General features: G+C 40.4%; 4 protein-coding genes across 4 annotated transcripts; 3 read left to right on the plus strand and 1 right to left on the minus strand.

The window, feature by feature from the left end:
• Positions 1-558: 558 nt before the first annotated feature.
• Positions 559-63,165, minus strand: LOC139454514 (WD repeat-containing protein 97-like). Its single transcript, XM_071236269.1, has 29 exons — positions 63,095-63,165; positions 60,770-61,116; positions 59,541-59,696; positions 58,848-58,964; positions 56,666-56,818; positions 56,001-56,124; positions 55,403-55,565; positions 53,853-53,981; positions 52,997-53,172; positions 51,527-51,628; positions 42,246-42,463; positions 40,862-40,934; positions 39,496-39,678; positions 33,925-34,063; positions 32,466-32,572; positions 31,332-31,479; positions 30,166-30,241; positions 29,485-29,637; positions 27,216-27,288; positions 26,665-26,897; positions 25,826-26,056; positions 16,694-16,996; positions 13,137-13,465; positions 10,860-11,009; positions 10,210-10,336; positions 8,580-8,667; positions 6,369-6,564; positions 5,112-5,188; positions 559-2,018 (listed from the first exon to the last, which is right to left on the minus strand). The coding sequence occupies exons 2-29, from the start codon at positions 61,070-61,072 to the stop codon at positions 1,774-1,776; spliced, it is 4,572 nt and encodes a 1,523-aa protein (XP_071092370.1). The 5' UTR covers positions 61,073-61,116; positions 63,095-63,165; the 3' UTR covers positions 559-1,773.
• Positions 63,166-80,669: 17,504 nt separating this feature from the next.
• Positions 80,670-85,389, plus strand: LOC139453887 (cell surface glycoprotein 1-like). The gene is made up of 3 exons (XM_071235335.1): positions 80,670-80,775; positions 82,832-83,060; positions 83,643-85,389. The coding sequence occupies exons 1-3, from the start codon at positions 80,670-80,672 to the stop codon at positions 85,387-85,389; spliced, it is 2,082 nt and encodes a 693-aa protein (XP_071091436.1).
• Positions 85,390-95,237: 9,848 nt separating this feature from the next.
• LOC139453888 (uncharacterized) lies at positions 95,238-97,155 on the plus strand. The gene is made up of 3 exons (XM_071235337.1): positions 95,238-95,343; positions 95,956-96,180; positions 97,142-97,155. Exons 1-3 carry the CDS (start codon positions 95,238-95,240, stop codon positions 97,153-97,155), a joined length of 345 nt encoding a protein of 114 aa, XP_071091438.1.
• Positions 97,156-117,492: 20,337 nt separating this feature from the next.
• On the plus strand, positions 117,493-138,565 carry LOC139452304 (T-box transcription factor TBX20-like). Its single transcript, XM_071233734.1, has 8 exons — positions 117,493-117,847; positions 120,786-120,954; positions 129,683-129,956; positions 132,688-132,849; positions 133,242-133,318; positions 133,995-134,101; positions 136,545-137,412; positions 138,312-138,565. The coding sequence occupies exons 1-7, from the start codon at positions 117,625-117,627 to the stop codon at positions 136,844-136,846; spliced, it is 1,314 nt and encodes a 437-aa protein (XP_071089835.1). The 5' UTR covers positions 117,493-117,624; the 3' UTR covers positions 136,847-137,412; positions 138,312-138,565.
• Positions 138,566-144,179: the final 5,614 nt, after the last annotated feature.

Here is a 144,179-nt window from a genome sequence, read left to right on the forward strand (position 1 = left end):
CAGGTTTTCGGTGTGACGAGCGAACGCTTTAACCACTAGGCTACCCGACCGCCCCTGTTGAGGATGAGAACACATGGATACCTTTACATGAATATCAATGTTGAGTTGTGGAAGGTAACATAATAGTACATTAACATAAAATATGCAATATATGTGTGAAGTTAATGTGACTCGATGGAATGTACAAACGTGTTACATTTTGGTAATACAGGAATTGTAAAAGAATCTACAGGATTATAAAAAAAGGTTCCAGGAAAATATTTGGCAATACCATGACTTGCAGTGACATAAAACAGATATTGTTTGAAAGTATTTTTTAATTCTGTGAGAAATACATGTGCAGGGAAATCTTGTAAACTTGAACTCCTTTAACCAAGTCAAACCTCGTCAGTCAGGACCCCATTTCAAAGTAGACACAATTTAAGGATAACAACTTCTTTAGTAGTGTAAAGGCCACGTTTCGGTATAGATCCTTATACAGTTTTCAAGGTTGACAACGGTATAAGGATCTATACAAAAACGTCACCTTTACAGTATTAAAGAAGTTGTAATCCATAAATTGTGTCTACTTTGTCATCCGCCAACTTCTAAGTAATGCCTTTCAAACCATTCAGGACCCCATCTGTCCAGAAACCACAATTTTATCAATAAATAACTCAATAGAGTCTACCTAAATAAAATTGACATGACTCTGTCAAAAAGGATTCCTTTATTGAGAAATGAGTTAATCCTGATGACTTTACTGTAAGCTGTTGGCATTAACAGAGTGTCACTTGTATGGTTTAAGGCAACACTTGATATTGCTTGTTTTACTCTAGAGTCCATGGCTCTAAGACTTGAGTTAACAAAGCTCCTGGTGTAGCCTGGTGTATATTAAGCATGACAATCAACAAGGGACAGTGTGTGAACATAAAACACACACGTAATCAGTCTATCAAGGTAAAAACTCAATATACTAATCATAAAAATCTACATTTGATATATACAGAAATAAGAAACTAAACTAAATTAAAATTGAGAGTTTCAACCTAAAATATTTAATAATCCCATGTAAATTGTCTGTAAATACTTATAAACACTGTTTTCTTAGACACTAATTACAAGTAAATTAATACTACGTGCTTTACACAAACTTATGAGCAGATAAGGATAGAGATTCATAATTCCAGAATGTATTCTTCTAACCTTAATTACATGGATTTTGCTAAGGTAGTCTGAACAACCTCAACCCCACACCCCAACACACACACGCTGAGATGGCTTATTCAGGAGTAAAATAATTTGTGTTTATTCAAAGAGAAAAAAGTCCATATCTACAACCAGACTTACACCGTACAGATCATTCAGCACAAATTTCTAATAGTAAAGCTGTTTTAACTCCTAAGAGTAAATACCAGTTTGTTATTTGAATAATGTTACGCTATTAGAAGTGATTTATATCAATAACCTGGAATGTCCCACTCGCGGGTTAAATAACCGTTTTGACAGAAGCAATATGTATCCGACACCATGGCGCCATATACTACTGAATCCAATCTTGGAATCTCTTTTAGTTGCACTGTTAGAGCATGCACTATGCATGTAGTAATATTCTGAAAAATATGTAATTTCAATGATTTCATATGCAACAATATCCTAATTATTTCCCCTCAACGACAGTTATAATTTACAAATATGAATTTATTAATTTCCATTGTATAAAATATTTGACTTCAGTGACTCCAAGGAAAGTTTGGCTGCCATTTGCTTACTCCATATAGTTTATAATACAATTCAGCTACTAGGCGCCACGACTTGTTCCATGGGTATGTAGGACTGATCAGGAAGAAAGAACTTCTGGGAGGACTTGAGTGTGATGAGCACTGGTTCCTGGAAGCGGGCATCGAACTCGTCCAGTCTGTTTGGGAATGGGTTCATGTACAAGGTCTTCATTGGCAGGTTGATACTCGGCACAAATGTAGTTATCTCCCCTGTGACCAGTGGTCGACTGCGGCCTCCAAGAGGGGGGCATTGGAAATCTGAAAGAAAGTTTATCAAATTGTTTCAGATCATGCATAAAAATATAAAACACACCGTTTTTATGTTTATACCGCCATAAACGCAAAAATATAATAAAGTCAACTCTTGATTTATTGAAGTCAACAGTAACAAGCATGAAATACTCATATCCCACGCCAATATGACATGCCCGGTTGTGTGCAAGGCATCAGCCCTCCGGAAAAGAGCACTATTTTCCATCTAAGTTACAGTCGTTGCCATGGAAAACTTGAAAAATATTTTTTTTAAAAATTCCAAACTATCAAAAGGCACCAGTTTACCACTTGACCTATCTATGTGCCAAGTTTGGTTAAAGGGCAAGTTCACACGGAAATGAACCATTTTTTCTTGTACTTTTTCCACATTAAAAGTGTTAACATAGAAGTGTCAAAGACAAAAATATAAAAACATCATATTTAATTAACATATTTTTTGGACTAAAACGATTCATATTTTTCACATTTACCAAGTGTTCTATTGCCATAACAAAAACACCATGGCTTATGCCCCTTGCAATATGACGTCATTGGTGCCAATTGATAAACATTATGACGTCAACATGCTTTGTTAGAGCCGCTTCACGTGGTGTAGGTACAGTTTTGTGATTCTAGCATCTCAGATGCCAGCCAGAATTGTGTTATGCTGAGACACCACTGCGCCGGAGTGTGTCGTAGACCATGTTGTTTTACCGCAAACTGGTCCTTGATATCTTTTGCGTTGAGAATAGACAGGGACCCAGTTGAATTGGCACCAATTACGTCATAATCTAAGGGGGATAACTCAGGCCTATTTCGCTCGTAAAACGAAGGCCTCATAACGGCATATCACTTTCACACTATTGTGAGCTTCCTACTTTCACTGTGAAAAAAAATGAGTGTATATTTTCAAACACAGATACTAACTAATTCTAAAATTGCGTTTTGTTTAGAAAAAGAAAGAAAGTGATTTTTGCGTGTACAGTTCCCCTTTAAGATTTCTCTCATGGTTTTTGAGTTCTGCTTCGGAAACAAAACGTTATGGACGGACGGACAGCACCCATTCCTGTAGCTCCCTTCCACCTCGTGCTGGGTGACAATAACGTCACAGAATGCTTATTTCATCAGTAACAAAAATATGTAGACAACAACACAAAATTAGTGACATTGTTCTGGCATTCCCACTCTATTATCATCTAATCAGAAAACAGTCGTCTGCTAGTGGGCTTGACCTCAATATTTTCGGTTTATGGAAGCAGAAACACAAAAATAATTTCTTGGTTAGCCAATCAAAGGACATGACATGTAATTCATATCCACCAGAAAAGACGAGTGGGATTTGTGCTGCTTTTATCAATATTCCAGCCATATCACCACGAGGGCACTAAAATAATAGCATAATAATAACCCTAAGCATAGCACTTCGGTGCAGCTGATCGCTATTGCCGGTTATTTTTTTTTCACATGGAACAATTTGACCAGTCACCGTCGAGGCTCCCGTGCACGTGATTGCGAGAACTACATGTTGACATAGAATCATCAAACTACAACATCTATGACTTTTAACGAGTCAAAGTATGGCATTTATGATATATGTATCCATTCTCTGTCAACTAAAGTTCATTTCAAGGCATCAATAGCGGTAATCTGACTGTGGTTGCTGTTAATAACGGTGAGTTGTGCGATCTTCCGATTGCTTCACACACAATTTCGCCGAAATTTATTAAAACAATATTAAAAGGAATTTCGAATAAAATTAATGAAATATGTTAAAAACATAAGTCCAGATATACACTGAACACTTTTTATAGCCTGACAGTGTAATTACATGATTAATTTGCATAACTTCAGTATGGAATTGTTGACATGGTATTTCCGGTATTACGTGCTCACGGCAATGTCTTTGCGTTGAGGGAAAAAACATCAAAACCCATTATGATGTGTATAATGTGCACCCCTTCTACACAGCTGTGTTTTTTGGAAAAAAAGTGCACACTTTTCTCAAGAAAATACGGTAATACTGGGCTTCACATATTGTACTCGAGTGAAACATCAAACCCAGGTATCGCATGACAAGCCACTGCGTTATCAAGGCTACCCAGATGCCCTCGGAACTCTACTTCCACTTGCAGCCAGCGCCCAGAGGAGGGTTGTGAAAACTACAATACATACCGCATGAGAATGCGTCGAGTGAGTGAGTTTTACACCACTTTCAGCAATATTCCAGCAATATCAGAAATGGGCTTCCCCTATGTGGGGATCAAACCCTGGCCTTCTGAATGATGAGCAAATGCTTTAACCGCAGGTTACCCCTGCCGAAACTGAGTTGAAACTAAATGATGAGTTACAAACTATGTTGGAGAAATTCAAGAAAACAGTGCAAATGAAGTGTCCTGATTCGAGTACTGCGATATTCAATGTGACATAGGCATCCAATGCATCATGACTTGACTAAAATACCTCTGGAAAAACATTAAACACTACATATATTATATATTTCCATAAGAAATGGTCATTTTTAAAATCAGTTTACACAGGGCTGATACTCATACTGAAATACAGAAACTGAAATGATTGTCAGAGGACATTTCTTGTAACTGCTTCACACTACCCTTTCTTTGTTCCCCTGCTTTGCATCATGTCACATGACACAGTGCCATCTCCAGGAACATACAGTGTTCTTGTTTTTTTGTTTGTTTGTTGTTTATGCCGCACTCAGCAACATTCCAGCTATATGACGGCGGTCTGTAAATAATCAAGTCTGGACCAGACAATCCAGCGATTGACATCATGAGCATCGATCTACGCAATTGGGATACGATGACATGCATTAACCAAGTCAGCGAGTCTGACCACCCGATCCTGTTAATCGCCTCTTATGGCAAGCATAGTCGCCTCTCACAACAAGCATGGGTTGCTGAAGTCCTACAGTGTTCTTGCAACTGTCAAGAAGTATTAACAGTATCTTTATTAGAATGAGATGAAAGCCATATGATGATATTTTCAAAAGATGCAGGTAGTTCGGTGCATATCTAGTGGCGGTGCTTAACCTTCTTCCTGGAGTACACTGAAGCATGAACGTAAATGTTGGCCACCTACCAATGGCTACTGGTTTATCCCTGCTTCTCCTGCACACACTGGTGTGTGTCTCCCCCAGCCGGACCAGCGCTGCTTTACTGTGGACAGAGCAAAGGTAGGACTGTCAGTAACACAAACATAGACACATGAAGCTATTTCTTTCAATTTGGCATTGTGACATGGTAAGATTCATGACCTTTACTCATCCTATATAAATATTTACTGATAAATGGATCTCTATAGTGAGTGATAATGTGGTGTGTATCAGACTTTAAATTTAAGGTTGTATTGTTATTTTCTTGCACATTGTTAAGGTTTAAACTTCTGAGAATGAACCCCTCAACCAGGGACTCCTAAGGATGAACCAGGGACTCCTGATGATAATCCATGGACTCCTGAGGATGAACCAGGGACTCCTGATAATGAACCAGAGACTCCTGGGGATGAACCAGGGACTCCTGAGGATGAACCATGGACTCCTGTTGATGAACCAGGGACTCCTGATGATGAACCAGAGACTCCTGAGGATGAACCAGGGTCTCATGAGGATGAACCAGGGACTCCTGATGATCAACCAGAGACTCCTGATGATCAACCAGGGACTCCTGAGGATGAACCATGGACTCCTGAGGATGAACCAGGGACTCCTGATGATGAACCATGGACTCCTGATGATGAACCAGGGACTCCTGATGATCAACCAGAGACTCCTGATGATGAACCAGAGACTCCTGATGATGAACCAGGGATTCCTGATGATCAACCAGGGACTACTAATGATGAACCATGGACTCCTGATGATGAACCAGGGACTCCTGATGATGAACCAGAGACTCCTGATGATGAACCAGGGACTCCTGATGATGAACCATGGACTCCTGATGATGAACCAGGGACTCCTGATGATCAACCAGAGATTCCTGATGATGAACCAGGGACTCCTGATGATGAACCAGAGATTCCTGATGATGAACCAGGGACTCCTGGGGATGAACCATAGACTCCCTAGGGATGAAGCATGGACTCCTGAGGATAAACCAAGGAATCCTGATAATGAACCAGAGACTCCCTGAGGATAAACCAGAGACTCTTGAAGATGAACCAGGGACTCCTGAGGATAAACCAGGGACTCCTGAGGATGAACCAGGGACTCCTGAGGATGAACTAGAGACTCCCTGAGGATGAACCAGAGAATTGCTGAGAGTAAACCAAAGACTCATTGAGGATGGATGAAAGATCTCCTGAGGATGAACCAACGATCGTCATTGGATGACTTACTGTGGTAGTTTTGGCAGTACCAGCACTGTGTTTTTAGGAGGCCCAGTTTTATCTTTACTTGGACCTTGTGGGCGAGACCTTCCTTTCTTCAGTGCCTCGATCTCCTTCTCTACCATCATCTCACAGAAGTAGCTGACAGCATCCAGGTACGTGACCGCCTCCAGCACAGTCTGGTCCGGCATCTTGTCATAGGTTACTGAAACATATTGAACTTATTTGTTTGTTGCATGATGCCACACTCAGAAATATTCCAGCTCAACGATGGTGGCCTGTTAATAATTGAGCCTGGACGAGACAATCCAGTGATTGACATTAAGAGCAATGATCCACAGTGTCAGGGTATGATGACACAGAATGAACCGAGTCACAGAGCCTGACCACCCAATCTATTTAGTCACCTCTAACGACCAGCACAGGTTGCTGGGGACCACTTCTAACCTGGAATACCCACAGAGGGAACATACTTCGAGGAAACATGATACAAAGCTACCTTGCCACTTACACATCAAATAATTCCCTCTTCTGAAATAATCAGAATAATTCAGATGTACACAAGATGATTTCCATGAACTACTGGAAACATGATGTTAAAATTATAGGATGTGTCTCCAACCTACTGGGAAATGAAGGCACACATGACTATAATGACAAGGTCATACAGAAGGGCAGCTTGAGGTGAGCCTGCTGATACTTAAATACTACTTTCACTTTTGTGGCAGCTTGAGGTGAGCCTGCTGATACTTAAATACAACTTTCACTTTTGTGGCAGCTTGAGGTGAGCCTGCTGATACTTAAATACTACTTTCACTTTTGTGGCAGCTTGAGGTGAGCCTGCTGATACTTAAATACTACTTTCACTTTTGTGGCAGCTTGAGGTGAGCCTGCTGATACTTAAATACTACTTTCACTTTTGTGGCAGCTTGAGGTGAGCCTGCTGATACTTAAATACTACTTTCACTTTTGTGGCAGCTTGAGGTGAGCCTGCTGATACTTAAATACTACTTTCACTTTAGTGGCAGCTTCAGGTGAGTCTGCTGATACTTTAATACTACTTTCACTTTTGTGGCAGCTTGAGGTGAGCCTGCTGATACTTAAATACTACTTTCACTTTAGTGGCAGCTTCAGGTGAGTCTGCTGATACTTTAATACTACTTTCACTTTTGTGGCAGCTTCAGGTGAGCCTGCTGATACTTAAATACTACTTTCACATTTGTAAAGCAAATCTTAAATTTACACATCAGGATACAGAAGTCAGGCAATTCACAGAAGAAACAAGTCTCACATGGACTACATTCAGATTAAAAACAATAAATGTTTGTAAAATGATTACATCATTCTGCTGTAAATATAAGTGCTCTAATTTGGCAAGTAAAAAGGGCATCATGACACAAAACATGTGTTTGAGAGTCATGAATGACTGTTATGAGTTTCAAATATCAAAGCCTACAATATCATGACAACAAAAAAAGCTCAAACCTCTTAAACATTTATTTAAACCTTGAAGAGAAATGCAAACATCCTATTAACCCTGTTCATGAAACCACCTTGTAATAAACATTTGGACAATTCAAAACTATACTGATATTAACAACAAGTTCCAGCAGTGAAGATCTGGGTTAGAATAGGTCTTCAGCAACCATGCTTGTCGTTAGGTGACTAATGGGATCGGGTGGTCAGGCTTGCTGACTTGGTTGATGCATATCATTGTGTCTCAATTGTGTAGATTTATGCTCATGATGTCAATCACTGGATTGTTGGGTCCAGACTCTATTATTTACAGACCGCCGTCATGTAGCTGGAATATTGCTGAGTGCAGCGATAAACAACAAACAAACAAAACAAAACAAACAAACACAACTAAAGTTCCGTTTCTGTATCAAAGGGTTAGTACAAACTGATAAAAATATGTTGCATCAAGTATATGCCTTCAAACTATGACAGGTAGCATTCTGGAGTCAAATACACATACTTCCTGTTGCATGATAATGATAGCATCCTATCACATTTCCTCTGTATCATTTCACTCCCCTCATCTAAGACAGGAGTGGTAGTCGGGTAGCCTAGTGTTCGCTTGTCACGCCGAAAACTCGGTTTCGATTCGGGTTGGATACAATGTGTGAAGCCCATTTCTGGTGTCCCCACCGTGATATAGCTGGATTATTGCTAAAAGCAGCGTAAAACCTCACTCACTCACTCTAAGACAGGACTTACTTGTCATGTTGCGAGATGCCGTGGGAACGAACTCCACCCCGTCGGGGAGGGTGGTGAGGGTGGTCTGGTCGTCCGATACATCACCTCCCTGTCAAAGTACACATGACCAGCCATCACAAGGACACGTCATAGATTTCACATGCATCCTATTGCTTCACAAGCACATACGTGTGGTGTGAGCTGAAATCTAACGTCTTTGAATAATAATAATTAGTATTATAATAGTATTAGTACATTGACCCAATGTGTGACTGAATCATTTGAAATGTATGCCTGGGTGCCGTTGTATAAAACAACCTTAGCATAATGCCGGTCGTAATTCTATGTTATGGTATAGGAGTTATGATCACCTTAGCGCTAAGATCACTTTGTACAATAGCACATCCTGCCCATCACCAAGTTGCCAGTTTTAAGATGACTAGTAAACACAGAAAACAGTCAATTTACCTACCTGTCTAAAAATATAATTTTATCTTTTGGGCATTACCTTAGATAAAATTAGTGTTAATATTTCTTGACATTATTCCTGTATTCCTGATTAGTCTATCAGTTGTATTTAGTCTATATTAGACCATTATTGTCCTCATGAATAATTAAAGCATGTGTGGCAATACATGTTAGACAGAAAACCTGATGAACGACAAAAAGAACGTATTGAAACTTTCAGTAACATCAACAACAAGTTTGCCATGGGTCCATCGTGATGTATGTGTGCATCACTAAACTGGCATCCTTGTCATTATCACGCAAGGTACGAAATAAGCACTTGCCTGGAGGCCCGTAGTAGGTAGATCTTGTGTCGGTCACATAGTTTCAAAGTTGCATGGGTCCTTTTGGCCCGCATTAAATTTATGTTTCTATTTATTTGTCACAATAAGCTGCAGTTTAGGGCCTGGGGGCCTGAAGAGTTTAGTCAGGACCTGACTAGTTCAGTCATGGCCTGCAGCATCTTAAGTTTGTGGGTCCTGATGACAGCCTGGCAATTTTTATAATTCCCAACACTGGCAGCATGTCATGACAGTGGTAGACCGTATGAATAATGCTTATTGGGTGTCTGTGCTAGGAGATTATATTGTCTCAAACTGTGATACATTGGTATGTGGTACAAGGGAAACAAGCATGAAATACTCATATCCCCTGTCAATATGTCATGTTCGGTTGTGTTCAAGGCATTAGCCCTTTTGGAAAATGAGCACTATCGCCATTTTAAGTCTAAGTCAAACTCGTTGATATGGAAACTCGAAAAATCTTTTGTTCAAAATCCAAAATTCTCAAAAGGCAACAGTTTATCACTAGGCCTATCTATGTGCCAAGTTTGGTGAAGAAATATTGCATGGTTTTCAAGATCTGCTTCGGAAAGGAGCACTATTGAAAATTTTAGTAAAAGTCAAAGTCTTTACCATGGAAATTCTAAAAATAAATTTTCAAAAAAATCACTATCTATCAAAAGGCACTAGTTCACCACTAGACCTATCTATGTACATGTACCAAGTTTGGTTAAGATATCTCTCATAGTTTTTGAGTTCTGCTCCGGAAACAAAACATGACGGACAGATGGAAGGACGGATGGATAGCAACCACTTCATGGCGGGGGATAATAATCCTACAGGGGTTGATGCGATGTACTTACAGCACTGGCACCGTGTTTCCCCTGCTGTTTCTGTATCTGACCCCGGGTCATCTTCCCGTGGACATTCTGGCCCTTCTTCATCCGGTCGATTGTATCCTCGATGTGAAGCTTGTAGGAGGTCATCCATCTGATTACAGGGAAACACTCACATGACCATGACAGTATGAATAGCTACAAAATATTTATTTACACTTCAGAATAATTTCTGATCTGAGAAGTCCCAAGCCAGACCACCATTTAACTGACTCTTGACAATCAGGGGGCACGGGTGGCCCAGTCGTCTGAGGCGCCGTGATTCGCTGTCCAGAGTTGCGTCCCTTGTGCAGGCCAGAAACCTATGATTGTGGGTTCTAATCCCGGTTCACCCCGATTATGTTTCTAGGTTTGTCAGCACCATACCCGTGCTGGTGGGTTTCACCGAAGTGGTAAACATCTAAGACCTGCATTACTTCGGGCTTTCCTCCCACATTAAGCTGACACGCCGGGATATAACTGGAATTCTGTTAAAAGCGGCGCTAAACCCAACTCACTCACTCACTCACTCACTCTTGACAATCATGAGGTAAAGAACAGCCCAGTCTGCTGTCAGTCAAGGGGTACACTGTACAGGAATCCATTCCTGGTTATGTCAAGCGTTAATGGTCACCCACCTGTTGAGCCACTGCTGACACATCCTCCGGAGCTCCATCTTGCGGTCACTATCGTCCAGGTTCCAGATGTCCCAGGAGTCCAACTCCTTCAGGAAGTTGCGGTGGGGGTCCTGCAGACCACACCCGAATAGGGTGTCCATGATAGTGGACCTGCAAGGTCGTCCATACAAACATTGTCACTTATGTTCAGGTACTTTACAGAGTAATGGGTATTAAACAATTATGGTGATCCTTATCTGTCCTACCAATTCCTGTCGGTTTCTCCGAGTAACATCTCTTTTGAGGCTTTTATTCAGCATCATTCTTACCTACCATCATCAACCTGACAGACTGTTCAAAGCAGGGTTAACACAAGTCTCTCCTCCATCCCGCCTAACCCAACTCCTTCACTCCTCCATCCAGCCTAACCCATCTCCCTCTCACCCCTCCATCCCACCTAACCAACCCACTCACCCTCCCATCCAGCCTAACCAACTCCTCACTCCTCCATCCAGCCTAACCAACTCCTCACTCCTCCATCCAGCCTAACCAACTCCTCACTCCTCCATCCAGCCTAACCAACTCCCTCTCACTCCTCCATTAAACCTAACCAACTCCCTCTAACCCCTCCATTAAACCTAACCAACCCCCTCACCCTCCCATCCAGCCTAACCAACTCCTCACTCCTCCATCCAGCCTAACCAACTCCTCACTCCTCCATCCATCCTAACCAACTCCTCACTCCTCCATCCAGCCTAACCAACCTCACTCCTCCATCCAGCCTAACCAACTCCCTCTCACTCCTCCATTAAACCTAACCAACTCCCTCTAACCCCTCCACTAAACTTAACCAACCCCCTCACCCTCCCATCCAGCCTAACCAACTCCTCACTCCTCCATCCAGCCTAACCAACTCCTCACTCCTCCATCCAGCCTAACCAACTCCTCACTCCTCCATCCAGCCTAATCAACTCCCTCTCACTCCTCCATTAAACCTAACCAACTCCCTCTAACCCCTCCATTAAACCAAACCAACCCCCTCACCCTCCCATCCAGCCTAACCAACTCCTCACTCCTCCATCCAGCCTAACCAACTCCTCACTCCTCCATCCAGCCTAACCAACTCCTCCATCCAGCCTAACCAACTCCTCACTCCTCCATCCAGCCTAACCAACTCCCTCTCACTCCTCCATTAAACCTAACCAACTCCCTCTAACCCCTCCATCCCACCTAACCAACCCCCTCACCCTCCCATCCAGCCTAACCAACTCCTCACTCCTCCATCCAGCCTAACCCAACTCCTCACTCCTCCATCCAGCCTAACCAACTCCTCACTCCTCCATCCAGCCTAACCAACTCCTCACTCCTCCATCCAGCCTAACCAACTCCTCCATCCAGCCTAACCAACTCCTCACTCCTCCATCCAGCCTAACCAACTCCCTCTCACTCCTCCATTAAACCTAACCAACTCCCTCTAACACCTCCATCCAGCCTAACCAACCCCCTCACCCTCCCATCCAGCCTAACCAACTCCTCACTCCTCCATCCAGCCTAACCCAACTCCTCACTCCTCCATCCAGCCTAACCCAACTCCTCACTCCTCCATCCAGCCTAACCCAACTCCTCACTCCTCCATCCAGCCTAACCCAACTCCTCACTCCTCCATCCAGCCTAACCCAACTCCTTCACTCCTCCATCCAGCCTAACCCAACTCCTCACTCCTCCATCCAGCCTAACCCAACTCCTTCACTCCTCCATCCAGCCTAACCCAACTCCTCACTCCTCCATCCAGCCTAACCCAACTCCTTCACTCCTCCATCCAGCCTAACCCAACTCCTCACTCCTCCATCCAGCCTAACCCAACTCCTGACTCCTCCATCCAGCCTAACCAACTCCCTCTCACTGCTCCATTAAACCTAACCAACTCCCTCTAACCCCTCCATCCCACCTACCCCTCTCTTCTCACCCATCCATCCTAACCAAACCCCTCTCACCCCTCTGTCCATCCTAATCAACTCCCTCTCACTCCTCCATCTAGCCTAACCAAATATTTTTACCCCTCCATCCATCCTAACCAACCCCCTCTCACCCCTCTGTCCATCCTAATCAACTCCCTCTCACTCCTCAATCTAGCCTAACCAACTCCTCTTACCCCTCCATCCATCCTAACCACCTCCCTTTCACTTTTCCATCCATCCTAACCAACTCCCTCTCACTTCTCCCTCCATCCTAACCAACTCCCTCTCACTTCTCCATCCATCCTAACCAACTCCCTCTCACTTCTCCATCCTCCCCTACCTGACGTCCCGATCTCCATCCAGGAACTGCACCATCATCTCCACCACAAAGTCCATGTCCTTGACAGCCAGGACCTGCAGACACCTGACGCTGCTGAGGATGAAGGCCTTCTCCGCCTCCACAGCACAGGTCGGGGGCTTGCTGTGGTGGTTCAGGGCAGAGTAGATGGCCTTCTGGACCTGCACTGTGACCGTCCCCGTCAGACTCTCCTGGGTGAACAGTAGTGTCAGGGCCTCCACCACAGCCGTCTTGTGCTCCAGCTCTGCTATCCGGATCAGCTTCAGAATCATGTTCGCAAGAGTGTCGGAGTTCCATGGTTTCGGCATTGTCTGTGGGATTGGCATTAGAATGATCAGGTCTTTCTTATGAGCACCTTTTGGTAAGGCATTAACGTTTGGAGAGAAGAAAATGCATGATTGAACTTGTGATAAATCTTAACCTTGATTCATGTAACTTACGGTTTTAATACTGCTTGAAGCCTTAACCCTGACTTAGTGATTTAGGGATAACACTCTTAAAAGTATTTTAATCACTTCAGAGTGAGTGAGTGATTGAGTATGGTTTTATGCTGCTTTTAGCAATATTCCAGCAGTATCATGGCGGGGGACACCAGAAATGGACTTCACACATTGTACCCATTACGGGAATCGAACCCGGGTCTTCGGCGTGACGAGCGAATGCTTTAACCATTAGGCTACCCGACCGCCCTAATCAATTCAGAGGTCACCTTGATGTTGTCGGGATGCTCATGGCTAAAAGATATTGATTTTGAGGGAAATAAAACAAGCACAAACTTGTTTTACAGATCAAGGAACACAAGTAGGAATCAGGGATTGAATTCAGCAGATCCTGGCAACTAAGGGTCACAACTCTGCATAGAAAATATGGACACAATCAATGGTAAAAGTCTTATATCTAAAACAATGACTACTACTGGCATAATTTCTTCTGACAGTCACCCAAGTTTCCTCTCCCCACCCCGACCCCCATCCTCCTCACTACCGAAACCCAGCCTCACATCATTTTATTATTGTAGAAATTGCTGTGTTCCTTCTGCCTCTACATGACTGACTACATAATATCACTTATCTTGACGTTAATCACATCTGTCAACATTCAGTAATCACAGATGCATTGAACAGTTTGTAAAAAAATAGAAACACAACAGAAAATGGTCAATTGCTACAGAACTGACATAATACCAAAACAAGTACGTCGTGTAGCTGAACTTGCTCCTCTCTCGTATGTTTGTGTATCAATATATACTACTCAAGAGAAGTCAAGGACCACTCGAGACTTCCACATTACTCTAGTTAATCTGCAATGGCGTGACTGATTACCATATTCGACGTAATAAGCGCCCCGCTCTAATAAGCACCCACGGCGATCTTTGCTAATACATTTGCTAGTGAACAATCCCAATTAGCACCCCTTCTGATTGATCAATGTACACAAGACTTATTCATTTGTGTATAATACACACACGTGTGTTATATGCACCCTTAATAATTGGCAAAAATATATCTGTTGTATATAAACATTTCAGGCTATCAGCATAAACCACGAAAATCGTCTTTCAACACTGTTTTTTCACCAAAATAATATTCTAATAAGAGCCCCCAATTTCTAATTTTGAGGGCGCCCTGGACGCTTATTACGTCGAATACGGTAACTGTAATATTGTAAAAGAATCATGTGGAGCTTAACTTCTTTTTGGTAGTATATGTTGCGATTGAACAAGGCACAGATCACTATCATATTTTCAACAATATCACCAGTTATAATGAAAAAATAGCTAAATTCTATGAACCATTTACTTTATAGTAAAATATAGTACAAAAAGAATATCACCTTCCATTACAACAATATATTCTAATGAATAAATAATGAATGTGACACTGCAGAAGTGGAGAACTCAACACTTCAACCTAGTAACACAAGCCAAATAAATGAGTGAGTGAGTGAGTTGGGTTTAACGCCGCTTTTAACAGTGTTCCAGTTATATCACGGCGTGTCAGCTTAATGTGGGAGGAAAGCCCGAAGTGATGCAGGTCGAAGACGTTTACCACTTTGGTGAAACCCACGAGCACGGTTATGGTGCTGACAAACCTAGAAACATAATCGGGGTGAACCGAGATTTGAACCCACAATCATAGGTTTCTGGCGTGCCCAAGGGACGCAACTCTGCACAGCGAATCGCGGCGCCTTAGACGACTGTGCCACCCCTGCCCCCGCCAAATAAATGAACTTTCCTCAGTTTAGTAAAATATTTTGTGACCAATCATGAGAATAGGGACCTTATGGGTGAAAAATCACATTTTGACTTCTTAATCTATTTTAAAACTAAGGACCATAAGAATGCAATTCATACTCTTCAATTCATATTTATTACGCAGGTAGATGGCATCAAACATTTGGACTCCCATTTTCCTACTAATAACTGTTTTATGTAATGGTTGCAGTTTTTAAATATAATGTCTGCTTAATTGAAAGTAGACATGTATGCTGGAATGTTTTGAAATGTTCTTTTACATTACGAACTAACGAGAAAAAAAGGATATTTTGCAGTCTGCATACATGGTATATTTAGTGAAGGTAGTTGACGTCAATAGAGGTTATCACGTGAGTGTGTTTGGGGATGGTAAATATCCTGCATTAGGAATAAACATTGTATTTAGCGAGCCTTGGCGAGCTAAATACATAATGTTTATTTCTAATACAGGATATTTACCATCCCCAAACACACAAGCGTGATAACCTCTTTATCATATAATGTCATTCTTTAATTCTGTGCTTCAAAATTGCTTTCCATCTCTCACAAACATTACCGAAACATTGTGAGTTTTCCTGGAATGCGCGCATTGGTATTTATTACGTCACAGGGTAAGTGATGTGTCAGTCGGACTGTGACAGTAGCCAATATAGTTCCAACTGAAATCTGTTTCTTATACAGTGCCGAAGCAACATATACGCAAAACAACAATGCAAGAAATGCAAGAGATAACAGAAAAAATAAGAAATCATCGAGATACCCAATAGTGTGGAACAATACAGTGTGTCGCGGTATAAAGGAAATCGATCAAAGCGTGTGAGAGAAAAAACGTGCAGCATGGACCTGCTGGTGTCATGACATGTAAAATTAAACAACTTCTCATCACCTGCCCCGGTAGCTCAGTGGGAAAACAGTGGGTTACACAACTTAACACGATATGTGAGGTTGCAGGTTCGATTCACGTCATGGAATTCATGTTAAAAAAAATAGACTTTTAACCAATCATCAAACACAGCTGTGTTCATATCAAGAGGCAAGTTTATAAAACGTTAATTGTAAAACCTAGGTATTACAATTGAAATATAAAACCTCAAAGCAGGTTCAGAAGTGACCCATTTCAAAACCTCGGTTTGGAAGATGAGCTGGTTACTACGTTTACCCGAGGTTGTCAGGAACCTAATGCAATATAGGGTGACACGGTGACAGGTTTATTAATTTCTGTAAGACCTGTGCTAACTCTGACCCCAAGAGACCCAATTCACATGACACAAATCAAATTACTTACTTTCTCGGTACAGTTGGGAAAGTACTTCTCAAACCACTCCGTACCAATGAACTGCTTGATGAAGTTTGGTAGTGGTGTGGGTGGGGGTGGCGGAGTGGGGGTGTGGGTATCCAGGGAAGGAGACGGGGAGGGTATCGGCACTCTGGGCCTCGATACCAGCTTCCTGATCGGCAGGACAGGCTTCAGTTCTCTCTTGGGTGGTGTTGGAAGCTGAGGTGATGCTGGCTGACCAGAAGACTCTGGACTCTCCCGGTCCTGATCAGGTGATGCCAACTTCTTTTTCAGTGTGAAGTCTTCTTCCTCCTAGCAACAAAACAAAATCAGGACATGCTACTTAAATAACACTTAAAATATATGAAGGTCTAAAAACTTTTGGCTAACCAAATTAATCAAAAAACAAAACAATTAATTTGTGGACCTACATCTTTTTTTTATTTTATCTGGTGAAAAAGTTGTTTGGGTTGGTAAATTTAGTGACCAAAAATGTATTGCTGATTCTGTTTAAAGTGCACAATGTTCATGATTTTCAAGTAATTAGTAGATGTATTTAATTCTCTCAGGTGTATTTAGTGAGTGAGTATGGTTTTACGCCGCTTTTAGCAATATTCCACCAATATCACAGCGGGGGACACCAGGTATTGGCTTCTCACATTGTAACCATGTCGGGAATCGAACCCAGGTCTTCGGCGTGACGAGCAAACGCTTAAACCACTAGGCTACCCGACCGCCCCTCTGCTGTATCTAAGCTCACCAGTTGCCATCAATTAGCAATCGGTGACTCTTTAGTTTGATATTCTTGTTTGCTATAAATATCAAAAGACGATCAGAGATAAGTTTGTATAATGCTAATGTATCTAATCTGTATCTAGACACTTCAACACAATCAACATTTATCAATCTCAGCAACAAAGACAATTCAGGCATGACTCAACCAAGTAGTGACGCACCTGTTTGCTAATCATTTTGTTTATTCAGAATCATTTGAGAACAATGTTAAACTGTGAGCAATGTTAGAAGCATATTGTCAATATGGAAACACACTGGCCCAAGAGTGATCACGACAGAAATGCTGAAAGTATATACCAAGTACGTCTTTTGCCACAATGAAAAAGGTTCTAAAATTACATGCTACCAACAGGAAGCCTTACCTAAAACTAAGAAAAGTATGTTGATAAATGTGTGAGACAGACTTTCAAAACCTTCCACAGTGCTCACAGTTAAATACATCAACACATTTTTCAATGGAACTTTAATTTGGCACATACACTACTGCCTAGAAGTTCATTCCCCTTACACGCATGGGCAACGCGTTACGCAACCAGTGTGCATCGGGTTGGTCACGCGTGTGATACCCGTGTGCAACGCGTTGCACACGGGTGTGCACCCCGTCCGCCACTCGTGTGCAACGCGTGACACACTCATTAGAGGGGGAACAAACTTTTGACCAAAGGAGGACCCGTCTTAAGCTGAACCTGGAGGTGGTAACAAGGAGAGAAAATTTTGTTATCCTGACGAAAAATGATAATGCACATGTATTTCCTAACGTCTCCTTTCTTTATGTGATTTTGTGGGAATAACATGAATACTGTTGTGATCAAATAGATGTGTTTTGTTTTATACGACCATTGCTTCTAAATCCGATGGTGTAAAGAGAATACATGGTCCTGGAACATGTTATTGCAATTGAAATGCTTTTATTGTGATTTGACATTAACCGTCTGTAGTACGACTTTCAGTGATAATATGTATGAGGTTTGGCGGCGCATTGTTTTTATTGGACCCTAATTACTTTATGATGACTTGGACTCTTTATCACAGCTCCATAGCCGTGAGGCTGGAAAAGAGCAGCATGTAATTAATGAGGGTGGGTTATATCATTGAGGATACACTTGAGGGAGAGAATACTAATTACCGTACTACAGGAAGAGACCTGTAGACGTAAGCGAGGGGTTGTGTTTTAGCTGGCCGTTCGATAATGGCCGCCAGGAGAAGTGAGCTTTGACTGCGTCATCTAAAATAAATAATAAGATACAGCAGTGTTATTTTCACGGTCTGTTGAATAAACTCCCAGTGCAACGGTCAATGTATCTTCTACTTGATCCTTGATACATCATTTTGGCATTCACAATATATAGTATTTCAACGTACAAAAGAGCACTGATCTAAAGCAATTCCGCGGGAGTAGTTGTTACCTGTGCATTACTGTATTTTCTCAGTGAGTACCCGGATGATATAGCAGAAATCTAGACTTGTTCGCGACCTGTGCTCGCCATTCGTAAGCGCATTTTTATTGAAAGTAGAAGGACATATGGTCACACTGATCAACAAAAATGAAATACAGTTTTTGAAATGTAGGTATATTTGTGGGGAGCATCGGTAATGGTGATGCAGTTTTGATAAGTCACTTGCTTGGTAATTGTGCGATCTTCGTGTACACTATTTTGACTTGCAACACAAAGTAAATATTTCATCTGCACATTGCTTATTTTACCGTGTGTATATGTTTACATTCAAAATGTAAACAGATTTCACTAAGGAAATGTATTAAACGCCTAAATATTCAGTTTATTTTACAAATTAACTGAAAAATATGTCCATCTTTATTAATATGATAACGAATTCCAAATATTTGTTAATGTTTAATATCATCACCAAGTACAGTTCTGTATTGTTTGGCTTCTTTTCTTAGCATAATTAATATATTGTGATGTGTTTAAGCTCTTTTGGTCGTCTTTATCATTTTTAGTCAGTCGGTTAAATAAATGAATGGATTGTTCAGTCAATTTGTAAAATGACTGAAATATTTAGATATTTAATAAATTGCCTGAGTGAATCATATTTTACACATTGACTGTAACATATACACGCTTACAAAAGAAAATACTTGTGAAAACAACGTCTATCGCGAATCGAAAAACTTCCCAACCAAACGGAAAGGAACAAGAATGATTCTGTTCAAAGCTGCAGCGAATGAATGAAAACAAAATGCAAATATCATTATTACAACCTACCAAAGTTATAATGTATCCGGGAATATCAACATAAAGGAACAATATCCATTGCGTCTGCAGCTGTACAAAAATACTTATTCGATGTCAAATGTCTATGTGACAATCAAATACTTTAATAATAATATTTGGAAACAATATTTGGAATATATATGAAATATATTAAAATATTTAAATATATCGTTTTTAAACGTTATTTAAATGTATCGAATATTATAACCCGTGTCTGTTTCTTAACTGATCACTTAGTTTGTTTCAATTGTTTCACATAGGTGCCAAGTTAGCTGAGAAAGCCCACGTGACAACTATTTTTATAATGTCCACGGTTCTTAAAAACATACATTGAGTTAGATAACAATGAACAACCAGTCAGTGTATTATCGGTTACCCTTTGAACAAAGTATGTTGTTTTTACATCTGTACTTCACGCCATGATATGAGTGTATTCCCTAGGTTTAGTAACCCTACCTTCACATGTAAACACTTACTTTTGACATATCCACTGTGCAAGATAACAGTAATTAATCAATCAACGTATTTCCTGTTGATCCTTTGATGTCTGGGAATGATCAGTTGATTTACAAAAAAAGTAAATCAACTGATCATACATCTCTTGCTGGTCTGCCACGTGCATAATTCACATTCCACCTCACTTCAAACCTGGATTTAGATTAAATAATTACCCCAGGTACAAGAAAGACCAAATTTGAACCTTTATCCGGTAATCTGAGTGGTGCTACAACTGAGTATACATAATATAAATTCATTAACTGAGCAGCATGTGAATTACTACAAATACAGAAGTGTAGGGTTATACCAGAAAATGTTGATGACAACAAGGGAGTAGTAATTGTATCATCCACGCAATCCGAAATCCGCAAATGCTTTCACTCAGGGATACTTTTTTTATTATCAAACTGTAACAATCAGGGGTATTTCCAAATAACGACATCCGATGAGCTTTCGACGTTATTTGTCTGTTTGTTTAGGCTGAAGAAATTAATTACCATGCGCCCTTTGTTGAAATCTTCATAGATCACGGGTAACCAATCAGTTTTCAAAAATGCGTAGGTTTATTTAGCTGTCCTTGCAGACTGGTAGCCCAGTCTCTTGTCACGCTCGGTTGCGTTAACGAGCAAATTGACTCACGGCAGCTAGTAAGCCCAAGCGGAAATCCAAATGTCGTATTACCTGAAGAATCAACCTTCATTTGCGAAATATCTACTGCTCTTAAAATCAATATTTCTCCCAATACTAAAATTCAGAACTTTCTAACCAAGGATTACCAGTTGAAACTGGTCGATGGCTGAACATTCCCAGGGAAGACAGCCAGTGTCCACTCTGTGATTCTATCGCTTTGGGAGATGAATTGCATTATTCATTCCGATGTGAAGCTTTACACCAACGGCGATATGAACTCTTAAATAAGCAATATCTTAAGTTTCCAAACATTTAAGAAAATTATGACCACTAACAGTGTAAGAAATCTAAAAGGCCTATCTAAATTCCTTAACAATGTGTACAATACAATTGGTAAATTGTATTAGTATCCACGTATCCTATTTTTATTATTTTTGTTAAATTGTACATAATAAAAATTGTAGATAATTGCATGTCATGTTATTCTAAGAATAAATGAGTTTGAGTTTGAGTTCGACACCCGAGAAGAAGCCAGAGATTAGTGCTCCTTTTTGAATAGTTTACAATCATGTGTTTTAGGGTTAGCTGTGTTGGCTTAAACGTATTTTTATTTCAAAAGAAATCTGGATCGGTAAACAAGCAAAACTTGCTTATGTAATACCTCTCCAGGTAACAACTTAACAACGGCTGGATATATATATATAAGAGAGTGATGAACATAAACATACAAAATGCACAAATGAAATACACGAAGCCAGTACACTGAAGCAAGTGGTGTCTGTGAAATAAGGTAATGCAGTTTTCCTTTACTACATGCATAAAATTAAGCTACTCAAACCTTTTGCTTTTGACAATGATGTCATGAACTGATTTAAGAAGAGTCATGTTTGTAGAACTGCTTAACTACTGCCATGTAATATCATGTTTAGACCATACCCATGTGTGTAGAAATACACAGTGTTTCTGATATTATCGTATTTTTTAACAGTTATAGAAAAAGTGAATTGCATCTTCAAGGTGATATCCACAAGTGCAGTCTGGTATGTCTGATACATGTCGTCTAAACTTATCAGCGTTTAAGTCACTGCAGCCGAGCCTAAGGCGACAGTGGACAATTTGGCATGATCTATGAAAATATTTGAAGTAAAAATTATTAATAATTGCATCAGAACGATTAATTAAGGATTTGATTTCTTTTAATGAGCGAGCATTAGTTACTTCATCGGATATATAGAGGGTTCCGCAGGTTGATCATATCCAGAAGAAATGATAATAAGCATAGGTCTGTGTTCTACATTTGATTGTTTGTATGTTGAATCTTTTTCTAAGGTTATATTTGCTGTTATCAGAGAATTGAATATACACTTTTCAAATATTTTGGCTAAGCAACTTGTGAGTGCTACAGGTCTATGATTTGGGCATTCATGTTCATCGCTGACACTGACACCGCATCAGCCCGGCAGTGGACTTGACACAGTTATTTGCGCACTGATTATATAACTCCTACAGACAGGTGGGGTGGTTGTTCAAAGCGAAACGGACGACCCCGTCTGTTATCTAATAAATGCTGTGCGGCGCCTTTGATCTTGGCTCCAACCATACACCTTGTAGTAGTAAACGACGATCAGGATGGCCTGGAAATAAACACAATTCTGTCTGCCCAGTGTATCCACAATTAACTAGAATGCTTCATATCTACAAATATATATATAGAAAATTGCATCAGTGTGGTTTATCATGTACAATGCTTTCTTACGCTTGGTGAGGCAGACTGAAATTGAACATTAGGATAACGTCAGCAGGGATAAAAGAGGTCATACCAAAGAACTTTATTTACTAGTGGAAAAATAAAAAAAAAAGATCAACCACTACAAGCCCCGGCCGGATCTCAAGGTTGACCAGATCAACACCCCAAAGGAATATCTCTACGCCAAACAAGGAGTCCCTTTCGTCATGGTGCACAAGAAGGGGGGGGGACATCGAGTACGACATCACAAACTACACAGACTTGTACCACTTCTTCCAGTGTAGTGGCGTACCGACCTCAAACCACTTCGTCGCCAATACCGCCGCCCTCCTTGCCAAGAGTCTCTACCAGAATCCCGACCCCCAGGATGAGAAGCTGACCAAGAGACTACTACAAGGACTAAACTTAATTTTTTTATTTATTTTTTTTTTTGGGGGGGGGGGGGGGGGGGGGGTGTTTGCACATCTTTATTTAATCATTACGCTTTTTTACCCTAATAGTATAAGTGCTTCCTCGTGTGCGAGATAGGCTAAAGTCGGAAAGCGCACGTTAAATCTCCGAGGTACCTATCTACCAGAACTTTATTTGCTGTTCTGGTCATACATAAATATATGTAAGTTACGTACATGGGGAGGCTAGATTATTTACAGCTTACAGCAATATAGTGCAAATATTATGTTCAATAAAAGAAAACGTTGATAGATCTATAACACACTTTTTGTACTTTTAAACAAACTGTGGACTTTTAAGACATTTTCGCTTATTGTAATAACATCTAGCTAACCAATCATGTCTATCTATGAAATCTACAAGCATAGTTGCTGTCAAACCTAAAAAACATATACAGGGAGGTAAGTTTTGACTTGCCAAGCACCTTAAGGTGAGTTTACTTTTAAACTGTCAAAAGCTATTGTCCCTTCAATACTAGTATAAGTCTGGAAGCTGTCTCTCGGACTGTTATGAGTTATGATGTATTTTATGATATAACTGGGGAATGTTCAAATTAGTTACTGTCATTTAATCCAACGTTCTAACTGTCAACTGTCTCAACAGGATCATAGGTTTGGTTATATATCTCCTCCCTGTCTCTATGTCTTAAGTTGGTAATCGCAACTGCGGTCAAAATGTATCAACTTATTCATCTATTGTTGCAAACTTGACTGATATAAACATATCTTATTGATCATGAACTACTCAGTCAGTCAAGCACCTGTATCAGAAATGTAAAACCAGCCATGTTTCATGTAGTCCCAATATCACTGAAAAATGCCGATGTAACGTGACATATAAATTTACTCACAGACAATATATTTTTCGTGAGAGTGAAGCACAATTTTATTAAAGTTTTATTAACAATTTCATAAACTATAATAATATTAATATTAAAATTCATCATCACTTGCCAAGTTTATGAAAATGTCCCCATTTGGGAGATGTCACATATAAACAAGGATTCGAACTAAATTTGATCGTCTTTGACGCTGAGGTTTATCCCCACTTTGCCAGCAAACTGCAGAAGATTAACAGTGAGTGAGTGAGCATCGTTTCTATGTTTATACAAGAAAAGATGTCATGCCAAAAACGCTCACAGTAGTTAGTGAGTAAACTCACGACCTGTCATGACCTGGTTGAGTGACTTCCTCCAATCAACATGGAAGGATTACCCACAGAGAAAGAAAGGATTAAAGTCACCCATAAATCTTCTCCTAACGTAGTACTCCAACTTCTAAATGCCTCTCAAAGAAGGATTAAAATCCTAAAGATATCCTATCTACGTGGTATAGGTACTCACAACCTCTAATAATAAACTGTTACGTTTAGTATCCCCAGCAATACTCACAATGGCCATTGGGCAAATGTAAAAATCACAAACCCTAACGAGATTCTGTCAACATGGTCACACCCGGTGATTGTGAAGATCTCAAATTCTATCAACTGTCAGACAGCATGGCTGTTCATATTCATTTCCAACATCCTCTTATAATTAGTATAAAAGTGTCCCACACAAAACCTTCTTTTATTTATTCTTTCAAAATGCAACACAGAAAGTGGGGTGTGGGGAAATGGGACATATTCCTACGTGAAATAATGAGACATTAGTAGTGGTGACGGCTATATCATAATTGTACTGTCTAAAGCATAAATTTGGCGAACGAAAAACGTTATATTTGCAATCAAATGGAATGACTCGTGTGGGCAAATGAATATGTTCGTAATCCACAAACAATCATTTTATTAATGGCGAACATTTACCAACCCGCGACAATCGTGTCAACACGGGGGTTCCCCTAGCAATAAACTCGCATCTAAATTCACTACTGTTATACTGTCGGCTAGCCACAATGGCTAGACTGGACCCTAGTGGAATGGTTCATGCCATAAAAGTCTAGCAACCGAACACTAATTAAGATGGGCCGACCTTGTATTTACGGTCTGGAGAGCACAGCTCAATGGCCGCTCATTAACTCAAATTTCACATCTCACTGTTTTGTTTTATCTCACTATTCATTTGATAAATTTGTCAACTTCAACTGGAACCCGGTCCCGTGTTACACGCGTGGCACACGTGTGTGCAACGGGTTGCACACGCGACGCACACCCGTTGCACACCCGTGTCCAACGGGTGCTCACCCCGTGTGCAACCCGTTGAGCACCCGTGTCACATGCGTGTTACACGCGTTCTCAACGCGTGTTAGGGGAATGAACTTTTAGGCAGTAGTGTACCATGCTACCCATTACTGCCACCTTTCTAAAGTTCAGAAGAGTCCATCATATCCAGTCATGGTTGATTGTGTAACCAATAAAATCTTTGCCCAAGTGAAAAATTTAAAAAGCTATAGTGTTTGTGAGTGTTAGTGTGAATGTTTGTGTGACTTGTAATACATTTTGCAAACCCCCTCACCCATCCCTTTTTATGTAACATTTTTACATGGGCCCCTCCTCCTATAATAAATACCCCCACTTCCCCTTTGGCAGTGTCATTTTTTCATGGCCCCTATCAAAAAAGTCTTAACACATGCCATGAGAAAAGTGTACAGAGCAGTGATAGAAACTAACAGTTTTTGTCCACTAGTCCTATAATGATAACATATAGGAAAAACCTTAGAAAGGGCAAACTTCTACTAGTCCTTAAGGACACCTTAACTATGGGGCACTTTGGCAAAGACTATAGGACTAGTGCCAATTTCTAACACTACAGAGGTGTATCGGTGAACATACCGGTTGGGTATCACCTACCTTAGGAGAAGGGGTCCGTGTCATGATGCTCTGCATCTTGGACATGAGAGATGATGACTTGACCGATGTACGACGAGACCCCGCCCCACCTGGCGCAGGACTGGTTGGTGTTCCTAGTCCATCCTCATCTTCATCATCATCATCACCCCAGTCAAACACTCTCACAGTATCGACATCCTCACCAGTAGCAAATGTGACTGACTTCATTTCTCCCAAGGATGGGTCGTCGTTCTGTGGTACAATTAAGGCCTTGATTGTAACATCTCAGATATTGTGCTGCTAATTTGCAATAGATTTGCCATGTCTTTTGGGGTAGACTTCTACTCCTTTGTGAATAGGGATAACAACAAAATATCACAGATGTCCAACTTCTTCTTATATCTATTCAACATTTTGGTACAGATGCTTGTGTCATTATGAGGTGAGGTGAAATGGGGTTAAACGTCGCATCCAAGATTATTGCACTTATATAGCAAAGTGCATGCATGTGTGTGTGGCTGCTTGTACTAGTCCGGACTGATGCCGATTTTTTAGTGCCAGCCCACTGAGATACCATGCTGCAGTTTAACATGAATATCCCAATCAGACATAGAATACTTGCTCCGAGCCGACCAGTCCTTGGTTTAGCCCCTTAATGCCGAGCGCCAGGCAGGGTAACAACAAGTACCATCTTTTAACGTCTTTTGGTATGAGGCGTGAGGGGATCGAACCCTGGACCTACCGCTCTCCGGGCGGACGCTCTACCACTAGACCATGGAGGCCGTCATACCTTTGTGAAGCAGGTCAGCTCTGTTTCCCTATTTACTACAGGTTGTAAACTGTCACAGACAGGCACCTACCTCGTTCAACTGGTTGATCTCAGCCAGCTGGTCCGCTGTGAGAGAGGGGGGTGCATATGTGCCCTGTCTCTCCATGTCGACCGGGCGGGGCGGGGGCCACAGCAGCTTCACCAGCACCGAGTTGGGGATGAAGCCGCCGTGGTTGATGGGGTAGGCTGGCTTCAGGGGCTTGGCTGGTGTGGAGGGACGAGGAGGGAAGAACCCGGCAGGCTCTTTAACTCCATGGAACTCCTCTGTGGAAAGAGAAACAGGGCTGTTAGTGCTACATGTTTTGATGTTGTTTTGCTTGTTGTTTAACCCTGCATAAAATCCATTTGTATGATGGTGGCCTGTAAATAAGAGTCTGAACCAGACAATCATGTGATTGTTATATTATAGGGGCGCGATAACATGCTGTCAACCTCACCCATTAAATCGATTCTTAACATAGGTTGCGGGTACCTATTCTAACCTACAATCCCCACAGGGTGTAAATGTTTTAAGATAATATTTTCATCAATATGTCACAGAGTATTGTTACATTATAACATGGCAACTAGCAGCATACATACCTTTTGCAGGTCCATCTGTCCCGTCCAGTCTCCGCTTGACCGTGTCCTCAGGGAAGGGATCATCGTCCGGCAACTGTGATTTGAATGAGAGAACGAATGGGTTGAGTGTTACTCTTGTTTAGGAATATTCCAGCAATATCACAGCAAGGGACACCAGAAATGGGCTTCATACATAGTATCAATATGGGGAATTGCACCCAGACCTTTGTCCAAATGAGTGAATGCTTTAACCACTGGGATACCCTAATGGCCCTGTCTATGTGGAGGGCTTTACAAAGAACGATAAACTGGACACCGTTGTGTCGAAGTTGAAAGGTCCTACATAAATACTTTGAGTTAACCAAGGTTTGACATAACAGAAATGATAAATAAAGAAGGAATACACAGGGACCAATCTTTAATTTTGAGACAAATGTAAGTTCGACACATCTAAGTTCAACACAACAGTGTTCGACAGTACTTAAACATTTGTTATGTGAATACATAAGGATGTCCTTTGTTCCCACACTAACAGAAAGATGAATTGAGAGAGTTTAAGCTACAGAGAGAGTCAGTGAGTGAATTGTACTTACTGCTGCATTGAACAAAGTGTCAGTGATATCACGGTGTGTCATGTAAGTGTTTAAAGGAAATCCAAAGTGACAGAATGAAGATATTTACAATGACTACAGAAGTGCTTACAGATCATAGATAATAATCTAGGCAGATCTACTAATCAGTGGGTGAGGGCAGCTTAGGGCCCAGTCACGCATTCAGGATGTGTATTGCCATCCTTGATAGGACCATTCACGATTAAACTTTGCTAAAAGTCTGATCAAGATCCTGTAATTCGTGGCGGGAAATTCACAATAAGATATTGTTCAGGAAGCATCCCGATTCAGCCGTTTCCAGCCAAATTCGTCCTGATTCTCCCGTTCTCAATCCGAATCTGATCCGATTTGTGTCTTCCGCATGGTAAAAAACGACCGAATCTGTCCCGACAGCATCCTGATTTTCCCGAAAGCGATCCAACAGAGATCCGACAGTGACCGGACAGTGAACCGACAAAGACGGTTTGCATTCAGCAAGATTTGGACACAATCTGGACTCAATCGACCAAAAATTGCAATGAACAATTCATGCCTGTTCATCACGACAGTGTCCCGATCCACAGGACACCGTCCAGACAACACAGGACATTGTTACGATTTTGATCCGATACAGCAGAATCTGTCACGACATAGTCACGATTGTAATCCGACTAGACAAAATCGGCTGAGTTTCCGAATGATACATGACACGCCATGCTGTCGGGAGTGCTTGACCGACCTCTCTGGACCTTTCCCGATCTGTAGGATTCTGTTATGAACGCATATGACTGCGTTCAGACAACGATAGGATATTCCAGATAATTGAGGATAGTAATCCAACTTTTTCACTTTTCGTGTCATAGAGCTGTCTGATCTCAAATGGGAGCCATAATTGGCACTGTGTGAACCTGGCCTTAGGGAAGCATCATCACAACCCCATGTTTTATGCATTACTTTCTCTGTAACCCAACTAAGGTGAGGTGAAATGGGTTTGAACATCAGGTTCAAGATTATGGCACTTATATATCTATGTTTGTTTGTGTTTTTCTCCCCACACGACCAGTCCTTGTTTCATCCCCTTATTGCCAATTGCCAGGCAGGGTAACAACAAATACCATCATTTAAGGTCCTTTGGCTAGAAACGATTGGGGATCTTACCACTGACCTCCACTCTCCAGGCAGGGGCTCTACCACTAGACCACGGAGGTGGTCGTCTTTAAGAGAAGTAAATCATTTCTGTGAAGCCCTGAATGTAAGAGTATGCTTATTATGCGTATGTCTAATTAGTATTCTGAATCAAACCTTCTAATTTCTGCCGAAGTCATAAAAGTGAGTGAGTGAGTATGGTTTTACGCTGCTTTTAGCAATATTCCAGCAGTATCACGGCGAGGGACATCAGAAATGGGCTTCACACATTGTATCCATGTCGGGAATGGAACCTGGGTCTTCGGCGTGACGAGCGAACACTTTAACCCCTAACTTCTTTGATAGGCATTTTAGAAGTTGGAGTACTAAGTAAGGATAAGAATTTATGGAGGAACAACTTCTTTATTGTAATAAAGAAGTTGTTCATCCATAAATTCTTATCCTTACTTTAACCCCTAGGCTACCCGACCGCCCCCAAGTCCTAAAAGAACTTCAACAATACTGTGGCTCTACCAGTGCTGGATGACTGTAAAGGGTATCCCGACATCACTCACCTTGATCTTGGGCTTGTCATAGAACATCTTCATGTAGTTGAGGAAGGCTTCCGACTTGGTCTCCTTGGTGGCCATGGGCTTCATCTTGGCCTTCAGCTCACCATCACGGATACGCAGCAGCTCCTTCTCCCGAGCCTCAAGCTCCGAGAACGCCTGGTGCAGAGCAGACAACATTCATAATAATAATGATGATGATGGTGTAGAGGTAGTAATGGTGATGATGATTGCTCGATCAGGGAAGTTGGCTTCACATTCTTCGAATAAATTCTTAAATTTAAATTCTAAATTCGAAAATCATTCCGAAATATTTCAGTTTTCTTTTAGTGACTTCTGCACTGTATATTTCCTTATTACAGCCTGGAACCCTTTTGATTTGTTAAGATCTTAGACGTTCACAACTTTGGTGAAACCCACAAGCATGGGTATGGTGCTGACAAACCTAGAAACATTATCAGGAGAATCTGCTGTATGATCAAAGGGTTCTGGCACCGCCTAAGGGACGCAACTCTACACACTGAATAGCAGACCCTTGGACGACTGGGCCACCTGAAGGATCGACACCTTTCATGATGATGATGATGATGATGGCCTGGTAGTACATGATTCTGTCTCTAGCACCCTAACCACCAGGTTACCCCTATGTGTCATTCATTCATGTTTACTTCTAGGTGTGGAACAAACCTCCTTCTTCACAAGCTTCTCCTTAACCGCTTCCTGTTCTTCCTCCTCGGACAGAAGGTCAACAAAATGCTCAAACCTGAAAAATATGGGATATATCATGGCCTTGACCTTCAATCCTTACCCAGCATTAGAAATTGGCACTCGTCCTGCAGTCCTTGCCAAACTGCCCAATAGTTAACGTATCTTAAGGTCAAGTAGAAATTGGCCGTTTCTAAGGGTTTTGCTATATATTACCATTGTAAGGACGAGTGGACTGAAACTGTTAGTTTCTACCGCTGCTTACCAAATCAATCTGTCAGCACAAGCTGGTGAGTGAATGTTGTTTTATGCTTGGTCAACTAAACAACGGCGGCCTGTAGATATCTGAGACATGACTACGGAACCTGGTGGTTGATAGCATGATGCACAAACAACCAGGTTATCCTTCGTTAACCACCAATTTTCATCTTAATCGGCACTTGCAGCAAATATGGAGTATTGGGGACCTATTCTGCCCTGGAATCCATGTAGATCAATCAGTACATGAAGAAATAAATATTGCTCCTATCAGATACTGAGTTTACAAAAAATAAGAAACTAGCAAAAGAGGAATATTAAAAACACTTCTTTGTCATCCTTGGTGTTGTAAGAAAAGATCATAATATGAATTGAGTTGTAAGGTTGCCATAGCTGGAATAACAATCAGCCATTAAACTTGTAAGAGTTGTGTCCCTTGAATAACAATCCATATCAGAAAAGGAAACAAGGAAAAAGATGCATTGACCCAACCAACCATCCGCTACCACGGACAGTCCGATACTGAGATGAAATAACATAAAATGAGTTTCCTGGGGCCTAAATACCATAATCGCTTCCCTGCAATAAACAGCAGACCTGTGAAGATCTGGGGTTGAATAGGTCTTCATCAACCCATGCTTGCCGTAATAGGCAACTAGGCTGGTCGCAAGAGGCGACTAATGTGATCTGGTCAGGCTCGCCGACTTGGGTGATGCATGTCATCATATTGCGTAGATAGATGCTCACGATGTCAGTCACTGGAATGTCTGGTCCAAATTGATTATTTACAGACTGCTGTTATATAGATGGAATATTACTGAGTCTGGCGTTAAACAACAAACAAACAAACAAATCAATAAACAGCAGGAACAACAACAGTGACTGCTCACTTGAAGGAGGATTTGGAGTTCTTCAGTCTCTTCACGTCCTGTTTGCTGAGCATGTTGAGGAGGTTGTCGTCATAGGCTACCGGCTCCTCACTCGGCTCCACCTCAAACTTCATCGACACCATGCGGAACTTGTAGGCTCGTGGTAGATCTTAAAATACATAATTACTACTTTGATTAAATTATGTACACATATACAAGGTTTGGTTCAAGGCATCACTAGCAATAATCTTGCACAATCTTCAGCAAACATCTATGAGTCTTTTCTTGCTGAACTTAACAAAATTTCGTTCATATCAAAGTGGATGACGCAAGAATGCAGTCAAGACAATGCTTTATGTAACACAGCCCTACAGCCCATGTGAATCATTACATTATTCAACAAAGTCTGAAAGTCTGGCATATGTTCATGATGGCAGGTCTGAGATACGAACAAGTGTCAATAATGTTGTTCTTTTGTTATAAAACAATTACAAAACAATAAAGCCGAAGTGAAAATGTGGCTGAAGACATGTTTATAGGGACAGTATGTCGACGGTTGTGTGTTTTAAAATCACACATGAAATAATTTCTGAAATAATTCAATTCTCAAACCAAAACAATAGAGCTCCGCACATTGAAGATGACAACGCAGCTCTGCACAGAGTAAACTGGCTTCAGTCATTTTTTTATTGGATGCAAAATGTGTTTTTCTTATGGATAAGTGACAAAATACTAATTGAGAGCTTGATTAAATTAGAAGCCAGTGTTTATCAAAGCCTAAACATGCCTCAGTCTTATGAGTGAGTGAGTATGGTTTTACGCCGCTTTTAGCAATATTCCAGCAATATCACAGCAGGCGACACCAGAAATGGGCTTCACATTGTACCCATGTCGGGAATCGAATCTGGGTCTTTGGCGTGATGAGCGAACGCTTTAACCACTAGCTAGCTACCCGACCACACCCTCAGTCTTATGAAGCCAATCACAAACAAGAGGAGAGTCTGGTAAGCTGACAAGCTTAAATCCTGCGGAGCAAAACATTTTCTCGCGGAAAAAGGCGAACAGAACCGAATAAGCTCATGGCTATCGGCTATTGTTTACAAACATAGCTTCAGAAGAGTCGATGTCCTGTTCCTTGAGTGAGGGCTGACTTACATCTGTCATATGGTATTTTGAAGAGATGATCCCCCGTCCCAAGCAGTAGGTCTCCTTTATGGCTGCAGAACCCTATACTCAGTGGCATTGTGTTAAGCCGCAACAACCTGTAAAATTCCATTGGTAACTGATATACATAAGCTTCAGTGAGTGAGTGAGTGAGTTTGGTTTTAACGCCGCTTTTAACAGTATTCCAGTTATATCGCGGCGTGTCAGCTTAATGTGGGAGGAAAGCCCGAAGTGATGCAGGTCTAAGACGTTTACCACTTCGGTGAAACCCACGAGCACGGGTATGGTGCTGACAAACCTAGAAACTTAATCGGGACGAACCGGGATTCGAACCCACAATCATGGGTTTCTGGCATGCCCAAGGGACGCAACTCTGCACAGCGAATCGCGGCACCTTAGACGACTGGGCCACCCGTGCCCCCCTAAGCTTCAGTGAAGAACATCAAGCGAAATATGCATGTACTGTTGCGTTGATCATCTAACCCATTCAATCCACCTCGGTTAAACCGCTGATTGTCTATAACGCTCATCAATTATCTGGACCCCAAAGGTAGCATTGTAGCGAGGGATCACTGTAGTTAAAGAACAAACACCTTTTTCATATTTGTAGTGAGTGAGTGAGTTGTGTTTAACGCCGCTTTTAACAGTATTCCAGTTATATCGCGGCGTGTGAGCTTAATGTGGGAGGAAAGCCCGAAGTGATGCTGGTCTCAGACGTTTATCACTTTGGTGAAACCCAAGAGCACGGGCATGGTGCTGACAAACCTAGAAACATAATCAGGGCGAACCGGGATTCGAACCCACAATCATAGGTTTCTGGCGTGTCCACGAGACGCAATTCAAACTGTGCACACACACAGAAACAGTTTCATTTCATATGCTCTTGATAATTGTTTAGCTACTGAGTATGTACTCATCTGTAATCTTCCAATTGGGTTTTCCAATTTCCTTTGTGTATTCAATATTATTTTATACCTTTTGGACCAGTATATTGGTTACTGGTATGTCAGTATTGTCAATACTTGACAGAATTTGTACACAATACATTCCCCCATCACCCTTGAATACATAAAACCGCAGTAGTGGTGTGCATCTTAGATGAGGAAAGTTTTGACCTCACCTGGTGAGAGTTTTGACCTCGTCTAATGAGAGTTTTGACCTTGTCTTATGAAAATTTTGACCTCACCTTATGAAAGATTTGACCTCACCTGGTGAGAGTTTTGACCTCACCTTATGAAAGATTTGACCTCACCTGGTGAAAGATTTGACCTCACCATATGAAAGATTTGACCTCACCTGATGAAAGATTTGACCTCACCTTATGAAAGATTTGACCTCACCTGGTGAAAGATTTGACCTCACCTGGTGAGAGTTTTGACCTCACCGTATGAAAGATTTGACCTCACCTGGTGAGAGTTTTGACCTCACCTTAAGAAAGTTTTGATCTCACCTGATGAGAGTATTGGTTTCATTCCAGATTCGGACAGTACCATCCATGCTGCAGGTAGCGAACAGTTTCATCCGTGGACAGGAGGTCATCCCTGTGATCAGGTCAAGGTGGTCATCATCTGGCTTGTGGTCAAACCGATCTAAATATGGCAAGAACAGTGATGTGATAGAGGCACATCATCCCATGATACCATACTGAGTGTTGATATAGAGACATGATCATACTTAGTGTTGATAGAATGACACAATACCATTCTTAGTGTTGATATAGGGACATGATACCATACTTAGTGTTGATATAGGGACATCCTACTATACTTTGTGTTGATTTATGGACTTGATCATACTAAGTGTTGATATAGGGACATGATACCTTACTTAGTGTTGATATAGGGACATGATACCTTACTTAGTGTTGATATAGGTACATGATGATACTTAGTGTTGATTTATGGACTTGATCATACTAAGTGTTGATATAGGGACATGATACCATACTTAGTGTTGATATAGGGACATGATACCTTACTTAGTGTTGATATAGGGACATGATACCTTATTTAGTGTTGATATAGGGGCATGATACCATACTTAGTATTGATTTATCGATGTGATCATACTTAGTGTTGCTAAAGGGACACAATACCATACTTAGTGTTGATATAGGGACATGATACCATACTTAGTGTTGATATAGGGACACCCTACTATACTTAGTGTTGATTTATGGACTTGATCATACATAGTGTTGAAATAGGGACATGATACCATACCTAGCATTGATAAAGGGGCATGATACCATACTCAGTGTTGATTTATGGACTTGATCATACTTAGTGTTGATATAGGGACATAATGATACTCAGTGTTGATATAGGGACATAATGATACTTTGTGTTGATATAGTGACATAATGAAACTTAGTGTTGATATAGGGACATGATCATACTTAGTGTTGATATAGGGACATGATCATACTTAGTGTTGATATAGGGACATAATGATACTTAGTGTTGATATAGGGACATAATGATACTTAGTGTTGATATTGGGACATAATGATACTTAGTGTTGATATAGGGACATAATGATACTTAGTGTTGATATAGAGACATAATGATACTTAGTGTTGATATAGGGACACGATACCATATCTATGTTGATATAGGGACATGATCATACTTAGTGTTGATTTATAGACTTGATCACACTTCGTGTTCACATACAGACACAAAACCAACTGTAGCAGAAGAATTTATAAGGGAATGTCTGGGTAACTACAGTCACATGATAATAAATTATTCTGAACTGAAATATTCAAGGAAAATGTCCAAATATTGAAACTTAATGTGCACTACTTTGGAACTATTTCATGAAGGGTAAGAATACATTTTTCTGAATAATTCTCTTTGGAGATAACATGACGGTGCTGAAAACATATTAAGTGAAATGGTAAACACTCTGCCTGTTTACTGTAAACAGTAAACATGTTTACCTTCTGTTACTGATTCAACATCATGCTTAATGTGTGAGTGAAAGTGCACAATCCAGCAACTGAGCCAAGTAAGTGAATGAGTGAGTGAGTGAATGTCAGTGAGGGCAAGAATCAGGGCATGGCCAGAGGTGTGTTATATGAACATATACAGACCACTGGGGGAGGGAGTACAACAGTTATTTTGTAACAAAGTATCGATAACATCAGTATGGTTGTCATGATAACAAATTACTTTGGAAACTAGAGAAGGCCATGACAACTTGACAAGCACTTCAGGAATATCAGTGCTTATGTTGCACAAATAGGAAAAATATGAAATCTAGAGTTCTGTCCCTTTTCCTCGATATACAAACATTAGCATAACTAATGCCCTAGATTTCATAGAAAAGCCAACATTTCGTACACATATAGAAATAAAACAACCAAAGTTCCCAATCTCATTAAACTCAGACCTAGTTCTCGCTACCACTAAACCAATATCTGAGGACATCCCATTGCAGGTCATGTCAGAACGACCTTTCATAAAGTATGACAAGACCAATGAAAAACTAACAAGAAGTCAACATTAGCCAATCAGAAAGCAGTTTTTTCAGGCTATATGACACTAGTTTCAAACTGGTGACTTCCATTCCAGATTAAACTTAAAAGATATGTTGACAAAGTTATCGGATCAATATTTGAAAACTGAACAAAAGAACATTCAAGAATGTCTAATAAATGACCTAGATTGTATGGCAGTACTTCCCACAGGCTATGTAAAGTGTTTTTGTTCAAATGTTTACCCCATATTGAAGCAAGAGATAGATGATGATTTTGACAGATTCAGTCTACAGCCCGTAACTGTTGTTCAGAATACCCTGTGTTAACCTTTTCGGGTTGCATAATTTGAAAACACATTTCTACTGTCACTTTCCTGCTCTGGAAAGCGACGCTCTGATTGGTTGGATTAAAGGTCGTTATGGCGTGACCCATAATAGTAAGTCGTCAAATATTTGTTTAGTGATAGAGAGAACTAAGATGTTATTTTAATGAGATTGTAGATCGTGTAGTATGAAGCTGACGTTTATTCCCTCGTTTATTATTCAATTCCCCTCATCCGACTGTGGCAAAAGAAATATGTGATACAACCAATTGAAAATTCTACCATGAATTGGGAAATTACTCGATTCTGATTGGTCAATCAGAGGCTATTATATCACAATAAACCCACTCTGATTTAAACAGCTGCAGAAGCAAATATTCATAGAATAGTACTTTTTTCAGTCATTGTCGGTAGGCATATCTAAATAATCATATCTACAATTACAGGTTACAAAATGCAAAGTTGGGGTGACTACAATATTCAGAGGATGTGTGGCAATACATTTCGTGCAGAAAACATGATAGAAATCTTTAAAGAAAGTGTATTTTAATTTTTAGGGACAACAGAGAGCTTAGAATTTGGCGCTTCTCTATTTACGACTGTGACATCATATCTTTTGCGTAACAATAAGCGACATGATGTCATAATGGTGATGTGCGGTTTAGAATGAAAGCTTGTGAAGTATGCTTAGTTTTCTTTAGGCGTGCCCACCTCATGTGGTGTTTAACCCCGCTTAATTAAACATTTGAAACCTCACGCTACACGTTCGGTTCCAAATTCAATTAAGTGCGGTTAAATCTACAGGTGACCTAGCTCTACATTGAAAACACAGTAAGTTTATCTCCTAAATAATGGCCACATGTTAGCAACAAGTACATGTCCAAATCAGACACGGTCAAGCATGCAACAAACTGCAATAACGTATTACCCAGAATGCATGATATACACATTACACATTTACCAAGATTATCCAGGAGTAGTGCCATGATGGCGCCATGGTCCCTGTCCTTGAATGGCAGACTGAATGTAAGTGCTCAACAGGTCACATAACAACAGGATTAGTTGGAGTGAGTGAGTGAGTGAGTGAGTATGGTTTTACGCCCGCTTTTAGCAATATTCCAGCAATATCATGGCGGGGGACACCAGATATGGGCTTCACACATTGTACCCATGTCGGGAATCGAACCCGGGTCTTGGGCGTGACGAGCAAACGCTTTAACCACTAGGCTTAAAACGCTTTAACCACCCGACCGCCCTGGATTAGTTAGAGTTGAGACATTTTATGTCAACTCACGTGTGCATGTCAACCATGTTAAAGGACAAATTCACTCTGTTAGTCATCAAACAATTCCTCACTGAAAGCATCCATTTTGTCCGACTCAGTTGATGCAAATACTAGAGAGAACATAATACATAATAAGGAGATAAGCAATATAATGAGAAATGAAGACACAATAAAAACATCAGAGGCTTCTGTCACTAATTATGTGTGCATGACTACCTTTATGTACATACACGAACATAGCATAGACAAGGTCAAGGTCTGTTGATAATTAATATTTTTAATAATGTGACCAGAACATGTTCATATACAATGTCATGGCCAGAGAATATCCAGTCTTGATCATCTATCAAAACAGGTTACATTGGGTGTCAAAGGCAAAATACCATAAAAGTAATATGAAGTGATGACAGTTTGGTCTCTCTGACTACCAGGAAGTGATGTAGGCTCAAAGTTTGTTTGTTTGTTGTTTAACGCTGCACTCAGCAATATTCCGGCTATATGACAGCCTTCTGTAAATAATCCAGTCTGAACCTGACAGTCCAGTGATTGATATCATGAGCATCGATCCACATAATTAGGAAAGGATGACATGCATCTACCAAGTCAGCCTGTCTGACAACCCAATTGCACTAATTGTCTCTTATGATCTCGCTTGTCGCCTTTAAGGCAAGCATGGGTTGCTGAAGACCTATTCTAGCACAAATCTTCACGAGTCAGAGGCTCAAAGAGTCGGTATGGACAAATAATGACAGAGCTCCAGATAAGCTGCGTATCTGCACAAAATACGCAGCAGAAATGCAGAAAAATGCAGTAAAATCAAATCAAATACGCAACGAACATTACAGATACGCTACAAAAATAAAACTTGTGCGTATCATCAAAATATTGTGAAGTAACCCTGCGTATTCGATTAGCAAATCAGCAACTTATTTTGAAATTATAAACGGGCATTTCGTCAACCTTGCCAAACTCCACGATGACAGTTACATCATGATCATTTGCCATCACACTTTCTTGTGGAAGTATTGTGGTATTTTTGAGTCCTATAAGGCTCTCGAACCCACACAACACCAGTTTGCAGGGACTAGATGAATAGTGTTTTTAAATAATTAACTTAAATACCCACATGTGTAAAAACTAGTGGGTAACAGAAATTTGAATACCCAAATAGAATTACTGACACCCAATGATTTTAAAATGCATGGGTAAAATACCCACAACACCAAAAGCTTATCTGGAGCTCTGTAATGACGAATGTATGATAACCAAAACTAGTGGCAAATGACAAAGAAAGATTTCATAATTGTTGCTGCCATCCGCTGTCTCCAGAGTGGCATAAAGCCTACAGAAACTGGTCTCCGATATTGTCACTAAGATACATGTATAGCAGGTTTGACACAGTGGAACCTCCTTAATCCAAATGAACAAGGTTCTATATACTTCAGCATGATAAAATGACACTGTGACACACTTATGCTACAATAAAAAACAATATTCAACAATAAAAAAGCCTCTGGTAGGAGAGGTTTCCATAACATGGTCGAGAGTTATGAAGTTCAGATTAACATCTACATAGATCTACATTAACATCCTTACAAACTAGTTTAACATTCAAAACGTCCAGGCTTGGCATAAAATAAATCATGCCACACAAAAGCTAAACTTTCAACAATAACAAAAGCTTTTGAGTGAGTGAGTTTTATTTTATGTCGCTTTTAGCAAAATTTCAGCAATATCACGGCAGGGGACACCAGAAATGGTTTTCACACATTGCACCCATGTAGGGAATCGAACTTGGGTCTTCGGCGTGATGAACGAACGCAACGCTTTAACCACTAGGCTACCTGAGCGCCCCAGGAGGCTTTTGAAGATCCAGGATAACCCGGTTGTTAAATTAATTATGCATGTGACAGACTGATGAAGACCCTACCTTTATCTTTGAGGTTATAGAGGACGGTGCTGAAGGTGGCGCTGGAGGGGTCCTGGAAGGCCACACAGAGCCGGGTCTTGATGGTGGTCATGAAGGAGGGTGTGTGGGCGCAGTAGAAGGACATGAGGGGGGTCAGCGCCTCCTCAGCAAACGGGTACAGTCGCCACACCTTGATCACGTTATCTGCAACACACAAAAACACATCAGCCCTGAACAATGTATGAAATAGGCATGAAGGTCGAGGTGACCTTGTAACTCAGCAGTTACAAACTGAAGATTTTGGTGATTCCCTGAGCCCTGAGCAAACTTTGATTGCCCAATCTAAATGAAGGAGGTGAGGTGAGGTGAGGTAAGGTGAGGTGAGGTGAGGTGAGGTGAAACTGGGTTTAACGTCACATCCAAGATTATTGCACTAATATAGCGACTGCATGTACGTGTGTGTGTTTGTGTGGCTGCTTGTACTAGTCCGGACTGATGCCGATTTATAGTGCTAGCTCACTGAGATACCATGCTGCAGTTTAACATGAATATATACCCCACTCAGACACAGTATACTGACTCTGAACCGACCAGTCCTTGTTTTAGCCCCTTAATGCCGAGCGCCAGACAGGGTAACAACAAGTACCATCTTTTAACGTCTTTAGGTATGATGCTGCTGGGGATCGAACCCCGGACCTTCCTCTCTCCGGGCGGACGCTCTACCACTAGACCACAGAGGCGGTCCTAAATGAAGGATGTGTGAGCCAATCAGATGTCCGTGTTCTAATATCCTATTTGTATAGGAGAAAACTCGCCTCCATGGTTTTGGTTTTCCTGACTCTCGAGTGTTTACATTTTCAACCAAACTTGGGATGAGGTCTTACTTGGAAAAAAGTAAACACTCCCAAGAGGTTATTACGAGAAAGGAAAAGACCTACAATACAATTGGGAAAAGTTGCAGAAAGTTTATAAGCTACTCTCCTATGCCACCAGTCTGTGTGAAGATTTAACAAACCCTCCCTAGGAGGTCACATCTGCAGCTGGTGGACCGTCTAATTAAAACCATTCAGCTTCAACATGTTCCAGGCCTTAAAATTCCTGTTATGTTACCTTACCAGCACATCTATTTTTTGCATCTCCATAATGAAGTTAAACAGCCAGATTTAAATGTAAATAATAAAGGCTGCACTGTAATATTGGGAATATTATATGCACCCTGTGCTTTCTGAGTGTGTGGCATTTGCACCCAATATGGAGTACCAACAAGGAATATTGTGTGTGTTTTCTTCAGTAAATATTGAAACTTCTGAATCCAGGTGGTAAAGAAATTAAGCCGAATCATGAGGTGAGATCGAAGATGCCACCTCAGCTTGACCTGTGTACCTACCCATGCCTGCTGATATGACCTGGTCTGCCCTGGAGTTGGCGATCATGTTGAGGACACCCTTGCTGCCATGTGCCTGTCACAGAAACATGTTCCTGTCAATAACTATTGTCATCATGAATTTGGCAATAGCATCCCACTGACTTAGCATAGGGAAATATTTCCTATCAGGTTCACATAACCATATTTGATGTATTTACCATCCTGCACGGACACCAAGAATGATTTATGTGAGGTTTACCTAAATACAAATATACAATCCTGTCCTGCTTAAAGACCAATATTCATCCCCAATTCTGCATCAAACGTCAGTGAAAATGGAATTAAACATTTCCCAATTCATACTGTTATAGTTATAACTTATGTTGTGGCTATGTAGAGGTGACTTATATTTCCCTGACAACAGAACCAATACAGAGGAAGAGGATTAAATGCTCAGTTTTACATTAATGCATGGAAGGCAATGTTAAAATTCAATATGAAAACAAATCCAAATTTGTCCCACTTTGCCGGCCAAGGGCACCTAATTTTGAACCCTTGAAAAATCTCTGAAGTTTTTACTGAAAGAACTGTAGAGAGTATTTAACAAAGACTGCTGTGTTGTGTCTGCCTGATGGTGCTCTCCAGGTACAGTGGAATGGTACATCTACCAGTATGATAAGTGTTTTAGTTTATAGTTGCAAGGTGCTAAATACATCAAATATATTAAAAAAACCATGGTCTGACATGCTTTTCACTTTCTTAAAATATTTTCTTGGTCAATATGCTAAGATTCAGGACCAAAATAGAAACTCGAGCAACGCTTTTGAGTTATATATACTACTCTACTTTTGTTAGGGATATTTATATATTTCCATGATACACAAAAATGATTCTCATAACATGTAAAGCGTATATATACATATAAAGACATATCTGATTATCCCTATCAAAAGTTGAGTAGTATACTATCAAAATAAGCATAACTTCTCTGATACAAATTATTCTGATACAAATTATTCTGCAACACATGTGACCGACCATGAGATAAGGGACCTTATGGGTGAAAAATCACATTTTGACTTTTCATTATAGTTAAAAACAACTGCATCTTCGGAACACAGAAATACAATTCACAAGCTTCAATTTATATTTATTACAGAGAAATCACACATAGTGATCTTCACTGAAGTAAGATAATGTCAAACTTCTTTATGACATCATAGCACATTTGTATCCTAGCACACATAAGCTTCCGTTTCTCCTGATGAGTCACAGATGGTCAAATATTGGCCTGGCCATGACAAATAAGGGAATACATTACAACCAGTCCTTCTTCCAAGACTCTGTAAATATAAAGCAGAAGACATGAGACATCCATGTGTGTAACACAAGACACAAGACTCACCTCGACCTTGAAGTCCACGGCCCCAGTCTCCCAGTTGAACACGCAGATGTAGCCGTCCCTGCGGCCACCCAGCAGAAGAGTCCGGTTCCGGCTCTGTTTGGCGGGGGCTAGGTTTGCTATGCTACGAGTGGCCACGCCCTTCTTCATAAGCGCCCAGATATCATGTCTAGCCGTGGAGTCCACCACATACTCATACACCAGCAGATAGTTACATACATCTGCAGACCACCACAAGGAGACTCGTCATCAACATTAATCAAGGGACAAAAGGTTTTTAAAGGTTGGCTTACAGATTCACACCCTATTCATATTATATAAGCGAAAAATATATAAATTGAATTTTCGGTCCCCTTTAATGTAAAGTGATTTCGCCACCACACAGGTACATGTACTTACAATACAGGGTGCCATTATACAAAGCTATCTTAGCGCTAAGGTGATCGTAACTCCCATACTTTAACATGGGCTTATGATCATCGAAGCGCTAAGGTTCTTTGTACAATGGCACCCAGGTTAATACTGCAAGTCAGATGAAATATGATTGCTCATGAGATGACCTTACATCGCTAATATTGCAACATAATGAGATACATTTTCTATGTAACAAAAACATATCTGAAATGGCTTTTATTTCTTTGCTTAATAACTACCCACCAGGATGTTTCCAAAAGAATTCATAAGCCAAGAAATAATAACCAGAGACCATATACCGATGGTATACTGGTCAGTATATGGTTTCAGTAAAAACACTGGGAAATAAGGAGTTTTGGGGTTTGATCTAGGTTCCAGCAGAACGTGATTACTGGAGTCCTTCCACATTACTCCATCTACTCTGTTTCCTGCCATATATACCTTCCTCCATCTACTCTGTTTCCTGCCATATATACCTTCCTCCATCTACTCTGTTTCCTGCCATATATACCTTCCTCTATCTACTGTTTCCTGCCATATATACCTTCCTCCATCTACTCTGTTTCCTGCCATATATACCTTCCTCCATCTACTCTGTGTCCTGCCATATATACCTTCCTCCATCTACTCTGTTTCCTGCCATATATACCTTCCTCCATCTACTCTGTTTCCTGCCATATATACCTTCCTCTATCTACTGTTTCCTGCCATATATACCTTCCTCCATCTACTCTGTTTCCTGCCATATATACCTTCCTCCATCTACCCTGTGTCCTGCCATATATACCTTCCTCCATCTACCCTGTGTCCTGCCATATATACCTCCCTTCATCTACTCTGTTTCCTGCCATATATACCTTCCTCCATCTACCCTGTGTCCTGCCATATATACCTTCCTCCATCTACTCTGTGTCCTGCCATACATACTTTCCTCCATCTACTCTGTGTCCTGCCATATATACCTTCCTCCATCTACTCTGTTTCCTGCCATATATACCTTCCTCCATCTACCCTGTGTCCTGCCATATATACCTTCCTCCATCTACCCTGTGTCCTGCCATATATACCTTCCTCCATCTACCCTGTGTCCTGCCATATATACCTTCCTCCATCTACCCTGTGTCCTGCCATATATACCTTCCTCCATCTACTCTGTGTCCTGCCATACATACTTTCCTCCATCTACTCTGTGTCCTGCCATATATACCTTCCTCCATCTACTCTGTTTCCTGCCATACATACCTTCCTCCATCTACTCTGTTTCCTGCCATATATACCTTCCTCCATCTACTAATGTTTCCTGCCATATATACCTTCCTCCATCTACTCTGTGTCCTGCCATACATACTTTCCTCCATCTACTCTGTGTCCTGCCATATATACCTTCCTCCATCTACCCTGTGTCCTGCCATATATACCTTCCTCCATCTACTCTGTTTCCTGCCATATATACCTTCCTTCATCTACTCTGTTTCCTGCCATATATACCTTCCTCCATCTACTGTTTCCTGCCATATATACCTTCCTTCATCTACCCTGTGTCCTGCCATACATACCTTCCTCTATCTACTGTTTCCTGCCATATATACCTTCCTCCATCTACCCTGTGCCCTGCCACATATGCCTTCCCCATCTACCCTGTCTCCTCCCATAAATACCTTCCTCCATCTACCCTGTCTCCTCCCATAAATACCTTCCTCCATCAACTGTGTCCGGCCATAAAATATACCTTCCTCCATCTACCCTCTGTCCTGTCATAGATACCTTCCCCCATCTACCCTCTGTCCTGTCATATATACCTTCCTCCATCTACCCTGTGTCCTGCCATATATGCCTTCCTCCATCTACCCTGACTGTGTCCTGCCATATATACCTTCCCCCATCTACCCTGACTGTGTCCTGCCATATATACCTTCCTCCATCTACCCTAAATGTGTCCTGCCATATATACATTCCCCCATCTACCCTGACTGTCTCCTCCCATATATACCTTCCACCATCTACCCTGACTGTCTCCTCCCATATATACCTTCCTCCATCTACCCTGACTATGTCCTGCCATATATACATTCCCCCATCTACCCTGACTATGTCCGGCCATATATACCTTCCTCCATCTACCCTCTGTCCTGTCATCTAGACCTTCCTCCATCTACCCTGTGTCCTGCCATATATACCTTCCCCCATCTACTCTGACTGTCTCCTCCCATATATGCATTCCCCCATCTACCCTGACTGTGTCCTGCCATATATGCATTCCCCAATCTACCCTGGCTGTCTCCTCCCATATATACTTTCCCCATCTACCCTGACTGTCTCCTCCTATATATACCTTCCCCATGTACCCTGACTGTGTCCTGCCATATATACATTCCCCATCTACCCTGACTGTCTCCTCCCATATATACTTTCCCCATCTACCCTGACTGTGTCCTGTCATATATACCTTCCCCCATCTACCCTGACTGTCTCCTCCCATATATACCTTCCCCATGTACCCTGACTGTGTCCTGCCATATATACATTCCCCCATCTACCCTGACTATGTCCTGCCATATATACCTTCCTCCATCTACCCTGACTGTGTCCTCACATATATACCTTCCCCATCTACTCTGACTGTGTCCTGCCATATATACCCTCCTCCATCTACCCTCACTGTCTCCTGCCATATATACATTCCCCATCTACTCTGACTGTGTCCTGCCATATATACCTTCCCCCATCTATCCTGACTGTCTCCTCCCATAATTACCTTTCTCCATCTATCCTGTGTCTGGCCATATATACATTCCCCCATCTACCCTGACTGTGTCCTGCCATATATACCTTCCACCATCTACCCTGACTGTGTCCTCCCATATATACCTTCCCCCAATCTACCCTGACTGTGTCCTGCCATATATACATTCCCCCATCTACCCTGACTGTTTCCTCCCATATATACCTTCCTCCATCTATCCTGAGTCCTCCCATATATACCTTCCCCCATGTACCCCGACTGTCTCCTCACATATATACATTCCCCCATCTACCCTGACTGTGTCCTGCCATATATACCTTCCCCCATCTACCCTGACTGTTTCCTCACATATATACCTTCCACCATCTACCCTGACTGTTTCCTGCCATATATACATTCCCCCATCTACCCTGACTGTGTCCTGCCATATATACCTTCCTCCATCTACCCTGACTGTCTCCTCCCATATATACCTTCCCCTATCTACCCTGACTGTCTCCTGCCATATATACCTTCCTCCATCTACCCTGACTGTGTCCTGCCATATATACCTTCCTCCATCTACCCTGACTGTGTCCTGCCATATATACCTTCCTCCATCTACCCTGACTGTGTCCTGCCATATATACCTTCCTCCATCTACCCTGACTGTGTCCTGCCATATATACCTTCCTCCATCTACCCTGACTGTGTCCTGCCATATATACCTTCCTCCATCTACCCTGACTGTGTCCTGCCATATATACCTTCCTCCATCTACCCTGACTGTGTCCTGCCATATATACATTCCTCCATCTACCCTGACTGTGTCTGGCCATATATACATTCCCCCATCTACCCTGACTGTGTCCTCCCATATATACATTCCCCCATGTACCCTGACTGTGTCCTCACATATATACCTTCCCCCAATCTACCCTGACTGTGTCCTGCCATATATACCTTCCCCCATCTACCCTGACTGTGTCCTCCCATATATACATTCCCCCATGTACCCTGACTGTCTCCTCCCATATATGCATTCCCCCATCTACCCTGACTGTGTCCTGTCATATATACCTTCCCCCATCTACCCTGACTGTCTCCTCCCACATATACATTCCCCCATCTACTCTGACTGTGTCCTGCCATATATACCTTCTCCCATCTACAAGTTAATCATTGTTAACTTGATAATCAATGATCTACCTGCTATCAGTATTAGCAACTGACATATGTTTGTGCATGTCATATTTATGTGATATTTCTTTTCAATTCTTAGTGCTTATTTAACTGGTATAATTCCTACTGTCATAAGTGTTTTCCAGGAATATGTCTGATCACAGAACACAATGTCCCTGACAGCAGAGGATAATGAAACGTATAGTCATCCATCCCTACAGTTCTGTAAGAAAACTGTAATCAATAAGACTTGAATTCACAGTAATAACTCCCACGAAATGTGACACTCTCCAAGGTAGGTTCAAACTGAAACAACAATTGTTCCATCTTCTTCTAATCCATTGTTCTTTAATAATCCAGTGTGGGGAATAAGAACAGTGAACAAACATATTGAAATAAATGGTGAAAAGACGACTATGCCAATATGGGTACAAGTAATGATGCAACTCTACATACACAAGTACTTCACGGCAAGCAAACACAAACAGCACACTGCATGAGTAGTTATTCACAAAGTTGCAGGGGTATAAGTGACATTATAAGGGTTGGTGTTTGGGTGTTAACTGTGGACATGCTTAGTGGTGGTGAGACCGCCTCCGTGGTCCTGTGGTAGAGCGTCCGCCCGGAGAGCGGAAGGTCCAGGGTTCGATCCCGGGCCGCGTCATACAAAAAGACGTTAAAAGATTGTACTTGTTGTTACCCTGTCTGGCGCTCGGCATTAAAGGGCTAAAACAAGGACTGGTCGGCTCGGAGTCAGTATACTGTGTCTGAGTGGGGTATCCATGTTAAACTGCGGCATGGTATCTCAGTGAGCTAGCACTATAAATCGGCATCAGTCCGGACTAGTACAAGCAGCCACACACACACATACACGTGCATGCACGTCGCTATATAAGTGCAATAATCTTGGACGCGACGTTAAACCCAATTTCACCTCACCTCACCTTAGTGGTGGTGAGTAGCAACATGTTATTTGACGTCACAGGCACAAAAATACAGCTGTATCCTGGCGGTACAAACCTGGATCTGACAAACCAATGGTTGATGCCATAATAATAAATGAGGACAAGTTTTTGTTTTGTTTCTTGTTGACTTTCCAACCCCTGCACTCGATCTTTTTGTACTAAAGGTTTATAGACATACCAAGAGCAGGTAACTTTAGCCATACCTCAGTGACATTGTCACAAATATTTTTATCACTTGTGATCTCTATCTTGTACACTGCAAACTCATTCCTACCCCAACTCACAAAATACATTGAAACCAAATAATTTAATAAAAGATATTGATAATCTTTAGTAATATGCTGAAATTTCCTGATTACTACGGGGAAATGAAATAACTGTGTTTGATATATACCTACTGCATGGCAGATTTTCATCGAACGCAAAGTAGTGCTACCTAGTGTTTAAATTTGAGAATAGACACAAATATTCTGCTTTATGAGACTCATGGCATGCAAAACAGTATGTCTATTTGAATCATTTTAACCAATTCAGTTTTATCCCACATAGGATGCATATAGTATAGTGTATAAAGTAATATGTATATGCCATATCCATGTAGATTTTATTGGGTTTAGTTTCACACGTGTTTATATGTAACGTATTTGCCATAATAAACACCCTGGGTGCTTAGAAAGTTGCCAAAGGGAGATTTTATTAAAACCATATAGAGCAAGCTAAATCAAGTGGTAGTGAACACAATTATTTCAAACATTGATAAAACTAAATCGTTTTGATAATAGTTGCTACGTAAAGAAATATGCATTCTACGCTGCTGTTTTCTATTGAATATGTAATATACACAACTAAATATGGACTCTTAATTTTGGTCATAGTAAGGGTCACTTATTGGTCCAGAAGATAGTTGTGGGCACTTATTACAGCAGAGCGTATAATTATGGCAAATACAGTACTGTATGTTTATTTGCTGTTGATACAGAGGTTACCATATATACCCTAAAACAGCATAACTGACATCCCAGAAAGGCCCAGGTAAATCCCCATGTATTCTCTAAATGACAAGAATACTTACATCAACCATGTGCTATTGGCATTTCTCTATCTACTGTCTAATACCACACGAGTCCCCTGATACCACTAGCATCTACTGATTGCACCTCCTCAATAGGGCAGTGAAGGGATCGTCTCAACATCTGTCTCAGTTACAAAACTCAAAACAAATCTTTGCATTTGATACAGAAGTGTCATGGCTGCTGGATGATGACAAGCAACAGCTAAACAAAACCATCAGGTGGATCGGTCATATATACATGGGTGGCCAGAGTGAGTCACCGGGGAGTGAGTGAGTGAGTGAGTGAGTTGGGTTTTACGCCACTTTTAACAGTATTCCAGTTATATCGCGGCGTGTCAGCTTAATGTGGGAGGAAAGCCCGAAGTGATGCAGGTCTAAGACGTTTACCACTTCGGTGAAACCCACGAGCACGGGTATGGTGCTGACAAACCTAGAAACATAATCGGGGCGAACCGGGATTCGAACCCACAATCATAGGTTTCTGGCATGCCCAAGGGACGCAACTCTGCACAGCGAATCGCGGCGCCTTAGACGACTGGGCCACCCGTGCCCCCCGAGTCACCGGGGAGGGTATGGTCATCGCAAACAACATAACCTAGGGGGTGGGGGTGGGGGTCAGGGATTGCATTGGCAGATCCAGAGGCTGATGCAGGGATGTCTCTTTTTCAGACACTTTACATGTTGCCATACTTGCGTGGCCAGGTCACTTTGTGTGTTGGGTATTATGGGCACCCCCCATATTTCAAAATCCTGGACTCGCCTCTGGGTAGGGGGGTCAGGGTTGGGGGTTGGGTGGGCGTCAAAAAATGTTTTGGAAACTTTGAACATTGTGAAGGCAGTTCCATATAATAAATTTGGGGTAATTCTGAAAACTTTTGAGAATCATTATATTTATTCCTTATACCATATCTTTATTCTATTATAATACGCTGGGATACCCTGAAAAAATTGGACAAAATATATCTTCCATCTGATCCAATACTGATAAATCTAATGAAGCTATATTCACGTGGATGAAAAATTCTGTTGAAAGTCCTTGATAAAGGACAAGGAGATTGACATCATAATCAAACTGACAATCTAGTATGCATTATTCTGTTAATATATTAAAACAAAAAAAGAAAACAAGTTCTCATTATTAAATAATAAGTAGGGAAAAAAACTAGAGAAAAACTAATAAAGATAGAGAAACATCTCCAAACTGCCATGACTTTGAACCAAATGCAATACAGAGTTTTGTGTGTGAGACGTGAGACGGCCCCTGATTGGCTAGTTCCTATACACGCCTCCAGGCACACATGACTGCCCCCTGGTGTACAGGTATGTGAACATCAACTAGCACGGTGTCTGGACGCCATGAAGTGGTGCAACGTTACTCCCACCGCAAACATCATCAGTTAGTGAACACATCATGGTTATGTTTATATCAACAGTCATGCAACAACACACGTTATTGTTGTTCAACAACACAGTCATCAGTAAGACAGGGGTATACTGGCTGCTTAAAGTTTTAATTGTTCTGTCATTGTATATGTAAATACTTGTTTATCCAAAATACTATGGAAATTACCTTTAAACACATCACTATTTCATGTTAAGAAACATCACTATTTCATCTTTAAAAATATCACTCTTTCACCTTTAGAAACATCACTATTTCACCTTTAGAAACATCACTCTTTCACCTTTAGAAACTTCACTATATCATCTTTAGAAACATCACTATTTCATCTTTAGAAACATTACTATTTCATCTCTAGAAACATCACTATTTCACCTTGAGAAACATCACTATTTCACCTTTAGAAACTTCACTATATCATCTTTAGAAACATCACTATTTCATCTTTAGAAACATCACTATTTCATCTTTAGAAACATCACTATTTCATCTTTAGAAACATCACTATTTCACCTTTAGAAACATCACTCTTTCACCTTTAGAAACTTCACTATATCATCTTTAGAAACTTCACCATATCATCTTTAGAAACATCACTATATCATCTTTAAAAATATCACTATTTCATCTTTAGAAACATCACTATTTCATCTTTAGAAACATCACTATTTCACCTTTAGAAACATCACTATTTCACCTTTAGAAACATCACTATTCTATATCATCTTTAAAAATATCACTATTTCATCTTTAGAAACATCACTATTTCATCTTTAGAAACATCACTATTTCACCTTTAGAAACATCACTATTTCACCTTTAGAAACATCACTATTTCACCTTTAGAAACATCACTATATCATCTTTAGAAACTTCACTATTTCACCTTTAGAAACATCACTATTTCACCTTAAAAATATATCACTTTTTGATTTTTTCATCAGCTTGTTGTTTTTCTGATGCTGTAACAGGTCTTACTGTACTTTTTATTTTGACATTTTTAACAGAATTCTTGTAAAATTCACTTCAGTGATTTCTATAAAGATCAGCCAGTATACCCATAGATAACAAATGCAACATACATATTTGTTACATATATTCTGGGAACATACAAACCTTTTAAGGGTGGAATGATATGTACATGTTGAATTGAACAGAAAACCTGAGTATGAACTGAACTATTGCAGCTCACTACAGCTCACTGGTGGTACTAATGATCTATATAACATGTGTACAAGAATTCTTGATCAGGACACAAATCTATCTCAGTACAATTGTTGGTAATACACTAGAATATTGGTCTTGGTCAACCACAAAATACTTAAACCAAACATTTTGTGTAAAATCAACAAAATTTGTTGAAACGCCTGTTGGGTTATCAAAGCGGGGATAATTTAGAGGTAGTTTGTGTGTCCATGGCAATGTAGGGACGCATGGACATGTCATTCCACCCTCTGTACAAAGTGATGTTATGTCTGTGTGTGCAGGCAACAGTACTGGGGCAGCGTCACTCATGCCGAGCCTCACCATTAGCATTTTGACACTTCCATCGGGCCACCAGACTGCATGGGTTCGTGTTGGTGCGGCACTTGATGATGTCGCCATTACCGAGGACAGTGAACAGCATCTCTGTAACAAATGTCAAAGGAGGATTTAGTAACACTTTACTAACTGCTACTGAGAGGGAGGGAGGATGGTGAGTGAGTGAGTGAGTGAGTGAGTGAGTGAGTGAGTGAGTGAGTGAGTGAGTGAGTGAGTGAGTGAGTGAGTGAGTGAGTGAGTGAGTGGGTGGGTGGGTGAGTGAGTGAGTGAGAGGGGAGTATGGTTTTATTCTGCTATAAGGCCGAAAAAAAGTCTTGGTTCTCAGACACCATCACATAAACATTAATTCCACCACGTGTCTCATTTTTATATCCATTTTGAAAATAAATAAATCTGTAAATAGTCTTTGGCAGTGAAATGCTGCAATACTAAAAATAACATGATATAAATATCACAGAAGAGGGAGTTTGTGTCCTTGTTTTGCCATGGTAAACGAAAATGTGAAATATATGATACATCTTTGGGTGGTTCAGTTATATTGATGATGTCACCATTACCGAGGACAGTGAACAGCATCTCTGTAACAACAATACCTAATATCATGACAGAATTTTCTTTAAATGAAATCGCTTATGACTAAGGTTCATTTCAAGGCATCAATAGAGTCGATCTGATCATGGTGGCTGTAAATAATGGTGAGTGGGTGCAATCTGACGTTCATACACACATGACTTCACTGACATTTATATAAAACAATATTTTTTGTTTGTTTGTTGTTTAATGCTGCACTCGGCAATATTCCAGCTATATGACAGCGGTCTGTATATAATTGAGTCTGGACCAGACAATCCAGTGATTGACATCATGAGCATCGATCCACACATTTGGGATACGATGACATGCATCAACCAAGTCAGCGAGTCTGACCACCTGATCCCCGAAAATAATAGAAAAGGCCACCCAGACTATTTTTCCAAAAGCCATTGCCTGAGAACCAATTTTTATTTCAGACTTGGCAGTATTCCAGCAATGTGGCAGTGTAGGACTCTGTGTTACAGACTAGTGTAAGGTCACTCAAAATCACTATCTAAACAAAGGATTGGTCCAAATTGTCCCTATACAGTTTAATACAATATGACAATGTAAAATAATCATCATATTAAAAGTTCAACATGACAACAGACCGATTATTGTACTATCACTAGCTTTAAGACAGTGGTCAGTGCAAGCTGTTTGATAAAACATGAATTCCATGAAAAAAACCCAGCAGAACAAAAACTAAATGCTGCTATGTTGCTCATAGGCGGATCAAGAGGGAGGCCCAGGGGGTTCGGACACCCCTTTTGAAAACCAGATGTAGTATGTTGCAGGCAGAGAGGCTTTTGATATTTTGGACCTCTCCCTTTTAAAAATACTGGATCCGCCTTGTTGCTATATATCATTAATAATGGTCACCTTGTTCTATGGCATAGGCAGCATCGATGATGCTCTTCCCAGGATCCATCATCATGGTGGTGAGGACGTTGCCCGATGGTGGCGACACGATACGGATGCTGGAGTCTCGACACATCAGCACAGCTCGCATCACAAAGTTGGGATGTGTGGTCATCTTGATGCTCATCACCCGGTGACTGGGAAAAGATGGCGCACTTGAAGCATGACAGCAAGATAACTGGGAGCATGGCCTTGCTCACAGTACATTCAGAGGGTCATGAGTGTAGTGTATAGAGACTGAGGTCCACTTTTCAATTGATCGTAACATGTATTATGACACATGTTCTGATGTTATGAACGCTATGAATGAATGTATTTCAGATTTCTTAAACTTATCTTCAACTGAGAAATTCATCACAATATTCAGATGTGAACATGGATGTTATACTCTTTGTAAATTAATTGATGAAATGTTCTTACACGCTTGACAATTATTTAATCCATTGTGTGCAATTTTACATATATGTTATGCTTGGGAATAGTAGTATTTCTCCTTGTTCCTCCCTCTCTATCTCCCCCTCACCTTCTCCCTCCCCCTCGCCTTCTCCCTCCCCCTCTCTTTCTCCCTCCATCTCTCGCTCCCTCCCCCTCTCCCCTCCCCCCCTCTCTCTCCCTCCATCCCTCCCTGGAGCAGGGCACTGGGTTCCACTCTTAGACCTTGGTGCTAAGATTCTTGAAACATTTATCTTTCCAATTTCAGCCCATGAGCTAATTGAAAAGCATGAATAACACACAATACAAAATACATGCATTTGGTGGCACTGAAGATGCTTAACAAGTTCAGGTTGTCCCTGTGGGTGTAGGATGTGTGATTTACCCGACAGCTGTGTGCATCTGATACAGGTGTTGAATCCTCCAAAGGTCGACCTTCTTGCCAGCAAATGTATGGAAGATGTCGTACTGCATACTTGTCCCCAGGCCCTCTGCTGGCTCGCTCATTGCAATTCTGGAACACAGGACTAAGGTATAGAGCTGACCAATGGACTGTATAGCCACATGTTTAGGTGACCATGTCATGCTTGACCTGTGTAACCCCATTTTATACCAAGGTTGTCTTCGATAGATCTATTTCTACAGATTCTAGTAAGGGCCTAACAGATTCTAACAAAGGGGAGGTGAGGTGAAATTGGGTTTAACATTGCGTCCAAGATTATTGCACTTATATGGCGACCTGCATGCACGTGTGGCTGCTTGTACTAGGCCAGACTGCTGATTTTATAGTGCTTGCCTACTGAGATACCATGCCGCAGTTTAACATAAATACCCCACTCAGACACAGTATACAGACTCCAAGCTGACCAGTCTTTGTTTTAGCCCATTAATGCAGAGAGCCAGCCAGAGTATTGTCTTTTGGTATTACGCGGCAGCGGAGCAAACCCTGGACCTTACACTCTCCAGGTGGACGCTCTCTCTAGACCACACAGGCGGTCTGATACCTCCTATGACCAGCATGGGATGCTGGGGACCTATTCTAACCCGGAATCCCCACAGTACCACCAGCATGGGATACTGGGGACCTATTGTAATCCAGAATCACCACAGTACCACCAGCATAGGATACTGGGGACCTATTCTAATCCAGAATCACCACAGTACCACCAGCATAGGATACTGGGGACCTATTGTAATCCAGAATCACCACAGTACTACCAGCATGGGATACTGGGGACCTATTGTAATCCAGAATCACCACAGTACCACCAGCATGGGATGCTGGGGACCTATTCTAATCCAGAATCACCACAGTACCACCAGCATGGGATACTGGGGACCTATTGTAATCCAGAATCACCACAGTACCACCAGCATAGGATACTGGGGACCTATTCTAATCCAGAATCACCACAGTACCACCAGCATAGGATACTGGGGACCTATTGTAATCCAGAATCACCACAGTACTACCAGCATGGGATACTGGGGACCTATTGTAATCCAGAATCACCACAGTACCACCAGCATAGGATACTGGGGACCTACTGTAATCCAGAATCTCCACAGTACCACCAGCATGGGATACTGGAGACCTATTGTAATCCAGAATCTCCACAGTACCACCAGCATGGGATACCGGGGACCTACTGTAATCCAGAATCACCACAGTACCACCAGCATAGGATACCGGGGACCTACTGTAATCCAGAATCACCACAGTACCACCAGCATAGGATACCGGGGACCTATTCTAACCCAGAATCTCCACAGTACCACCAGCATAGGATACTGGAGACCTATTCTAACCCAGAATCTCCACAGTACTACCAGCATAGGATACAGGAGACCTATTCTAACCCAGAATCCCCACCGGGCTCTATTTCCATCCACCAGTACTGTGGTCTGAGTTCCGTGTATGACGTCACCACGCACCTGTCTACTTCATCGCACGTCTCCATGTTCCACACCCGGATGGTACAGTCCAGGCTGGCGGAGATGATGGAGGGTCCGTGGGGGTACACGGTAAGTTGGTTCACCAGGCGCCGGTGACCCACAAACACCATCACCACATGCCAGTCATTGTCCCAGATTTTGACTGAAACAAAGTGACATACAGAAACTAAATCTGAAGATCTTTAATTTCAGGTTTTGTTCTCTTAATAAATTTAAGTGGACTTTTCGCAATTATGTGCACATTGTCATCAAGCATCATATTTAGAGAAAATTGTTTTATTTTCTGTGGTCTAATGGTGGGTGATCATTTCTGAATTCTTGGAAAATGTGATACAGTCCTAATACCTGGGCCCACTTGCACAAAGCTAAGACTATTGTAAGCCTATGCTGAAGTATGGGAGTTACGATCATCTTAGCGCTAAGATCGCTCTGTGCAAGTGGGCCCTGGTGAACCTCATATAGATCAATGTACAATGGACGTGATATTCATATTACTATGTCAAATACAACAAATGGAACTGCTACTAGTAAGATTGGGGGTTGTCACAGAGTAAAGCGTCCATATTGGCAGTCATACTTGAGCCATCCTGTGCTCCGGTGACGAGATATTTGAGAGGATTGAAGAAAGTCATGGCAGTGATGGTCCGTCTGTGGAGTTCCTTGCGATGTGTCAGCATCTTGCCCTCATACAAGTTGTACACCTGAGGAGGGGATGAAGAAGACCAGGGATCATTTTATGAGCTCTTCAAGTGCTATCAAGACCATCAAGCTATGAGAACAGGGCATTTAAATAACTCATCTATTCAGAGATTGTTTTTTTTTTCTTTGTTTTTTGGTTCAATAACACATTCAGCAATATTTCAGCACTATGAAGGCAGCCAGCAAATATTGAGGCGGGGTATGACGACACTCTGCCACAGAGCGTCACAACCCAATCCAATAAGTTGCACATACGACTAGCAAAGGTTGCTGGGGAGATATCCCCATCAGGGATCCCAATGGGGGTACTGATAAGAATAATAATTTTCAAAATCAGAATACATACAACTTCAAAATTTACCACTAAATGAGTATATATCATGCATAAAAAACTTTAAGGAAAAATGATAAATAACCTCCAAAACAAAATAAAATCCCTGAAAAAATAATTCAAACACAACCTAGTTAATTAAAATCTATTTATTATCTTTAAGAGTATAAAAGTTGGCTGGGTGAATAAATAAATGACAAGCCTTTACTGACCACAACACCGAGGCCACAGGCAAGGAAAGCTCTCTGAGTGTGACTGGCTGTTTCCTCCAAGACAATCATAGAAAACATGTTGTCATCCCCAAAGTCTGTCCTCGTCGTCAATCGGGGGATAAGGTGCCGGGCTCCGTATCGGAATGACCAACTCTGTGAAGGCATGTGCAGGGTGCTAATCATGATGATGACATCAACAAGGGTTGCTCTGTCTAGCTATCATTGATGTCGACATTGTATAATAGATCATTTATTTATATTTATATATCAATGAAGCAATGGCTGTGTTTGACTGTGTGTCTCCATATGTGACGATGTATGACTGTGTTTGACTGTATTTCTTTGTATGTGACCATGTATGACTGTGTGACTGTGTGTCTCCATATGTGACTATGTATGACTGTGTCTCTGTATGTGACCATGTATGACTGTGTTTGACTGTGTGTCTCTGTATGTGACTATGTATGACTGTGTCTCTGTATGTGACTATGTATGACTGTGTTTGACTGTGTGTCTCTGTATGTGACGATGTATGACTGTGTTTGACTGTGTGTCTCTGTATGTGACCATGTATGACTGTGTTTGACTGTGTGTCTCTGTATGTGACTATGTATGACTGTGTCTCTGTATGTGACGATGTATGGTTGTGTTTGACTGTGTCTCTGTATGTGACCATGTATGACTGTGTCTCTGTATGTGACCATGTATGACTGTGTTTGACTGTGTGTCTCTGTATGTGACTATGTATGACTGTGTTTGACTGTGTGTCTCTGTATGTGACGATGTATGGCAGTGTTTGACTGTGTGTCTCTGTATGTGACTATGTATGGTTGTGTTTGACTGTGTGTCTCTGTATGTGACCATGTATGACTGTGTCTCTGTATGTGACTATGTATGACTATGTATGACTGTGTCTCTGTATGTGACTATGTATGACTGTGTTTGACTGTGTGTCTCTGTATGTGACCATGTATGACTGTGTCTCTGTATGTGACCATGTATGACCATGTATGACTGTGTCTCTGTATGTGACTATGTATGACTGTGTTTGACTGTGTGTCTCTGTATGTGACCATGTATGACTGTGTTTGACTGTGTTTCTCTGTATGTGACCATGTATGACTGTGTTTGACTGTGTGTCTCTGTATGTGACCATGTATGACTGTGTTTCTCTGTATGTGACTATGTATGACTGTGTTTGACTGTGTGTCTCTGTATGTGACTATGTATGACTGTGTCTGTATGTGACCATGTATGACTGTGTTTGACTGTGTGTCTCTGTATGTGACTATGTATGACTGTGTTTGACTGTGTGTCTCTGTATGTGACTATATATGACTGTGTCTGTATGTGACCATGTATGACTGTGTCTCTATATGTGACTATGTATGACTGTGTTTGACTGTGTGTCTGTATGTGACTATGTATGATTGTGTTTAACTGTGTGTCTTCGTATGTGACCATGTATGACTGTGTTTGACGGTGTGTCTCTGTATGTGACTATGTATGACTGTGTTTGACTGTGTGTCTCTGTATGTGACGATGTATGGCAGTGTTTGACTGTGTGTCTCTGTATGTGACTATGTATGGTTGTGTTTGACTGTGTGTCTCTGTATGTGACCATGTATGACTGTGTCTCTATATGTGACTATGTATGACTGTGTTTGACTGTGTGTCTCTGTATGTGACCATGTATGACTGTGTTTGACTGTGTTTCTCTGTATGTGACCATGTATGACTGTGTTTGACTGTGTGTCTCTGTATGTGACCATGTATGACTGTGTTCGACTGTGTTTCTCTGTATGTGACTATGTATGACTGTGTTTGACTGTGTGTCTCTGTATGTGACTATGTATGACTGTGTCTGTATGTGACCATGTATGGCTGTGTTTGACTGTGTGTCTGTATGTGACTATGTATGATTGTGTTTAACTGTGTGTCTTCGTATGTGACTATGTACGACTGTGTTTGACTGTGTTCTCTGTATGTGGCCATGTATGGCAGCGTTTGACTGTGTGACTATGTATGACTCTGTGTCTGTACACAACCATGTTTGACTGTGTGTCTCCGTATTTGCTTATGTATGACTGTGTGTCTCCATATGTGACCTTGTATGATGGTGTTTGACTGTGTGTCTCTGTATTTGATGATGTATGACTGTGTTTGACTACCTGACACTGACCTGCAGGAAGCGGGACCCCAGCGTCACCATCTCGCCTGTGTTCTGGTTGTAGGTTCCGAGGAGGATGTTCCCAGGGCATCGTGCCTGGGATATTATCTCAAAGTCCACATCAAGCAGCTGAACAAGAAAAAGATCAATCATTTGCAATCTTGACATAAAGTAGTGGTGAGTGAATGAGTATGGTTTTTCGCCACTTTTAGCCATTATTCCAGCAATATCATGGGGGACACCAGAAATGGGCTTCACACAGTGTACCCATGTCGGGAATCGAACCTGGTTCTTCGGCATGACGAATGAGTGCTTTAATCATTAGGCTAATCGACCATAACGTAGGCCTCAATACTGACACCATCATAATGGGAAGACGAAGACGAGGGTATAACATCTCGGCTGTCATTTCAACACCTTAATTAAAGACCTTGTCAACAAAATAAAAATGCAGAAATTCTGCAAATAATTCTTCCTCTTTTACATATCATCTGTTCTGTAAATCAACAAAATGTGGGAAACTCAGAGTCAAGTAATAATGCAATGCCAACGTTTCAAAAAGTGTATGATTCTTTCTTCAGAACAGCTGCCTCCCTCTAGTTTTAATACATCTGTTGTCATTTTTCTTTTACACTTCCATCCTTCCTTTTGTAAAAAAACCTGTAAAAATGAGAAACATGTGATTGATTTGTTCATCCTACTCACATAAAGCATTTCCTCGTCCTGCAGCCAGCCCACGTACTGGTCGGTGTGTTTGGCGTAGACCACTCTGTTCATCGGCTCTTCGGGGATAACTGTTGTCTTCTTTCTTCCATCCTCCATAAAAACGTTAAATACTTTCCCATCTGTCGTCAGATATTCCTGTGATCATGAAGATAATCAATTTAACTCAAAAGACTAAGCACCCTGATGTGACTGATTTATCATGCATCAACTTCTATAAACTTGTAGTTTTGACATGAATACATGATTAATGATTTGTTTAGAGCACAGGTAAATACTTTTGCCCAATGGTTGGTCACTATTTTGGTCAGGTGGAGTACATTTGTATGCTGATAAAGAACTGAAAAATATACAGTATATAGAGGCATGAATCTCATGCTCCGAGGAACTGTACATTTCAACATGACAGGACTTAAACAGTAACATTTGATTGCACGAACCAAACAGTTTACAATATGAAATCGTGCTCGAATATGAATGGCATCTTCCCGAGGCAAGGGGGTTAACTGACTAAAAAGTCCTGTTTCCACCCTTGCCAAACTTGGCTGGAATTATGGAGTTATTTTTTGGCTGGTCTAACGAGTCAATGCATAATCCAAATCGTGTAACAAAATCAACATCCTCTTCATAAACTTCTAGGCCTAATTTTTTCATGTTTTCAATCAAGGTGCTCATGTGATTTGATGCACTTCATGAAGAAAGACCCGTTTTATTACAACATAGATCTTGATTATCTATCAGATCGCCTTCACTGGGCGCTGCCATTTTGTTTGTAGCAAATGCAAGTGATATGGGAGGTGGAATCTGGCATTGGAACTCATCTATCTATTAAATATAAGTATCTGGATATTCATTTATTCACAATATTGTTGTCTTTAAACAAATAATAACCCATATATGAAGTACAATGTATAATTGCAATGGATGATCTTGTATCTCAGAGTTTCTTACTAAGCACGTTATAATGTAAAACCAACAACAAAAGTATCACATTTCTAGAAACTAACTGTGAAGAAAAGTCTACTAACCAAACATTCGCCTGTTGAGACTGAAAATTATTAATTGCAGTAAACACACCACTGAATTATATGAGTGAAGACTAAGTATAGTCAAGGGTGGCTGAATGGAAAATTGTTGCATTTATTTTCTTAGGCATTAATGAAACCGAAATCCTTTAACATTCATGAATATAAAATCAGGCAATATCAGACCTTCCTAGGGCTTATAAAGATGACATTCTGTAGAGGTTGTGTGTGGTTTAGCTTCCTCTCATGATGAATTCCATGTGAGATGACAATTTCACGGATGTCTGCATGAGCAACTGCCTCTACAGTGTGCTTGACAGAATTACGCAACAGTGTCCAGTGATGTTGAGCCTTCCTCCTTTCTTCTGCATTGCGGCGCTGAACAAGAATTTCAAGTGCCGATACATCTTTGGAATCACTTGGATCATCACTCCCAGCTGTCAGATCATGGGGGTTCATGGTGGTGTTTCTCAGTTTGTGGACTTCCATCGTTACGTCAATGGTTGGAGCTAACTCCAAACCAAAGATAAATTCTAAAATGAAAAGGACTTTGTTAAAGTTTCAGGACAAAATATACCATTTTGCATGAAATATTAATATTTATTAGCCATATGGATCAAGTGAGTAAACAATACTTTATGCCAAGTACAAGTATATTAATAAATAATAAATACATACATACTGCAAGAATCTTGACAAAGGCCACATTAAGAACCAATTTTTACATTTTCTCAAATTTTTTAAAAATGGGGGACAGTTTATTTTTAAATAAACTGTTCAGAATGACTGAACAGAATTTTACTAGACTTGGGCTTCAGTGCAGTGGCTAAAGTTGCAAATTGGCTTCATTTTTGTGGCCCGATTGAAATATGACATGATGTTAAAATCAGACATCTAATCAAATTATACGTCTCTTTCAAGATACAGAATACCGAATACCTTCTGCCATATTGGTAAGGAAAGTGCACAAGCTCCTTCCAAAGTATTGACGTGATGAACAGTTCCTAAGTATTTGGAAGGAGTGTTTGTTGAAATGTGTCCCTAATGGATGTCACTGATGAGGTTGCTGCTTCCTCTTTATGGAACTTCTATTTACATGTAATATCTAAAGTTGACATCCAATTTTTTATGTTTATGAATTACAGTAGAACATGTATAATGAACTACAAGGGACCGGAGAAATCAGTTTGTTATAAACATTGTTTGTTATATACATTTTCGCATGGAAATGTCCGCCATCTTGGATAAAACAAAACACAATACACACATGCATGCATGCATGTTTATACATATTTCCTCCCGCATCTACCGGTGATTCAGTTAAAAAGTACCAAATGATACAACTTAAAAAAAATGTAATGCAATGGTCGGAATCTGAAATTATTATTTTATCAGAATAATATATTCCAATATCACTGAAATTAATGTAAACATTATGGAATGAAATTTGTTTATTTTACGGACTAGATAAGTCCAATTACATGGACAGGTAAGATTAACATAATGCAAGTTTAACAAGGTTGAATCGTCACCAGTGATTGTGTTGATTCACCACGATTGTGTTGATTCGCGTCTGATTGTGTACAGCCAATTGTCAGTGACACTTAACACTGAGTGTGATTCTCAGTTCGCTATACACGTCACTAATTAGTGGTTGATGGGCTTGTCAGGGATCAGATATCAGTTCACTATATCCATTAGTTCGCTGTGGAGAGTTTGTTATGTACGTAATTTTATATAACATATAGGAGATAAATCAGGGATTTTTTAACAGTTCGTTGTATCCGTTTGTTCGCTCTGTCCATGTTTGTTATATTCATGTTCTTCTGCAGTTTGATATTCAGTTTGGGGTTAAATAAAATACCATACAAATGCAAGCAGAATATTTATTTCACAGTATCTGTCATAACAGAATGAAGATACAATACACTGGATATCAACGATGTATCGATATATTAATTGTGAGGGGAACGGGGGACGGGTGGTTGGGGGTGGGTTATTGCTGTATGTTATCACTATTTGGCTAGTAAACGGTCCTGATTGAGATCTATCCATGTAAAGACTTAGATAAACATAGAATTCTTTACAAAAGAAGGCTTTCCTTGAAAAAATGTGTCAATAACAAATTATAACTTTATGCTAGACATCATCTACTGTGAACTGATCTCATTCTCACTTCACTTCAGCAACACAACTTGCAGGCTTATGTATAGATCTAAGTAAATATTTCAATTGCTTTATTCAAATGACTAAACTTTCTGGTTTGATGATTAGGTTACACATAACTAGAAGTAAGGGTAAATGACTGAAATAACATAGCTGAGCAGGAATCACCTAATTAATTTTAATGTTGACATTTGACATTGTGACAATTTGGCCAACAGGGGCTATGTCATGGACGATTAAGAACATCTACATCTTTAGGCAGTTTGGCAATCTCACGAATGACACAATAACAAACCATATCATACTGGAAAATAAATATGGAAAGAAATCCCTACGAAGATGCACCTTTACACAGTCATTATTCCAATCGTGTTCCGCTGGTTTGATTATTTACACCATCCGCCATGTTGTTATCTCCATGGATTCAACTCACGCGAGATTAAAGGGAACTAACTCTTCTATTTCTAAGCACACATGACCAGTATAATACACCTCTCGCAGTAGAACATGGATCGATTCCCCACCACAGACACCACCCGGCAGGGGGTGTTCATTGTTATTTGTTTTGTATTTTGAGTTTCATTATTTGTAAGGAAATACTAGCTTTAATTAGTTAACGTTAAACCTTTTTTTCAGAGAAATTGATTGCTGACCTATTTTTCAATTGACAAAGTAGAGACAATTTATGGACAACATCTTGTTCATTCACTGTACTGCATATTTCTTCTATATATGGTAAACATGGAAGGTTAATCCATTAATTGTTTCTACTTTGTCATTCGCAACTCCCAAGTAATGCCTATCAAATAATTTATATTTCAATTGATGTATTAATTTTTAACAGAATGACCTCCTTAATACCTAAGGAAATAAAACGTCTACAGTACGCAATACATTAATGCTGGTCAATTTTAGCGTCTCTGTGAGGTCAGAAGAGATGCGATTTAACTCTAACTCTTTTTCATGTTTCACAGCTATTTTAGATAGGCAGTAAATGTTCTAATAAAAACCTGTGTAGTTCAGCATAATTTTCAAGTAAGCGACAGTTGTTTCCCATATTCCATACTGAAGTTTTCGGAGCACCTTTAGAATTTAGTACCACAACTTCTCGTGAGGCCGATCAATCCCATAGGTCTCACGTCACTGAGACAAGTAACTAGTTTTTGTCGCATCCAAGATTATTGTACTACATAGCTCGCATGCGCGTGCGTGCGTGCGTGCGTGCGTGTGTGTGTGTGTGTGTGTGTGTGTGTGTGTGTGTGGCTGCTCGTACTAATCCGGACTGACACCGGTTCTGTAGTGCTAGCCCACTGAGATACCATGCCGCAGTTTAGCATGGATATCCAACTCGGACACAATATTACTCCCAGCTGACCAGTCCTTGTTTTAGACCCTTAATGTCGAGGCAGGGAAACAACAAGTACCATCTTTTAACGTGTCTGGCAATGACGCGACCATGGATCGTACTGAAGACTTCAGCTCTTCGGCCGGACGCAATATCCACAACACCACGAAGGCGGTCCTGTATATCTTTGTTACGTGTTTTATTTTACCTAAAAAAATCATCAAAGATTCAGCATCCTCGCGGTTCCATCAAGTCGTGTTTCAATTTGCATTTACAAAGAAACACTTTTTATGTGAATAAAACACGTAACCTTGGGTAGTATGAGAAGTTATTCATAAACATATGCTTATGATTTCACCAGAATCGTAGAATGGACTCTGCTTTAAGCCACGGGGAATTGTAACACCAAAATTAGCAACAAGATATATGGTCACTACACGATCCTTTTCTAAAGTAACAGGGGGCACGGGTGGCCTAGCCGTCTAAGGCGCCGTAATTCGCTGTGCTTAGTTGCGTCCCTTGGGCATGCCAGAAACCTATGATTGTGGGTTCGAATCCCGGTTTGCACCGATTATGTTTCTAGGTTTGTCAGCACCATACCCGTGCTCGTGGGTTTCACCAAAGTGGTAAACGTCTAAGACCTGCATCACCTCGGGCTTTCCTCCCACATTAAGCTGACACGCCTGGATATAACTGGAATATTGTTAAAAGCGGCGTTAAACCCACCTCACTCACTCTAAAGTAACATGTTACCGGCTATGACTATATACGTATTTGTTGCTAATACTTACGTTACAAGCCCTGCGATATTGTTGACTTGTTTGATTGCGTGTCATCGTACGTCAATTGCGTGGATGATCACTAGACTCGATTATCTATAAACCGCCGTAATACAGCTGGACTATTGCTGAGTGCAGAGTTAAACAATCTAACACACAACAGTGGAATCAATACGAAGGTCAAATTATAGGAGACGTTTAAATGAATTGGTAAGTTGCATGTTTTTCAAATCCATTTATCTTGTTTGTTCTGAAAGTATCGGTTAGTGGGTGGGTGACTTGGTGAGAAAGTGGGTTCGGGGGTAGTGGGAGAGTTAAAGGGGTAGGGCGCGTTGAGAGTGAGGGGGGTCATGAAAAAATGAAAACGAAACGGGGCGTGCGCAAAATTTCATATCACAGCTGGGGGTGGGGAGTAGGATGGCGGTGGTGGGGTGGTGGTTTTGGTGGTGATAATTGAATTTTCTTTTTTAAATTACCAGTCCAGAGTATTGATTTTAACACCGCTGTACACAGTATTTCAGTATCACGGCGTGTGAGGAATGTGACGCAGGTCGAAACCATTTGCCATTTGGTCATATCCTCGAACTGAAAAATGGCGCTGACAAACAAAGAGTGATAATGATATGCGATGGCCGAACCTACGATCGGCATGCTATAAAGGTATGCTATAAAGGGTTTGTTATTAACATATAGATAACAACAACAGACCATATAAGGTTGATATTTCGACTTTATTACAAACAGGCTCACACACTGGTCCACACACCGCATTAACATTCGTCGGGAAGGAGCTCTCATGTTTCTGAAAACGATATGAATATGTTAGAGACCCTATACATGACACGAAAATAATAAAAGTAATCTATTCGAATTATTGAAATACACACGTGCGTTCAAAAATTGTGCTGGCGTTGCAAGGACATAGACATATGATTTTTTAATATTGTGTAGAATTTAAGAAACATCACCAGATAATTTGAGAACAATGCAGTGGAATTGAACATCCCAACTTAATGAAGAAAGTTTTTCATTTCTGTTAGGTGAAAGTAATATGGCAAACCGAATGAAGTTCAAACGTCCCTCAACGCAAATCTGTCCCCTTTTTAGGTAGGTATGCTCAGGGTAAATGAAAATTCAAAAACGTGAACACCAGAAAACATATCCTTTAAAAAGACTTTGCCTACCTCTGTTGAGGTACCGGCTACAAAACTCCCTAAGTCTCTGGTCAATCTGGTAGTATCGCCCGATGAGGAAAGTGTCCATTGGCACCTTCTCCATCTCAGCAGCAATGTCATCATTCAGATGATCCAGCACCTGTTGGCAGCATGAAGTGTTGGCTGGAAAATAATTAGGAAAATATTCCATAATATCTGAAAGTAGGAACTATTGTACGTTCAGAGCCTTGAGAACTGACGTGGCATCTGCAAAAGGACTTGTCAACGTATATAAGATGACACCTAAAGTTATCTATTGATATAAGGTAAGAACAGATTCACACTCACTAATTCCAAGATATCCACCAAGACCACCACCGAAGGCGCCGCCTGTCTGACTGTAGACGACCGTCAAGACGGCGGAGAGTAGGACTGCGGCGACGACTAGGAGGTGCATGTTGTTGACGTTGAGGAGGGCTGACGTTGTGGTTGGACGCTGACTTTAAAGGGTTATATACTCATCAAGGGGAGGTACATAATTGATATGTGTCACATAGTAGGTCACGTGGTTGTCAATTAAATTTGTTACGGAGTATTGCAGCATCTGTTATAGCATGTGTGACACGTGCCTAAGATTTACCAGATTAGTAATTTAGAGGACTAATTGACACGCTAAGGTTAGTTATTGTTAATTTGAATATTCGCATGGTTCGTGTTATACGGGGCTATTCAATTTGATAATGGAAGGGAGCATCCATTTGATTTGTATGTGGGGATGGGCTTGTTTTGAGAAAAACGAATTCTCCAACTGCATTCAATAAACTATTTATTAACTGAGTCACAAACAAACGAATCATTTTCTCTTTCTGGGGCTTTTCCACACTACTACTAATAAGCTTTTAATTTGGGAAATATTTCTGAACAAACTATCCATTTCCGTTTATAGAAATGGAACGATTGCGAATTAAAATGGTTATTGGAACACTCAGTTTACTACTTCATGCTCATGTAGCGAGCGGTAATCATGAAATATTTCCACAATATGGCACATACCTGTTAAGTAATTAACTGATTATATTCTTACACATTGCAGGTGTGAAACTTGATTATATTGTTGCAATGACACACCGCTGTTTAACTGATAAGTTAAACCACCCTGTATACGTTTTATTCAAAGCACAGTCTCAGTGTCCCAAATGTTACACGACTCGATTAACTTGATTCTTTAGAAGTAGCCTAACGCAATTCATTTTCCATATTGATATCTTAGACACGTTTTTATATGAACCAAGTTGATTTGTCTGCTGGTGACCTCTTTGACCTTCAGACATATCTCTAACTTGGCAGCATTTACTAAATATGTTGAACAAACTAAAGAGAAACTATTTGGTCCAAGACAGTGAAACTTTCCCTCCCCCTCCCAAGGATCCCAGGCTGCAAATACCGGGTGTCATCACTGATTTTCAGTGATCCATTTACATCATTTGAACGACTAAGTCGCTTTTTACGCCCAATGGAATCTGTTTCGTCGGATAATCGAGACTGGTTATTCTTTGGCTGTTTGGTTGGCATTCTAGAAGTTGGCAAATAAGTAAGAAAAACGTAAACTTTATTGATAACAATTTCTGGCTTGTTGCATATAGCGACGTTTCGATGTAGATTCTTACACCGTTATCAAGCTGGAGTGACAACAACCGAGTGATGAGAGGTATATATGCATGACATGTGATAAGCAGCAGAATAACATTGACAACAACAGGTAATAGATAACAAGCAGATAATTGGATGAAGCCAAATGTACAGTAAGAATTACAAATAGCACACAGATAAAAAAATCGACAGAGTAATCACTAAACTCCAAACAGGACACACCAACCTAAATAACCATCTAAATTTTTTTTAAAAACATACTACAGGTAACTGCCCACACTGCAGACAACTAGAAACCCCAGAACACGCACTCATCCACTGCACACACTACCTAAAACATCGAACCGCATTACAAACCACCCTCAATCTAAACAAGGCTCTCACTCTAGAAGCAATACTAAACCCACAAAATAAACTAGAAAACTTCAAGGCCTTAGCCGTATTCTTAATCAAAACGGAACTAATAAAACGCATCTAAAAACACTATAATGTACCAAATCAAAATTACATAAACAAACAAACATCCACCATACCCAGCTCCCTTAGTTCTCCTCCCCAACCCCATCGGCATCTATTCCAAATCTCAAAATTCCCAAATTCTATATAAGCAACCCCTAAAGCCCCCCCTTGGGTTGCACACACCACTTTCGCCCCTTTCGGAAACACATTAAATGGCCTGGCCGGGCCCGTGTGCGAAATACGCATCAGTCGGAAAGCGCACGTTAAATCTCCAAAGTAAGTAAGTAAGTAAGTAAGTAAGTAAGTAAGTAAGTAAGTAAGTAAGTAAGTAAGGTAATGAAGCACACGGGTTGTGAAGCCAGATATACCGTGAGGATAAGGGTTAAAGAGTTTGTACGGTTTTGAAAAGCTGATTGGATCCTAATTAACATTGTCTATTGCTTAATTAGATCTTCATAGGCAGACATCAAGGGTTTTATATCTTAGACTTAGGTTAGGCTCTTATTCCCTTTTTGATTTTTTATTAGGCCCCTATATCTAACTGCAGCTTAACTGCAAGCACATTTCCTCCCCATTATGCTATACTTCTTCTTTATAAAATAAAACAGTGTATATTAATCATAATAGGTTAGTTGTAGGTTATCTTGTTTACCTTTTAGGCCACTTCACTCTTTTGAAATAAACATATCTCCTCTTTAAGTATATACTTCCAGTTACTTATTTAATTTGTCTTCATAGATATAAATACACTAGTTGTATATATTACAGGGATAGGCTACAGGGTTAAGTTTTGTCCCCTCCGTTACAGTTTTTTGGGTATGGTGATTTACTTATATTTAATTTTTATTCATATATGTTTCCCCATCTACCACGTCCACGAAATACATTAACTGTGAATTGGATGTTAAATCCCTAAATCAGTCAGATCTAATAGTCTTTGTCAGAAAGATTTCTGACAATGACCATCATATTGCTTTCTGACAATGACCATCATATTGCTTTCTGAATATGACTCTTGAAAATGCTTTCTAAAAATAATCTTCATATTGCTTTCTGACAAAGACTATTCATATTGCTTTCTGGCAATGACCTTCATATTGCTTTCTGACAATGACTCTTGAAAATGCTTTCTCAAAATGATCTTCATATTCAATATTGATTTCTGACAGTGACTATTCCCACCTCTTTCTGACAATGGTAGGTGATATTGGTTTCTAACAACGAATATCGTAATCGTCTTGTTTCATGGGATAACACGAAACATTGATAGATTTAAAATATATATCCAAAACTTTAATCGACAGGAAAACGAGTATAGACCACCGAAAAGTTCCAATTTATCCACATCAGGGGCCTTCTCTATAACGGGAGGGGCGGTGGGGGTAGTCTAATGTTTAAAGCGTTCGCTCGTCACGCCAAAGACCATGGTTGGATTCCTCTCCGTGATATTGCTGGAATATTTCTAAAATCGGCGTAGATCCATACTCACTCACTCAGTTATAACGGGACGATTTTATTAAATCAATTTCCTATGAGGTAAATTAAACACAAATTGTTTCATCTTAAACCTGCTAATTACTTTCGACGACGAACTGACTTGTTATTCCTCAGTCACCACCAGCTGTCCTATCATGTGTTGACAACCGGGCGGTGACCCGTATCATCCTTGAACGTTGAGCATGCGTACGTGCTGTTGCAATTACACAAGTGTTTACCTGTACACAAATACTTGTTTGTTTACATATTGATGTGTAGTTTCAAGTACCAAAGCCAAATTAAACAACATAGACAACTCTATTTAACTGAAAGACGATGTGTCGTAGGAAAAAAGAGTCTGATAAGAAATTTAATAGTCTGTATAATTTATATTATTTTGGTCGATGTTTCTGCTGGTGGACCTAAGTCCCTGAGTTTCACTATAAACTCACTAAGCTCACATAATTGGCATGACCCCTCCAAAACACTTCAAAACGTATAGTTATTCATTGTATGAAACGTTATTTGGTTTAGAAATGTATCTAAATATAATTAATATGTCTAATTTTAGAACTGTCTTGCAAAACTAAGATGCAGTTCCCATCAGTTGAAACTGGACGATAGTGCAAACAACCAAGATGTGAGGGAGTATGTTCACTGTGAAACTGATTATATATTGTACATGAGTACCATTTCATCCTGGTTTGTGATATGTATCAATCCACCAGGAACTGTCTTATGCCATCAATATCCTGTGTCAGTCCTTCCTTGAATACATTGAATATGTTCATGTCCAAAGTAATACTATTTTAAAGAATCTTGCAATGTATTGTATGAGTCGACAGAACTAAGAGGAGCTGAACAAAATACAACACTCTCTATTGTAACACTATGTGTTATGTGGGGGCACGGGTGGCCCAGTCGTCTAAGGCGCCGCAATTCGCTGTGCAGAGTTGCGTCCCCGGGGCACGTCAGAAACCTATGATTGTTGGTTCAAATCCCGGTTCGGCCCGATTATGTTTCTATGTTTGTCAGCACCATACCCGTGCTCGTGGGTTTCACCGAAGTGGTTAACGTCTGAGACCTGCATCACTTCGGGCTTTCCTCCCACATTAAGCTGACACGCCGTGATACAACTGGAATATTGTTAAAAGCGGCGTTAAACCCCACTCACTCACTCACTATGTGTTATGGGCCTCTGGCCAACACACCTCTGTGAATACAGTCAATTCTTTGCTTTTTGCAGCAGAATCTCTGCACGTGTACACAGCAATCATAATTAAAAATTAGCAAATTGTTTTTAGTTTCAATAAAAACAGTAAATGTGCTTTTGTGTCTCTGGTCCATCACTTGATTATCTGGTTTGTTTACGGGTTGTCGTCGCATGGCAAACGTACTGGCAACACTTCTCTTTTTTTATGCCAATTGTAAGTGGCAGGTTCTACCGGTAGGGCAGAACGAGCTTTCCCTTTTCGCGAACACCTGGTGTCCTTACTGATTTTCGGTGATCCTTTCATGTAATTTCACTGCCCAATGGAATCTGTATCGGTGGATAATCGACACTGGGTTTTTTCTTGCGTTGACGTTGTATATTATATTGGATTGAACGCAAATCTAGCTCATAAAAACCTGTACGTGAATTCGAAAATCGATAGTTTTCATTGATGCTATAGCTAATCGATACATCGTGACATAAACATCTTCCACCAATAGGGGGGCAGTCGTCTAAGGCGCCGCGATTCGCTGTGCAGGGTTGCGTCCCTTGGGCACGCCAGAAACCTATGATTGTGGGTTCAAACCCCGGTTCGCCCCGATTATGTTTCTAGGTTTGTCAGCACCATATCCGTGCTCGTGGGTTTCACCAAAGTTTTAAATGTCTGAGACCTGCATCTCTTCGGGCTTTCCTCCCACATTAAGCTGACACGCCGTGATATAACTGGAATATTGTTAAAAGCGGCGTTAAACCCAACTCACTCACTCTTCCACCAATAAACGTGTATTCGAAAATGGATCGTTTTCATTGATGCTTATCGATACACCCTGATATAAACATCTTCCACCATTAAACGTATACAGACATATACCCAAGGACAAACAATCAAGGAATAGAAAATCACTCCCGTGTTCTTGAGAAAACTATACATGTAATGTTGGACGTATTGATAACTTCCATGTGAAAGTTTAGGATAGGCATTCAGGTGTCCCAAGGGGCACCAATAATGACCCACTTTTTACTGGTTTGTTTCGTTATGCATATGAATCGGAATTTCTGCTTGGATTGGCAAATCAAAACGAAGGAATTTGGCCAAGCGGTTTGATCTGATATCGTTCAATAACGGTCAAATAGCCATTTCTCGTCCACAGATGTACACACTTGAAGAATAAATACAAGAAAGAAGTGAAACCGCTCCATTTGCATCATGTTTAGATATACGCATACAGATTCAGAGTGACAAATAACTCTCCATAAGATTATATGTCAAGGGGACAGCCAACTTTTACTCTTCGAAAAATTCTCAATCTTCAACAGTCTTCATTTCACAAGTGGGAATGTACAACCGAGCACGCTCTTTCTTCGAAACTTTCAAAGAGCGTCACACGACTCATGCTCAAAAATTGTTTGATCAAGGTTGCAACATTCAAGGTCTCAGTGAGGCTTTCAAAACGTTTTATGGTAGAAATGTGGAGGACATTTTCAAATTTGACTCACCAGTGACAACTGATGACTGATGCAATTCCTATTTTCACATGTATGACATGTTCCTATGTTATTTCAGGTGGACAGTTGACTTGCCCTTGCATGTGTTTGTGACGGGTGCCACCGCAAGGGCCGGATACGCTGGTATCATCCCTTATTGATGGTGATTCATGAACACATGCTCATGATATAGTCTGAAACAATGGACTCTTTTGATAGAGATTTAATATGATATTAAAGGGTTTTTGTTGCGTTTTAATACTTTTGATTAATTATTATGTTTATGGAAAGGATTTTGTCGCTTTTCATTTTTTAATTGACAGCTGTATCCCTCTCTTCTACCTATTATGCAATTGAATTCTTAAATTCATTATGGATATAAATTTCGTATCGTTTACTATATATATCAGGTTCTTCAAGAAACTTTCCCCCGTGGGTATTCCGAGGGTAGTTCCCTAGCAACCTATGCTTGTACGAGGCAACTAAAAACGATCTTTTGGTCTCTCCTGGTGACTTCCCGACTCGCTGAAGGTTGTAAGCATATCAAACACTGGTCTGTGTGGTCCAAACTCGAATATGTACAGTTTACAGTTACACAGCAGGGCTATAACTGACTGCGGCGTAAAACAACACACAGAAACACAAACTGACGTTGAACTTGATACTTTATTGCAACAGGTAGATACATTGCCCCACGTAGCAGATAACATAGACGTCAGGTGACGCCTAGCAGCTCCTCATTTGGTCTCTGAAATGAAAAGATTATATTTAGTCAATACAGCATAGAGAGTACAAATGTGAACCGGAAACATTAACCCAGCAATAAAATAGTAACTACAGATGATTGCTTAGCTTTGAAGACATCATTTTGATCCTCAATCACCTTTGGGCAATGTCAATAGTTATGTCATGACGTGCCAAACTCACTATGACCTAGCTTAAACTGCCGAGCACGTGTCGTGGTTGTATACGTCGTCTTTGCAAGGACATTGATAAGAAAGAATCTTCATTCCTCTCTCTGATCTGTGTACATGATGTAGTTCATGGTTCTGAAGGTAGATGGGAATCTGTACTTACAGCTTTCAATTTCCCATATTGCTACAAATGTGTGCCGCCCTTTATGGTTTTCCGTGTATCATGGTTATTCCTGTAAGCATCATTAACACATGGTCACTGAATGAATCAGCTGATGTACTGGCCTCATCATCAGTTGCACACCGACCAATGTGTTCTTTTCAGGAAGCACCCCACGAATTGGTCTGCAGGAAGCAGTTCGTCTGACAGTACCTGTACTCGTAGCTTCTGACGAAGTGGTAAACTGTCTAAGATCTGGATAATTTTAGGTTTTCTCCTGTACAACGCCCCTTGTGCGTGTTAGAATCCCAGATTCCCAGACACCCTACTCTTGCTTGTGTGTTTCACCACAGTGGTGAACGTCTGAGACCTGCACCACTTCGGGCTTTCCTCGCACATCAAACCGGCATGTTATCATATAACTGAAGACCGCCTCTGTGGTCTAGTGGTAGAGCGTCCGTCCGGAGAGCTGAAGGTTCGAGGTTCGATCCCCGACCGCATCATACCAAAAGACGTTAAAAAATGGTACTTGTTGTTACCCTGTCTGGCGCTAGGCATTAAGGGGCTAAAACAGGGACTGGTCGGACTAGTATACGCAGCCACACACACACGCACGCACGGACGTACGCACGCGCGGCCCTAAACCCAAATCTGATCCCTTCAGTGGTAGATATACATATATAATTCAAACCCTCAACACCATGCTTTAAAAAGACTTTGCCTACCTCTGTTGAGGTACCGGCTAAAAAACTCCCTATGTCTCTGGTGAATCTGATAGTATCGCCAGATGAAGCTTATAAGTGTAGAATTTATGATTTGGTTGAAACATCACCAAATAATCTGAGAACAATGCAGTGGAATTGAACATCCCAACTTAATGAAGAAAGTTTTTCATTTCTTTTAGGTGAAAGTAATATGGCTAACCGAATGAAGTTAAAACGGCCCTCAACGCAAATCTGCCCCCTTTTTGGTAGGTATCCTCAGGGTAAATGAAAATTCAAAAACGTGAACACCAGAAAACATATCCTTTAAAAAGACTTTGCCTACCTCTGTTGAGGTACCGGCTACAAAACTCCCTAAGTCTCTGGTCAATCTGGTAGTATCGCCCGATGAGGAAAGTGTCCATTGGCACCTTCTCCAGCTCAGCAGCAAGGTCATCATTCAGATGATCCAGCACCTGTTGGCAGCATGAAGTGTTGGCTGGAAAATAATTAGGAAAATATTCCATAATATCTGAAAGTAGGAACTATTGTACGTTCAGAGCCTTGAGAACTGACGTGGCATCTGCAAAAGGACTTGTCAACGTATGTAAGATGACACCTAACGTTATCTATTGATATAAGGTAAGAACAGATTCACACTCACTAATTCCAAGAAATCCACCAAGACCACCACCGAAGGCGCCGCCTGTCTGACTGTAGACGACCGCCAAGACGGCGGAGAGTAGGACTGCGGCGACGACGAGGAGGTGCATGTTGTTGACGTTGAGGAGGACTGACGTTGTGGTTGGACGCTGACCTTATAGGGTTATATACTCATCAATGAGAACCACATAATTGACATGTGTCACATAGTAGTATGAAATTCAATTATCAACATATGTTAAGGTGTGTGACACGTGCTTTAGATTTTCCAAATTGACATGCTAAGGTTGGTTATTCTTAATTTGAATAATCGAATGGTTCGTGCTATACGGGGTGATTCAATTTGACTATGCAAAGGAGCACCCATTTGATTTGTTCCCATGCTATTTTCAACAATCTGTTTATTTTCCGAGCTGCATCAGACGAATTTATTCATTTTCACTATCAACATAACATTTTGGACGTTGTGGTACTTCCCACATTTTCTGTTTACCATTGCCAAGAAACTATTCACTTGAGAAATATTTCTGAACAAAATGTCCATTAAAAATTAAAACATGGTGTGTTGAACACACAGTTTACTACTTCATGATCATATATCGAGCGATAATCATGACATATTGCCAAAGTATGGTACATATCTGTTAGGTAATTAAGTTACTGATTTCCTTCTTACACATCACAGGCGTGAAACTTTTTATTGATATACTGTCACACCACTGTTTAACTTAAAACGTAAATCACCTTGTATATGTTTCATTCAAAGAACAGACTTAGTGTCTCAAATGGCACACGACTTTTATCTTGATTCTTTAGAGATAGATTCATCGCAATTTGCAGATAATCGAGACTGTATAATTCTCTGGAACTGACGTTTTACATTTACAGTGTCCATTCATATTGATTATAACTGTTTGTCTTCTTACACTTGCTATTCATATTACTTTATTAAACTAACTATTCATATTGCTTACTGACAATGACCTTCATATTGCTTTCTGACAATGACCTACATACATGTGTATTCCTTTCTGACAATGACCTTCATATTGCTTTCTGACAATGACCTTCATATTGCTTTCTGACAATGACCTACATATTGCTTTCTGATAATGATCTACAAATTGCTTTCTGACAATGACCTTCATATTGCTTTCTGAACAAAATCTTCACATTGCGTTCTAGCAATGACCTTGATGTTGCTTTCTTACAATGACTTTGACGAAACGTTGATAGGACAGGAAACTGATTAGTTTTAAGTGGTGTGAAGTATCAAGTACACCCACCATATTGCTTTCTAATAAAAACATTCATAGTGTTTCTAACAATGACCTTCATATTCCTTTTTGACAAAGATCTTCATATTACTTTCTGACAATGACCTACATATTGCTTTCTGACCATTACCTTCATATTGGTTTCTGACAATGACCTTCATATTGCTTTGTGACAAAGACTCTTCATATTGCTTTCTGACAATGACCTTCATATTGCTTTCTGACAATGACCTTCATATTGCTTTCTGACAACGACCTTCATACTTCTTTCTGACAAAGACTCTTCATATTGCTTTCTGACAATGACCTACATATTGCTTTCTGACAATGACCTTCATATTGCTTTCTGACAATCACCTTGATTTTACTTTCTGAACATGACTCTTTAAAATGAATTCTTTACACTCAGTGGAATCTGTTTAGGCAGATAATCGAGAGACTGCTTATTCTCTGGCGTTGTCATCGTACCTTTACTATGTCAGTTCATATTGATTTCTTACATTGACTGTTGTATTGCGTTATTATCAAAATAACTATTCATATTGCTTTATGACAATAACCTTCATATTACTTTCTGAACATGACATTCATATTGCGTTCTAGCAATGACCTTGATATTGCTTTCTGACAATAACCTACATGTTGCTTTCTTACAATGACTTTGATAGATATAAGGTGAATACAGTGTACCAGAAGAAGTTGATCCAAAACTTTAATCGCCAGGAAACTGATCAGTTTCATGAACATTTACAGATGAATTAGATATTTTCTCGTTGGGTGCCAAAGTTTCTAAATTCTGATCTTCAGGAAAACTGACATTGTCACAGAAACATTAGAGCTAATTAAGGAGGATTTCGGCAAATTATAAAATAGATTAAGAAATGGGGGTTGAAACATGGTTCTACCACTTTAATCCCGAGTCAAAACGTCAATGCGTGGAATGGCATCATTCTTCTTGTTCGGCACCAAAGAAATTCAAGTCTTTAAGATCAATGAGGAAAGTTATGGCCACTGTATTCTGGGATCCTTGTTGATTACTTAGAAAGTCAAAAGACTATTATCGATGCCTACTCTGCTGATTTTTTTTTTCACCTGAGAGAGTCTATGAATGAAAAGCGGCGAGGAATGCTGACTGCTGGAGTTCTACTCCTTCATGAGAATGCCTCTTCTCACACCTCTCGAATTGCAAAGGCTGCTGTGCGACAATGTGAGTTCGAAGAGCCTCATCACCCTCCATACTCGTCACACCTGGAACCTCTTTCCTAAACTGAAAGGACACCTTCGTGGAAAGCGCTATGACCACAACGATGACCTCAAAGCTGCGTGAATGGGTTTTTCAGAGTGGCTTCAGAAAACTTACTCCTGACTGGAATTAAAAAGCATCACTGTCGATATGAGAGGTGTACTGAAAAGCAGGGAGATTATATTGAAAAATAATATTAAAACACTTTCACATTTGTTGGTTTCGTTTATTAGGCTTAGAACCTTTTGACCAGACCTCGTATCGCTTATCTGATATAAATCATTAACAGTGAAATAGCCAAATGAAACAAGAAATGGTTTACACACTTGTGGTCGAAATAGAAGAGGCCAGTGAAACCGCTCCATTTGTTTAATATTTATATCTACGCATACAGATTTAGAGTGACAAAACACTCTCCACAAGACTGTATGCAAGGGAATGACTTCAACTTTCCAATGGTCAAATTTCTTTTTTATGTCGAGCAATTTTCCCTCTGCTCCAGGGTGTGGTTTCTACAACCGAGCATGCTCTTTCTACCATGATTTCAAAGAGCGTCATACGACTCTTGTTTGAAACTTGTGTGACCAGGGTTAAAACATCCAAGGCTACAGCAAAGCCTTCAAAAAGTCTTATGTGAGGCATGTCGAAGGCATTTCCAAAATTGACGCATCAGTGACAAATACGATGTCCTATGCAATTTCCTAATTTCACATGTAACATATGTTCCCATGTTACTTTTAAGTAAACAATTGGCTTGGTTTTGCATGTGTTTGTGACGGGTACCACTAATGGGAAAGATCTGTTCGCGAGCACCCTGTGTTATCACTATTTGATTGTGATTCATAAACACATGCACATGACATAGTACAATAAACTATTGTTATGGTAATGTTATTTATCGCTTTTATATATATATTATCAATATGATAATGGCGATTATTTTATGTAGTTTTCAGTAAATCTAGATTAGAAAAACTCTTCACAAACCTAATACGTTATGTATACATTACAGTGTTCTTGTACGCTAGATTTCAGTAAGAACACGTGTAACTTAAGGAATTTGGACAATTTTAATAGCTACTGTGTTCTTTAGAGTTGTTTTTTTCATTTGTAAATATATATAAATGTGCTCGGATCATAATGACAAGACGATTATATACTGAACAATAAAAGTTCCCGTGACATTGAATAAGATTTAATGCAAAGTTAGGTTTTTTAACCAAATTTGAAACAATTTCGGTTTGAAACAGATAAAAGACTCCTGTAAGTGTTCAAATGGTTTAATTTGCCATTCTGACTTCAGAAAATGCGTGATTTCATAAAAAAAACCCATGAACATGCCAAAATGTCAATTTACGAATCAATAGCATGTGTGTCCACCTCTGGTTGCGTTGCAAGCGACACATCTTCGTCTCATGGAATGGACCAGGCGTCGCACAAAGTCATGTGGGATATCTGTCCATATCTGCTGGAGCATGTTTCGAAGTTCCTGGAGTGTCTGTGGAACACGTGGTTGACGTCGAAGGCGCCGATCCATCTCATCCCACATGTGCTCGATTGGTGAGAGATCAGGGGAGCGAGCCGGCCAAGGGATATAATTCACATTGTTTTGTTGAAGAGAACAGGAACAAGTCGAGCAATTAGATGCCGGGCGTTGTCATGTTGAAAGGTAATGCCTGGGCCATGACGACGCAAAAACGATAGAACAACAGGACCGATGATCGCATCGCGGTAGCGCTGTCCATTGAGATTTCCCTCTACCACTATCAAACGGGTCCTCTGTCTTGCTGTAATCCCAACCCATACCATAACGCTGCTGCCCCCGAACCGATCTTCTTCCATGACACAATGATTGACGTAACGTTCACCTCGACGTCCTACACACGAATCCGCCCATTGCTGTGGCTGAGGTGAACACGATATTCGTCAGTGAATAGAACTTGTCCCCACTGCATGGCCGTCCAGCGTAGACGCTGTCTGCACCACTGTAGGCGTGCTTGACGGTGCTTTCCTGTCAAAATGGGACGTCTGGGTCTTCTGGCGACAATTCCTGCACATCTGAGGCGACGACGTTCGGTTTGTGAAGATATTCGTCGAAGGGCCAGTTGCTGGCTGGAATCGATTTCGTGTTGTTCGAATCCAGTTGTCTTGTCGATTATTGGTTACGCATGGCCTGCCACTCCTAGGATGGTCTCTGACTGCATTCGTCTGCCAACGTTGCCATAAACACCAAATGGTGTTTCTGTGGACGTTAAATTGTCTTGCAACATAACGTTGACTCGATCCTACTTCAAGCATACCGATGGCTCGCAGACGCTCATTTTCGGACAGGCGTGGCATTTCGTAATATTGAATAATTGCGTAATTTTGTAGTTTTTCTGAGTGGTTGTTGTCAGCACGATGCTAAACAATGCATATGGAATCCAGTTAACGCACATGTTTTTATACCCATTCTTGGGTAGTGAAATGCATGGGGCTTTCATAAAAGTCAACTTTTGCATGAAATGCATGCTTTTCTGTAGCAGTTGCGTTTTTGTGACTTGATTCTAACATGCACTACAATATTGAAAACCAAACTTTACTTGAAAAATACACTAAAATATTGGTGTCACAGGAACTTTTGTTGTTGAGTATATTAAACAGTGGAAAGATGAAGTGCAAACAGAAGCTAAAAAGTCACAATATACTTTTTTCTTAAAAGATGACTATCTTATATCCATGAAAATATTAATAATTTAGAGATCTGGGGCGTACAACCAATATCTATGTTATCGAGAAATTATACAAGATTTTGATTTCAGTGATGTTTAGCTCACAACCAGTATATATGTTATTGACAAATTACACATGACCCTGATTTCAGTACTATTTGGCATACAACATGTGTCTATGTTATTGAGAAGTAACACATGACATGGAATTTTAAATTTCTTTTCAAAATGGTTGATTAAATAACATTATTGTACAGTCAAATGCTCGATAAGCTAAGTCATCGAAACTGTCGAATATACGTCGATATAGTTGACCACAAGGTTAACGAGGCACATGTATAAATTGTACGTTATATTTCTTCTAAACGACTGATATTCATATCGTGAATTAAAAGGTTACTCTTTGAACAAACATTAAACATGCAATGACAAGAAGTAAGAATCATTTGAGCTTTCGAACACATGGCTTAATCTTATCATATTTCAATTTGGACTGTAATTAACTAATTCCCGACTTAATATGTATACATAGTCGGTACGTGATACACTTGACAGCTGTTTAAGTGGCCTTGACGTGTAGCTCCCAACAACAACGACAACTGCGTCGATATTGCATGCTATAAGTACGGAGGTATCCTAGCTAGTATCACCATTGTGTTGATCGGGTGAGGTCCTATACACGCTACAGTCATGAAAGTTACACTCGCTTTCCTCGTCGTCTTCATCTCCATCAACGTTTACATGGTCAACGCTGCCACGAACGAATGTCTAACTGACCCTGTAGTAGAATGCGAAGGTAAGCTGAAGATCATTACACACTTAAGGTATTGTTGTGATTATTACTGCATGTAATTGTGACGGATGCAACCTTTTCGGGAACACCTGGTGTTATCACTATTTGATAGTGATTCGTAAACACAATGGTCATTCTATAGTCGGAATCGTACAATCGAATTTGCTTCAGGTAGAGTGAGTGAGTGAGTGAGTGAGCGAGTATGGTTTTACGCCGCCTTTAGCAATATTCCAGCAATATCACGGCGGGGGACACCAGAAATGGGCTTCACACATTGTACCCATGTCGGAAATCAAACCCGGCTCTTCTGCGTGACGAGCGAATGCTTTAACCACTAGGTTACCCGACCGCCCCCTTTAGGCAGAGCTTTCTTATGAATATGGAAATGATTTTGTAGCTATTATTTCCATGTAGTATATATCTGTCTTGTACCTAAATGCTATTTTAAAAAAGAGAGGCCACGGACGTATAGCGATAACTTCAACTTCAAAATTAGCTCCCAAATGAGGTACATGTACATGATTTGTAATCGAAAGAGCATAATAATAATCTGGAATGGTGAATCATGTATGGCGGGCACAGGGGATTCCGTTTTGGTTAAATTCATTGACCTGTAGTTCAAAGGATATGATTTGGAAATGTTTTTTTTAAAATATATTTTAAATTATTTTGCTATTAAAATACAAGATGAGCAGATGACATAGATAGTTCATTGAGTAACAACCTCTCTACACAATATATATATCCACTTTAACCGTGGGCCATATGGATTATGATATACACTTGGTTTTCTTGCTCGAATCAGGGGACACGGATGGCCCAGTCGCCTAAGGTGCCGCCATTTCGCTGTGCTGAGTTGCGTCCCTTGGGCTCGCCTGAAAAATATGAGTTCGAATGCTTACTATGATATAGGTTTGTCAGCATCATTCCCGTCCTCAAGCGTTTTACCAAAGCGGTAAACGTCTGAGACCTGCATCACTTCTGGCTTTCCTCAGACATTTAGCTAAAACGCCGTGATATAACTGGAATACTGTTCAAAGCGGTGTTAAACCCAACTCACTCACTCACATATGCATCATCGCAGATTCTGTGTAGGCGAGATACTGTTCCGTACCGTCAGACCTCGTTAACTCGAGTTATCCAATGTTCGAGATAAGCGGAGCGTCGATATGAGATCATGGTTGCTTTCGATCATGATATCTCTGCTTGAACCACACAGTTTCATCGTTCTAAACGATGTGTCGCGATGAAGGTTTTACTGTAGATGATTGTGGACTTAAAGAGGAGGTGCTCGGGCGAAAGAAAGTATTCACCCATGCTTGATGGTGGCTAAAAATGAAACAAGAAATGATTATTTGATGGTAATGTATTTGATACGGGTAACAGTTATGTTTTGCATCTCAAGTTTGCAGTGTTTCGGCGACTGTTTTCAGCCTCGTATCGTTTAGATGTTTGTAATTTTTGGTCAAATCCAATTTTCAAGTGTAAACTTTCTTTCCCGGCAATTTAGTAAATTTGTTATCATTCACACAGCTCCTTCTTCCACTACTACTACTACTACTACTACTACTACTACTACTACTACTACTACTACTAACTCAACTTATAGGAAGTGGCCGCCTCCGTGGTCTAATGGTAGAGCGTCCGCCCGGAGAGCGAAAGGTCCGGTTCGATCCCCGGCCACGTCATACCAAATAACGTTAAAAGATGGTACTTGTTGTTAACCTGTCTGGCGCTCGGCATTTAGGAGCTAAAACAAGGACTGGTCTGCCAGGAGTCAGTATACTTTGAGTGAGGTATTCATGTTAAACTGCGGCATGGTATCTCAGTGTGCTTGCACTATAAATTGGCATCAGTCCGGATTAGTACAAGCAGACACACACACACACACACACACACACACACACACACACACGTTACACGCGACGTTAAACCCCATTTCACCTCACCTCACTTTCGATGGTTACGCTGAGGGCAGAGGCTCTTTTCCCCCACAGGATTAATTACAACGGCTGCAATGTATAAGTGTTACTGTAGGGTTGTCTGTGTTTGATTTCAGAGTGTTTGACGGACTGTTGCGAGGAACTTCTGATCGCCATCAAGACGTACGAAGACTGCAGCTGCCCGCTACTGACTGAGGCCAATCCAGAGGAGGAACGACAGAACTTCTACCTCCGCGTCTTCTACCGCGAGCTGTCTGTTTGGCTCAAGTGGTACTGCTACCTGCACGGCGCTCACCTCACCTTCGGCGACGGTCTCCCAATTGCCCCGTACTACGAATATGGTGGGTGCTCTTAGTTAAAGTTTTCGACTCATGGAGTACCCCTTTGTCGAGAAAGTAATTTTGTGTTAACTGTCACGTTTCGGATTAATCCAGAGAAAAAGCATAGTTTCCACCCTTGCCGAACTATGCTAAAAATATTCTTGGCTCGATCGTAGCGCCACCAGTGGCTATCACGAGTTATGTCCCTTATATGTCCCTCCTATTGACAATCCTTTCACCTCTCATGTCACATGCATTTGCTTCAAACAAAATGGCGGCGTCCAGTCAAGAGGATCTGATCGATTATCAAGATCTATACAGTAATAAAATGGGTCTTACCCAGAGAAGTGCACCATATCATTTGGGAACCTTGATTAAAAACATGAAAAGAGTAGGAAAATATCTGTTGACGCTATATTGTCGGTACACATGCTTTGTAAATCCTGCAATCAACCGAAATCTGCACGGCAGCTTGTCGATTTCGTTACGCGATTTGATTGGACTATGCGATTGGATATTGACTACCACACCCACACATAACAAAGGACCAGCCCCCACCCCTCAGCCCCAGTGTGGAGTGATCACTGACAACCACACCCACACATAGCCAGGACCAGATCCCAGCTCTCAGACCCAATTTGGAGAGATCACCGACAACCACACATAGCCAGGACCAGACCCCACCCCTGAGACCCAGTGTGGAGAGATCACCCACACCAACACCCACACATAGCCAGGACCAGACCCCAGCCCTCAGACCCAATTTGGAGAAATCACCCACACCCACACTCACACATAGCCAGGACCAGACCCCACCCCTCAGTCCCAGTGTGGAGAGATCACCCACAACCACACCCACACATAGCCAGGACCAGACCCCAGCCCTCAGACCCAATTTGGAGAAATCACCCACACCCACACCCACACCCACACCCACACCCACACCCACACCCACACATAGCCAGGACCAGACCCCACCCCTCAGCCCCAGTGTGGAGAGATCACCCACAACCACACCCACACATAGCCAGGACCAGACCCCACCCCTCAGCCCCAGTGTGGAGAGATCACCCACAACCACACCCACACATAGCCAGGACCAGACCCCAGCCCTCAGACCCAATTTGGAGAAATCACCCACACCCACACCCACACCCACACCCACACATAGCCAGGACCAGACCCCACCCCTCAGCCCCAGTGTGGAGAGATCACCCACAACCACACCCACACATAGCCAGGACCAGACCCCACCCCTGAGACCCAGTGTGGAGAGATCACCCACAACCACACCCACACATAGCCAGGACCAGACCCCAGCCCTCAGACCCAATTTGGAGAAATCACCCACACCCACACTCACACATAGCCAGGACCAGACCCCACCCCTCAGCCCCAGTGTGGAGAGATCACCCACAACCACACCCACACATAGCCAGGACCAGACCCCAGCCCTCAGACCCAATTTGGAGAAATCACCCACACCCACACCCACACCCACACCCACACATAGCCAGGACCAGACCCCACCCCTCAGCCCCAGTGTGGAGAGATCACCCACAACCACACCCACACATAGCCAGGACCAGACCCCAGCCCTCAGACCCAATTTGGAGAAATCACCCACACCCACACTCACACATAGCCAGGACCAGACCCCACCCCTCAGCCCCAGTGTGGAGAGATCACCCACAACCACACCCACACATAGCCAGGACCAGACCCCAGCCCTCAGACCCAATTTGGAGAAATCACCCACACCCACACCCACACCCACACCCACACATAGCCAGGACCAGACCCCACCCCTCAGCCCCAGTGTGGAGAGATCACCCACAACCACACCCACACATAGCCAGGACCAGACCCCACCCCTCAGCCCCAGTGTGGAGAGATCACCCACAACCACACCCACACATAGCCAGGACAAGACCCCAGCCCTCAGACCCAATTTGGAGAGATCACCGACAACCAAACCCACACATAGCCAGGACCAGACCCCACCCCTCAGACCCAGTTTGGAGAGATCACCGACAACCACACATAGCCAGGACCAGACCCCACCCCTGAGACCCAGTTTGGAGAAATCACCCACACCCACACCCACACCCACACATCGGCTCCTGCAGCAAGGTGTCGCAGAAGCCAACTCCTCACCCAAACCATACGCTGGACTAGACCGCGGCGACGGTCCTCCTCGTCGACTTAGTCTGCGGACACCCAAGATGGTGGCCGCAACCATCTTTCATGAGGTGGTATTTGATCTTAAACCAATAGTGTCTCTGAACAGTAATATATATCGATTCACCAGTTTTGATTTGTATAATCTTATGATTTCAGATGAAGAGAAATAAACTACGGTGGAGGACAAGAAGCACGTTTATGTCTCTACGTGATATAAAGAATTATGTTTAGAACAGACTCAGTTTTATATTGTCATTTCATTTTTGCTATCCAGCATTCGTAGATCTTAAATTGTCTTAACGATTGCCATTATGGGTTTACTTCATCCCGCTCTGTCAGTACCATGGAACGGAAGGAATGAGTGAGTATGGTTTTACGCCGCTTTTAGCAATTTTCCAGCAATGTCACGGCGGGGGACACCAGCAATGGGCTTCACACGTTGTACCCATGTCGGGAATCGAACCCGGGTCTTCGGCGTGACGAGCGAACGCTTTAACCACTAGGCTACCCGACCGCCCCGGAGCGAAAGGAGCGTTATGCTAATAGTACAGGATAAGACGAATTGATATATATTATTTACACGTAGGACACGACCTTCCATAACGTCGTTTCGCCCAGATCTACTCGATTATTTACAGACCGCCGTCATATAGTTGGAATATTGTGTGGCGTTAAACAACAAACTAAACCAATGAACATGACCTACCTGAAGGGATCGATGCAAACCAATAAAGGGGGAGTCTGCATGGGCGAGGTTTGTTTGTTTGTTGTTTAACGCCGCACTCAGCAATATTCCAGCTATATGACGACGGTCTGTAAATAATCGAGTCTGGACCAGACAATCCAGTGATTGACATCGTGAGCATCGATCGACGCAATTGGGATACAATGACATACATCAACCAAGTCAGCGAGCCTGACCACCCGATCCCCTTAGTCGCCTCTTACGACAAGCATAGTCGCCTTTTACGGCAAGCAAGGGTTGCTGAAGGCCTATTCTAACCCGAATCTTCACGGGTCGCATGGGCTAGGTGGCAGTCCCATCACGCAAACCCAAGAGCGGAAGGTCGGTGGTTCGATCCCCGGACACTTCATACCAAAAGGCATTAAAATATAGACCAGGTACTTGTTGTTATCCTGCCTGGCGCACACACACACACACACACACACACACACACACACACACAAGCTTATTTGTTTGTTGTTTAACGTCGCACCCAGCAATATTACAGCTATATGATGAAGTCCTGCAAAATTCGAGTCTGGACAAGACAATCCAGTGATTGACATCATGAGCATCGCTCCACGCAATAGGGATACTATGACATGCATCAACCAATCACTCGGTCCTTTTAATCGCCTCTTACGACGAGCATAGTCACCTTTTACAACATGGGTTGCGGAAGACCAACTCTACCCCGGATCTTCACGGGATGCAGACAGAAGCAATTCACTGATACAAGTCTTTATTTCCACATATAAGCAAATGATCCACTACAATCAAAGTTCACTAATTTCTTATTCTGACAAAGCATTGTTCACAGGTCGCCGTGGTATATACATGTGTCGTCATAACGAAAGCGAGGACACAATGATTTTTCAGAAACTGGGCTCATAAGGCTAGAAGGTGTAGAAGGTGACGAACATTGTAAGGATGGATCACTTAAAATCAGTGATGACACCAGGGCCCACTTGCACAAAGCGATCTTAGCGCTAGGACTATCGTAAGCCTATATTAAAGTATGGGAGTTACGATCATCTTAGCGCTAAGATCGGTTTGGGCAAGTGGGCCCGGGTGTTCGCGAAAAGGGTAATACTAAGCATATTCTGCTCTACCGGTAACACCCGTCACTCGGATAAAAAATATTTTTTAATGCAAAAATTATATCTATAAACACATCTATATCTTTAATCCAGATTCAATATTTCTGCCTTACGAGAAACTGGCAAAGAGCAAAACGTCTTATACATCCACATTCTTTTGGGACATCAGGAAGACAAATATCTGTCTTGATGGATACTGATGGAACTAGAGCAAAAGATATTCATCTTTTAATTCTTACAAATCACAAAGCATTAACTTTGGTTTCGCTAAAACGCTGTTTTTGTTCTTTTGAACCATGTGAGGAAGAACAAAATTTAGCGAACCTCTTCAAAATCCTTATCAAATCATGGGTTTATATAGCGTTCAGTTTCTAACAGAGATTTATAAGACGCAAAATGATTTATGAATGCAGAATTACTAATCTTTTGACTCAAGATTGGTCCATCGATGTCAATAGATCTTCTCTGGAATATTTCTATAACTTAATGTATATCTTCGCAATCCTACTATATCCAGGCATAACCAAGACCCGATTCAAAGAAAAGCAGTCTCACACAAGATGCCCACTTAACTGTACCATTATCGTCTTGTCCTTTAAGCATTTTATAACGTGCGTCTTATACATCGGCTGAAATAGGTTACACTTACAGTAGATGATAACGACCAGCCCCTCCAAGAACAGCATTAGACGATTCTTTATCACTGATTAACAAATACACCTTGAACATAATACTGTCGACATCTTCTATACTTTCTCTAAATGACAAAAAACCCTAAATTTTTGCAATTGTAGCTATTTTACAATCAAACAATAGAAACAATTACCTAAATGATATGTAATGATAAAGCTTAACTCAACTCTAATTAACTCTAACATGCTAACATGGCCTGTGTCGCTCGGGTTTCACAGGTTTAAGATAAGGTTTTAGATCATAGAAGCAAAGATGAAAGACAATGGCCAAGTATATATGATATGTTTTCATTTGTGTATTATCATAATACCATTTTTCAATATAAAACACCATTTCTGAATACCAAAATAATTGACATATCCATATTGACCCCCAGACACCAAGTATCACGAACTGATTCCTGTGTATCTAATTTTCTCTGCAACTCAATAACAGAGTCCGATATAATTTAATCGGCCAAAAACAACCATTTGATTTCACCAATAAACTCATAAACACAAATACCTTTTGTTGCATTGTTATCTATATCTTTGGCATGCTGGTCTATAAGGAATATGAACAACAGTGGACTTAATATACAGCCCTGTCGGACTCCGCTGCAGTTCTGAAATGCGTCAGTTCTGAAACTTCCAATGCGAACACAAGCACAAACATTTGCACACATAATTTTAAACACTTTAACATTTTAACACTTTAAAAAATTTGCCAGGCATGCCATTCTGTAAAGATATGTGCAATAATGTAGTCCTATCAATAGAATCATTTCGGGAAATCAGTACATGTGCCATAAATACGATGCTTTGATTTTGGAAGACATTTTTGCGGTAAACACTGTAAATCAAAGATATTATTAGTATTCGAATGATCGTGATTGAGACCCGCTTGGGTTTCTGATATAAGTTCCTTTACTTCTAACAACTGACGTAGTCTACTTTCAATAATGGATGTAAACATCCCCTGTAGGTAATAGGATCAGACTTGTCCCCCTTCTTAAAATGCGTCAATATTATTCCTACATTTCATCAATTGGGGTAAAATACCAGTATCCAAAAATAGAATTAAACTAAAGACGTATATATGGAACAAAGTGCAAAGCATTGTGTTTAAAACTGATGGCAAACCATCCTGGTCCTTTCCCACGGTGTTGGTGATTTTATGGCGTCTCACTTCATCTTCACATATAAAATCCAACAGCATATCCGCATTATTTAATCTTCACAATTCAAACAAACATGTTCTTTAACAAACTCCCATACCACGCTGTCAGAATCAGTTTGCACCGAGTTTTTGGATTGATTAAAGATATCTTTAAAATATGTAGAACCATGTTAGTGGGTACAAACTTTCCCCGTCAGTGATTTTACGGTGCGCCAAAATACGCCAGAATCACTAGCAGTGAAAGTAAGCTGCTTTTCCTCGCACGTCTTTCACAAATCCCTCTTGAACTAGAATGAGTACATTTTCTTTCATCACTTTTTTCTTGCGTTCAGATAGGGTATCTTATTTCAATACTGTATTACATTATGTTGGTCAGTATGACTTTATGAAGTGAATCTATTATGATACCTATTAAATACATGTAGGACAGGCAAATTTGTCAATACGGTATGATTATGTGAAAAGGTTGTGACATGTAGACCAGAAGGCCATAAATTTATCGTTTTCACATTTCGTATATGAGACATATTTTTTGCGTATCATATCAGCTTAAAAGATTTGTTTTAGTTCGGTAATATTAGGGAGAGGATTTGAGCATTTTTTAGTAGAAAAATTGCGTTGTTGCAATATAAATTAAATTCAAGACGTCATAACATTTTTCTTTAAATAAAAAAATAATGTGATTCTTAGCTATATTTAGCATAGTACCAGTTCTATTCTCTATCCGCTGAGTACATTTCTTAGTTTGCTTTGTTCTTTGATTTGCGAAGAATATGTTACGTTGATATCTAATTCGGTTTGCACTGAACATTCCTCGACAAACCATCTACTGGTAAGCCAGGTTAAGTTGAGTTGTGACCTAACAATTAACCCTGTATGACTATGTACGAGGTCCGCCAACTGGCGCGTACCATTGTGAAAAAAGGGTTAGCGGGTGGTCCGCGCCAAGTGGTAAGATGGACATGTGTGCGTCCTGTCTCGACTGATAACGAGTTCTAGAGGCGAGTTCACTATCACATAATAATACGTGCTGATGTGAGGTACCCGATGCTCGTGAAAACAGTGGCAGCAAAATTGCATAGATAACAACAATTGAGAAGTATGGTGACAATGAAGAGAATTCATTTGCGATAAAAATGGAATATTTTTTTAACCCAGAGAGCAATGGATAGTGTCAGGTCATTCATCAAATAGTTGTAAAGTTTCGGACCTTAACGCAGAGATAGTTGACTCAATGACATACTCCTTAATTAATCCCTTGTGATTGTTTAAGGGGTTTCAGCATTCTGTAAATGCTAGCAAACGACTCTAAGAGAATTCTGGTATCGACTTGTCACACCGACCTCTTAATAGTCTTGTGTGTCCAAGGGAACGTGACACGTGAAGATTCCGGGGTAGAATAGGTCTTCAGCAACCCATGCTTGCCGTAAAGGGTGACTATGCTTGTCGTAAAAAGCGATTAACGGGATCGGGTGGTCAGGCTCGCTGACTTGGTTGATGCATGTCATCAATCCCAATTGCGTGGATCGATGCAAATGATATTAATCCCTGGATTGTCTGGTCCAGACTCGATTATTTACAGACCGCCGTCATATAGCTGGAATATTGCTGAGTGCGGCGTGAAACAACAAACCAACCAACCAACCAATTTCATCGTCATTGAAACGTGCACAACATGCGAACACCCTCTCTACCTGCAACAAACCAAATGTTTGGCCAAATTCTGTGCACCTCCAACTTGTCTCAAACGCGTTTTGCGAGTTCAACTTATCCTGGATAGCTGCTAGGTTGTTCATTAGCAGCATCAATATTTGCCTTTTTTTTAAATAGAGTACAAATTTATTTGTTTTGTTTTTTCAGTTTGTGATTTTCTTACTTCATAGAACATGTCTGCGTAGTAAATCTATTAAAAATCCAGCAATTAAACATCACTGGATGCAGTTCATGCATTTAGGTCACCATATAGAACTACATTAAACTACGGTTATAACGAACTCAAAGGATATACACAGAAAATGCCCGGGACCAAACAATAGTACGCTATATCCGTCAGTTCGTTATAAACGTAGTTTACTGTATATCAATGCCATTCTCAGACATAATATCCGGGGTAGAATAGGACTTCAGCAACCCATGCTTGCCGTAAAAGGCGAATATGGTTGTCGTAAGAGGCGACTAACGGGATCGGGTGGTCAGGCTCGTTGCCTTGGTTGATGCATGTCATCGTATTCCAATTGCGTGGATCGATGCTCATGATGTCAAGCACTGAATTGTCTGGTCAAGACTCGATTATTTACAGACCGCCGTGATATAGCTGTAATATTGCTGAGTGCGGCGTTAAACAACAAACAAAACGTAACGGTCTCCAGTTGAAGCACTCTAGTCAACACTGACAGGTTTCGCGCCAGACTCAAGCCTCGCGAATCTGACAGTTATCCCAGTAACTGTTGCTTCTTGTAATGTACTGCGCACATATAGAGTGACTCCCCCTGAAAAACGACCTAAGTGCTTAACACGTCTTGCTGAAGAGGGGCGGTCGGATAGCCTAGTGATTAAAGCGTTCGCTCGTCACGCCGAAGACCCGGGTTCAATTCCCGACATGGGTACAATATGTGAAGCCCATTTCTGGTGTCCCCCGTCGTGATATTGCTGGAATATTGCTAAAAGCGGCGTAAAACCATACTCACTCACTCACCCACTTGCTGAAGAAGCATGACATATGTACTATTTAAATGTTGTTGATGCATTGTTTTAGCAAGGAAGACAATATAAAACTGTTTTATACTTTTGGCGGGAATAATAGGAACTGAGTTTTTGCAAGCATCTAATTAATGTTCAAGGAACAAATGTTGAACAACTGAGAGTTAGGAGAGATATGCTTAAATTAGATTTGTTTGTTTTGTTTGTTTGTTGTTTCACGCCGCACTCAACAATATTCCAGCTATATGAAGGCGGTCTTTAAATAATCGAGTCTGGACCAGACAATCCAGGGATAGACATCGCAATTGGGATAGTCAGCGAGCCTGACCACCCGATCCCGTTTGTCGCCTCTTAAGACAAGCATTGTCGTCTTTTACGGAAGGCATGGGTTGCTGAAGACCTATTCTACCCCGGATCTTCACGGGTCGCTTAAATAGAATCGACCTTCCTTTTAAGGTTCCAGGGGTGTTGGTCACTGCCGAGTCCCGAGCTGTCAGACTGTCCGTCGCGCAAAGAGTGAGTGAGTGAGTTTGGTTTTACGCCGCTTTTAGCAATATTCCAGCAATATCACGGCGGGGGACACCAGAAATGGGCTTCACACATTGTACCCATGTCGGGAATCGAACCCGGGTCTTTGTCGTGACGAGCGAACGCTTTAACCACTAGGCTACCCGACCGCCCCCGTCGCGCAAAGAAGATGTCCGGGTGGCCCGCTCCGATCAGAAGCTTCCGCTCGTCTGCTGGGGGCACGGATGGCACAGTCGTCTAAGGAGCCGCAAGTCGGTGTGCAGAGTTGCTTCCCTTGAGTACACCTGAAGCCTATGATTGTGGGTTCGAATCCCGGTTCGCCCGAATTATGATTCTTGGTTTGTTAGCACTTTACCCGTGTTCGTGTGTTTCACCAAAGGGTTACACATCTGATACCCGCATCACTTCGGGCTTTCCTCCACATTAAGCTGATGTAACTGGAATACTGTTCAAAGCGGCATTAAACTCAACTCTCTCTCTCTCAGCTCGCTCGCCTTCTCAAGGATATCTCGAACCATTGCACTTGCCTCAACGCAAGCCAAGGAAGGAGACACACAACCGCAATGTGTATTGCTATAACACAACACAATGATAGGTTCACAAGTGTACCATTGCTTGACAAAGCTGCCATTGTACCATTTCTATATACTGCATGTTAAGTGACAAGAAAGTTCAGAATCACGCCAAAACAGAGGTGCAAAATCATCTTCAAAGTTGCAAAACTGAATCTAAAATACTTCTGTCAAAACTCGGAACCTAATTTTCCTTGATGCATTCATTAATATCTTGTTCATTATATACATCCAAATGCTTTTATTCATGATTGAATCAATACATGAAACTAAGTAGCTTTGACGATGACGTCACTTGGAGGCTTCTCACTAGAGTACTGCACCAAAGGGGTTAAGTAGCGATAGGCAACGTAGGTCAACAGAAGTATGAGGTGAGGTGAGGTGAAATGGGGTTTAACGTCGCGTCCAAGATTATTGCACTTATATAGCGACGTGCATGTACGTGTGTGTGTGTGTGTGTGTGTGTCTGGCTGCTTGTATTAGTCTGATGCCGATTTATAGTGCTAACACACTGATATACCATGCCGCAGTTTAACATGAATACCCCTATCAGACACAGTATACTGACTTCGAGCCGACCAGTCCTTGTTTTAGCCCCTTAATGCCGAGCGCCAGACAGGGTAACAACAAGTACCATCTTTTAACGTCTTTTGGTATGACGCGGCTGGGGATCGAACCCCGGATCTTCCGCTCTCCGGGCGGACGCTCTACCATTAGACCACGGAGGCGGTCAACAGAAGTATGACACAAATGAGTTTACATGTGTCAACATTGGTCTACTGCAGTTAGCTCGGGTTATACCTTTGTCAGCACGGGTTCACCTGGCTCGTCCAGGGTTTTTTAAAATCGAACGTATTCCATTCTAATAACAGCGCCAAATCTCTTCCATACTTATCAGAAATATCTGCCAAACGCAGAGTCGACTGTACGATTCCGGCCATGTCATGAGCACGTGTTAATGAATCACTATCAAACAGTGATGATACCAGGTGTTTGCGAAAGGGTGAGAGTATCCTGCCCCACCGGTGGAACCCGTCACAAATACATGCAAAGGCAAGTCAATTGTTCACCCGAAAAAACACGGGAACATGTGGTACAAGTCAAAATAGGGAATTGCAACTGACACAATTTTTGTTACTGATGCGTCAAATTTCGAAATGACCACCACATGTCTACCATAACACTTTTTGAAGCTTTACTGAGGCCTTGAATGATGTAACTTATGACGTTTTTTTTAGAAAGAGCATGCTCGATTGTACATCAAAATGTATGAAATGAAAACACCAAAGACTAGAGCTGCTGGAATATATCTCGACGCAAAGGTTTGTTTGTTTGCTTGTTTGTTTGTTGTTTAACGCCGCACTCAGCAATATTACAGCTATATGACGTCGGTCTGTAAAAAAATCGAGTCTGGACCAGACAATTCAGTGCTTGACATCATGTGCATCGATCCACGCAATTGGGATACGATGACATGTATCAACCAAGTCAGCGAGCCTGACTACCCGATCCCGTTAGTCGCCTCTTACGAAAAGCATAGTCGCCTTTTATGACGAGCAAGAGTTGCTGAAGATATATTCTAATTCGGATCTTCACGGGTCTTGACACAAAGGAAACAGTGACAACTGAAAAGTTGAAGTCATCTTTTTTGTCACACAACCTTGTAGAGAGTTTTTATCACCCTAAATCTACTCTGGCGAGGTTAACCATACATACGGACGGACACACGAGTGCATATGCACTCGACGGAGATGACATCACAATCAGGGACGCGGAAGGTGCCTCGATGACGATCTCCGTAGAGGTTGATCACATTTGGTCTGCCAATCTTTGGTCTGTCGAGGGTCTGACCAAACTGATTTAAACATGGTAACAGTCTGGCGATGGCAATTACTAGGCTTGTACAGCCGAACGTACATCATAATTAATATGAAGTCACGATGCTCCATCTGTGCAATGTCAATTAGAACAACCCTCTATCGCTGGTTTGTATTTCAAAAAGATAATTATTCTTCTGAGAACACTAAAAATGTACAACCTTATCGGGCTAATTTTATACCCATTTTGAATTCCTAAGGTTTGTCGCAATATTGTTTCAGACAATAAACACGTTCAATGTTTAATTTCTTTTGACTGTGAGTATATTTGTCCTTCAAATATAATTACATATCTCGATTACTGCTTCATATTAATTGAGAAAAAGTCATTTCCTTCCTGTCCGCTTTGCTGTGTGATAAGTTTTGCATCTTCCGTATCATTTACTACAATAATATGTAATATGTCGACAAATTAGAAATAACAATAATTTGAAATTTGAAACATGTGATATCATGCTATAATATTCTAATTTCGAATATAATTACGTAATTCCGGATTTAATAAGGTTATATAGTCGGTGCGCGGCGTACATGGCAGCTGGCCATAGTAACATGGCCGTGGTCACCTGTGACCCCCTGAAGACTGGCTGATGTATGTTATATAAGTACCACTGTAGTTTACGGCTCATCGTGTTTATCCGGTGACGTGCTACACTCGCTACAGTCATGAAAGTCAAACTCTTTTTCATCGTGGCCATCGTCGCCCTCAACGCTTACATGGCCAACGCTGCCACGAACGAATGTCTCACTGATCCTGTTGTAGAATGCGAAGGTGAGCTGTCCTTTCTGTCCTTGAGTGAGTGAGTGAGTTGGGTTTAACGCCGCTTTGAACAGTGTTTCAGTTATATCACGGCGATTAAGAACATGTGTTTACGAAGACCTGACTAAAGGCTTCCTCAGCAACAGCTGCAGTAACTACAGGACAAATTGGACAGTCCAAAAACGATATCTTGTTTGACTATCAACTCAAACTGCAGGATATATTTGATAAAACAGACATTGCTTACCCTAGTCTCAATTAAGAAACAACGACTAGACCTGTACCGGAAATGTCCAAAAGACAGAGAGTTTGTTTGTTGTTTAATGCCGCACTCAGAAATATTCCAGCTATATGAAGGCGGTCTGTAAATATACAAGTCTGGACCAGACAATCCAGTGATAGATATCATGAGCATAAATCCACGCAACCGGGATACGATGACATGCATCAACCAAGTCAGCGAGCCTGACCACCCATTCCCGTCGCCTCTTACGACAAGCATAGTCGCCTTTTACGGCAAGCATGGGTTGCTGAAGACATATTCTACCCTGAATCTACACGGGTCCCGACAGACTGTAGTCCCCCTTTACCTGTTACTGTAGGGTTGTCTGTGTTTGATTTCAGAGTGTTTGACGGACTGTTGCGAGGAACTTCTGATCGCCATCAAGACGTACGAAGACTGCAGCTGCCCGCTACTGACTGAGGCCAATCCAGAGGAGGACCGACAGAACTTCTACCTCCGCGTCTTCTACCGCGAGCTGTCTGTTTGGCTCAAGTGGTACTGCTACCTGCACGGCGCTCACCTCACCTTCGGCGACGGTCTCCCAATTGCCCCGTACTACGAATATGGTGGGTGTTATGATGCGTTAGTTCTAGTTATCGACTACGATGGGTGGTTTGAGTTGCTAGATCATGTTTTCGGTTGCGGTGGGTGCTGTTAATCGTTGATATTATTCGATTATTCTATTAATCGTCAGAAGGGGATATATCTAGCCTTCGACTTAACGCCGTAATCGTCAAAAGGGGATATTGTTAACCTTCGACTTGACGCAGTAATCGTCAGAAGGGGATATCGTTAACCTTCGACTTAACTCAGTAATCGTCAGAAGGGGATACCGTTAACCTTCGACTTGACGCAGTAATCGTCAGAAGGGGATATGGTTAACCTTCGACTTAACTCAGTAATCGTCAGAAGGGGATATCGTTAACCTTCGACTTAACGCCGTATTCGTCAAAAAGGGAAAGGGTTGTTGATAAGATAGTATAGTATCGTAGTAATTGACAAATTGGATATCGTAAACCTTCAAGTTATCGGTTTAATCTACAAATGCGATATCATAAACATTTGAGTTTTTGAAATAATGGATAAAAGGGGATATGGTTAACCTTCGAATTACTGAAGTAATCGAAAGGGGGACAGATTTATAATTTAGTTATTGTAGTAGTCGACACAAGGGGACATGGTTAACCTTTGACTTAACGCAGTAGTCGTCAGAAGGGGATACATCTAACCTTCGACTTAACGCGGTAATCGTCAAAAGGGGGTGTGATTAACCTTCGACTTATTGTAGTAGTCGATAAAAGGAGATATGGTTATAAGCATTTAATTTACAGTTATGTTGTGATTCTTTCAATTAAAATAACGCAGTTATGAGGAAGTCACTGTCACAATTTGTACCGATATAAAATAATGAAATTATCAGGAAGGCATAGATACCTCAGAGATCTTCATATACATCGCAAATAGTGTTTATGGCATGTAATTAATATTAATTCAACAATTCTGATATGATTTTTTTTGTAATTTCAGAGGACAAGAAATAAACAACGTTCCACACAATCAACAAACATGTTTATTTGCGGAAACGAAAGGGGTTTGTTTCAAACAAAATCGATTTATTTCTCTAATATGTTTTTTAATAAAAGTTTGCCCATCAGCAAAGTATTCTTCGTTGTCACTGTCTTACGGGTGTTTTAACACGTCTCCATCAGTTTCGTCCTTGCTATCATCAACCCAGATGGGCGTTCTGCCAATTTAGTAGCGAGCTTAATAGGATTAAGCAAATATTTTGGTATTAATTAAGGATTTGACCCGCCGAGTTTCATCAAGGGCCTCTCCACGGTTTAATTCATAGTTTCAGATCTGACCATATAAAGACGCCCTGCCCAGTGTCACGCCAGATCGAGGCCCGAGGGTTAACCAGGCTGTCCTAAATCCATTAGAAAAATGGAGAGTTATCCTTAGTCTCGTATGAACACGTTTGTCGATTACAGAAAGACAGTCTAAATCTTCCCAGATTGAGAGGGAGTGTCCTATTTGCAAATACCCCCAGCAAAACGTGTTTTAACTGTGTAGGTAGTGACACACGGGCCTGACTCGACACTCTGCCATAACAGGCAGGGTAAACTGCAAGTCAAGAGATCAGGCAAGACTCTAGAGGCTTTGTATCGAGGGATCTGAGAGATTTGGGCCTTCTTGCTAAACAGTGACGAGAGTCGTTGGATATTATGATGGCCCGTCACGTGACGACAAAGAACGTGGTCTCTCGGCGAAGCAACACACGCTCAGGCGATATCCAACTCGTTATTTGACTGACGTTGTATGAGCTCGATGCACTTTATGATTTGAGTAAGAGCTGGGATCAAATCTATATGTTCGGCTTGTTGTGTCGGAGTGTGGGGCACGCAAATTAAATAGCAAATACCGCGTTATTGTTGTAACGTATAGCGTGCACTCACACGCAAGGTTGATCTTCAACAAATCCACACTATGAATCCCGTGATTGCGATATGTTTAGAAGACAGACAATTTGTGATAAAAGTTCCCGTGGTAACTATGTATATTTACCCAATCGAGTTATATCATTTTACAGACGTTACTTTGTATTAAACAAGCACTGACCATTTTAATAAATATTAAAATTCCTAAACAAATAAAAACACTTTCATCACTATGGAAGTAAATAATAATTAGACCGGGTGCTATTTATGATATTTATGTGTTTTCATGCGTGTTTTCTTAATCCTTTAAAACGTGTCCTTCGACACGCATGTGTTAATGCGTTGATGAAGTTAATTATCTGAGTATTTGTTTCATAGTAAAGCTTAAATTTTTAAAGCTAGAAAAACACAGTGCCCGCATGAGTTGTAAGGACGAAGACAGACAGACAGACAGGCTGTTCATGTAAGTAGCATCCCAATTACAATTAGCCCCCCCCCCCCCCCCCCCCCCCCCCAGAAAAAAATAAAAAATAAAACTTAAACTAAAAAAATAAAAATGATAATAGAGGTAAAACAGATGAACCACTACGCGTAAGTTTACATTCTTATATACTACGTACACACCTTTTAAATAAAAAATAAGTTCACGTTTAAAAAAGACTTTTTGTATCAAAAACGATAATATAGGACTGACTTGAATTCATCGAGTGGATTTTTGCATTATTGGCGTTTTCATGAACAACATGTGATCTGAATTACGTATGTCTGTGTATGGCGGCGAGGGTCTCGGACCCCGACGTTACAACGTTCGGGCATTTATGCCGCATATTCAATACCACCATGGGGTAGGGCTGGTACCTTGTGCCCCGTGTTGTTTGATCGATTGGGGGATCAAATATGTTACTGTCTGTCCTCTTACTACAAAGGCATGGTTCTTTGCAAAAACTGATAAGTATAACTTATGAGTGACAAAACCCCACTCTTACTTCCCGAATTTTGACTGACATAAGATACTACTACTACTACTAATAATGATGATGATGATGATGGTGATGGTGATAATAACAACAACAATAATAATAATAATGATATGCAGGAAAAAAGGCTTTGGATTATTGTTATTATTATTATTATTATTATTATTATTGTTTTTATTATTATTATTATTATTGTTATTATTATTATTATTATTAAAATAACATATTATTATTATTGTAGCTCTTGGTTTTTCAAAATTTTATGAACGCCTACGACCTCCGACAGGTAAATGTTTTCTGCCGACATTTCGCTGACACGCCGTGATGTAACTGAAATACGTTCAACTCCCCGCGTCTCGTCAAGTTACCACACGGGCGTACAATCCTCTTGTCTGGGACTTAATACGGAGACAAGACTCGTGTCTGACAATATCGACAATGACAACTGATAAAAGCGCTCGTAAAATACCCATCGGCTAAACGCCTGCACACAAGCTTGCGCGATCAGCTTATTACTTGTATGTAGGTAAATGTAATCTATTATATATTCCACGTACATTTCAACCACCTAAAGATGGCAATATGTGACAGAAGATATGCGATCATGAACTCTTTGGCGCAACTGCAGTGTGTCCCTTACTGATGGTGCATTGTGAGAGGACACGAAGTGACTAAACCGACGAAGCCATGGTTGATGGACCAGCAGTCACTCCCACGGAGCATTTCCCCCCACACAGTGAATGAAATCCAGTCCTGTTGACTCTGTTAAATGAAGAATGGTTGGTGGGGTTGGTCAATGGTGCCATCTTGTTTAACTGACCCAGGCTTACTTCACGGGGACACACATAAAGTTATAAAGTTAGGCATAGTGTGACAATTTCATAAATAATACAAATTAAATATAGGTTTCTTAATCAACCCGAAAAAACAACCGCCCGGTCCCCAATGGGAAGGAGAAGGAGAAGGCTTGTGTCTGGTTGGCAATGTTTGTCATGTAATGCCTGTAACACAATAACACAAGGTATCCTCTCTACGGCCTTTATGTCTCTACTCTTGGTAACGACGAACTACAGATTTGGATTATTTTATTCGTTCAGCCAAGAGAAACATATAAACAAATTCATGAGGAACAGATAAAACAAGTTTAATGACGTTCAAATCGGTACAATATAGGGACACACAATACTATAACACAAGACAATAACAAAAGAATTTAATACAAGACTACAACACAAGATTATAACACAAAACTATAACATAAACTATAACACCAAACTATAATACAAGACTATAACATAAGACTATAATACAAGACTACAACACAAGACTATAACATAAATCTATAATACAAGACTATAACATAAGACTATAAACACAAAACTAGAACATAAACTATAACACCTAACTATAATACAAGACTATAACATAAATCTATAATACAAGACTACAACACAAGATTATAACACAAAACTAGAACATAAACTATAACACCAACCTATAATACAAGACTATAACACAAGACTATAACATAAGACTATAATACAAGACTATAACATAAGACTATAACACCAAACTATAATACAAGACTATAACACAAGATTATGGCACAATACCATAACATAAGACTATAGCACACCCTATAACACAAGACTATGGCACAAGACTATAACATAAGACAATGATACAAGACTATAACAAGACTAAAACACAAGGCTATAACACACAACTATGACACAAGGCTATGGCACAAGACTATGACACAAGACTATAACGCAAGACTATAACACAAGACAATACTCACACATCGTGGCGACATTGCCGTGTGTTACAAGTCATTCCTCTCCCGGGATTATAATATCAGATCACTTCCATGCGGCGCTTTTCGAGTACAGGATCCAACGAAAGAATTATTAAAAAATTATACAAATAATTGTTGGCAGTTTTTGTTTTAAAAGCAACGGAAAAAATCTTTAAAACCGGGTAATTGTACATATTTGATATATTTGATTCTATTCAAACCAATGCATTTTGAAGCTCTATTTAATGATAGGTATCTCCATTTTATGACGACTGAATTAAGTTTGCTAAAATAAACAAATTGAAAAATAATATAGACTACACAGATACGAAAGGACAGATGCATCATCCAGATCCGGGAACATGGTATTTTATTCGAGGGACTTATGAAAGAAGCGTAAATAAATTATAATACAAAGATTCCTTTCTTGAACTATATCCAGATCGTTTACACTTGTGTTTTGAAGGGTTATAAGTAAACCGCATTCAAATCTACCTTTTGAACATGTTGATTTGTATGTAGCCGTCATGTTGCAGAAGGAATACAAATATTTTGTTATAATCAAACTGTTTATTACATCAACCCAGTATCAAAATTTGATATTTTTCAAGTTTGAATATCATTAAATCACTGAATTTATAAGTATCATCTAAACTTCGAACACCGGATTTCTATTGATGACGATAATTAAAACTGTGAAGAAATCCAGGTTGAATTATAAAATCCTATTTCTGTCTGTATGAAATACAAAATCTCAGATGAGAATGTACTCCAATTACAAATTTCTTGTTGTCCTGTCTAAGAACAAAAATCAGAATTCTTCTGAAAATATCAACCCGCGACAGCCTTGCATTCAACGTGAAAATGTGCTAAATATTTTATAGGTTCCCCAACGGGAAGTGTCATTCAAACGGAAAAGAATTTGAATGAATTGGTTTGACAATTTTTCTATGATATTGACCAAACCTTCGTCTGTCAGACCACGACCTGCTAATATACTCGCAGTCAATTATGTTTTCGCGAGAGGTGGCGTTTAAGCGAGAGTTTGACATTTCGGCCTCCTGACAAAAAAACCAAGCCGTGATTGTCTCTCGAAATCGCGAATGGCTGTTTTCTCCATTGGAAGATCGATAATAAACATATTGTTCATCGTAACTTGACATTTGATGTGACCGAGATGGTCTTCCAGAGAAATTTTCTCGCAGTTTTTGTCTCAAAACCATATCATATTCCCCTAGCAACTTGGTTTCGGAGAGCATAAGGCAATTACACTGTACTGACAAAACAGTGATGGTGTCCAGAGACCAATTTTGGAATATCTTGGGCGCCTTCCCCTTGCCCTTTATTCAGTTAAAAGGTCCCACGTTATTCCATTTGCATAATAAACATTCTACTACGAAAAAATGGTTTTATCAACTTCGAACAAATATGTTTATCATTCTTCTGTGCTTCGCGAAAAACGTTTCTGTAAGTAAATAACATGGCTGACAGCTTGTAGGGAAACATTATTTGATCTTCTGCTGGGTGACAAAGACAGAGTGAAAGAAGAGGTTCCTGTCAGACTGTGACGCGAGCTGTATTTAGGTAATCCGATCTATTTCGTGTAAAATATGCTATGAAGGTGGCTCCAAGCCACAGGCAGAATCACCCCGCTTGCCGCTCAGAAGACTTACTGATATTTGCATATCTGTAACATCACAATGTCATTAAATATTTGACCGCAGACCTCATCGTAGGGATACATCGTTTTGAACTGTTATCAGGTGAAAAATAATTCCAAAGGATTTAAAACTAGTTTCCTTTTTCTTAGTCCCAAAGAATATTTCAATGAAGCATACATTAGATCGTGATATTATCTTAACAAAGATAACAAAATTATATTTCTGAGAAAACACCATAGAATTAATGTTAGCATTTTGCCCCAGTCTGATTGACAGACAGAAGTGGTCAAAGAGGAATAAAGCTCTATAATGACGACGGCGTATGAATATTTTTCTTGTTAAATATTGCTTTCATCGGTCGCAAATGAGATGGCTAGTGGACGTTCCTTATTAAACTCAAGATACCAGACAGGATTGTTCAATTTCAAAGAAATCATGTGTGTGAAGCTAATAACCCAGTATATCAGAATGAGGAGTCCTGTTCATCAGGTAAATTGATCATTATATATTATAAGTTATATATAAATGTATCTTAATTTCAACATGCATTTGCTTATTTTTGGCAAACGTATACTGTCAAATATATACTAAACATGTGTAGCACCGAAGATCTGAACTCATTTTTACAGGGTAAGGGACGACTATTTAACAGTGTGTGTGTGTGTGTGTGTGTGTGTGTGTGTGTGTGTGTATGTGTGTGCGTGCGTGCGTGTGTGTGTGCGTGCGTGTGTGCATGTGTACGTGTGTGTATGTAACATGTATGTGTTTGTGTTCGTGTCTGTGATTTTTGTTTGACACAGAATATTTTTTTTCAACCAACGCCTCAAAATATTAACTCGCGACACATTTATTTTCAGAATTGTAAGTAGGCAAATTACTTTATGTCAGCATTTTCGGGAACAGGATATCAAATAGTCGGCCCCTAAAGTTAGCCACCACAGTAGAATATCGTTCTTCCGTACTTTTAATAACAGTAACATGGTTTCTATAGCAGCAAGGGCAATCACATCACTTTCACAGTGACTTTTCGGGGAAGAACACCAAGCAGTGCTTCTACTTCATACTATAAATACTGCCTAAAGTGACGTTTTGAACTGTAATAGAAATATATGTGATCAAATATTAGTAACGTTCTTCCAACATGTTATTTGAACTGAGTGGCAATTGTTTTAGCAGGGAATAGGGTACAAAAACTAGATGCATGTACGTACTTTAACCAGAGATTCGAAATGTGAAAAAAATGTATACACAGCACAGGGATAATTGTTTCTCTTTGCTTGGTCGCGTAATCTTATTTCGAACACACTAATCTTAAAAATAAAGTTATATTTTATTTTTTAAAGTTCTAAATTATAACACAAGTGCCTTGACTGGTCAACGTATTCTTTACATATCCACAACTTACACAAAAAGGGTAAGTTACCTCTAAATATATTTCCATGAATAATATCGATCGAAAAGAATGTAAAGAAACCTTTTTTTATGAAATGAAAAAAACCCTATCACATGTTTACATAAACCACAAGGATTTCCAGCCTGCAGCACCTATCTCTCTACAGAAACCTAAGTGCTTTGAGCGGCCGGTGTAATAAAGGGTTAGTTTTTATTAGTCTCGAAGAAAATAACTGTACAGAACCATTGACAGACTTTCCGACAGATCACAAGACGCGCCAAACCTACAATTCCATGCAAAACGGAGTTACCTTCTACTCTAATGCCTCCTAATAACAACCTGGATCTAAATGCAAGTGATGTTTTGGCCTATTATCTCCTGGCGGAGGAACACACGGCGGTGAGGTGTCGCCATGGGCGGGGGCCGGAAGACACTCCGCGAGTGCTCCGTCGTCATTATCGCCGTGTTTTAAACGTCGTCATCGGTGACGGTGGCAGGTTGTTAAGATACGCGCTAATTTGTGAAATATCTTTGACAAGCTCTTTCTTTTAGCGACACAAGCCAGATTGGGAGCGCCAGGAAGGCAGGGTAGAAAATGTGGATCCGACTTGACTCGTGCGCTGATGAGCAATTTATGCCAACGCTGACGCCAATGGTTCAAGACCAACTGCAAATTTGCGATTACAAACCCGGAGCCAATTTCTCACCAAACCGTCTACTGGTATTATCGGACGAAAGTGGTGATTTAAACACAGCAGGGCTTTAATAAAAGCTCTTGGGTCAGTTTCTAACGTATGTATCGTCTTGTCTGTCTGTATGTAATGGCACAGCATTTAGCTTCTCCAGGATGCTCCAGTCACAACCGTGAAAACAACTGGATATCTTGTTCTGTACTTCTGTGATCGAACACCGTTGTTCTAGTTGGACAAGGCTGATATGTGCGCTTCTTGTAAGGCCAAGTTGTATTTTTCTGCAAAAAATTAGACTGGTTTAATCACTCTCATACAATGTTGTATACAAAACATCCTTTTGCAACGTGTCCAAGTCAGGACGTATAGTGGTAACGGTAGCATTAGGCACAGATCAAAATGTAAACTGATAAATGTTTCAGCACTTTTGTGACCATCATCAATGAAAGAAACGTTTCCTATGTTTTTACAGATTTTCTCTATGGTTACCCAACCGCCTTGATTAAATGCGCCGTGAGTTTAGCCCCGAAATAGCCTTCGCTGCGACACGATGACAGTCAATGTCGATTACACATGATTTGAATTATTGTTATTAATAATTATAGTTCGTTTTAAACATTTCATGGTAAGTTTGATAAGTGAGTAACAAAAGGCAAAAATACCGGATACATCTTTGGTATTTGTTCCCAAAACACCCTCTCTTGCTGTTGATAGTTCAGTGAGCTTGGACAGCTTTTCATTACGACCGACTGAAACGTCCACACTGACAATGCTCAAGCATATGAAATTCAACTCATATTGGCGAGGATCAACTGTATGCACACACAACACACAATTTCAGAGGATCAACTATAGTCACTTCCAACAGACTTTAACTAGGCTAAACTACATTAACCTTTAACATACATTAATGAGGTTCAACTGCATTCACATTCAACATACCTTAGAAAGGAGGTTCAACTATATTCACATTCAACATACCTTAGAAAGGAGGTTCAACTATATTCCCATTCAACACACCTAAGAAAGGAGGTTCAACTATATTCCCATTCAACATACCTTAGAAATGAGGTTCAACTAATATTCACATTCAACATACCTCAGAAAAATTGAGTCAGTGAGTGAGTATGGTTTTACGCCGCTTTTACCGACATACCAGCAATATCACGGCGGGGGACACCAGAATGGGCTTCACACATTGTACCCCTGTAGGGAATCGAACCCGGGACATCGGCGTGACGAGCGACCGCTTTAACCACTAGGCTACCCGACCGCCCCACCGCAGAAAGGAGGTTCTACTATATTCACATTAAATACATTATAAAAGTTTCACACCGAAATCCTCCTCAATCACAGATCAATGAAAGGTTAATTTAAGAGAGACTAGGCGCTGACATATTGTATTAAAATTTGCAAATTGTAATAAAGGCACACTTTGTAAACTCAGATTTTTTATTATATATACGCATAAAATGCCTGAGTCCTTCTCTTGACATCTATTAATCCGTCTGGACCCGAACCGATGATGGACCCCAGATCTTGGAACTCCCCATTAACGGTGGCATTTGTCAGTAATTGACGACGTCGTCATTGCAACTTCAATTTTTTCACATACTGCTTTCCCAGGGACATCCGGGACTTAATAATTACTCCGATATCTGTGGATGTATGTGTTTATAGCATGTTTTATACCCAGCGCGGTGTAAATGTCACCTAATGTAACTTCAATTTACGACTCTCCGGTGTTAGTTTCAACCTGAGTGCATTTCCATCCATCACGCCACGCGTACGCACAATTGAAACACTTGTTTGACATGAAGTGTTACATATCAGTGAGGTCATGTGACACCCATCCATCTATGGAGAATATTACAATGACATTTTAGAATCCTGTATTCCGATTGGCGCGCCAGCGTATCGAATTAGGGGATAAACCTGAGTATTTGAAATCTGAGGTTGTGTCACTGCAGATTCGATACTTCTTATTTCAGTATGGAACCGGACGCTTTTTGGCAATCACTGCGGTCTGAAAACAATTAAACGGACTTGACATTAAGATCAAGAAAACACGTCTTCTTTGTACGATAACACGCAGTCAAATCTGATCACTCGATCCATTTGTTTGCCTCGTACAGCTACGTTTATAACGAACACGCTTATATAAAAATAACGAACTGACGGATAAAACGGGCTGTTTTTTCGTCCCGTCCATTTTCTGATTATATCCTGTATATATTCGCATAACGAACTGCGGTTATATCGAACTGAAATTAGTGGCCCCTTTGAGTTCTTTATAACCGTTGTTTTCTGTATATGCATAGGATGCTCGGGTCGTTTACCCGGAATCATCGACCCTGATTCTTTTAAAGGCCATTTGTATTCACATGATATCCCCTCTCCCGAACTAAGCACGATAAATGTTGAAATATTGTTTGTTTGGTACAAAGTCACAATGTGGTTTCACACAAATGTATTTTATACATTGCGACTTTTTTATTACGAACACAATCACCGACAATCCCTTCTATTAGAATTGTATGGCATAAAAAAACACTCGGAGCGTCTGGTTTCGCCGATTCAAAATAATGAAAAGAACTTTGTAGAGGCTGCTACGATGACTATCAAAAACCCCTTAAGCATATTTATGTGTTAACGAACGGGGGTGCTACATTTTGAGTAATATGAATCCTGATAGTGACGGAAGCAAGAGCCGCCAAATTGCTGCATAGAGACGTGTATCTACGGCTATTTGCAAGATAAGCGCAAAAATATCCCCTGAGAATGAACTTTGAATATTTGACGAAACGTACAAATTTGTTACACATTTTCCGAACAGATACACACGCCCTTGGGAGAGGAAAAACAGAGTGTATTCCTTCTGCAGCCATGTCTGCTCAAAACGCCATGATAACAAGTGATATATTGCGAATGGGAGCACTTCCGGTCCCGCGAGACTTTGCGAGATCCCGTTGCGTCCTCTCGCTGGCATCTTCCTGCTATCTGCAGAGCGGAAGTTACTGAAGGTGTCATGAAATGCATCACTTGAAGATGATAATTCATTTCTAATTGTGCTAAATTGAGGAAACAGAGCCGTCCGCACCAGATAAAAGCGGCTCTCAGAAGAGGTCGTTTCCCTTGGGATGCCGAAAGTAAGGAAACATCACCTTATCGCCCTGAGTTCGGTCAAACTCAACTACGAAAGGCGCAGGAGGGTCACATCACAAACCCTTTAATGGAATGCAATAGTGACAAAGGACATGATTAGACTCCTCCGAGTAAAGATTAAAGATTGATGACAATAGAGAATGAGATGTATAATGTGTTTTAGTGACATAATGTAGAAGTTGGAGTGTTTGATAGTCAAATCAATTTTCTGTCGGGATTTCACTTTTACTTGATGTCAGTTAATTGTGTATTAGCACTGAGTGGTGGATTGCATCCGTAATGTGTTATATAAATTACAGGATCATGTAGAATAAACTCATGCTATCTTGGAAATTGATAATAAATACATTGGTTTTTAAAAATATTACCATAATCATAACATTTACATTTAATAGTTTCCTGAATGTGGTGAAATCATTAAAAAAATATTGATAGGTGGTCAAAATTGATGCTTTTAATTCACACCAAACACGTATTTTCGTTATTGAATCACAATATTCAGAAAGACACTATAAATTAGGAGACAGGCAGGCAGGCAAGCAGGCAGATTGAATCATTTTAATATTTCTAAAAGAAATCAGGAATTAAAAGTGGAATGCAGATGAAATAATGTTTAAAATAATACATTTACATTGCTTCAGTCGCATCTCAAAATCTCCGTAGCCACCAATCATTGAATAAATGTGACTGTCGCAGCAAATATGTGTAAACCACATGACAACACCCAAGTTTTGCAATGTAAGTTCTGATAAAAAAAGATTAGGATATTCCACCCTCAGAAACATGTCCTGGTTTGTTTCCATACTGGTACATTTTTTACCAAAAACATAGGAGTTCAGTTACCAGTCAGCCCGTGTCAAACACCTCGCGTTGTGGAACACTGTGATCACTGGAGATCTATATAGTCAACAGTCAACCCTCTCATCGACCATGAGAGAGACCAAACCATGTTGGGACGTCAAGTGGCACATGGTGGCCTGGCTACTAAGCATTGATCTCCGGGGGAACAATTCAGTGGAGGGGAGTCCTGGGACCCCCGTGGCGATAATGAGCGCCCATATCTCCAGAGTAATTAGTGACGTCATTGCTATCTAATTTCCTGCCATTTACAGCTTCGAACTTGAATTATTTTAAACGACAAACACATTAATAATTCACCAATAACGACTTCTTGGAATGGGTTGTGCCAGATATGGAAGCTCCGTTACTTATGCCTCTGAGTATAATTAAGACATATCTTCATGATAGAGTTCAAACTAAAACCACACTGGGAGTCAATAATATGGAAGTGTCAATTAGGACTGAATGATGTACTCGAAAAATAACAGATGAATCTGCATGTACGTGGTATTAATGTGTATCGTAAAGAATTATTCTATTTTCGGCTGGATTAAAATGACAAAGTCGTATGAACAAACGATAAAAAAAAGTGTGTAAAGTTAGCGTTCGAGTTGTCCAAGTCGATAGGTAACAAATTACCAATTATTCGGAAATGGTGTACAGTAAACTACGGTTATAACGAACCCAAAGAGAGCAGTATTTTAATTCGTTATAAACGTAGTTCGTTATAAGCACATACACACTAATTTTACAGCAAATGGACATGACCCCCAAAAAGTTCGTCATGTACATGTATTTACGTCCATTTGCTCTCTATTTACTATATATGTGCTTATAACGAACTACGGTTATAAAGAATTAAAAATACTGGTCCCTTTGGATTCGTTATAACCGTAGTTTATAGTTTATTGTAGTTTGAAATTTTAAGTATTCCAGGTCAAAATGACAGAAACTTTGTTATATTGGAGAAAATATTAATTTTCCAATTATCAATAATAATACTATGTGTTGAGCAGGCAATACGGCTGGAGTGTTGTCTGTTTGTATGTGTGACTTCTTACTTGAAACGGTTGTAGTTTGTTTGTTGTTTAACGCCCCACTTCGCAATATTCCAGCTAAATGACAGCGGTCAGTAAATAAACGAGTCTGGACCAGACAATCCGGTGACTGACATCGTGTCCATCGATCCACGCAATTGGGTTACGATGATATGCATCGACTAATTCAGCGAGACTTACCACCCGATTCCATTAGTCGCGTCTGACGACAAGCATAATCGCTTTGATGACTCTGATACACTCACATTCATACACCATGACTCAATCTGATACACCATGACTCACTCTGATACATCATGACTCACTGATACACACAATGACTCACTCTGATACACCGTGACTCACTCATACACACAATGACTCACTCTGATACACCGTGACTCACTCATACAGCCAATGACTCACTCTGATACACCATGACATAATCTGATAGACCATGACCCACTCTGATACACCATGACATACTCTGATACACATGACTCACTCTGATACACCATGACTCACTCTGATACACATGGCACATTGTGATACACCATGACTCACTGTGTTACATCATGACATACTATGATACACCATAACTCACTCTGATACACCATAACTCACTCTGATACACCATGACTCACTCTGATACACCATGACATACTCTGATACACCATGACATACTTTGATACACCATGACTCACTCTGATACACCTTGACTCACTCTGATACACCATGACTCACTCATACACACAATGACTCACTTTGATACACCGTGACTCACTCTGATACACCATCACTCACTCTGATACACCATCACTCATTCTGATACACCATGAATCACTCTGATACATCATGACCCATTCATTCACACAATGACTCACTCTGATACACCATGACATACCCTGATACACCATGACTCACTCTGATACACCATGACTCACTCTGATAGACCATCACTCACTCTGATACACCATGACATACTCTGATACACCATGACTCACTCTGATACACCATGACTCACTCTGATACACCATGACATACTCTGATACACATGACTCACTCTGATACACCATGACTCACTCCGATACACCATGGCCCACTCATACACACAATGACTCACTCTGATACACCATGACTCACTCATACACACAATGGCTCACTCTGATACACCATGACATACTCTGATACACCGTGACTCACTCTGATACACCATGACTCACTCCGATACACCATGACCCACTCATACACACAATGACTCACTCTGATACACCATGACTCACTCATACACACAATGACTCACTCTGATACACCATGACCCACTCATACACACAATGACTCACTCTGATACACCATGACATACCCTGATACACCATGACTCACTCTGATACACCATGACTGATACACCATGAATCACTCTGATACACCATGACATACTCTGATACACCATGACTCACGCTGATACACCATGACCCACTCATACACACAATGACTCACTCTGATACACCGTGACTCACTCATACACAAAATGACTCACTCTGATACACCATGACCCACTCATACACACAATGACTCACTCTGATACACCATGACTCACTCAAACACACAATGACTCACTCCGATACACCATGACATACCCTGATACACCATGACTCACTCTGATACACCATGACTCACTCATATACACCATGACTTACTCCGATACACCATGACTCACTCTGATACACCATGACATACTCTGATACACCATGACTTACTATGATACACTGTGATACACTATATGATACGACACGGCCTGCAGAACCACACACTAGAGAGATTGCACCAGTCCTGCTGTCCCAGGCTCATGTAGCACCTGTGTTTCCACCGTGAGTGGGATGCACCAGCCTGACCCAGGCCAGGCCGACTGATGCGTGTGTTTTCAATGAAGGCACGCTTCTAATTTACACCTCAATGTTGACGATAAATAACACCTCACAGCATGCAGATGTCTACTATAATGTGATTACTGCATACTTTAACAGCACATTTAAGGGGATCCGACGACTCAGTGTTATCAATCGTCTTAGTGTGTCCTATCTTGTGGGGGCATGGGTGGCCTCGCCGTCCAAGGCGCCGAATTCGCAGTGCAGAGTTGCGTCCCTTCGGTTTGCCAGACACCTGTGATCGTTAGTTCGAATCCCAATCAGGCCTTGCTTGATTCTTGGTTTGTCAGCACTATACCCGTGTTATTGGGTTTCACCAAAGTCTTTATTTCGGATTTTCCTCGGACATCCAGCAGGGCGGTCGGGCATGGGAACAATGTGAAGCCCATTTCTGCTGTCCCCCGCCGTGATATTGCTGGAACATTGCTAAAAGCGGCGTTAAACCATTCTCACTCACTCACTCAGACATCAAGCGGACACGCTGTGATATGACCGAAACACTACTCCAGGCGGACCACCTCTACTTTCTTGTGCTAGAGCGTCTGCCCGGAGAGCAGAAGGTCCGGGGTTCGATCCCCGGCCGCGTCATACCAAAAGACGTAAAAAGATTGTACTTGTTGTTACCCTGTCTGGCGCTCGGCATTACGGGGCTAAAACAAGGACTGGTCGGCTCGGAGTCCGTATGCTGTGTCTGAGTGGGGTATTCATGTTTAACTGCGGCATGCTATCTCAGTGAGCTAGCACTATAAATCGGCATCAGTCCGGACTAGTACAAGCAGCCACACACACACATACACGTGCATGCACGTCGCTACATAAGTGCTAAAACCTTGGACGCGACGTTAAACTCAATTTCACCTCACCTCACTACTCCAAGGGGCGGTGAACCCAACTCACTCAATCGAACACGGAATGCTGTATACTGAATAAAGCGACAAAACCCTTTCCATATCCAATAGAAATATCTGCAAAAAGCACAGTCGATTGTATGATTCCGACTTTATCATGGTCATGTGTTTATGAATCACTATCAAATGGTAATGATACCAGGTGTTCGCGAAAAGGTGAGCGTATCCTGCTCCACCGGTGGCACCCGTCGCCACACATGCAAAAGCAAGTCAATTGTTCACCTGAAAAAACACGGGAACATATGGTACAAGTCAAAATAGGGACTTCAATTTTTTCACTGATGCGTAAAATTTGAAAATGTCCTCCACATGTCTACCATAAAACCTTTCGAAAAAAAACAAACAAAACTAAACATGTTGTCGAAGTAAAAAAGAATTGATCGTAAATTGATGATTTTTTATGCTGTCAAAAGTAACAATTTTATATGATCACATCCAGAGAGTTCAATGATTGTAGATCCCAACCGAATATCTCACAGACAGGAACAATGTCCGTCTAATACGAGTCTGGAGGATGTGTGCGTCTCTCTCTGTCTCTTTCTCTCTCTTTCTCTGTGTGTGTTTCAACTCAATATTCTCTCAGTTTATGTTCTTTTTTGTTCTCTCTATCCATCTCTCTATCCATCTCTCCCTCTCTCTGTCTCTCTCTGTGTGTTTCTACTCACAATTCTCTCAGTTTATGTTCTTGTTTGAGCTCGATCATAAAGTATACTAAAGTGAATGTGTATATGTTTGTGAGCTGTCTGCTTCCCTGAGTGAATATATATATAGGCCCGTAATTTCAGTGGCAATACACATTCCCATATTTATATATACATTTTCACTAAACTTAAAATAACCAGTATAATACCACTGTTTCTCTCTCTCTCTCTCTCTCTCTCTCTCTCTCTCTCTCTCTCTCTCACTCTCTCTCTCTCACTCTCTCTCTCTCACTCTCTCTCTCTCACTCTCTCTCTCTCTCTCTCTCTCTCTCTCTCTCTCTCTGGGAGAAAGGAGGAGGTCAGGTGCTGGTCGTAGCTTCACAGTATGGTTTACAGATGACGAATTTCGTGATAGTTGACATCACACATATTTTTATTTATTCATAGTCCACACATAACAAAGTCTTTAATCACGCAAGGTTACCATTATTAACGGGTTAACCACAGTTCACACGTTGTGTTAACGGTTTGGTTAAAGTTTACAAATAACAGCTGCCGTTGGTTACAATGTTGGCATGACAGTTTTGATATAAATTTAAAAATAACAGATAACCTCACAGTTTACAATGTATGCCGGACAGATTTTATCATAACTTACACAAAACAGATTTAGACATATTTTACAATGTAAGCTCGACAGTTTTATCATAACTTACACAAAACAGATTTAGACATATTTTACAATGTAGGCTAGACACTTTTACCATAACTTACACAAAACAGATTTAGACATATTTTACAATGTAGGCTCGACAGTTTTACCATAACTTACACAAAACAGATTTAGACATATTTTACAATGCAGGCTCAACACTTTTACCATAACTTACACAAAACAGATTTAGACATATTTTACAATGTAGGCTCGACACTTTTACCATAACTTACACAAAACAGATTTAGACATATTTTACAATGTAGGCTCGATACTTTTATCATAACTTACACAAAACAGATTTAGTCATGGTTAATGATGCGGGGTCGACAATTTATCATAACTTACACAAAACAGAGATAATCACGGTTTACAATGTAGGCATGACGGTTTTATCACAGTTCAAAACAAGTGGTTATGGTCCATATGCACTGAGAACAGTGTATCTAGGTTTACATGTTGGCATTGCAGTGTGTGAGATAAATAGTGGTCTCATTCCAGATATAAGCATGAGCTGCATATTCTCAGAGCAGTTTCAGCAAAGTCAGTACATAACTGATTTAATCCTGGTCGGAATCGTACAATTGACTCTGCTTTTAGCAGATATTTCATATGAATATGGAAAGTATTAGTCACTTAGTCATTTATATATTTAACCATAGTTAATACATATCATGGCACTACTTACATGCATACATCACTACTCGGGACAAAATTGAGCATAGTTATCAAATACCATATTTAACCAAGGTTAACTCGAACACCTGATGGCATCGATGATTTTCAATGATCCATTCAAATAATTGTTCATCAATATTTTGCCTTTTGCGCCCTTTGGAATCTGTTTTAACAAATATTCGAGACTGGTTAATCTCTGGCGTTGACGTTTCGAATTTGCATGTAAACCAGGAATTTGAAATCGATTATGAAAATGGTTTTGTTCTTTTCGTTGTTGCTTGTATTTCTCGCTTTTATTTGCATAATATTATACACATGACAGTATTAGTCGTCGTTAACACTTACAGACTTAATTATAGTTTATAGGAAGACATGTCAACTCTACAGTTTAATCACGGTACTAACACAGTTCATCAAGTTACGGCACGGCTGATTTAAACGTTGTTTAATAATAATAACATAAATAAAAGCAACAAAACCCTTTCCATATTCAATAGAAATCTATTATAACCATAATCAGTTGTATGATTCCGACTATATCATGAGCTGTGTTTATGAATCACTATCAAATAGTGATGATACCAAGCGTTCGCGAAAAGGTGAGCGTACCCTCCCCACCGGTGGCACCTGTCACAAACACATGCAAAGGCAGGTCAGTTGTCCACCTGAAAAACCCGGGAACGTATGATACAAGTCAAAATAGGGAATTGCATCGGACATATTTTTTGTCACCTGTGGGTCAAATTTGGAAATTTCTGCTACATGTCTATAGCTACCTTTTGAAAGCATTACTGAGGCCTTGAATGTTGCAACTTTAATTAAACAACTTCTGAGCAAGAGTCGTATGACGTTATTTTCACACATAACATATTTTTTAACCATGATTTATACACATAAGGTGAAGTTATGTTTTATAAATAACGACTTCATGCATATGTGAATATAAATCATGCTTGATTAGGGTTTAACGTTGCATGTCAGGGTTTAAAGTTTTATTTTGATTGACACAATTATGGTTCACACATAACTACTAATCATGGTTTACGTGCTGTGCTGCGTCAGGCAACTACTAATCATGGTTTACGTGCTGTGCTGCGTCAGGCAATACATACTTATATTTATACACATGTACTTGTTAATGCAAAATTGTATGAATGGAGGGTGCTACCGCTAGGGCTGGACATGCTGGACATGCTGGACATGCTTACCCTTTTCGCGAACACCTGGTGTCATCACTGTTTTCAGTGGTCCATTCAATAATTTCCACAGCTTTTTGCCCTTTACGCCAAGTGGAATTTGTTTCCTCATAAAATCTAGCATGGTTATTCTCTTGCATTGATAATTTATATATACGTGTCCATGTGGCAAGTTTAATATTGGTTTACACATAACATGTTTAATAACAGTTACATATAACATAGTTAATTATGGTGTATGCATGACGCATGTTAATTAACAAAAGTTCTATCTTTATGTGTCACGGAAAACGTACTTTTCATAAATATGTCTGAAATATGAAAATCTTATTGCTGGCATGTAATAACGCTACCTTGGATTTTATATTACACAGTTACACTTAAAAAAATGTATACCTGTACATGTTCATTATTTACAACTTGTCAACATTCATAAGTGAGTATTTTATTCAGCAGTATTACAGTTTTTCCCGACGGCGACCACCGATGATTTACAACAACGTGTTTTTCATTGGAACTAAGGGTGGTGGGGTAGCCTAGTGGTTAAAGCGTTCGCTCTTCACGCCCATGACCCGGGTTCGATTCCCGACATGGTACAATGTGTGAAGCCCATTTCTGGTGTCCCCCGCCGTGATATTGCTGGAATATTGCTAAAAGCGGCGTAAAACCGTACTCACTCACTCATGGGAACCCGGAAGCGTTAACCGTCTGGATGCACCACTGTCCACAGTATTCATAAAACGTTAATCTATTCATATATTCAAGTATTCCCGATAGACAATAGATATCGACTACTATTCGTAAGAGTTCATCCGATAAAATATTAACTTCTTCAAACAGTTTCACTATTTTCTGATTGACAAATTAAAGTTAGATTTACAGGTCAAATCGAACGAATTGTTTGTTTTGGAATAGAAAGGTTTGTTTTGTGATAGTTTTAAGATTATTGTTTTAATAAGATCTTAAGAGTACAGAAAATAGTTTTATATCGATTTTCCCCCACAATAATGATTGATAGGCTCATGAACATTTTCGAAATTACAATGAAGAAATGTGGTTTGTGAGGAGAATGTAATCAAAATGAAAAAATGAGCGTAGCCTTTTCAATTCAATGTAACACGCGAGGGCGAATAGCATTGTTTTGCCGTTTCATTTAGTGACACTTTGCGCAAGAATAAATTGCCCTTGTTTCAGTTATATAAACATCGCAGTGAGAGAAAAACAGGGTAGTGTTAAAATCGGTCTGCGACTTATCGTAGGACGGGAGTTCCCATTACTTATAGACGCTGGATTAAAAACGTTTGTAACCCCGACACTCCTCAGCCTAAAAAATATGGTGAGATTAAGAAATATTGTATTGCCTTCAACAATACACAATCTCAAACAAAGTGAAGCTTGTGGCTTTAGTCGACGTAATATGACCCGGCTTTGTGTCGATGCAGTCCACAGTGTCGCCTTGCCTCGCCATCAGCATGAGTTAGGGACACAGGGTCAGGGGTCACGTGATTAAATGCCTCTCTAGCCCCCCGAGTGTAACAAGACTAGCGGAAGCTGTTATGTGTTGAAAGAGACGGTATCGCGTCGACCAATTAAGTGATACCTTATCCGCGAGCAGAACACATAGACCCGCCTACATTATCTGAATGGCGACTTCACATTAGCCAATGACAGCGCTCGTAACATGGATCGGAGGGGATACTGTTGGCAATAGACCCACTGAGAAAGGTTGCGTGCGATAGGCGATTGTGTTTTGATGATTAGTCTGAATTCTATTTTCTTGTGGTAATTTCCACGAGGCAGGACCATTTCACTTGAGAAGTCAACAACAGAGGATGAGACCTTGTGAAATAGGCGCATGAATCAGAAATAACACAGTGGAGTTAGACGGAACACAGTACACAAGTTAAGAATCTACTTCACCCAGGAACAGGAACTATTACGCTCGTAGGATGGACGTACAAGCTGATGATGTTGTTGACAAGTCACCTGCTGTTGTGGAGGACTCTGACATTGACGACGTCGTCACGGTGACGCGAGAATCCTCCGTCCCGTCGCCAAAGACCACCAACTTCAGTATCGCTGCTATTCTTGGGGGGTCATTAACGACAAAAACTCAGCAGCCCGTCCCAGAGCCAGAAGACGATGACGACGACGACATTGAAATAACAGTTGGTAAGAATCTCTTTACATTTAATATTTCTTTCAAATAAGACATATGTCAGTTCTATACATTTATAAACCGAGTGATATGAAGACCCGTTTCTGAATTCGGGATGGTATGAGAAAAAATGAAGACCGTTCAATAAAATAAGAAACTATGAAACAGTTAAACATTACGTCTTTAGTTTAGTAGCTTAATGTTAGCAATGATCATGTTTAAGTAATAAGATATCACAACTATTTAAAATTACACACTCCATGTGTTTTGCAATCGTGAACAAATGTCAAGAGACAATATATCACTCTCAATAAGACCCAAATAAATTAAAATGGTACATTTGGCATCTTAAGGTCTAATATTTTACGTAGAATAAGTGGCATCCGACACTCGACTCAATAGTCAGCGCCCCCATAACAACTGTATACACTCTGTCAATGGGCGTCGTTGGTGGGCTTTCGTGATCCCTGTTAAAAAATCCCCGTGCCTAAGATTTTGTAGGGTTTACGTAGTCAGTTAGAATACCTCCAGTTTTTCTCAGGCTCCAAGAATTCTCAAATTGTCTCTGCAATATCTCAGCGCCCATGGGTTCCAGCGTGAACGTTTGGCGTTGTTTTCTGTGAGGGAATACACACACTTTATATTCTCCCTCTGATAAGAGCTGTTTCCTGGCGCTCTCTGGGCGGTTCCAAGTCACTGTGCTGTTAACATCTATACCCTCTTATAGTTACTGTTATTGTTATATGCTACGGAATACAAAATAATCATCGGAAAAGACGGTTATTCTTGACAGTGTTACGAGTAGACATAAACGTCATTGCCAGAGAATATCAGTACAGAATAAATACAAGTGTTTCAACAAAATAACACCTAACGCGTTCCATACATGGACCCGTATATCCACATTTAATGCAGATTACACAGTGATACGTTTATACTCCCGCGATATTACATGTGAGCAAACATTATTGTTCTAGTTTAAGTCTCCGGAGGACTAAGAAATGAGAATAACTATGTTGTATTTTACGTACAATGTCATATTTATTGTACTAATTATAAACGTCATTCAATGCAACTGTCTCCATGTTGATATATAACTGCATACAAATTTAGGACATAGTTATATCAATGCGGTATGTGGACATTATTTCACGCATTAAAGAAAATATGGTCTGTGAGATTGATACACGATTGGCAATAGTTATAGAAATGCGTTTTTCCGGTGTTCATTTTCACATAACATGACATAACTGATTATTTACACAATAACTATTAGATTTTTTTACAGTAGTCTATGAGAGATTCTACTGTTTTATTAACAGAAACAGCCAATAGACTCAGCATAGAGAGTTTACACTGATCACGACAGTATAATGATCGACTCGACTGCAGAATAGTGAATAATATTTTCAATTAGTTACACGTATCTATATAAATCTAATCAAGACAGTATCATTATAATTTAAGATGTCATTCTCTTCACATTCAATACCCTTGAAAGAGCTGATGGTTAATATGATGTGTTAATATAAGAACTTGTGTTAAATATGGTGTGTTAATATATAGCCTAGAGCTGTAAAGCCGGCAACCCAAATAACCGTATTGAGATAAATTATTCTTATACCGTGTACATAATTTTAATAAGAATATATCATTTATGTGAGAAAATAAAATGTGATAAAATATATTAAATAGTAGTTCGTTTTCACAACATATAACTAGCTACTGAAGCATATCGCCATGATAGATAATCATTATAATTTAACATTATTATCATACTTCTACTTATAATCTTGTAGTTGTATTCTTTAAAGGAAACACATAAAAACTCGTTTTTCAATACGCTTTCCGTCATGAAATAAACCTAAACTCAAACGATGTCTCACATATGAATTACTGTACTATTTCAAAATTCATGTTTGAACATATAATCGCCGGTTACAATGGACAGGTTAAACTGAATGAACATGTTCCGTGTATTCACGCCATGAATGAAACACTGTATGTCAATGAACAAGTTGCAACTTACACCATGATAAGCCAGTAGATATCTCTACTTACGTCCTACAGATAACAGCGTTAAGTCACCCAGAAGTGCCACAAACCACCCACTCAGTTCAATCTTGATGGGAATTGTTCAGGGGTTAAATTGATATTTTTGATCATTACAGATTTTCTGACGCAGAAATTCGAGGATATAAACTAACTTTGTATAACTCGATTACATGTTACTTCTGCGATATCTTAATTACAGTGCCTTGCGTAAATGTATGTCTCGTTATTCTGAAAACGCTAACACATGTTTTAAGGATGACCAGCGAAGTGTAAATATTTTTGTAAACTTCAAACGGTGATATCTTTCAGCTAATTAAGATGACATGGGTCAATTTACCGAGGTTAAAGGTTGTTGCTAATTTGCAAACTTTATTTGCACAATAAAATATCACTTTTATTTTAACACGTGGATCGAATATTACATATTATAATATCTCTAAAATCATGAGAGTATCTTAAACTTCCTTGAAACCTTATTCGATATGTGTGATCGTTGTGATTATCTTATCATACTTTCCTCATCAAAATAAATATTTGAAACCTCATACCTCACTTGCATCAGTTTCTTTTAAAAACTTAAACCGATATATCGGAAACTCGTTAATTGCTTAGATAAATATCGTCATTCCCATGTCCCTAAACCCACCACGATGTATGCGTCGTCGGTATGAACAATAGGAAATCTGTTACGTTTAACCATCAAACCAGTTGCAAGTGTACGCTCAATTTGATCAATAACATATCAAGATATCATTTGATTGTGTGTGTTGTTAGTTAAGATGTGATCTCACAAAATACCGTAATGTTTGTATATCTTAGAGGAAAAAAATAACATTGTAATTGAGAATATTTTAGACACTTATCATTTTACGAATATTCTTTCTTCAAATGTTTCAGAATCAATTGATGGTGAGAGAGCAGACACACCGGAAGTTAGCAAAATCGCAGACGACACACTAAAAGTGGTTGGCGAACTAGACTGTGTTGAGTGCCGACTGGAGACGAAAGAATTATGGGACAAGTTCCACGATCTTGGAACTGAAATGATTATTACGAAAACCGGCAGGTAGATACACATTTTGTAATAATTCGCACAAACTGGTATACCAATATGTTTCGATTACGCAAAGTTTAAACATCAATTCTGAATTATTTGGGTATTTCAGATGGATTTTATATTGAAGTGACTCCGTACTGAATTATTTGTAGTAGTATTCTAATATTGCATTTCATTGTCAAAGTTGTCTTAGTCGATATTGTTTTAATTTTACACGGAAAGAACTTCCACTGGTGTCGACGTCTATCAGTTGGGATGCAAAGAAATAAAAGCGATACGACCCTTTCTGCAGCCACAAGAAATGTGAAAATGTCTAGTATGGGATCACTTTACGGTTAATTTAGATCAGGAAAAGGTTTTATGTTCGTGCGACTAAAATATGGTGTACTGATACTTGGAAAGTTACAACTGCAGTCCGTTTTAATTCCACATTCTTGTAAATGGCATATGCGAATACGCAGTAAACGAAAACGAGTCGGCCACATTCCTTGTGATGTAGGATAGTTTATCATTCCCCTTCTGACAGTGCAGCAAGCATGTTGGTAGTGGTATGCCAGATTCATAATATCCATCGACTATTTTGCTGTGGAATACACCAGGAGGAATTAAGCCCAGAGAGGGACATTGTATCATTGCTACTGGAGATGTTTCAACAATACCAGAATCGATCGCCCTCTACACTACCACGTCACGGAGTGTCAAACGCAGCTCGCTTTGTCAATCGCTGTTTGAACAAAAGACGTAGCATTTAGTGACAATGGTCGTATATAGGGGGACGATAATGAGGATGGCCACGCTCGGCAAATGACCACAACAGACCCATAAACAGTCGTATGTGCTAATTTGTGATGATCTAGACTTGTAGCAACATTTTAACGCGGTTAAATTATCCCTTGTCGGTGATCATAAATTGCCCTGTTATGTCAACCCCATGATATCATTACGGAGGAGGATTTAGGCGGAGACTGAACGCAGGTGATGGAGAAACAGTTTTCCAATTACAACTGGATAATTACCGGTCAACGACTATTTGTTGGGAGCTGTCTCTGTGGTGGCGATTCACGGGAAACTCCGTCTTTGTCGTGATCAGTAATTAAACGCATGCTCACATTTCGCGAGTCAATCTTAAATAAATCAGACTATAAAAGTCCCATAAAATCTTGTGTGAATGCTAAAGGACTACCCCTATTCTCTGCCAGACGTTGAGGGGCCCCCTGCGGCGAAAATGGGAGGACCTCACTCCCTTACTTTCAATAGCTGGCTGATTGTGCAATGACAGTAAAAAGGTAGTTTATGGTCTAAATGTGTCTATTTATTGTCTCAAATAACCGTCATTGGTTAAAACCATCGTCTGGTAGAGCAAAATGCTGATTATTCAATCTATCGGATCCGACCATCGTGACATATTTTGAAGTCAATTGTTATGTACTTATCTTTACGTAAACCTTTCCGTTTGCAGTGTAATTAATGCATGCTCGCTTGTAACATGCATTCAGCGTCACGTGGCGTTTAGGAAACAATTAACCAATTCATCATGTTGTATGATCGTGTTCATGAAGACCTGCCGCTGTCTTGTAAAAATGTTAACAATTTCAGGAGCGCATCAGTTTTACGGTGACGTAATTGTGTGGTTTTCGTATTCCCAGTAACGACATTTAAGCACATGACGCATCTGTACTTTAGCACACCGTGTGCTTAAACAGCATGTCCCGTGGATATTCGTATTCCTGCACAACGAGGATGTTAGTAGGCGAGTGGTTGGTGTGTCTGCTCGTGGTACGGGTTCGATTCCAATGGTCGTGTTATGTCTGACGGATACGTAAAATTCACTTACAATGTCTGTAGCCCCTCACCTGTACAATACACTCATATCTCTCTGTCATAGTCAAGTTTTTCCTTTTATCACGATTGTCCCACGACAAATCCGTTTGTCATATCCATGTTGGGTGTTGATATTGGCTGTTGATGCAAGGTGCTGATTTAATGTAATGTTGAGGTATGTTGAGTTGGGTATCAACTAAAATTGGAAGAGAAATCAAACGGACGATACTAACACCAACGTTGTGTGTATCACTTGGCCGGCTTACTTTTGGCAATGGAGACATAATATTGTACGTTATTATTGAAATCCGGAGTTAAGGATTTTCATAATTCGTATGGAAAATGTATGGGGCACTATGATAATGTTCGATTATAAATAATAGCATTCTTGCTCATTGATAATGAGTCGTATGTACAATGTTGCATATACATGACACGTTAAGTGTTCATCACACAGAAACACACACACACACACACACACACACACACACACACACACACACACACATGCCTGTTGTAACAAAATACGCCTTATTCAAAATCTGTCGTAGCCCCCTTATAAATAAACCCCCCAAAACAGCCGTAGTCGTTCTGACTATGTCCAGTCTATATACGCAATGGGCGTCAGGGGTCGCCAGCAGGTGAGCGCTGTTAAGTGTGACTGGTGTCGGGTGGGCATGCGTCTTGTTCTCTCCTAGCTTTATTTAATTATTTTTGTTTATTTTTTCACAGTTTTCGAATTGTGGCCATCGCTCAACAGAAGCTTCACCATTTTCTTCCACATCACTTCTTTACACCATGCTTGAAGCCAATAGTGTAATTGTGTATACTATTATTCAATACAATCATTCATTTGTTGCTGAGAAGTAAGATTATTGATTTTTCAAATAACAGCTAGCCTTACACTCGCATGCGTATGTAGAAATAAAGAAAATGAAACAATCTCTGTAAGTGAAAGTCATTTATAACGGCCCAACATGATCCACAGATTCCTATGTTATCATTTGTAGACATCATCCAATGTCTCTCGAATTTGTTATTGCGCTTTAGAATAAAACGTAATACACTCACGTGTTGCCAAACCACGAACCGCTAAACTGGTAAGATAGAACCCTCGTTATATCAACACAAAAAAATGTAGAATAATTTGCGCTGTTGCCGTTTCAAACTAATTACCCCACGATCTCTGTTGCACCAATCCCCAGTTAACTTATGTGGCAACAAAGCTTGATAGTAGTGTAAGGGATCACGACGTAAGCTGACTCAACTTTGGAAATCATATTAACAGAACGCTTTGATTATTGACGAGGAAGCCTAACATGGATGCAAAAAATATTTTTTTCTAACATACCTTCTTAGAACATTGTTACTTATGACACATATATCCTGATGTGGATGCAACCTTTTGTAGTTTGCTTCCACATCCATAAAGCTGATGGAGATAAATATGATAAAAATACATGTAACGCATCAATAGACAATTGGTTAAAAAGATTAACGTCATCCAGATGGAGGATGGGATGAGTGGATGAAACACTCGGGTCTAATCTCGGTCTTATTTATAATATTCGGCCGTGGTTGTCTCTACTGTACATCATTCACGACACACTTCTCTGCGTGTACACGGGTCTTTTGTAATCTTCTAAGGAACGATGGGGGCAATAAACTATCGCAGAGAAAGTTCAAAACTTTTCAACTCCGCAGATAGGTAACGTGAGCTTTTAATTAAAGATTTCTTCAGATAAGTGTTGTAGAAGACTATATAATTGGACTTGGCCAATCGGGGCGGAATAAACAATATCATTTTCATTCAAATGATCTGAGGATATCACTAAATAGGGGACACTCCCATGATAATAGATTAGTCAATTAGTTTCTTGTCTCTTTGATAAAAGTTTTTATTTCCCTCATTTCCAAGGTTTCCTTCATTCCCTCATCGGAGAAATATCACAACCACTATCATCACTGAATCCTTTAATCCAATTAAAGCATTATCTCGTTGCAAGACTCTTATACGGGGTCTCCTGTCGCCTTCATCTCGCTAGTACTTATGTTATTGGCAATTTTGTATCATGTAATTAAGCTTGGTCGCCAGAACGCGATCTCTACTCCGTTTGTCAATGTGAGGATTTAATGTCTCCCTATACGGATAATTTACGCGTTCACTACGTTAGGAGAAAATTAAGAGTTATTTTGAACTAGCCTTTATCGGGGTTAAAAAGAAGTAATTTGTCACGATGCCTTTGTTTTTTGAAATACATTCATTACTCGGTACGCGTTTGATGTATGGCTTTTGCTCGAGCAGATCGCTACGGAATATAAACCCGGTAATAGGGTTGTCGACTTAAGATAAAATGCGCTGCTGCATTTCACAAAACACTATCAGAAAATAACAGTGGTGCGTTGCGGTGACGACATCGCCTTCATCAAATTACTAACTATATTACCCCGTATGTCCTCACGGAGGTGGATGTAGTCACACACGCAAACTTCCTCTTCATCATTGAAACTGGTCGACTTTCCCCGCCTCTTTTGCCCTACGTTGGCCATCAGTTCGGGCTAGATTTAATAGGGTTGTTAGTTCGAACGATCTCAGGTTAGCGGATACTTGACTTGGGCTTAATTCCGTGGCCTCTAGAACAAAGAAGGCATAATTATATTTAGATATACATCAGTGCACGACACCCTTGTCGTCGTCTGAGCCAATGTTCGAATATTGTAAGTGAGTTAAATTTCCACGAGCGGAAATTTGATGGATTAAACCACGACACGTAAAAAGAAACTCGATTCAGGAATTTTGATTTGGAGAAAAAAGAAAAGAACATAAAAAATATACCAGGAGTGTATGTTTTCTTGGTTTGATGGAGATGGATTTGAAAGAAGAACATTTTTTGTTTTTTTCTTTTGATAGTATTATTGAATGAGGTAATGCTTGCGTGCTAGGAACTATGGTTAATTAAGTTAACTTTTCTCAAATCATTTACATCGGGAAGTTTTTCGGATAGTTTGTCAGTTCATTTATGAATAAGTCCCGAGTCAAATGTAGTTCTTAGTCTCTTCTGCCTCGTGATGAATCACATTTAAAGAAACCAACTGACATTTGGGCACTTGCAATTTCGTGCACTGTCGGAGCGATGGAGTTGGGTAGCCCAGTGGTTAAAGCGCTCGTCCGTCGCGCCGAAGAACCGAGTTTGATTCTCGACATGCTCACAGTGAATGTGGCCCGTTTGGGCGTCTCCCGCCGTGATATTACGAGAATAAAAACATAATTCTTATTTAGAGGTTGTATCTATGCTAATTAGTCGTGTACTTCATTAAAATCTCTTGGTTTTGCTTCATAAAAAAGCTTAGGGATCATGAATATTTTTGGGGATATTTTTTATAAAGTTATGTGCTCAGTCTTCACTACAAAAATTTGCCCCCAAATTATTAATGATCCCTAACTTTTTTGTGTTCAGTATATGATGATCAAAACAAATATTTCATTTTCAAAACACTTTTAACATGGCATGTTATAATAGAAACACTGTTTACTGTGTACTTAAGAAATCTGAACTTGTACTTTAATTACACATTTCAAACAACACAACATGTGTTGACCACATTCATTACACCTTCACAGACCGCGTGGAATAATCCAGCCTATCCATACCCTAATCCAGGCACAACGAACGCTGCTTTGAAAATGTATTTTTACCAATATCAATACAAGAACAAAACGCCACAAAAGCCAAATGTTTTGTAAAGGATCAGCTATAGGACTGCCCTATCTTAACACACCCGTGGTTTTTACCCCCGTGTCTTCCAGCGATCCACCCCCTGTCGCACAGGACATAATTCCCCCTACGGGTAATGAATATATTTGACAAGAGGTAGCCTCACAAGTAAAACGTTTCTCTTCTAGCGTCTAATTATGTGATATAAGCGGTTCATTCTCTATTATCAGGGCAGTCTGTTGAGCCTTCCGCGCCATAAGTAACTTGACACGTCTTTTGCCGAACTGAGCTGTTACACTCTGGTGAAATTAACCTCCGACCGGGCAGGTATAAATTCTGCCACCATTTTCGGCACGGCCATTTTATGTACCGATTCACACACAAGGTTATACTGGAGGTGACAATGAATACTTAATCATTCGCTAAAGTTTTTTTTCTTGCTTCCTGGCTTATATTTTCTGATCTGTCTTCCGTGTTTTGTATAAGGAATAGTGCTCACGCTGTGTTGATGACCATGTGAGTGACATTTTGCACTCAATAATGTTTCAAGGACGTGACACTCCATGAAGGACTCGCATTTGGTATCAATGTTGGAAATGCATTACATGTGACACTAGCACTGAATAGAACCCGTGAAGATTCGTGTTAGAATAGGTCTTCAGCAATCCATACTTGCCGTAAAAGGCGACTGTGCCTGTCGTAAGAGACAACTAACGGGATCGGGTGGTCAGGCTCGCTGACTTGGCTGATGCATGTCATCGTATCCCAATTGTGTAGACCGATGCTCGTGAGGTCAATCAATGGATTGTCTGGTCCAGACGCGATTATTTCCAGACCGCTGGAAACAAACAAAGCACTAAATGGTGTCTTCTTGAAGGTAACGCTCCTACCTGCATTCGTGTGATAGCGATACAAGGAAGTTTCATATTGATATGTTGATAGCATGCTCCCTGTGTTTATAAAGTATGCCAGAACGTAAATTGCACCCTACGGTGGCCTGTTTTTGCGAACACCAGGTGTCATCATTGATTTTCTGTGGTCCATTCATACAATGTCCACCACTATTTTGCCTTTGACGCCCAATGGTCAATCTGTTTGGCCAGATCATTCTGATGATCAGGTGCTGACGTCTTATAGTTATTCTGGAATGAGTCATCTCTGACGATACTTCAGTAAGTTTGCCTTTGCCCTTTTCTTGAATGAGTGAGTGGATGAGTATAGTTTTTCGCCACTTTTAGCAATCCAGCAAATATCACGACGGTGGACACCAGAAATGGGCTTCGGACATTGTACCCATGTGGGTAGTCGAACCCAGGGTCCACTAGGCTACCCCACCCACCACCCTACCTTTTACTTGAAACGGGACATGTGGATATATAATCTAAATCGTTCGAAGATTTCGTGTTGTCGTTGTATGAACGTTTGCCTACAACTCATTTTAGGATAACTGCTATCGTGGTGTTATCACGATTGGACAACGACACAGTTTTATTATTTCATGCCAATATCTCCCACCATCTCATTAGCCTATTTCTCATTAACTGAACCCCAGAACAATGAATCTATGCTTCACACAGTAAGCGACAGTATCGACCCTACGACCAAATTGAGTGGGGGTTTGTGTTCGAGCAGCTAACCCAGGTACATCTCACTTAACACGCTCGCATGTAGCCCCGTTGCCGGAGACACGCCTCAATGACGACAGGTGCCACGCTGAAAACACACCTTGCAAATTGTAAATCGATTCAGGAAGACAACACCGGCCCTTTCTTGAAAACCAACACGTGCGCTCACTGAAAAAAGAGATTTAGAAAATTGTCCCGATTAAACCTTGACCGTAGTATAAGGTTACCGTGGAGGTAATCACGAGTGTTTTTCTACGCCAGGGTGGTATGTGTACGTAACGGGGCTCTTAACAATACTAACTTCAGGTTTAAAACTGCCATTGTTCGCGAGGCTTCACAACAAGAGTTTAGTCAGCCGACCAGTGCTGACTTTCGTTTGTGTTTGACAGATAAGTTGTGAAAGATCGACAAGGGAAGATATACCTTGTTTGACACTGTCTTTTCATCTCAATGAGAAAACCTAAACGTCTTCATGGACTTTCCCACTGAGGTAATGATAACAATCGCATCGCATGCTCCTATGGTGGCAATTCTATACATGCGGGGCTAGTTCGGTAATCCTGTCCACCTTTTCTCTTTTCATAAAGACAGGAAATCGTCATCAATTATGCTACAGGACGTGATACCCAACACAGTCATCGGTATCATAATTTTACTGATAAACAACTCTGATTTGTCGCTCTGAAAGGAAAAAGTGTCATGTTTGTTTCCCGGTGGTATGTGCCACGATCTGTCAACTCCAAACTGTTGTAAGTGTTGAGGTCACGGTTGGTGTCTCACAAGTATATGTTCCTGGTATGTTCCTGGTATGTCCCTGGGGAACTTGGGTGTTCAGGTATATTCATTATATCACCATGATACACGTATCATGCATACATGCATGTGAAGCAGGTAAACTGCTGATCATTGCGTCGCTGTACTAGGGTCTCAAGTAAATATATATTGGTTATAATCTGTTTCATCAAGACTAATTATTCTCTGGCGTTGACATATATAAATTAATATTTATATAAACTATATTCTGTTTTGGGCAGGGTGGGTTGTGTCTGTGGAGACCACGTAACGCAGAACGGACTTTGACATCATTGAACTTTTATCATCCCGTTTAAAAGTTGTTTGATCAAGGTTACAACATTTAAGGTGCCAGCAAAGTTGTCAAAGGGTATTACAGTAGACATGTGAAGGATATTACCAAATTTGACGCAAGGACACCAATGATGTCCGATGGAATTCCCTATTTTGACTTGTACGAAATGTTCCCGTGGTTTTTCAGGTGAACATTGGGTTGCCTTTGCATGTGTTTGTGACGGGTGCCACCGGTGGGGCAGTATACGCTTACCTTTTCGGGAACAGCTGGTATTATCACTATTTGATAGTGATACATAAACACATGCTCATGATGTAGTCGGAATCGTATAATGGACTGTTCTTTTTGGCAGAGATTTATTATGAATCTCATGGTCATGCCTCTGGCTGTTCTCCTGGAAAACACTACATCATCTTGAACACTGACATCACTATCTCAACGTCCATTACCAGAAACATATGTGTAACAATATCCAACTTGTTTTGCAGACGCATGTTCCCGACTTTGCGTGTGTCCTTCACTGGCCTTGAACCCGACCAACGCTACATCGTCGTCATGGACGTTGTTCCCGTGGACAACAAGCGCTACCGGTACGCATACCACAGGTCCTCGTGGCTGGTGGCAGGGAAAGCCGACCCCCCTCTGCCCGCTCGGTTCAATGTCCACCCAGACTCGCCATTTACAGGAGAGCAGCTGATGAAGCAGACCGTGTCCTTCGAGAAACTGAAACTGACCAATAATATTCTGGACAAGAGTGGTCATGTGAGTATATGCATATTATACTGTTATTGTACACTTTAAACACGTAATTTCATTTTAAATCCAGGCATATCTCGACATAAGCGCATTGAACTTCATCACTCTTTTAAACTATTTTGATGTTGGCATTTGCATAAGATATATGTATGGGTTATATGTGAATGGACGAAGCGCAGAAGTAATTCATCAATACATGTGTATTAACTGGGGTATGTAGACTGTCGGGCAAAGGAAAGTATACACCCATGTTTGATGGTGCTAATGAACAAACAAGAACTGGGTATTCGATGGTGATGTGATTGATAGGTTATCATAGTTGGGTGTTGGACGTAAAGTTTGCAGTGTTTTGGTGACATTTGTCATCCTAGTAACGTTTTGATGTCGTTTGTTTTTGGTCGAATCCAATTTTCAAGTGAATACTTTCTTATACTTCTTAAGCTATCACTAGAAGGATGCTATCTATTAATAGTAAGTCAACACAAACAATATACTGAAGTGGTTTAGGAAACCAGACAGTTTCAACAGAAAAGGCAAACAATGCTTGATTCATATACTCTGATATGACATGGAAATGTCCACCACCCACCCTGCCAAAGCCACCCACCCTGCCAAAATCACCCCACTATTCATTTCACCCACAAAAGCTAGAACGGCCATGACCTCTTGCTGCACCTATTGACAAGAATACGAATTATATCTCTATAAAGACTGCAAAACCATGAAAAGAAAGTGTTATTTCTAAGTCATGAAACCTGCTCAAATCTTTACTGACTAGAGAATAAGTATCCACTTCCGAAGTAATAATATTTAAGGTGTATGGTATGTAATCAAAATCATACATTCTGAAATAACATATCCATCAAAAACGATTTAATAACAGGATTGCGTACATGAAAAACTGAAGATTTAGTTTAAACCAATGCATATTCATTGACGTTTACCACGGCGAACTTAATGACTCATGAGGTCAATGCAAATTTTTAAAATGGAATCTTTTAGCTCAATTATAAAAAAATAATTGGAATTTCAATTCAAAGTACTATGAGGGATATCCTTGCTATTTCAAAACCCGTTTAAAACTAATATTTTTTTCAATATATATGCAGCTGTTTAATCGCCAGTGCCAGAATGACAATAAAAATCGCTCCTGGTGTAAAATGGAATGTTACTTATCCCGTCCATAAAGTTACTTTAAACAATGGAACCTCTTTAATCCGAATATTGTAGCCAGACGGTGAAACCCATATATCCGAACCTCGCTGAAACACAATGAAGCCTCGTTTATCCGAATCTCGTAAAAAATGAATGGAAGTCGGTTTATCCAAAACTAATTACTAGTGACACACCATATATCTGCGAAGAACTGATTATCATATACTATTCAATATTTAATTGTTCCGAAAACCCATAAATTAGGACACTTAGGTTAGAAACCACCTGTCCGTATAAAAGAGGTTTCCTTTTTAAAAAAAAGAGTCAGCATGGCATCCTGGGTAGGCTACTAAATAACCCGGATGTCACGTTGACACTTGTCGAGTGAAATCTTTTATCAGATAAACGAAATACATGGCATTCCTGAAGGACAAGTTAAGTACCCTGGTTTGAGGAAGATGGCGATGGGTTAAAGAGGCTGGTGTTTAGGCCAAAAGTGATGGAGTCGACGTAGTTGTACGTTGTTAGACGGAGTCCTATCTCCCGCAGCATGTGTCAGCGGTAATGTAGGGGCTTTGTATGCAGCACAAACACTCCACAACAACTGTTTATTTACCGCGTATCTGATTTCATGAATTTATGTTAGGTCGCGCTATTGCTGCTTGGGGATGCATAGATCACTCCCCTGCTCCACGGAAAGGGGGGCTGATAACCCGTATGTTCAAATGACATGGTGTCGACACACTCGTTTCCCCTCTTCAAGAAGAAAAATAAACATGTCAGTCGTTTTTTTGATGGTTTAAAACCTTATGTCAAACGCTAAGTTGACACTTATCGGCGTGAGATGTGAGAGTTGAAATGTTGATTTCAAATGGGAGTGACTTTAGATTTGCAAGCCGTGGGGAATTAACAAGACGGCAGTTTTATTACATTTTTGGACGATTTCGTCTTTGGGAAAATGGAAGTTGATGACAAGGTCGTTTACAAAATATGGCTTAGTGACTGATAAGGACCATATGTACATGTCAGACACGTTAATCGAGGTATTTGTTTCCTTAATGTATGTCTGTAAATACCATTCAAAGCTTCGCTATGTAACGTTGGCCTGTAATAAATGAGGTATGAAATCAAGTAGGAATCGACAAACGTTTCGAGCTGTTAAACATGACTTGAATATTGATGTCAACTTTTAAAAACATGTTTCAGTCAGTTCAGGAAATAACTGAAGTTTGAACTCACAGATAGATGATATCGATTGCCCTTAGCGTTGGTTTCGTCACAGTCCAGTATTCAGCATATTCGAAATGTTGATATACGGAGTTGTATATAAATCCATGCACTTGAAATACATGAGTGAGTGAGGTGGGCTTTCAGCAATATTTCAGTTAATCACTGTTGTTTGGCACAATGTGTGTAAGGTCTAAGAGACGCAACTCTCCACATCGACATATTGTCGTAGACGACCGAGCCACCAACGTCCCTGAAAAACCGATGGTGGTGCGTGACATGATGGTATCTCTCCATCAACTGTCGTCCATCCGTTTCCCTCCTTCTTTCCTTCACCAGAATGTCTGTATTACAGGTGATCCTCAACTCAATGCACAAGTACCAGCCACGGATCCACCTTCTGAAGAAGACGGATGAAACTCAGCTCCCTCTCTCTAACCTTGACCTGGAGAAGGTCAAATCCTTCATTTTCAAGGAAACCGTCTTCATTGGCGTCACAGCGTACCAGAATCAGCTGGTAGGTTTATTTTGTGTCTTCAAAAAATATGTTTGGAAGTAGTATTGAACAGCGTTAGATACAGACAAGTTATAAACTGCGTTAGTCAGACATACATGTTAAGGATTATTAGATATTGAGCTATAGTTCGGTCCAATGATATGCTATTCCAACAAAGTCTATGAAACGATTGCTTCACATATTCATGGTGTATGCCCTGTTCATATTCGATGTGCTTTGTGTAATTATGTTTTCTAAAATAATAAAATTGAACTTAATTCAATAGTTCTGCTGAGCACGATAGCATGTGAGTTTTATGAATTTCTTCATCCAGTAGTATGACTTAATTTACAATGTATACATTTATCATTGTGACACCTTTCCCTCTAACGTGGCCGTGTTCTCCTTTTCAGATAACAAAGTTAAAGATTGATAGTAATCCCTTCGCTAAAGGATTCCGTGACTCTACACGACTCACAGATTTTGACAGGTAATTCAATCTTCTGCCTGAATTTACTAATAATATCACGTATAGGATCCAGATACCGTTATTGGCTGATTGCGCAAAAGCTTTAATAGTTACTTAAATGTCAAACTTCGTGTATAGTGGTTGTCATCAAAAACGTATGAAGACTTTTGAATTATGGCATCGCGAATAGGAATAATCTTAAATACACATTTTCCTGTTGAACCTATTTGAATTTGTTGTCATTTTAAATATATATTATCGATTCAATATTCACCTTAGGTTTCGAAAACACTCTTGCGTCATCACAGATTTTCAGTTAACCATTCATTTTCATAGCTATTTTGCCCTTTACGTTCAATGGAATCTGTTGCAGTGGATAATCGAGATTCTCTGGCGTTGAATGCTTCTTGTTATGGAGTTTGAAATCATGACATACTGTTTGCTGTCGCACCTATCGCGATAATCAGACGTAAATTGAAACAATGGATAGTAATTGCTGCACTCGGGCGGTCGGGTAGCCTAGTGGTTAAAGCGTTCGCTCGTCACGCCGAAGACCCGGGTTCGATTCCCGACATGGGTACAATGTGTGAAGCCCATTTCTGGTGTCCCCCGCCGTGATATTGCTGTAATATTGCTAAAAGCGGCGTAAAACCATACTCACTCACTCACTCACTAATTGCTGCACTGTTTTCCGCAGGGAAACAATGGAACACCTTCTGCAGAACCACTCGTATGCGCGATCCCCACTCAAGGCCTTCACACCTGGCGAGATGCTTGAGGAACACTACAAACAGGCAGGCCAAGGTAAATCCTTTATTCATATTGACATACAATGTCATACATTTCAATGTACAGGAGCGTGGGCAAAAGGCTTGGTTCCTAAGAGATTTTAAATGTTAAAGTGGGACATTTCGTTATACATAGTTGCGTCCCATACCCGTACCAGGATCCTGGGAGGGTGGGTCTCAATCATTCGCCTTGATGATGGTTCTTGACTTATCAACACCATACCTATTCATTGGGTTTCACCAGAGTGGAACAATCTAAAACATACATCACGTCGTTGTCTCCACCACATGAGATGACTCTAACCCACTCTGGTTAAGTTGCCGTTGCGTTCTGTAAGCAAACGTGAGGTAGAATTCGATCATTTGCATATTTTGTAGTTCACAAGCACAATAATTTCACGGGTGAGATTTGGTATTTGGATGGTTTAAGAGCGAAACAGTTTTTGTTTGCTCGCATGTTAAACATACAGGTTCCATTCCCAGTTGATATACAGTGTGTCCCATTTTGGTCTTCCCTACCAGAATAAGCGTGGTAAAACTGGGGCGATGCTCGTGTCAATTGATTTGGTATCCGACAGAAGTAAAGTGTAAAGAAGACCAAAATAGCTGGAATTGTGTTGACGATAATCATCAGTGTTGTCCCTCAAAACTGCTAATTGCACATCCTGTCAAACCCGCCATCCACAACGGATGTTTTATTATTAATGATAGAGACAAACGTCATCAAAACCCAGGACTTTCGTTAACACCCCCGACCCTGTCACTTTAAAAACAGAAATCGTGAATAGGAAATAATCCTTTCAATTTCAATTACACATGTTTCACCGCACCTGACATTTGAAAATACAAAAAAATACAAAAGTTATTTTGCAATCAACGTGTCGATTAATTTAAGCCTTCTTCTTCTGTAATAGAAACACTCTCGGAAATTGCTTCCGGTTTGAGTAACTTCCAAGATATGAAAGATGATGACTATATAAAAACGAAAAGACATGCGGCGATTAAGCCATGTTGACGTTTGGATAGCAAGAAATGAAACACAGGAGGTTACATAATATCAAAAGAATTCATCTTGAAGTCTTTATTTGAATGGTGAAATACAGAGAATGGGAAAAACGACTGCATCAATTGGAGACTTCTCTTCGGTTCAGACACTGGCAGGCGGTACATGACGTTTTCCGTAAGAAAAAACCAGAGGGGGGGTTTCACTTCTTTGTAGGATGACAAATTAGAGAAGTAGAAGTGTCAGAATGTGTTGAAAAAACACACAGTTGGATATCTCTAATGTATGAATGTTGTTGATAGGTTCATGGCCCGTTCTTTATCGGTTGTATTGCTACAACTACCGTACATACGCTAATGTTGTAGCTTAGTTATGACAGTCATTTACGGCACATAGTGGCGTTCGTCTAAGTGACGTCAGAGTCACGAATTTCCCAACTTCCATACCGTAATATATTCTTCCGATAGGTCGTAGTGCGGGTCCCTTGGAGCCCTGAACAATGCCTAATTTCAGGAGGGGAGGCAATCTAAACTTGCCGAATCATTCTCAACTTGAGATGGACTCCCATATTAATATATTCTCTGGAAAACAGACTTTGAGACATGTACCTTTTAGAGTAGCAGTATAAACGACCGTGATATTTCATATAGAATATCATTGAAACATTCATATATTTTACTCCAGTAAGTATTTGATCATAGATTACATCTGGTGGTGAGTGGTCCCCATGACATGAGCCGATTATCCATTTATCACATGACATGTCTGGAAACTCCATATTATTAATTTAATAAATTTATAACCCTGACATAAACAAAATCCATATTTGACATCGACATATGGACTGGTTAAACATATGTACTCAAGACTTGACAGTCAAGTCCACTTGTAAAACACTGTTCTCTTCAAAACTGTTAAATAAATTGCCAATGCAAGAGAATAACCAGTCCAGATTTTCTACCTAAACTAATTCCACTTGACGTAAAGGGCAAATAGCTGTGGAAAACATATGCATGGGCCACTGAAAATCAATGATGACACTAGGTGTTCGCGAAAAGATGTAATTCATCTCCAAGGGCAACTGGTGGACTGAGATGAGATGTGTTTGTTTGTTTGTTTGTTTGTTGTTTAACGCCACACTCAGCAATATTCCAGCTATTTGACGGAGGTCTGTAAATAATCGAGTCTGGACCAGACAATCCAGGGCTTGGCATCTTGAGCATCGACCCACGTAGTTGGGATACGATGACATGCATCAACTAAGACATGACCGCCCCTTACACCAAGCATAGTCGCCTTTTACGACAAATGGGTTGCTGAAGACCTATTCTAACACGGATCTTCACGGGTGTGAGAAGCGTTGTAGGGGACACCAAGAATGGGCACCAACACTGATGACAAGAGATCCATTATCATTACTGCATGTGAACTAACTGGTTTTTTATCCTCATTTCAGAACCACCCGGTATGCCTGTCAATATGATGTCACCATGGCGGTTTTCTATGTCAGCACTTAGTGCCTATCACGCTTCAGCCAATGAAAAATCTCCGTGTAATCTCTATGGCAACATGTTCAATCATCCATATTTAAATCTACGTAGTGATATCCAATCAGCAGCGGCCCTCAACGAGATGTTGATACGTAGCGCCCTATACAAGAAGAGCCTCCAATCAACGTCAATTGCTAGTCTATATGGCCACGCACATCGGTTCCACCCGTATCTACAGTCAGAGAAGCATGGCAAGGACGAGTCGTGATGGGAGAGGCCAGATGGAGCCAAATATCGATGTGGGAGGTGCAATGTTAACATTTTATGACAATGAGAGATGTGCAATGTGTTTGGACCGACTGTGATTAAGAGATGATTTTTGTTGACTTTATCCTAATGAATGGGACGAACAGGTTGTTGGAAAGGCGCCGATTCTTCCGGAAAGAGATTAAGCGAACTGTTACAGTGAATAAGTTCTTGCAGATATTAAATCTAGTCTTCAGATTTAGATTCTGCAAATATGACATTCCCATAGTGGTAAAACCCTTTCGATACTAGACTCGGAGTCCACAATACTGGCTGTGAAGTATGAACGTTGTGCTCTTGAGTAGTTGCGAAGTCATCCTAGAAGCTGAGAAGGAGGAGGCGTCATTTGGGTGCCCATGAAGCTTATCCTACACCTTCACCTGTCTCTCCAAGCACTATGTGTCAGTCTTGTCCAGTGACGTCATTGCCCTATGTGTTACCATGGTGACCAGTGCCTTAGGCGCCGGCGCTCTGATCTCACATTGCCTTGTTCATCACCACCACCATCAGCACCACACCCTGTTCCAGGTGAGTTTATATGCCGCAATATGTCTTAACATATAAAGGATCCTCAAGGTACAATACGTTTTAATATGTTAAGGTTCCTGAAGGTGCAATATGTCTTTGCATGAAAAGGTCCCTCAAGGTGCAATATGTCTTAATATGAAAAGGTTCCACAAGGTGCAATATGTCTTAATATGAAAAGGTTCCACAAGGTGCAATATGTCTTAACATATAAAGGTTCCTGAAGGTGCAATATGTCTTAGCATGAAAAGGTCCCTCAAGGTGCAATATGTCTTAATATGAAAAGGTTCCACAAGGTACAATATGTCTTAATATGTAAAGGTTCCTCAAGGTGCAATATGTCTTAATATGTAAAGGTTCCTCAAGGAGCTCATCTTGACATTGATATTTGAAATTATTTGAGGTAACAGACTGGGCTTGGTCTCATGTTCATGATGATGAATATTTTTAGTTTTAGTTTTTCATTTTTTTTTATTTTGAACACACTATTTGTTCCAATTCGCGATGATAATAAAACAAAAACAATTTTATATACATTACAGCGTTACAGATACAAATATAAAACAAAACACCAACGCTAGAGAATAACCTGTCTTGGTTATCCGCCGAAACAGATTTAATTGGGCGTTAAAGGCAAAATAGCGGTGAAAATTATTTGAGATTCTGCTGCTTTACAGAAATTTTTTAAAGAAATAATATCCATTGCACCTGGTGGAAAAAATAGTTGGATGTGTTTACAAATTACGACACGATATCGGGTCAACCCGTCCTTATCATCATTTTGATTTTGATCTGATGCTCATTATGAACATTTTGACAAATATAATTATCCTTATTACTGTTCAATGACTCCTGCGATGATATTCTGACCTGAGAACTCAACTCTGACAATTCGTTTTCAGACAGAACCATCCAATTCATGGGCAGAGAAGCGCATTCTGCCAACGAAGTCCAGATGAGACGCTAAGCTCCTCCCACCCCCCTTCGTTCACCTGCAAGGCTCATCGAAATATGTCTCTAGGTGTCGCAACATGTACACGTGGACCGAGGAGTTCTGTGATGACAGTCGTGGGTTTCTACCACGCATATTTCAAGTGCACTGACAGAGGAAATCCGCGAGATTTAAAACTTTATGAAGTCTATTAAACTATTGTACATACGCGTATATTGTGTAAAGGATTTTATTGAAACTCTATGTTCTGTTGTTGCTTAATTATGAACATTCCGCTTTTGTTTTAATTAAAAATGTCAGTCTCTCTTTCAGTATTTTGTTTGCTCTATAATAACTACACAGATAGAGTAGTTGAGATTAAAACATGAGTACAATGGATGAGTGAGTGGAAACAGGCCCCGGGGTCATCTTGACATTGACCAAACCGAGGTCATCTTGACATTGACCAAACCCGATATACTGAACGAACCACTGGGCCACATTTGGAATGAGAAAATGTGACCTAAAGTTGATTTTCAAACCATTCCTCTGTATTTTAATCAAACATGAAAACTGGGATGAAGCTGAGCGTATATGAATTGCCTCTTGAATTACTTAAACTTCCCTTGATCTTGTGAACATCACGGACAACGATCTAAGGATCGAAAACGTCCTCCAGAACATGACTTTCAAATCAAATTAAGAAACTCACTTAATTTAAAATGAATATTATTGTAACAGAGGGTGTTAAAGGATGATTCAAACATTGTGAACCTTTATCTAGGAACAGTGTCGAGAGCATATGTAGGAACACTATCGAGAACACATGTAGTAACAATATCGAGAATATGTGTCGGGACAATATCGAGAACATATGTAGGAACACTATCGAGAACATATGTAGGAATTCTATCGAGAACATATGTAGGAACAATATCGAGAATATGTGTAGGGACAATATCGAGAACATATGTGGGAGCATTATCGAGAACATATGTGGGGACAATATCGAGAACATGTGTAGGGACAATATCAAGAACATTTGTAGGAACACTATCGAGAACATATTTAGGAACAATATCGAGAACATATGTAGGAACAATATTTGAAACACATGTTTCAGGACACTTGACAACATTCCAGATGAAATGACACAGCAATAATCATCATTACTTACGCATGTGATAGCAACACTTTGTTACCTAGAGCATTAGCATGACACGGAGTCGATTACGATTCATGTGAAATAATATATATTGCATATGGTGATGGACAATAGCTCATTAAGACACGCACACTGTCTAGTCCAATAGGTTGCGCCATCGTGAAGTATTCAGCTCCCATGACACCTTCTTGAATGACAAGCATCGTATAGGATAACACATACAGCATGTTGTGTTACAACGATGTATTATGTTATCAAGACCACACAAAAACCACACATTAAACTTTATATTGAACATGATCTCCAGCAGGTGGAATGAGCTGGATTCGAATACGCGACAAACAGATCATATTATCAACAGCGTTGTGTTGATAGCGTTACGAAACAATGACAAAATGACATGTATAGACAGTGACGGATAACTGATTCACATTCCACGTGAGCCATTTTATCCTTCTTATACATGTTTGAATCATGGGCCATTGCAGTGTTGATTATATGTCAAATGATAGTTTGATTTCTACAAAATGGACATGTTTACATGAAGGAAAGAAATAGTAATGTTACAATTCTAAAAGTAATATGTACCACAGATGTTTCCGGAATGTTATTAACCTTAATGAGTGCATTTGTAATACAACTACGCTTTAGAGTATTTGCTCACACGTTTTATATACACATTTCTTACTGCAGTTTCAGATCTAATCTTGTACATACTACAAATGTTATGAAAACAACGGAGAAAGTGAACAAAGTCTAACTTAAACTGTGTTTTGGGCTCTTGTTTTTTTCGTTATTTCAAAAACAATTCAAGGAAAACGTCACTAGACGTCATTTCCTCAAAGGGTCATGGTCTAGTTTAAATTTAATTAATATCAGAAACAAAATACAAAATATTTGGATCACCAAAATAACACATACACTGTCCAAATGTTCACGTTCATGTTTTGAAGGATTTTCTCCATGAATGATTTTCTTCAAGACAAGATGAAGACGCGGTTTCAAAATTTAACCCTGCAGCTCCTGCCAAGACGACAAGGCCCCTGGAGACGACATTCTGCCATTGGCGTGCTGATTTGTCACATCACAACACCTTATGCCATTACAATTAGGTAGCTGTGACAAAAACACGGGCTGACGACTCGAAATATCGTTTTTGACATGTTGTTACATCATTTAGCTGTGATGTCGACATCAACTTGACGATTTAATCTGATTATACTTGGCATAACGACAAAATTTCTATGCTAACTGCTAGTGCTGTTCCTGCATACAGCGGGTTGAGTGGGTCTCTACACTCACAGGAAGGTCGTCAGACCAGCTCTAGCAATCTAACACAATTATTTATGCATATCAGGTTTGGTAATTATGAATCATAGAAATAAAAAAAAGAGAAGCATGATTGCAGGGTGGGCATGTTGACGTCATATTACTGTATGATTGCCAGACTACAACGCGTTCGAGAACAAATGGTAACATCATCTAGTTTTTAATACAGGTCATAATGTGCGGAAGACCTTCCTTTTGAAATATGCACGAAAGAGAACTTACGGTAACAACACCAAGATAGGTTAATACAGCTCATAGTCTGGGGAAGAACTCTTGAGAGTATGAGCGCGGACGAGAAATTATGGTAACAACACCAAGATAGGTTAATACAGCTCATAGTCTGGGGAAGAACTCTTGAGAGTATGAGCGCGGACGAGAAATTATGGTTACAACACAAAGGCTTATGCATCTGATATTGTTAAGAAGACCTTCCCTTGAAAAATAAAAACGACAAACCTCTTTGCATACTCATAAGCAATATCTTGTGATTGTACGATTTCGACTACATGTATATGTTTATCAAACAGTCAGGATTACCAGATATTCGGGAAAAAACGCTTATTTTTTGATTGTGTGAGTGGTGGGCTACCGGTAGATCGGGACACATAAAGGTTTGTGCATCTTATATCGTGGGGGAAATACTTTCCCTGTGAAATATGCGCGGTAGAGAACGTTAGTAACACCAAAGTTAATACTGCTCATATTGTTGCGAAGACCATTTCTTTGAAATATGCGCGGTCGAGAACGTATGATAACACCCAGGTTAATACAGCTCATATTGTTGGGAATAAATTCCCTGTGAAATATGCGCGGTCGAGAACGTAGGATAACACGCAGGTTAATACAGCTCATATTGTTGGGAACATATTTCCTGTGAAATATTCGCTGTCGAGAACGTATGATAACATCAAGGTTAATGCAGCTCATATTGTTGGGAATACCTTCCCTGTGAAATATGCGCGGTAGAGAACGTTAGTTACACCAAAGTTAATACTGCTCATATTGTTGCGAAGACCTTTTCTTTGAAATATGCGCGGTCGAGAACGTATGATAACACCCAGGTTAATACAGCTCATATTGTTGGGAATAAATTCCCTGTGAAATATGCGCGGTCGAGAACGTAGGATAACACCCAGGTTAATACAGCTCATATTGTTGGGAACATATTTCCTGTGAAATATTCGCTGTCGAGAACGTATGATAACATCAAGGTTAATGCAGCTCATATTGATGGTGATAAATTTCCTGTGAACCATGCGCGGTCGAGAACGTATGGTAACACCAAGGTTAGTACAGCTAATATTGTTGGGAATACCTATCCTGTGAAACATGCGCGGTCGAGAACGTAAGGTAACACCAAGGTTAATACAGCTCATATTGTTGGGAATACTTATCCTGTGAAATATGCGCGGTCGAGGCAACAACACCAAGATTTATACAGTTCATAATGCGCTGTTATACATTCGTACGCTTCATGGCAGCGCAAGCACTGAATCAAAATGTTATGTTATGTTAAGTTTAAGACTATGAAATAAATCTTATATTTGTATGACACATGACAATGTGTAGGGATTACAACGTCTGGCTTTATTGATTACCAGTTTTCGTTGTTTCTGATATTGGTTTTGCTGGCTATACCGACAGTCGGCTATACCATTTACTTTGTACATCTGACCGCTCTAAAAACACGATCAACTATCTTTTCAGAGGAGCAAAGCTGACACAATTTCATCATTTTCGGCCGCTCTACAAAAGAAATGGAAGTGCCACCATCAATAGCGCCGGGATATCTCACACTTTTGGAGAGCAGATTTGCTTCCCATGTGCACACTAAAAAGCTATGATTGTGGGTTCGAATCCGGTTCGGCCCGATTAAGTTTCTAGGTTTGTCAGCACCATACCCGTGCTCGTGGGTTTCATCGAAGTGGTAAACGTCTGAGACCTGCATCACTTCGGGCTTTCCTTCATTTAGCTGACACGACGTGATATAATTGGAATACTGTTAAAACGGCGTCAAACCCAACTCCTTCACTCACAGGTAACGTATCAAAAATCGTCTCCTTGCATATTAAAGACCCTTCTCTGAAATATTATGACCTTTCCACATGTAGTAACCATGTAGTAATAATTGTTTCCAAAGACACACTACTACTACTACTACTACTACTACTACTACTGCTGCTGCTGCTACTACTACTACTACTACTGCTGCTGCTGCTGCTGCTGCTGCTACTACTACTACTACTACTACTACTACTACTTCCGCGTGCAATTGGGTAGTCAAGTGGTTTCTTTCTTTCAAAATTCCTGGTTTAATTACCCACATGGGTACAATGTGTGAAGCCCATTTCGGGTATAGCCCGCCGTGATATTGCTAGATTATTTCACAGAAACCACCTAGGATGGCATTCAAAGTAGAATCTAAAGTAAAAAATAAGAACTGAAATATTTGAGATATTCTAGAAATAGGAGAGCCCTCCTTAAATTTAATAACATTTATTTTAGAACGTCTGATAATTTTAGCGATTTACCGAGACAGGAAAAATATATAAGGACTAGTTACGTAGACTTCAGAAGACAATTACCCCTGTATTTTGTAGATTTTGGCATTCCATGCTCAGATTCCATCTAATTTTGTTCATGACATGTAACCTGCTGTGTCAAAATTGAATTTGTTTCTCCGTTTATCTCTGCTTCTGCATTCCTGTTGCTAAATGGATCAGTCTTTGTAGGACGATAGGCGACCACTGACAAGCCCACCATTGACGGCCACGATAAAACTGGCGCTGGTTTAACACAAAGGGTCTTTGCAAGAGAGAATTGTTACGTGGATTGTTAGATCGTATCTTGGGTGACACTTGCAATATTAACAAGTATATAGACAAGGGCATGACCTCACTGTAAGATTGGCATTTTTGGGGTGTTTTTATGTAATAATTGAAATCTCTATTTATATAATGATTCATATGTTCAATGCAAGGACCTATGACATCACTCCTATTGGTTCATACTGGTATCACGTTATAAACACAAGCAGATAACCCACACCCACGTTTCCACCTTTCAAGGGTGGGTACTGATATTCTGGTGCAAAGGCAAATTCATATATTGTTGGCTTCCTGGACATATAGTTCAAGCTATCGTGACAAAATGATAACAAACTCGAAAGAAACCATCGTATTTTTTCGAAGCCTGTTAGATGGCTGGCATATTTATATGATGTGTCCTTAATCCACCAGGTCCTCCGCATGTCTTTCTTTGTTCAGCCTCTTGTGCCAGGTTTGTCCGTTGGTGGTCCTCGACATTCTGTGGTCTGAATGCGTTCGTCCCACGCTGTACCTGTCA

Source organism: Haliotis cracherodii, unplaced genomic scaffold, assembly GCF_022045235.1.
Source record: "Haliotis cracherodii isolate W230 unplaced genomic scaffold, xgHalCrac1.p SCAF_10, whole genome shotgun sequence".
Classification (NCBI taxonomy): Eukaryota; Metazoa; Mollusca; class Gastropoda; order Lepetellida; family Haliotidae; genus Haliotis; species Haliotis cracherodii.

Bases quoted from the DNA above. Each gene is read 5' to 3' on its own strand.
- LOC139454514 (XM_071236269.1), bottom strand. From the start codon at position 61,072: ATGGAAGTCCACAAACTGAGAAACACCACCATGAACCCCCATGATCTG. The intron at 53,982-55,402 runs GTGCGTGGTGAC...CCTGTGTTCCAG, and splicing joins ACGTGCGATGAAGTAGACAG to AATTGCAATGAGCGAGCCAG. The intron at 30,242-31,331 runs GTGAGCAGTCAC...CATATTTTTCAG, and splicing joins AACTCCAAATCCTCCTTCAA to GTTTGAGCATTTTGTTGACC.
- LOC139453887 (XM_071235335.1), top strand. From the start codon at position 80,670: ATGAAAGTTACACTCGCTTTCCTCGTCGTCTTCATCTCCATCAACGTT. The intron at 80,776-82,831 runs GTAAGCTGAAGA...GTTTGATTTCAG, and splicing joins CCCTGTAGTAGAATGCGAAG to AGTGTTTGACGGACTGTTGC. The intron at 83,061-83,642 runs GTGCTCTTAGTT...ACCCACACATAG, and splicing joins CCGTACTACGAATATGGTGG to CCAGGACCAGATCCCAGCTC.
- LOC139453888 (XM_071235337.1), top strand. From the start codon at position 95,238: ATGAAAGTCAAACTCTTTTTCATCGTGGCCATCGTCGCCCTCAACGCT. The intron at 95,344-95,955 runs GTGAGCTGTCCT...GTTTGATTTCAG, and splicing joins TCCTGTTGTAGAATGCGAAG to AGTGTTTGACGGACTGTTGC.
- LOC139452304 (XM_071233734.1), top strand. From the start codon at position 117,625: ATGGACGTACAAGCTGATGATGTTGTTGACAAGTCACCTGCTGTTGTG. The intron at 132,850-133,241 runs GTAGGTTTATTT...TCTCCTTTTCAG, and splicing joins CAGCGTACCAGAATCAGCTG to ATAACAAAGTTAAAGATTGA. The intron at 134,102-136,544 runs GTAAATCCTTTA...TCCTCATTTCAG, and splicing joins CTACAAACAGGCAGGCCAAG to AACCACCCGGTATGCCTGTC.